The 131,961-nt window shown below is 58.7% G+C and overlaps 14 protein-coding genes across 27 annotated transcripts in view; 5 read left to right on the forward strand and 9 right to left on the reverse strand.

The window, feature by feature from the left end:
* Window positions 1–1,637: 1,637 nt before the first annotated feature.
* LOC117649701 (major facilitator superfamily domain-containing protein 8) lies at window positions 1,638–10,926 on the reverse strand. Its single transcript, XM_034392671.1, has 9 exons — window positions 10,384–10,926; window positions 6,437–6,581; window positions 5,881–6,127; window positions 5,687–5,800; window positions 4,067–4,364; window positions 3,595–3,729; window positions 3,415–3,518; window positions 2,868–3,061; window positions 1,638–2,761 (listed from the first exon to the last, which is right to left on the reverse strand). Exons 1-9 carry the CDS (start codon window positions 10,413–10,415, stop codon window positions 2,420–2,422), a joined length of 1,611 nt encoding a protein of 536 aa, XP_034248562.1. The 5' UTR covers window positions 10,416–10,926; the 3' UTR covers window positions 1,638–2,419.
* Window positions 10,927–11,302: 376 nt separating this feature from the next.
* LOC117649540 (protein diaphanous homolog 1-like) lies at window positions 11,303–38,517 on the reverse strand. Its single transcript, XM_034392418.1, has 5 exons — window positions 38,124–38,517; window positions 24,329–24,478; window positions 14,777–14,859; window positions 14,607–14,690; window positions 11,303–14,436 (listed from the first exon to the last, which is right to left on the reverse strand). The coding sequence occupies exons 2-5, from the start codon at window positions 24,423–24,425 to the stop codon at window positions 14,077–14,079; spliced, it is 624 nt and encodes a 207-aa protein (XP_034248309.1). The 5' UTR covers window positions 24,426–24,478; window positions 38,124–38,517; the 3' UTR covers window positions 11,303–14,076.
* A 1,257-nt stretch (window positions 38,518–39,774) lies between these two features.
* On the forward strand, window positions 39,775–40,603 carry LOC117649441. The gene is made up of 3 exons (XM_034392245.1): window positions 39,775–39,950; window positions 40,138–40,249; window positions 40,327–40,603. The coding sequence occupies exons 1-3, from the start codon at window positions 39,892–39,894 to the stop codon at window positions 40,483–40,485; spliced, it is 330 nt and encodes a 109-aa protein (XP_034248136.1). The 5' UTR covers window positions 39,775–39,891; the 3' UTR covers window positions 40,486–40,603.
* A 94-nt stretch (window positions 40,604–40,697) lies between these two features.
* Window positions 40,698–47,464, reverse strand: LOC117649440 (proton channel OtopLc-like). Of its 2 annotated transcripts, XM_034392243.1 has the most exons (9): window positions 47,352–47,401; window positions 46,626–46,760; window positions 45,582–45,808; window positions 44,834–45,043; window positions 44,488–44,648; window positions 44,222–44,408; window positions 43,544–44,130; window positions 43,235–43,471; window positions 40,698–43,156 (listed from the first exon to the last, which is right to left on the reverse strand). In XM_034392243.1, exons 1-9 carry the CDS (start codon window positions 47,396–47,398, stop codon window positions 42,905–42,907), a joined length of 2,043 nt encoding a protein of 680 aa, XP_034248134.1. In that variant the 5' UTR covers window positions 47,399–47,401; the 3' UTR covers window positions 40,698–42,904. The 2 variants fall into 2 exon arrangements, with proteins under 2 accessions (XP_034248134.1, XP_034248135.1); XM_034392244.1 differs by lacking the exon at window positions 46,626–46,760 and having other exon boundaries at window positions 47,352–47,464.
* A 15,463-nt stretch (window positions 47,465–62,927) lies between these two features.
* On the reverse strand, window positions 62,928–66,068 carry LOC117649716. Its single transcript, XM_034392689.1, has 7 exons — window positions 65,838–66,068; window positions 65,360–65,704; window positions 64,983–65,270; window positions 64,687–64,902; window positions 64,161–64,599; window positions 63,982–64,080; window positions 62,928–63,894 (listed from the first exon to the last, which is right to left on the reverse strand). Exons 2-7 carry the CDS (start codon window positions 65,669–65,671, stop codon window positions 63,824–63,826), a joined length of 1,425 nt encoding a protein of 474 aa, XP_034248580.1. The 5' UTR covers window positions 65,672–65,704; window positions 65,838–66,068; the 3' UTR covers window positions 62,928–63,823.
* Window positions 66,069–66,340: 272 nt separating this feature from the next.
* On the forward strand, window positions 66,341–71,901 carry LOC117649712 (poly [ADP-ribose] polymerase). Its single transcript, XM_034392683.1, has 20 exons — window positions 66,341–66,622; window positions 67,109–67,250; window positions 67,574–67,719; window positions 67,802–68,007; window positions 68,095–68,302; window positions 68,380–68,588; window positions 68,664–68,783; window positions 68,859–69,022; window positions 69,100–69,248; window positions 69,326–69,377; window positions 69,462–69,666; window positions 69,777–69,972; window positions 70,058–70,186; window positions 70,266–70,496; window positions 70,606–70,833; window positions 70,907–71,026; window positions 71,108–71,268; window positions 71,375–71,554; window positions 71,685–71,767; window positions 71,842–71,901. The coding sequence occupies exons 1-19, from the start codon at window positions 66,509–66,511 to the stop codon at window positions 71,752–71,754; spliced, it is 3,030 nt and encodes a 1,009-aa protein (XP_034248574.1). The 5' UTR covers window positions 66,341–66,508; the 3' UTR covers window positions 71,755–71,767; window positions 71,842–71,901.
* Window positions 71,902–71,995: 94 nt separating this feature from the next.
* Window positions 71,996–79,430, reverse strand: LOC117649714 (glycogen [starch] synthase). 7 transcript variants are annotated; one of them, XR_004587995.1, is made up of 14 exons: window positions 79,306–79,430; window positions 76,642–76,800; window positions 76,380–76,564; window positions 76,119–76,310; window positions 75,809–76,006; window positions 75,474–75,736; window positions 75,262–75,382; window positions 75,017–75,183; window positions 74,736–74,928; window positions 74,475–74,649; window positions 74,185–74,396; window positions 73,898–74,101; window positions 73,626–73,732; window positions 71,996–73,167 (listed from the first exon to the last, which is right to left on the reverse strand). XR_004587995.1 is itself a non-coding variant. In XM_034392686.1 (14 exons), the coding sequence occupies exons 2-13, from the start codon at window positions 76,781–76,783 to the stop codon at window positions 73,679–73,681; spliced, it is 2,106 nt and encodes a 701-aa protein (XP_034248577.1). In that variant the 5' UTR covers window positions 76,784–76,800; window positions 77,206–77,623; the 3' UTR covers window positions 71,996–73,167; window positions 73,676–73,678. The 7 variants fall into 7 exon arrangements, 2 of the variants coding, with proteins under 2 accessions (XP_034248577.1, XP_034248578.1); XR_004587992.1 differs by lacking the exon at window positions 79,306–79,430 and adding an exon at window positions 77,384–77,623; XR_004587994.1 differs by lacking the exon at window positions 79,306–79,430 and adding an exon at window positions 77,266–77,623.
* LOC117649713 (axonemal 84 kDa protein) lies at window positions 77,652–83,617 on the forward strand. The gene is made up of 17 exons (XM_034392684.1): window positions 77,652–78,160; window positions 78,271–78,350; window positions 78,455–78,641; window positions 78,715–78,855; window positions 78,935–79,012; window positions 79,095–79,294; window positions 79,840–80,006; window positions 80,079–80,374; window positions 80,448–80,553; window positions 80,653–80,809; window positions 80,919–81,033; window positions 81,858–82,040; window positions 82,257–82,352; window positions 82,432–82,650; window positions 82,861–82,962; window positions 83,253–83,401; window positions 83,482–83,617. Exons 1-16 carry the CDS (start codon window positions 78,158–78,160, stop codon window positions 83,388–83,390), a joined length of 2,268 nt encoding a protein of 755 aa, XP_034248575.1. The 5' UTR covers window positions 77,652–78,157; the 3' UTR covers window positions 83,391–83,401; window positions 83,482–83,617.
* Window positions 83,589–84,852, reverse strand: LOC117649718. Of its 4 annotated transcripts, none has more exons than XM_034392697.1 (3): window positions 84,630–84,852; window positions 84,258–84,525; window positions 83,589–84,178 (listed from the first exon to the last, which is right to left on the reverse strand). In XM_034392697.1, the coding sequence occupies exons 2-3, from the start codon at window positions 84,518–84,520 to the stop codon at window positions 83,638–83,640; spliced, it is 804 nt and encodes a 267-aa protein (XP_034248588.1). In that variant the 5' UTR covers window positions 84,521–84,525; window positions 84,630–84,852; the 3' UTR covers window positions 83,589–83,637. The 4 variants fall into 4 exon arrangements, with proteins under 4 accessions (XP_034248588.1, XP_034248586.1, XP_034248585.1 ...); XM_034392695.1 differs by having other exon boundaries at window positions 84,683–84,851; XM_034392694.1 differs by having other exon boundaries at window positions 84,611–84,700.
* A 205-nt stretch (window positions 84,853–85,057) lies between these two features.
* Window positions 85,058–89,567, forward strand: LOC117649717 (mitochondrial dicarboxylate carrier). 3 transcript variants are annotated; one of them, XM_034392692.1, is made up of 9 exons: window positions 85,214–85,382; window positions 85,462–85,532; window positions 85,684–85,807; window positions 85,889–86,041; window positions 86,673–86,839; window positions 86,915–87,122; window positions 87,209–87,289; window positions 87,377–87,433; window positions 87,523–89,567. In XM_034392692.1, exons 3-9 carry the CDS (start codon window positions 85,709–85,711, stop codon window positions 87,616–87,618), a joined length of 861 nt encoding a protein of 286 aa, XP_034248583.1. In that variant the 5' UTR covers window positions 85,214–85,382; window positions 85,462–85,532; window positions 85,684–85,708; the 3' UTR covers window positions 87,619–89,567. The 3 variants fall into 3 exon arrangements, with proteins under 3 accessions (XP_034248581.1, XP_034248583.1, XP_034248584.1); XM_034392690.1 differs by lacking the exons at window positions 85,214–85,382; window positions 85,462–85,532 and adding an exon at window positions 85,058–85,204; XM_034392693.1 differs by lacking the exon at window positions 85,462–85,532.
* Window positions 89,568–89,672: 105 nt separating this feature from the next.
* Window positions 89,673–103,063, reverse strand: LOC117649715 (uncharacterized protein Rv2082-like). The gene is made up of 2 exons (XM_034392688.1): window positions 102,793–103,063; window positions 89,673–92,234 (listed from the first exon to the last, which is right to left on the reverse strand). Exons 1-2 carry the CDS (start codon window positions 102,799–102,801, stop codon window positions 90,741–90,743), a joined length of 1,503 nt encoding a protein of 500 aa, XP_034248579.1. The 5' UTR covers window positions 102,802–103,063; the 3' UTR covers window positions 89,673–90,740.
* A 14,152-nt stretch (window positions 103,064–117,215) lies between these two features.
* LOC117649445 (protein scarlet) lies at window positions 117,216–121,061 on the reverse strand. Of its 2 annotated transcripts, none has more exons than XM_034392249.1 (12): window positions 120,942–121,061; window positions 120,280–120,575; window positions 120,098–120,197; window positions 119,787–120,022; window positions 119,537–119,707; window positions 119,056–119,463; window positions 118,928–118,968; window positions 118,701–118,824; window positions 118,381–118,608; window positions 118,037–118,172; window positions 117,745–117,951; window positions 117,216–117,667 (listed from the first exon to the last, which is right to left on the reverse strand). In XM_034392249.1, the coding sequence occupies exons 2-12, from the start codon at window positions 120,397–120,399 to the stop codon at window positions 117,495–117,497; spliced, it is 1,944 nt and encodes a 647-aa protein (XP_034248140.1). In that variant the 5' UTR covers window positions 120,400–120,575; window positions 120,942–121,061; the 3' UTR covers window positions 117,216–117,494. The 2 variants fall into 2 exon arrangements, with proteins under 2 accessions (XP_034248140.1, XP_034248142.1); XM_034392251.1 differs by having other exon boundaries at window positions 120,280–120,468; window positions 120,942–121,042.
* Window positions 121,062–122,933: 1,872 nt separating this feature from the next.
* Window positions 122,934–128,796, reverse strand: LOC117649444 (protein white). The gene is made up of 12 exons (XM_034392248.1): window positions 128,520–128,796; window positions 126,498–126,822; window positions 126,111–126,421; window positions 125,932–126,030; window positions 125,597–125,835; window positions 125,336–125,516; window positions 124,913–125,071; window positions 124,710–124,841; window positions 124,091–124,319; window positions 123,902–124,007; window positions 123,650–123,821; window positions 122,934–123,553 (listed from the first exon to the last, which is right to left on the reverse strand). Exons 1-12 carry the CDS (start codon window positions 128,592–128,594, stop codon window positions 123,455–123,457), a joined length of 2,127 nt encoding a protein of 708 aa, XP_034248139.1. The 5' UTR covers window positions 128,595–128,796; the 3' UTR covers window positions 122,934–123,454.
* Window positions 128,797–131,698: 2,902 nt separating this feature from the next.
* LOC117649663 overlaps window positions 131,699–131,961 on the forward strand; it is an 8,800-nt gene continuing 8,537 nt past the window's right edge. Inside the window, exon 1 of the mRNA XM_034392607.1 lies at window positions 131,699–131,810. The gene's annotated coding sequence lies outside the window, so the exon portion shown is untranslated. The remainder of the gene's footprint in view (window positions 131,811–131,961) is intronic.

Genomic DNA, 131,961 nt, shown 5'->3' on the forward strand with positions numbered 1-131,961 from the left:
AATAACAGGTAGCTGGATTCGAGGCGTATACAGCCTGAAGTTTGCGCTCGTGATGCCTCCGCCCCTCCCCTCCCCCCCGCCCCGCCCCGCCCCGCCCCGCCCCGCCCCGCGCGATCCACGCAATGCGGGTCGCGGCGGTACCCTGTAGTCGCTGCACTGCGTGGCGCTGCACCCGACTATAGGCTTGGCTGTTCATCTGGGCACTCGGCCACAGTGAGGACGGCGGGGAGGGGGCGAAGCAAACGTCCGGCGCCGTCCCCGTCAGTCATTACGCGAGAGTGCAACTTGCCCTTCTTCGAGGAGCAAAAGAAGGAGAAAATTAAGTCCAGCGCGGAGCGAGCCCTTGGCCCACGCCGCAGCAGCAGTGACGCTCCGTCTCTCTCGCACTCATGGGCCATGCGCCTAGGTGCGAGAGAGACAGAGAGACGAAGACGACTCGCGGAATCAGTCTGCAGGGCATCGGATCAGCGATGCGGCCGCCGCTGCGGCGCTCGGACCGCCGAGACAAGCCTAGGCCAAGCCTAGACCAGCCTCTAGTAGGGTCCAGGCACTTGCCGTATTTTTTTGCCGTCGCGCCGCTCGTACATCGTTCGGCCTGAATCGGCCAAAGTTACTCGGGACGCGGTGTGCATCGTAAAAGCGCGCGCCGCCGCCGCCGCCGAGCAGAGTCGCATGCGACGGCGTCCCCAGTCCGGAGTCGCACGGGGCGATGAATTGGCGCTGCACCGTTACTGCGTTATTGCCGTTCGGACGAGCGACGCGCGGCCTCGGCCTCTCATTTCGCACTCGATCTCGTAAAAGTGCGGCGCGGTGCGCGATGCCCACTCGGAGACGGAGCGTCTTCCCCCCGCCCCCCTTTTCCCAGTGTTCCCTCCACTGTTTGACGCGGACGGTGCAGCGGCAAGCAGATTATTCCTGTAATCTTGTGTTGGCCTGTGCTGCGGTGGCTGCAGTCTCCGCCCTGAAAAACTTTCCGACGCGCGTGGCCGACCTCGACCGCGGGGACACAAGGGGATCTCTCATTTTTCCAGGCGTGTAAAAGGAGGTACAAATTTATTTTCACACTTGAGCGGTCACAAAACTGTACAAAATAAAGTGTTTCATTTCAAAGATCACATAAAAATCATAGAAAAATACACGTCAGCAACTCATATATACTCTATCTTCCTCTGCCCCGCCGAGCTCTCCGCACTTCTTCCCCCCGCGGCCTGCCCCGCCGCGGCCTGCTCCTTCGCGAGGCGAGTCTTCTGAAAGAGAGTGAGTGCGGGTCCGACCGCCAAGACCGCCGCGACCGCCGGCGCGAGTGTGAGAGAGTACGTGTGTGTGCCCATTGGCACTTTGTGACGAGCCAGAGCCAGCAGCCAGGCAGCCAGCACTGCCCTACATGCGGCATGGCTGCGGCCTGACTGACGACTCCCGCCCGCTCCCGCCATTCTCACGCCAGTCGTGGCACAGCACAGTGGGCCAGAATACCGGTGGAGGCGGCCAAAACTCTAGACACGTTTTGAGCTCCAGAGTCGCTAAATGTGACTCGAACCGAACGTGTGACCCCACCAATGGATTGCTATCCGAACGAGGAATCCATTGGTGGGGTCACACGCTAGGTTCGAGGCCTGTTTTAGCGACTCTGGAGCTCAAAACGCGTCTAGAGTTTTGGCCGCCTCCACCGGTCTTCTGGCCCACTGTGCACAGGCGGTATAGGTGGTACAGGCGTGCACGGGCACATTCTCGCCATGATGGATTGGCCCCGACTGGCAGTCGAACCCGAACCTCGCCTCGACCGTGGGGCAGTGCGGGGCGGTGCTACCACTTTTAATTCACCGAGGAAGTAGTGGGGGAAGGGAAGTGCGCGGGGAGCCGACGGCGAGAGGAACCTCTCATCATTCGTCTGTCGAACAGCCAGCCACTCACTCGGGAAGAAAGACGCACTGCTTTGTGTGTGCCCACGCACACACGCACACGCACGCACACACACACACACCCTCACTCACCCACACAGTCTCTGGCACAAACACCTCACTCCGTTTACCCTGTTAGTCCGCCCGATGGCCGATAGGGCCGATAGGGCCCGGCCCGGCGGCGCTGCTGACCCCCGACCTTCATGGTGCACCCACCCAGCGAGCCGCGCGACGGACAAGCAGGTCCTCGCCTCAATTATTCCCTCCACGTCCAGCCGGTGCCGGATGCTGGCGGTGCTGGCCGTGATCACTGCGCCGATAAATGGCCACTCTCCTCTGGCGGCCGGAGTCCTCCGAGTCCTGCAGGTCCTCCGGCCGGGGGGACGCCGCGACGCCGCCGTCGGGCATCCCGAGTCAGTCTTCGTGTTGCGGGCGGACGTGGACGCCGAGGCCGACGCCGAGGCCGACGCCCAGCCCAGGCCATGCCCCGCGAGGGCCCCTCCCTGGGAACGGCCGCGGACTCAGCCCTTGTCAGTCTTGATTTCCTGCAGGCGCGTGGCCTCGGGGTCCTCCCCGACGTCCTCGGCGACGTCCTCGTCGGGATCCTCCTCCGGGCGCTCCGGGTCCGACGGGTCCGACGGCACCTTGCCGTTGGCCTGCCGCCGCCGCAGGTCGTCCTCCTCCTCGGGCACGATGAGGCGGCCTTGGAACAGCAGCAGCCACACCATGGAGACCGCCATGATGGACGTGGTGATGCCGAACGTCCAGAGCGTGCCCATGCGCGTGTACACGTACGACACGAACACGGGGCCCATGAAGCGCGACAGGCACCCTGAGCCCGTCATCAGCCCCATCCACACGCCCTGCGGACGGAAAAAGGGAAAGCACATGTCAGCGGGGTACTCCGAGACGTCAGTTGGGGTGCCTACCAGCCAGGCGCGGCAGGCAGGCGGCCCTAATGCAACCCACCTGTGGCCGGGGCCCCAGCAGCTTGGAGTACAGCGTCTGGATGAGGGTGACGCCGGTTGGGTAGCCGATGGCGGTGACGGCGAAGCCCAGCACCATCTGGAACACGGTCATGGAGGGCGTGGTGGCGCACCACTCCTGGCTGGGCGGGCAGCCCACGCTCTCCGTGCCGTCCGACGTCGTCACCGTCGTGTTCTCTGCGGCAAGAAGGAAGGCGTCATCAAGGTGGAATTCTTATTCCGCGCGATAATAAACTCCGGCATTTATTCGCGAGACGAACAAAGAGGGCAGTAAAAGCGGTGCCTTGCCGGTGTGGCGGTGTCGACCGGCGTTTTAGCGCGGCCCGGCTTGGCTTGCACCTCGCGCGGCCCGCGCTTGGGCCCGCGGCACGTGTAATGGCTGGTGGACGAGGAGGCCGTGCCGTGGGAGCCGCGCTTTCGATCAATCTCCATTCCCCGGTGTGCCCGTTGGTGCCGGCCAGCCCCGGGGCCCGGGGCCGCCCATTACCGTCGCCTTCCTGGACGTGTCACAACTCCCGAGTCCAACTCACCGGAGGCGATGAGCGGCGGGTCCGGCCCCCAGGGCACGTACAGCGCGCGGCCCAGCACCATGAGGAAGAAGCCGCCCCAGATGAGAACGCGGCGCTCCTCGAACCTGCAAGTCAACAACATTGGCGGTCAGCGAACACTGCGCGCACCTCGGCTGTAGATGTTCACGCCGATGCACTCACTTCTTGCAGAGGGGCCCGATGGCGGCGAACGTGGCGCACGCGATGACGGCCCCCACCGACATGAGGATGCCCATGTAGTACAGGGCCTGCTCCTTGGTCCACGCGAACTGGTCCATGGTGAGGGGCGTGCCCAGCCTGCGACGGAAAGAAGATAAAGCGGAGCGTTACGCAGGCTTCTCGGAGTCAGCCGGGCGGTGCAGGCCGACCGACGCGCTGCCGCGTCGGTTGGGCTGCCTGCGCACACGGGGCAGCCCGCGCGGGGCCACGAAGGGGGCGCCGTTCGCCGTGGCTGCCAATGCCAAGCCACGCCCGCCGGCCGGCCTGAACCTGCACTGCAGGCTGATTCCGAGAGTCGTTTTCGTCGCGCTGTCCCTCTCGCACTCATGGGGCAACCCGCTCAGTTGTGGGAGAAACGGAGTGACGGAAACGCCTCTTGGAATCAGTGTACTGATCGACGACATCGCGGACTCACGTCTCAAGCAGCACGAAGTTGAAGACGAGCACGAAGAAGGCGATGATCAGCGTCCAGACGGAGAAGTAGTCCGGCTTCTTCTGCTTCCAGGTGGCCTCCTCCGTGGCGGCGCCTTGCCGCAGCATGGCCTCGCGCGCCGCGATGCGCTTCTCCTTGAAGATGGCCGGCAGGAACATGACGAAGTTGAGGACGCCGAGGAACACGTTGATCCAGGACGCCGCCGTGAACATGTCGAGGCGGAGGCCGCCGCCAAGCGCCACGCCCTGCGCACCCAGCACCGTCACGCCGGCCTGGAGACCTGGGCGTAGGGCATGGACATGGTGGTCAGCAGTCATGATCGACTCGATGACGTCATTGCTACCTCGCTGCACTAGCGACATGCGATCCCTTTGTCTTTGCTTTAGTTTGTCGCTCCTTAGTTCGCGATAGGCGCGGAGGTGAGGCTTTATCGGTGAGGTGCAGTACACGGCGGGGGAGGGGCAAGCGGGCTGGCAGGCAGGGGGTGCAGCGCGCCTTCCCCTCCGCCGCGTCGCAGAGGCCTGCCGCAGCCGAAGCAAGCCGCCAAGCCGCCAAGCCGGCCGACAGCACGGGACTGACGAACAAGACGCGATGCGCGATGCACTCCCGGTTCGTCCACCGATCTCAAGCCATCCCCGCCATCGGGGGGCCGTCGGGAAGCGTCCGGGACGCGGCAGGTCGCGCGTGTGCGACGACGGCGAGGTGGGGGAAGGGCAAAGAACCTGCCCGCCTGCACACCGCGCCCTGCCCCGCCATCGCCAACGGGCCCATCGCGTATGCGGCGGCGGGGCGGGGCGGGGCGGGGTGCGGCCGTTGCATCCAAGGTCGCCGGGTCCACCGACCGGCGGGCGCGCGGCCAGTCGAGATTGCGGGACGGCCCCCCACGGGCCCCGTGGTGCACCACACCCGGCCACCTCCTCGTCGGGCTGCTCCCCCGGTGGACTCGCTGCGCGCCGGCCGGCCCATGCAGCCGGGTGGCGGTGCAAAGCGCGGTGCCGCGAATGCAGTTCGAGGCCATCCGACCGGCGCGGCGGAGCTCGCGGCAGGACGGCTTCAAGTAGGCCGCGCTGGGGGTCATCGGCCGTCGGCCCGAGTGGTTGGTTGGTACTCCGGGCCACAGAGCGCGCCACCGCACTGCCTACCGCCTACCGCCTCGCGGCCGGCGAGTCACTCGTGCAGCCCCGCGGCCGCGCGCCCTGCCCGCCTCGCAGGGGATTTGGCTTTTGGCACGGAGTCGGAATGTTTTCGGTTTTCGGACGGTTAAATAATGCGACGCGCAAGGGGATTCCAACGGGCGAGGCTGTCGACCCGCTGTGGCGCTGTGCGAGGGCGGAGTGCCATGATGCGTCCAGAAATACGCCTTGTTGTGCGTGCCGCGCGCCGCGTGCCGCGTCCCGCAGCTGCAGCCCGCCTAGTCGCCTAGTCGCCCGGTCTAGCGCCTGGCAGGTAGGCCGCGCGTTCACACCCGTGCGCCACCGTTGCCTACCCGCGCGGCGCTCTGCCGCCGCGACGCGCTACGACCTACGCACCTCCAAGACGCCGCCGGGGCGTCGTTTGCACCTCGCTTGCCTTAGAGCCCCTAGACTTAGGTTTCTAGCTTACCTGGCCCCACGATGAAGCCCAGCACCTGCGCCAGGGACACCATGGACACGGCGCCCGTGCGCTCCTTCATCCTCGTGGCCGCCGACAAGTAGGACCGGCACGCCGCGATGTTAGCTGCGAGCGAGGACCGAAGGCCGCCGTTAGGACGTTCAGCACCAGGACAGGATGGCTACATTGCGGTGTCGTGGACGTACCCGAGCTGACGCCGACGAGGAACCTGGAGATGAGCATGCAGTGCTTGCGCGCGGGCACGGGCAGCACCTCGAGGGCCGAGTAGGCGGCCGAGGCGGCGGTGAAGAGCGCCGTGGTGGCCAGCAGGGGCTGCCGGATGGAGCCCGCCCGGTTGGCCCACCAGCCCACCAGCGGCGAGAACAGCATCTGCGCGAAGGGGTTCGCGCCCACCACGTAGCCCATGAACTCCTTGCTCGAGTCCGAGTCCAGCTGCAAGACGGTCCAGTGTCAGTAATCCATACCTCCCACTACGACGCGGACGTGCGCCGCCGGTCCACAGTGGGCCAGAAGAACGGTGGAGGCGGCCAAAACTCCAGACGCGTTTTGACCTCCAGAGTCGCTAAATTGGACTCGAACCGAACGTGTGACCCCACCAATGGATTGCTCTCCGAACGAGGAATCCATTGGTGGGGTCACACGTTCGGTTCGAGGCCTGCTTAGCTACTCTGGAGCTCAAAACGCGTCTAGAGTTTTGGCCGCCCCCACCGGTCTTCTGGCCCACTGTGCGTGCGGTCCTACCTTCTGCATGTACGGCCAGACCCCCGTGATGACGATGCTGAAGCCCAGCGACATGAGGAACATGGTGAAGTAGATGATCCTGATGGACAGCCATCGCTCGGCGTACTCCTTGTCCGTCTCCAGGCCGTCTGCGTCCGCCGCGGGTCTGCAAGGAGAAGCGACAAAGCGTTAAACTACAAACTCGTCATCAACTTCTTTTTCGTCATCCCAACTCGTTTCCCGTTACGAACAATGTGCCGCACGCCGCACGCAGTCATCCGCCACTTATCGCCCGCTTATCATATCGGCCTTTTATTATGGCTTCGTGAGTGTCGCTGCCGCCGGTTCGCTTCGCTTCCGACACCGACACTGATATCTCTTTCTCTCTCGCCTCGCCGCTAACGACATCCCCACGCCGCCTCGCCGCCTCTGTCGAGCGATTCAGAGGGGTCGTTTCGTCGCTCTGTCTCCGTCGCACTCACGGGGCTCTCCGTAAGGGTGCGAGAGAGACAGAGCGACGAACCGGGCTTCTGAATACCACGGCTGCTCCGCCTTGCAGACCAATTTGCATCGCAGCACCCCTTGCACCCTTTGTCCGCCGAGTGGACTGGACCGCGCAAGAAGTGGACAGCACACTGCAAGTGCCCCCACCCCCCACCCCACCCTCGCTCGGCGAGCCGCGTCGCCTCAAGGTGTTCGCTTGGCAGAGGGCGACGGGCTTTATTTTAAGGAGCCTGGCGGACGGACGGACGGACGGACGGACGGGCCCGCGACCCCTCTGTCTCTCTCCGTCTCTGTCGCGTAATCCGAGGCACAATAAATGAGATGCCGCGCGCTGATGGCGACGGCGGCCTGGCAGTGGTTGACCAAAACAGTGGAGTCTGACATGCCCCCAAGTCTTGGTCGACTTCCGATATTTCCGATCGTTTCCGATTACTTGCCCGTGCCAGCCCAATGTCTTTTTCCCCCCGCGACTGATACTATAGCAAACCGCTCACTGTAAAAATTGCTCTGGGTTTGAAGTCCTACAGCCGGGCCCGGTCGAGCCCCCAAAGAAGAAGAAGACAGCCGTCTCGGCCTTCGCCTGAAGAGGAGCCATGCTGCCAGCGAGGCAGCGGCGCCGGCGGGTAGGCCGCCCATTCGACGGACGGAGCTCTTCCAAGCGACTAGTCGTCTGCAGCAAGTTGATTCCGAGCGGTGCTCACGACGCCATGTCTGTCTCGCACTCATGGGGTGTCCCGTGGGAGTGCGGGAAGGACAGACAGCTCTGTTCGGAATCCAGCCTGAAGTGTCACTTTCACGCTGCCACGCGGCGCGAGGAGCGATAAGGCATCGGAGGGCAGATAGTACGCGCCGTGTGCCCAGACGAGCACGCACCAAGTGCCAGGTGCGAGAGGGACAGAGAGAGGGAGAGGCTCGGTCGGTAATCGGTCAAGGCGTCCTGTCGGCTGATTCGGCACCCCGCGAGGCGCGAACCCGGGTCGGGACCCCTCGACCGCGACGACGTGCCGACGTCCTGGACGACAACGGTGGCGGGAACGACGTCCCACAACACGCGGCATGGACACAGACGGAGGATGAGAAATGCTCTTGCCGGAAAAATGTTTTTGAGAGGAAGAAATGCTCTTGGCAGAAAAATGCCCTTGTGTGGAAGAAATGATCTTGGCGGAAAAATGCTCTTGGACGAAAGAAATGCTTACGAAGTCGGCGTCACCACTGGTAGCGGTACTCATTTCCGAGGCCTCAGGCCATTTTCTGTCGCATCTATACCTCGTTCTTCTTAAGAGCGGTTAACTGTACGGGCAGTTTGAGGCCACACACACAGGGACGCGCGGGCACCGTACTTTCGCTTTCGGCGCGCTGCCACCGTCGCGCGGAAGTCGAGGCGGACAAGGGCGTCAGGCACAGCCCGGCGGAATTGCGGCCTTTAATGTCACTTATTTTGCGCAGCCTCGCTCGGCGTTGCGAGGTGGCGCCGCGGCGGCGTCGCGTTGCGCAACGAGCTGGTCATCGCGGAGCCGCACGCTCCACTACACTGCTCCAGCCAGGCTCCACTACACTGCTCCAGCCAGGCTCCACTACACTGCTCCAGCCAGGCTCCAGCCAGGCTGCACCCCGGACGGGCCTCGAGCACCTCGTCAAGCCTCCCGCGGCGATGATGAGTCGGCAAAACGCTTGTTTGTATCGCGCGCCGGCAATGCGAAGAAGGCCTTCATCCTGGAGGGAGAGCCACTTCCCCGCCCCGCCCGGCCGGGCCCGGCGCTCTCCAGTTCCAGTGGGCTTCCGTCGGGGAGAGAAAGCTGCGGGGGCCGAGCGCCCCGCCCCCGCCGCGCCCCGCCACGCCATCGGGGTCAGTGCCCGTCCCGCGCCGGGCCCTCAGCGTGGGCGACCTGGGTTCGAAACCCGGCCGCGCCGCGTCTGCGCTGGCTTTGGTATAGCAACAGTCATAGAAATCGAATTTGGTCGTTGTTTGTTGACTCCTCGATACCGGCGTGATCACTGAGGCGTGCATGTCGTGCGCCGCGTCGCGCCAGTACGCCAAGTACAGTCAGCCGCTCAGCTGGCCCGCGGCGTGGCGCGCGCGACGTGTATAGATGGGTCAAGGTCTGGGCATGAGGACGCCGTCGCGGCATGGTCGCGGTGCTGGGGGAGCGCCCCGCCACCGGCCCGCCCGGTGGCACGGCACGCCGGTGGAAAAGTCGCCGGGACGTGTTCTGTTGGTTCTGCTCCGCGAGGCGGGGCGTGGCGGTCGCGAAGGAGACCAAGACGGCGCAGACGCACGGCGACGGCGGCGACGGCGGCGCGTGTTTGCGCGAGAGGTTTGGCGCGCCGCAGTATGGCAGTCGCCGCGGCGCGCCGCGGACGGAAATTGACAGAGATACCACAATCTTGGCAAGTCAAGCATGGAGCGCCCCCGTGTCCGGGCCTCGGTCCGGGCTGCTGGACCGTGAGGCCGTCACGGTGAAAGGGGCCGCCCGCCCCCCCCCGCCCCGCCCCGCCAGCCGGCCGGCATCAAGCTGTCCCCCTCGTCACGGCCATCGCGAATGCGCGCGGGCGCGCGCGCACACACACTCACTCACACACACACACACACACACACACACACACACACACACACACACACACACACACACACAGCGCCCTACGCGGCCCTGCACTGTACTCGCCGACCCCGTCCGAACCCGCCCGATTCAGCTGCACACCTGTCTCGACTGTCTGCGAGCAAAATGACTTATTCAGCCGTGCGTCCGCCGCGTCCGCCTGCCTGCTTTGTGCTTTGTGTCGTGTCACCGAGCCCCGACTGCCGGTAGGCCGACCGCCGCGGGCGCCGCGCGTTTCCCAGGGCGTTTGTCTCAGCGGTTCGGCAGGGCGGCGCGGCAGGGCGAGGTCAAGACGGTGTTGTCGCCGCGGAGGGAAAGTTTGCCGGGGAGTGAGTCCGTTCCATTCCATTCCGCACCATCATCGGCTTGCCGTTCGGCTTGCCGGCCGCAAAGAAGAATGCCGGCCACGTCCGCCACTAATGCCTCTGACTTTGTTCAGGGTCCGGGTCGTCCGGGTCTTCCGGCGCGGTTCGACCGCCACGGCCAGCCATGGCGTGCCAGCGAGTATCACCATCACACAGTGGAGTGGACGCACGGAACACGCAGAGGTGCAGTCTTACTGGGTGTCTTCTTACTTGTATTATGGCATTAGTGTGTGTGTGTGTGTGTGTGTGTGTGAGGAGAGAGAGAGAGAGAGAGAGAGAGAGAGAGAGAGAGAGAGAGAGAGAGAGAGAGAGAGAGAGAGAGAGGAGAGAGAGAGAGAGAGAGAGAGAGAGTGTGTGAGTGTGACAGGCCGACAGGTCTTCTAATCCGGGGCAGATACCGCATCGTTAGGGAGTATGTTTGTCCGCGACCACACACGCCCAGCGGACATACACGTGACCCACGTGACTGCCCGGAGCAGCAGCGCGGTAATTCCCTGCTTACCTCCTCCGCTTCTTCTTCTTGATGCAGTCCATGGTGAAGCAGTGACTGGGCTAGGAGGACGGTGGCGAGTCGTCTCCCTGCGTCACCTCCACCCTCGGCGGCGGCAGCCCTGGCGGTCCAGGCGGAGGGGAGGGGAGGGCGCGCGGGGCTCCAGCGGGGGCGCCTCGTCAAGAACAGCTGATGTTGTTGTCGTGGTGCAGCTGGCGCGCGCGGTGAGCGCCCGGGCCGTGTGGCAACATCGGGCCGCGCTCGCACACTGAACACTGACCGCGGCACCGCGGCCTGCCGGCCCGGCTCGAAGAACTCGAAGAGCGACACTCCCTTGCGGCTGCGGCTTGCGGCACCCCTCCGCCTCCACCCTGCGCCCCGCCGGCCGTCCGAGTCCGCGTCCGCGTCCGTCTCCGGGCACCCGGCTGATAGAGTGACGGGCCACCGGGCCGGCTGACAGCACTGACGGACACGCCCCCGCTACGTCCGGCGCGTCACCGCCGTGTTGTTCTGTCACGCGCGTGCCGCCGCTCGCGTGAGGCTGGCCGGCGTGCGTCTCGCGTGGGCTGCGGTCCGTGCTGCACTGAGCCGCAGCCAAGCCGCACGCCCCGCGCCCCGCGCCAAGCCCCGGCGTAGCGCGGCGTAGCGCGGCGCGCCCCAGGAGCAGCAGGACTCGCCGCGGAGCGACGCGGAGTGGGGGAGGGACGCGGTGGACGCGGTGGGAGTGAGAGTGAGAGGGGGGCGCGGAGAGCGGGACGGACGAACACTCTGACTGCTGCTCTGCCCTTCTCCTCCGCTGTCTGCTCTCACCCGGCCGTCGCCCGCATCACGTAACGCTGTCACACGCCGTGCGCGCTGCGTGCTTATGGGCGCAATCCGTTCAGCGTCGGCTGTGGTGTCGGGTTCGGGTTTCAATCAATGGACGAAACGATTTCGCGTCAACAAATAAGTTATGTATTTCACTTCACAGCTGGGAGGCAAATTTGACAAAAGGAAAGTTAGTTTTTAAAAAGGAGAGACTTGAATAATATGTTTATCGAAAGCCGATTTTGATTTGTGACAGTACATCCACTTGTATCCAATCTCGTCCGGTATCCACGAGACCGGTTCAATCACTTTTAAAGCTACTTCACACAATAAATGCGAGTACAATTGATATCACCTAATAGAATTTGCTACTTCAATTAATTTAGAACAAGGTCTTTAAAATATGTCAATGGAAAACGAATGATAAAAGTTATCATTTAGAAACATGACAACAACAGTATGAACTACGATTATTGCTATGCGTACGCCTATTATCAGAAACCGTAGAAAGAAACAAATTAAATGACATTTCCAAAAATATCTGAAAATATCTTTATCCCAGTTTAATAAGTTCGATACTATTTTTCTAAAATTTCAGCGTAAATGGGTGTTCCTAAAGCGTCTGCGCAACAGGCAATACCGGATACACAACCATTGCCGGCGCCCTTTAGGAAACAGTATCGTGAATATTCAGACTCTAAATTTCCACCTGTATTCTCGACGAAAAATGAGGTTGGAATGGAAGATACGTCAGCAAACTCTGAGGACGAACATCTAAGTGCACTAGTGACACCCGCAAATGCGCGCGTTCATCCTTTGTTGGTGTCATGCCGTAAGACTGCGCCGACCAACATGTGGCTTAGTGTCATCATAACTGATATGTTTCTAGGTACTTTTTGTATTTTCGTTTTAAAAAAGAACAAAAAACGGAGTTTTAAAAATCCGAAACAACAGCTAATATATATGTATATAATTTTACAACTATGTGCATAATAAATATCGTTAACATACATTAGAAATTACTCGAAATTACTCATACTCGTACATGCCCTGAATTACAACTTAATAAGAACAACACACCTCCTGACTCTGATTTCCACCCACAATAACATGAAAATCAAGCATGACATAGCAAATTGACTCATTTACCCGTTTTCATATTCTTGGCAAGAACTACTTTTACCCAAGATGCCGGCGAAAATTCTACTACTTCAAGGATTTTTCCATGATAGATTGTTTTTAGAAGATTATTGTTTATTGCTATTGAGATCGCGTCTCGTATGCCAAACAGAGACACGACCGAAATACATTGCTTAATGCACGCGCCACACTAGGACGATCGAATTGAGAAATGAAACCCCGGCACGCCAAATCAAAACAATACTGCAAACCAAACTGAACACTGAAAAAATTCGAAGCCGCGTAAAGGGATTGAGTTAAAAACACGCACCGTACTTCAAAGTGACGATTACACTGCTAAAAACGTAAGTTCTAAGAATACTGCATCGGTATCATGCTTAAAAGCTTGCAGAGAGCATTATTTTAACAAATTTGTACGTGTGAGCTTTAATTTCTGAAATACTTAGCGTGCAAACTTTACCCGGGTGGAAAAAAAGCACTGCACGAGTGTCGAAAAGTTCGTTTTTTTCAGCCGTGGCATTTTGTTTATATTTGAAAATCGGCGGACATTGATAATTAAATCCTCGTCGTACTCTATATTATTACTTTTGAAATGATGAGTAAATGCACATCGCAGTTTGGAAAAAGCACCGGTACATTTCTGGTATTGATTGCTTATAAGTCTAAATTAGTTCGTCATTATGGTAAGTCGGCATTCTAAAGTAACTTTGAAAACGAACGAGCGTGACACGTTTCCATATCGTGAAGTCACATTCTTAAATGCGTAAATGAGAGGAAATGTCACGTTCAGTGTGCCTCATTCATGCAATCTTACACTATCTTCAGAATCATCATAAGAAATTCAGTAATATCACAATGGCGGATATGAGATATTTCTTTAATCCTCAGGGCACGAGGCACCGAGTCAATCACTCTCCGCTTTTGATTGCTTTGTTGGGACTGAGTGTCCAATTTTCTTAACCCAAAATCAAAAACAAAACAATGGTATATTGCTTAAACTATAATGCTCCTGGTGCAGTGCACTTTGAACTTCAATTGGCGAAGGGTTCAAATAAATTATAATAGTAGTTCGGCGGGTCCCACCATTCACAGAGCCCTGGCTTAGAATTTCTGTCATGTCCATACAAACCCACTAGGCCACTTTTCAAAAATACAACAAATCATCGAGATAACGTAGGCCTTTCAGTACTGAGAAAATTAAAGAGCGAGGTGAAGAGGCTGGGCTGTTTGCCCGTTTCAAACAAGAAGGCCACAGTTTGTCAATTTCAATAAGAATAACAATACAAGTAACATTGGGATCTCGATCACAAAAATTATTTTGACATACAGTCAGCTAAAATGTCATATTTTTTGTGGTTTTGTTTTCATTTTTTCGTATCTTGAGAACTGCAAGCGAAAGGCAATGAAAATCCGCAGTCATATCCGTATTGCTATAATGCCCTAAAGAATAAACATTTCAGCAGTTTTCACCTAATTAACTAATACAAAAATTGGAAACCTAATCAGGCGTCTGGATAGCACGCCTAGACGAATACACAAACCAGAAAGGTGCCTTGTACAGGGAAGAGTCTACAGAGGCCTATCTGATTTGGCGTATAGCCTGCCTACTTTTACATATTTTTTCCTAGAAGAACTACTCGAGATCTTTTCAACACTCGCTCCGACATCCATCACGAAGAAGACGAAAATGCGTACTCCAGTCCGATCCAGCAGGCGGGCCGGGGAGGCCCGCAGCAGCCGCGCCGCCCAGCTACGCGGCTACGCCCTGAAGTCCGGGCTGGCCGGGCTGGCGGGGCCGCCGGGGCTGCCCGGCGAGTAGGGCAGGCCGAACCGCCAGGTTGCGTCCAGGTCGCTGCCGGCCGGGCTGCACGGCGGTGACGACCAGCAGGAGGAGGCCGGCGACGACGGCAGAGAGGAAGGGGGTGGCGAGCACGGCCTCGGCGACGAGGACGACGACTCCGGCGACGACGGCGGCGACAGCACGCCCATGGAGCAGGCCGTCGGCCTCTTCTTGGCCAGCGCGGCGTAGGTCTCGGCCTGCAGGGCGGCCAGGCGCCGCTGCAGCTGCTGGTTGTTGCGCCACAGGGCCGCCGTTTGCTCCGTCAGCTGGCGGAGCGTCTGCGGCAGGACAAGAGCGGCGTCACCACGCTGGACGGTAAGGGGCTCGCATACGCCACCGAGTGGCGGCTGCAGACCGATTCCAAGTCGTTTACGTCGCTCTGTCTCTCTCGCAACGAGAATGCGAGAGAGGCAGAGCGATGACAACTGCCCTCAGTCCAGGGACTTACCGGTGACGAGTCCGTCTTGGGGGCCTCGTGGGGTGCGGGCACGCGCGCGTCTTCTCGGGGGATGCGCGACCACGGCCAGCGCTCCTGCAAAGGGACAAACCACCGTAAGTGAGACTCCCGCTGCGCTCGCGCAGACCCGGACTCGGGCTTTTGCCTTGTCTGGGACTCACCTTATGGAGCTGCAGTATCCGCCTCTGACGCTGCACCAGGGCCATGGACTCGGGGGGGTCGACTCCGTCCACTCTCCGCAGCACTGCAACGAGAACAACAGCGGATGTTAGCGTCGGCACCACCAGTCCGACCAGTCGGCACGGCACGCCAGCTTCGGCGTGCGGCCGCTAGATGGCGCCCCGCCGCCCTTCGCGTCGCACCCTGCGCGGCTTGCGCGGCCGGGGCGGCCGGGGCGGCCAGGGCGCTAGGCGCCGGGGGTGGGGGTGAAAGCGACGGCGCCACGTGGAGGCAGGCCGCCAGGCCGCCAGGCTGTAACTGCGGTCGCCTCATTCACTTAGCGCGTGGAGGGTGCGGAGGGTGGCGGCCGGGACGAGGCCGCGGGGCGCGTGCAGCGTGCAACGCAACAGTCCTCGGAGTCACGCGCGAGAGCGAGCTGCCGAGCTCGGCGTGGGCGAGGCGAGGGCGGGCTCGTAAAGCCAGTAGCCCAGCCGACGGCCGTCGCTAAGGGTAGCTTCAGCCCAGCACTCTCAACACCCCGACGGCCTGCTTGGCGTGGGCGAGCGGTGGTGACGTGTTCGCAAAACCTCCGTGCGGCCGGCGTGAAACTCCCTGCGGTACCCCCCCCCCCCCGGGCGGCGCCCTCGCCCACGCGATGCGACGTACCCTCCGCCCACGCCCCCGAGGCCCCACCCTCACCCCCACCCCCACCCCCGCCACGACACCGCAAAACAGCCGGCACGCTCGGCGCACTGCACTGCGTGTGCACTGCACAGCGCGGAGGCGCGCGCCCGGGAGGTAGGCCACCCTTCGGCCGGCCGCGCCGCCGCGGCTGCCCACGCGGCCGGCGACGGCCGGGGGATTGGCGATTCCGAAAAGTCGTTTCGCCGCTCTGCCCGAGTCGGCATCGTCCCCGCGGGACGGACGCCCTGCGAGTGCGAGAGAGACAGAATGCGTTTCGCGATGGTGTGCCGTCCCGAACGAGGTCCCGAAGCCGCGCATTATTTTTAGCGCCTCCGGCGGCACTCCGCACCATTCCGCGCACTCCAATCAGGCCGAGGAGAGTGCAGGTCGCCGATAACGGCGAAGCGCATCGCGGCGTCGTCCTGGCAACAGGTGCGGCGGACACGGGACATGCACCGCGACGTGGACGCGCACCGCCTGGGATGTATTCCCTCGCAGTGCCAACGCCGCGCCCCGCGCCCCCGCCAGTTCAAACACCGGTGGAGCCCGCGGCGCGGAGGACCCGGGACCGGCGGCTTCCAAGGGGAAGGGGACGAGGAGGGGGAGAAAGTCAACGAGCTAAAACGATGGCGCAAACACGGGTCAAACACATCGTCAATCTGGGGCTCGCGTAATCGTGCACACAGGCGCTCCTCGTGGGGCTTCCCCCCGCGCCCCCTGAGGGTCCCCCCTCCCCCTCGACACGCCACGCCGCTCGATGAGGGATGAGCCGCCACGTGCCTCCAGAGCGCGGCAGCACGGCGGTTCGAATCCCCGCGGGCGCACTGTGCGCGACTGTACAAGCCAAACGCTGCGTGTGTCGGGGTGCGCGCGTGGCGCCAGCAGCGCCGGCAGCGCCACACCATTTTCATGGCGAGGAACCGCGAGAGCTGCCCCGGGCGTATCGCCGTAGAATTGCTCTGGGTAAGCTGTATGTCGATTCCAGGCTTACAGTGGGGCCACCCATCTTCTTTGGCAGGCCGTTTCCGCCTCTCCGTGCAGAGCGTAAACTCAGGGCGTTCCACGTGTAGTCGTCGCGTGGCTGCGGAGGGGAAGGACACGCGTTGGCGCCCCTTAAACGGGCCCACATCGGCCCCGCCGCACCACCCCGCCGCACCCCGCACCTCACCACACCCCTCCGCCGCCCAAAAGCGCACTCCTCCTTCGTTTCGGCGTGGGTGGCGGCGGGGCGGGGCGCGGGGCGTCTGGGCGCCACGAGGCTGACCCACAATGCGCGTGGGGTGCTTCACCCTCCTCCTCCTCCTCCTCCTCCTCCCCGCGGTCCCTCTGGATCCGCCGTCCGGCCGCACGGCTTGCCACGGTCGCCGCAAGCCGCCGTCAGCGCCGTGAGGCGAGCTGGAGCGGCGGGTCGCACTGGAGTCCGTCTGGAAACCTCATCAGGAAGCTCTGTGGTGTCCCCCGCGGCACTGGGGCTGCATGGCCGAGGGCGCCGAGCGGCCGCGGCTCACTCACTCGCCAAAGGGGCGCGGAGCGGAGAGAGCAAACATTTCCGCGATTCCCGCGAGCGGCTCGGCCGAATCGGCACGCGCTCTTGGCTGTCACTCTGTTACTACATCGCGGATCTCGCCAAATAGACTGCCGTTCGCCTGCGTGCTTTCCCGCCCGCCTCTCTGAAGACGGGGCCCCGCGCAGCCCCCTGCCTCCTTTTGCACCCTGTACCGCCCCCGCGGCCCCCGCGGCCCCCGCGGCCGAGGCGGGGTGAGTGACCTGCCACGAGGAAAGCCCATCCCCCTCCCCCGACGCACTCCGCCCCCGCCCCGCCCCCACCACCGCCGCCGGATTTCACAACCTTGGAGCGGGGAAGGGCGCCGCTAGCGCTGCTGTGTCAGTGGGTCGCACGGGCAGGGCTGGCGGGCCGGGGTGGCGGGGCGGGGCGCGGCGGGGCAGGCTCGACACGTGGAGGCGCTGCGCTGCGCCCTCTTGGAGGTGTAGGATCCCCCACCCCCTGCCGCTCACCAACGACCAACACACACAATCGCCCGCACACGCGAGGCGCATGACTCGGCGCGCAGTTACTGCGCCGCTCGTGGGGCCAAGTACGAAGTACTACAACAACCATTCGCCCGGAAAACAGCGTCGATATACAGTAATGAGTTTACTGCACGTGGCTCGGTGACCAGCAACAACAACACGCACAAGCATAGCGGTACACGACTCCTGCAAGTCAGTCGCAGTGCGCGATGGCGAAGGGCCCTGCAGGTGCGTGGCTGCGTGCCCCAGCGGCCCTTTGGCCCTTTCCAGTGTGCGTGCTGCCGGCGCTGCCGGCGCTGCGGGCCCTTCTTCCGCTTCCGGGTCCTCGGCCCTTAGGGCTCTGGCCCGTCCGTCCGGGGCGGCCCGCTGCCCCACAGAGCCGGCCGCGAACCGTCTCTGCTGGCATTGTTCGTGCTAGCGGGCCTACCCCGCCCACACCCCGCCCCGCCCCGCCACCCCGCCCTCCGGTCCTGGGCGGCGAGGCGACACGTGGCCGGAGTAACCCTGCAGCCACCCCGCGCACCACCCAACGCCCTGCCGCGCCCCGCCGCCACCCCCCACGGCACTCTGTCAAGCGCACGCACACACACACTGGCGCTTACACACACCGACACGCGCGCATTCAAACCAATGAAAACCCCGGGGGCTTTCACGCACATAATTGCGGCACGTGCCGGATTTGCCTGCGAGAGAGACAGAGAAAGGGCCAGAGGAGAGAGGGGCTCTTCCACGGTGCGGCGATAAAGGGGAAAGAGCAAGAGCGCGCCAAAGTGGCCGTCGTCGCGATGGTGAACCGGAGCCCAATCGCTTCCGGTGCGCGTCCGGAAGGCCGGAAGGCCGGAAGGCGACCGACAGCAAAAGGAGGAGAGCGCCTCGCTGGCGGCGACGCGGCGACGCCGGCTCCGATTGCACACGCGCCCGAAAAAGACATTCCAGGACCGATTTTCCGCCGGGTGAAACGGCGACACCGGGCCTGGGGCCGCCTGGGGCCGCCTGGGGCTGGGCAGTGCTGCTTCCAGGAATCCAGGGCGCTGCTGGCTCTGGCGTGCGAAGCGTCCGAAGGGCGCAATCGCTAGGCATGGGCGTGACCGCCAGGCGCCCCGCCGCCCCGCGCCCCACCCCGCCAGGTGCCCCAGGTGGGGCCACGCAGCGCCACTGCCACGCGGCGCCGCGCCTAGACGTCCCGGCGAGGACAACGACCGCGGCGAACAGTGCCGAGTCCAGCCGGCCGGGGCCGCGCCGCGGGCTTGGCGGTGCTTCGCGGGGCTCGGCCGCGCTTCGCGCTTCGCGGTCGGCTTGGCGGCAAGGCGCGGCGGGCAGGCGGTAATGCCCGCGAGCCTTCGCCTTCCTTCTCCTCCTTCCGCGAGGTGGAGCATGCTGCAGTCAACGACCGGCCGCACAGCCTCGCGGGCCTCTCCGCCTCCTCCTGGAGTTCCTGGCGGCTTGGACCTGGGTCGGAAAGCGCTCGGCACGGCACGGCACGGCGCGGCGCGGCCAGCTGGCGGACACACAAAAGCAGCCGCGAAGCGGTGGCCGAGCTCGCCGTGTTCGTGAAAGGAACGTTCGGGGCGTGCAGCGGGCTGTTTCCGAACCAAACTCGTCTGCTCTGTCTCTCTCGCACCCCTCGGCACCCTATGAATGGTGGAAGAGGGACAGAGCGCTGAGCCGCTGTTCGGCGTCAGCCTGCAGCGGGGCTGATTGACGTCCACCCGAACTGAATGGCCTGTCCGCTTCAACGATGTGCCAACGCGTGAACGACGTTAGCCCCGCGCCGCCCCGCCCCGCCATGCACGTTTCTGGGTCACGTGTGCGGACCCCGATTAATCGCGGAGAGAGCCGCGCGCATTGTTTGAGGCGCGTCGCGGACAATGCAATGGGGCCTCGGCGCCCCCCGGCCCTCGGCCGCGGGGCACTGGCACTTCGGCCGGCCGGGCCTCGCACTGCAAGCAGGTAATGTAGGCAATGCAAGCGGTCGGCGCGTCGTCGGGGCACCCGCGGGTCGAGCCGCAGGTCAACTCGTAGACTTGGCGGTGCACAGTGGGCCAGAAGACCGGTGCAGGCGGCCGAAACTCTAGGCGCGTTTTGAGCTCCAGAGTCGCTAAACAGGACTCGAACCAAACGTGTGGCCCCACCAATGGATTCCTCTTTTGGAGAAATTCCTCTTTTTCCTCTGCAAAAGAGGAATCCATTGGTGGGGTCACACGTTCGGTTCGAGTCCTGTTTAGCGACTCTGGAGCTCAAAACGCGTCCGGGGTTTTGGCCGCCTCCACCTTTCTTCCGGCCCACTGTGCGGTGGCGATGGAGACCAGCCAGAGCCAGACCGCCAGCGCCGCCGCGTACCGCACCCTTTGGCGGGCCGGGAGGCGCGAGGCCGGCGGGCTGTCACACGCACGTGTCACACGAACATGTGACCCCACCAATGGATTGCTCTCCGAACGAGGAATCCATTGGTGGGGTCACACGTTCGGTTCGAGGCCTCTTTAGCGACTCTGGAGCTCAAAACGCGTCTAGAGTTTTGGCCGCCTCCACCGGTCTTCTGGCCCACTGTGACACGCCCGCGCCGCCGCGGCCGTGTTGGCCATACCAATAAGAACACGGAGCGAGGCGCGGAGCGGCGGCCGGTGTTTGTCAAAGAAGGCGTGCGGTGTCAGCGGATGGAGCGGAGGGAGGGGGCCGCAGTTCGCACGCCGCGGTTCGCGTCATCGCGGCCCTAGCTGAACTAGCGGCCGGGGCATTGACCGGGCGGTGGGTCGCGCCCCGTGGCGGGGCCGGGGTGGGGCGGGGCGGGGCGGGGCGGGGCGGGCTGTCCTAGAATCAGGACGCGAGAGGCGCCAGCCTGCCTGCGCCGTCCTGTGCCAGCACAGCCTCGGAGCCACTGCGCGGACGCGGCGTTTTTCCTGTGCGGGACCATGCACGTGGCGATGGTGGCCTCACGGGCACACCCACACACCCACACGTGCGCGCGGGCCCGGCCTGCCCGGCCCCATGACGAAAAGGAAAACGTCTCCGCCTCGCAAATGTACGTCGCTAGTGTGTGTGTTTGTTTGCGCGTGTGTGTATCCTCGCTCGTCGCATACGTGAGCTCGAAAGGCAGGCAGAGAGAAAAGTAGAGAGAAGAGGAGAAAGAAATGTATTGGTGGGGACGACGAAATTTGTCCCCCCGAGGCAGGCAGCAGGCAGGCTTGTTGCGAAACACGGCACGACTTTGTGTCGTGATCGTGTTCCCCGAGTCTGCCCTGCCTGGTCCTGCCCTCCGCCCCGCTCGCCGACAAGCCGACAAGGCGACGAGGCGGCAGGCGCAATGGGGGATGACACACGCCGGGGCGAGGCGGGAGGGCGAACAACGCTCTCGTCATCCACGCGGTCCGGGCATTCATGCAGCCACCGCCTCGCCGCGGGAAGCGGGCACCGCCACCGCGACACCTCCTCGGCGAGGCGGAAGAGTGCCTCAGCAGCCTGAGGTGTATCTTATGACCTACTCAGTTAGCCTGCCGACCTTTTTCGCGCACGCGCGTGTGTGTGTTAGTGTTGTGTGTGTGTGTGTGTGTGTGTGCGCGCGCGCGCGCGCGCCTGTCTATGTGAGCATTGGCGCGCCCACACCCGCGAGTCTGCGCGTGTGCCCGCGTCGCCAAAGCCGTAATACACGTGTAGGCGCGACTGACTGCGCGCCGCAGGTCACGCCAGGACGGCCAGGACACGCGCGGTACGGCGCACGGCGGACGCATGCCGCGCTGTGCCGCTGTGCGTGACGGCGGCCTGGAAGGGTTTGTACACTGCGACTCGGGGGGAGGGTGGAGGGGAGGGGATAAGAGTCGCGACGCGGGGAAGTCAAGTGTGGCAAAAGCGAGTCCACGCGTGGGGCCGCGGTGGCTGCCCCTGCTGCCCGTGGCTAGAGGCGCGCCGAGCTCCTCGAAATAAACCAGCGGCGCGGACCCGCGGCAACGACGCCGAAGCCGAAGCCACCGAACCGAACCGAGTCGAATAACCGCGGGCCGGCCCACTACACTGGCCGCGGCCCGCAGGGCCCGCACGCACACACAGGCAGCACGGGGCCCTCTAGGCCGCGCGGATGGGCCATGCGCCGAGGGTGACGTCACAAACACGTGTCGACCGCGAAGGAAGGGGGGGGGGAGGCGTTACACGAAAGCATCGCACGGTCTAGAAGGGGGCGGGGGGCGTCGGCGCGGGTCGGTGGTCGGCGTCCAGGCCACGTGGAGCGCTGGGCTCGCAGTGCTCGCAGCGCGGTCACTGCTCAGCTGGCGTAACCCCCCTCCTCCTCCCCCCTCCTCCTCCTCCCTCCTCCTCCCCCCTCCGCGGTCCCCCTTCCCCTCGCCACCTCTGCCTACTTTCCCCGCTGCACGCGTCGCGGGGCGCGGGGAGTGGCGGGGAACGCAGATAGCGCTACACTTCTATTTACCTCCCTAATCGAAGACGGGCTGCTCGCCGGCTGCACAAAGTGCGTGGACTCTTTATTTCGGGAGAAGTATCGCCGCGGTCTGGGCTGGGAAAGAGGCGCGACGCGACGCGCGGGGCTTTTATCAGTGTGTACCGAGAAATTGCGCCTCGGATGCCGCGAGTCCCTGCCGGCGGCGCGGTGGCGCGCTTCGCTCGGTCTGTCTCCCTCGCTCCCTTCTTCAGACGCCACATAAGTGCGAAAGAGAGAGAGAGATAGAGAGACTCTTGGTCGCTAGATGATGATCGTCATCGCTCACTTTCTGCAGGGAGTGCGGTGTGCATGTGAGGTACCAACTGGGTTTGGTAGAGTCGTTGAACAGTTCTGGTACTCTAGGCGCCCAATGGCCAGCAGCTCTCAGACACTGAAGTACGTGCTACTCGGCGTGCGTCTGCAGATGCATACTTGCAAGTACACTTACGGCAGAAGGAGTGCATCCACTTAAATGGCGGATGCATACGCCGGAGTGGTCATCGTTCAGCCAAGTAGCTGGTAGCTCTACAGCGGTCATACTCAGCTGGAGTACCCGTCCTCCAGCATGCCTCCCTCACTAGCTCAGCGGCTGCGACCCTGCATCTGCCACTTCCCTTCGAGGGCGAGGGAGGGGGTAGCCGCTCACTTCTTCCCCTATCGAGGGCTGTCCGCTGAATGCGTGATTGTACTAGCAAGTATGCATCTGTATGCGTGTACTTGCGAGTATGCATCTGTAGAGCCTTGTCCCTTAGTTTGTAGAGAATCTCGGATCGCAGTTCTCGGCTCTAGACAGTTCTCGCTCTGAACAGTTCCTCGCTCTAGAGCCATATCGAAAGACGAGAATTTGGACTAGAAAGTCTCGGACTCTAGAACAGTTCTCGGACTCTAGAACAGTTCTCGGACTCTAGAACAGTTCTCGGACTCTAGAACAGTTCTCGGACTCTAGAACAGTTCTCGGACTCTAGAACAGTTCTCGGACTCTAGAACAGTTCTCTGACTAGGCTGGGAGGCCCGGCCCCGCCCGTGCAGCGCTAACCTCCTGTCGGCCGCTCGGCGGGGCCGTCAGGCCGTCAGGCCGTTGGGCCGTTGGGCCTTTCGGTCGTAGACCCCTGCGATGCCCTGGACGGGGCCGGGCCGCAGCGAGCAGCCCAACGCAGCGCAGCGCCATGCGGTTTCCCAACGGCACCAATAGCACTTTCGCGGCGAGGGAAGGGGGCAAGGCACGGGCAGGGACCGCGGGGAGGCCCCCAACAACCTGCTGGTGTCGAAACGGGACGAGGAGCTGGGCGAAAAAACAACAATGGCGAAAGATTAACTTCTAGAGTGCTTCGCCACTTGCATTTCCAGGTGGGACGCGGTCCTGAAGTGCAGCGGACCTACCGCGCCGCTACGCCGCTAACGGTGCGCGTCTTTCTTGTTCCAGAGGTCCCCGACCCACCAAAGCGTTGTGCGCCCCCCCCCCCTTCCCCCTGACGCCGCGTTCCGCGTGCACGTGTGCATGGCTCGCCTTGCGCGGCCTGCCGCCCGGCAGGCGGGCCGCGCCGCCGAGCGCGGCTGTCCCCGTGCTGCCTACCTCGCAGGCGCTCGCCCGGGGCGCGTGGCGCCCAGCGTGGCTGCGTTGCGCGCCACAGTGGTGGAGGCGGCCAAAACTCTAGACGCGTTTTGAGCTGCAGGGTCGCTAAAGAGGCCTCGAACCGCACGTGTGACCCCACCAATGGATTCCTCGTTCGGAGAGCAATCCATTGGTGGGGTCACACGTTCGGTTCGAGTCCCATTTAGCGACTCTGGAGCTCAAAACGCGTCTAGAGTTTTGGCCGCCTCCACCGGTCTTCTGGCCCACCCGGGAGTGGGAATGGGGGCGCTTTTAGAGGCCATGCACCTGCTCGGTCACGCCATGGCGTCACCGCCTTCGTGACGTCGCGGAGGCTTGACGAGCGCACCAGCACCGTCACACGGTCGCCGTCACGTACGACGGCGAGGTCTCGGTTTCGGCCGACGGGGCGGTGCACGAGTCCCGCGAGAACGCCCCGCCCCGCGCCGGGCCGGGCCGGCCGACGGGCCGTCTCATGACTAGAGATGTCCGACGGCTACAAATAACCGGCACGTGTAGTCGGGCGGCGGAGCACGGCGCTGCGGGGCGGGGGGGGCGGGGCGGGGCGGGGCGGGGCGGGGCGGGGTGGGGCGCCTGCCGGGCGTGCCCTTTGCGTTCAGTCCAAATGTTTTTACATTCCGAATCGATTCTGCTACCGCGTCCCGGCCGGCCCGCTCGCCCCGCAGTCCATCCAGATCCCCGTCCTGCCGCCGAAAAGGCAGACGGACGAGACGGAGGCGGCGCGGCACGCGGCAGCATCGAAAACAAATAGAAGGTCGAGTCCGGCGGCGCGCGGTCAGGCGGCCCGCTCCGTTTACTTACCGACTGCGCGTGCCCCGCGAGCTGGGGCGCCGCCCCTCAGGGCGTGGCCGCGGACGACGTGTGGCGGCGCCAGGGCCTCGGCCGGGGCGGTCACCATCCCGACGACGGCGTCGTCCTCCTTCTCGGCCGACCGGACCAGGCGCGCCGTGGCTGCAGCAAAAGAAGACACTGTCGTTAGCCTGTGACATACTCGTGTGTGTTTGTGTGTGGTGTGTGTGTGTGTGTGTGTGTGTGTGTGCATTCACGATGCAGCAGACGGCGGCGCTCAGCGCCAGGCCGACGAGCGTCACAGCGTCACCGCGCAGACGGACTGGGACTTCCCCCGTGCTATCGGCCGTCCCGATCGAGTCGCCACTTCACTTTCCAGCCTATTTCCGGTAGTGCTCGCGGTGTGCTCGGCGTGCTCGAGGTGATGCAACGCGCCGCCCTGCTTTGCATGCACCCGGCAGACGACGCGTCGCCGCCCCAGTGTGCTTTCGTCTCTCTCGCGCACGCGGCGCCCCGTGGGCGAGCCTGTAGGGGTGCGAGAGAGACAGAGCGACGAAGCACTGTTGGGAACGAACCTGCTGGTGCCAGACCGCCAGACCGCACCCCACGCCGCGGCCACCTTCGCACGAGCACACGCGCGCTTGCCGCCACTGACAGACTGGCACACTGGCAGACGCACATGTCGCAGTCTGGCAATTTCACGACTTGTCAGGATTTTCCTGCACGGCGCAGAGCGCAGGCGGCTAGCGGCGGCTGGTCAGAGCTCCGCCCCGCTCCGCCCCGCGGCGATGACGTCAGTCTTGTTGTGGGCCGCCGTTCGCCGCACGGCGGAGCGCGGAGCAGCGCATTTTATTTCCCGCTAGCGGCCCCGGCCCGCCCGGCGCGGCGCGTTTTTGCCGACGGCGCTCCCCGGCCGGAAAAAAACAAACGAGTCGCATTTCGCGCCGGTCATCACCATGCGTCGCGGCGTCGCGGGACGACCGAGGACCGCGTCGTCGCGGCACGTGCAGCACACCCATTCCCAAGAGTCGGTTCGTCTCTCTGTCTCTGTCGCACTCGTGGGGCCGCCCTAGCAGTGCGAGACAGACGCAAGAGAACCGCTCGTCGGCCTCGCCCTGGCGGGCCAGCGTCACGCCCTACTCATCCGACAAGCCGCGAGCAATCCCTCAGCGGCGAGCAGACGACGGCCGCGGCGACGACCGCCTGACGGGGAGGGACGCGGAGGTCCATCGCTGTCGCGCGGATGTCTCCCGAATTATTAATAGGCCTCCGCTGCTCCGCGCGTCGCTGTGCGCGTCGCTGCGCGTGGACGGGACGGGCCGGGACGAGCACCAGTTGAATGGACTAAATAAAACAGTGCAGTGCCGTCCCGCCGCGTCCCACCGTCCTGCCCGGCGGCCCCTGCGGCCCTTGCCCTCGGCACCTGCAGCACACCAAGGCCAGCACACTGGCCGCACAGGCACACGTGCACCAGTGGTGCCGTGGCCGTGCCGTGGCCCAGATTGCCGCAACGCTCGCAAAGCCGAGGCTCGCCCCGTCGAATTGAATTTACCGTCACGCTGGTTCCGCCTCTAAAAAGGGGGTGGGGGCCGGCCTGGCCTGGCCCGGCCGCGTTCCGACGCAGAGCCGTAGAGCCGCGGGCTTTGCAGCAGCGGCCTCGGACACGCCAGCCAGCCCGCCGCAAACGACGACACACGGCCTCGGCCGCCACGCCGCGCCCACAACGGGCTCGGTCACCAGGCACTACTCGCTGTAGCCACGTACAGGTCGGCACGTCGGCCTCGGCGGACTCATCAAGGCCGTCGCGGTGCCCGGTGCCCTCGCGTGGGGCCTAGCGCGGGGCGTGGCGGGGCTCGGCGGGGCGGGGCGGGGCGGGGCCTAGAGGGGCCCTGCTGGGAGCCCCCGCACGCCGGGCGAGGCGGGGCGAGGCCCGCGTTTTCGGGCCTCGCCACGTGCACTCGTACCTCGTCGTCGTCCTCGTCGTCGTCTTCGGCCTGCCGCGCCTCCTCGAGTTTCTCGAGCGATTGACGTCTCGTCCAGATGGCTTTCGGAGGTGTGAGAGTCCGCTAGGTAATGGTAGCGCTGCCGGTGCTGCCGTCACACAGTGGGGCCGTCACGCGGACGCAAATGCAGTGGTGGTCATCTATTATGCATGGAGGCCGGGTGTACAGCAGCCACCCCCGAGGCGGGCCAACGCGCTGCTGGCGACGTCACGGCGCCGTGGACCGAGGACGATGACGGCGTCGACGACGGCCCCTGAGTCATGCGCCAAGGGCTCGGGAAGCCAGGCACGTGGCGTTCACAGTGCCGGGTCTGTGCCTGGCTGTGCCGCACAATTAGTCGCCAGGGCCCTTCGTCTCCGTCGCACACCGCCCCGCTATCCGCCCTTTGAGCGGCCACCTTTCTCTTGCTTCCGCGAGGATTGGCGACAATAGGCACGCCGCCGCCGCGTCGCCGAGCCGAGGCGACAAGGGCCTCAGTGCCGGAGGCGACGGAGGCGGCGGGGATGAGAAATCGCGCGGCGCGCCGAGAGGCACGGCGGCCAATTCCTCACTCCTCGCGGCGGCGGGGGATCATCTCGAGCGATATTGTTCTGGGCGCCATTGTGCCGCCAATCCGGAGATGGGCGGCGGCGCGTTGGCGCGTTGGCGGACAAGGGGATGGCCGTGGGCGGCGCGCGGAGAGGGCACACTGGGAACACGGGACAACACCACACCGAGAGCAAATACGGCGTCTGCAGTCCCCAGTCCCCGGTCCCCGGCCGCACTCGAACCCGGGTCAAGTCAACACGGTCCGTAAACAGCCGCCAAAAGTTGCGAAATAAAGTCCTCCGGGAGCCTCCGGCTTGCCCGGCTCGCCGCTGGCTGGCCCTGACGTCGGCGACGGGGCCGACTGGATTACATCAGGGGTAGCTCCAGGGGTAGCACGAGGGTAGCCCGGCGGCGTGCGTGCGGGGCGCGGGGTGCGCGTCGAACCTTGGCCCCGGTTACGCCCCCTACCACTTGGCCAACATTTATGAGGCAGTCGGGGGTGGGAGAAAGACGCCCACGTGGCAGCCTCACACCACCGGGGGGTGCCTCCCGAAAGGGGGAGGGCCGGGGAGGGCCGCCACGCCGCCACGCCGCTACGCGCGGAGGACCCCCACCCCCACCCCCATTCGCGCGCTTGCAGTCCACAAACCGTAATCGAGGGAAGGACACACGCGGACGGGAAGCAGGGTTCGGCCGGCCGGGCCGCGTTGGTCGCAGACGGCTTGCTCTACAGTGGCGCGGACCAGATGCCGGGCCCAACCTGCGAGACGGGGTGGTGCTGGCGGCCGTCACCCCGTTCACGTTCGCCGCCAATAAGCCAAAAAGTATGATCCATTTTTCATGAGGTCCAGGAGGAAAAGTAGCGCCACCAATCGACACGCGAGTGAAATTCCGCCGCCCAAGAGTACGGTTCAGAAGCCATGACGGAAGATCAGATGGGGGCGGCAGGGGAGGGGGCTGTGACCTTGGCGATCCCATCCCCCTCCCCCTCCCCCGCCGTCCGGGCACTTTCACTTCCGCGTCCCGTCGGGGCGGGGAGCGGCGGGCCCGCTAGGCCCTACGCGGATTCGACCCAACACCCTTCTCATCCCCCTGCCTGCCCCTGAGCGCCCCTGCCACCGAGGGCCCTGTAGGGGCGCGGCGAGGGCGCGGCGAGGGGAGGACAGGCCCCCAGCAGCACGCGCGGTGGGGGTGGGGGAGGGAGGGCGGGGGCGAGTGACGCAAAGGCCGGTAGGAAGTCTCGGGACAATTAAACTGTAGGGTGGCTGCCCCCTCCCACTCCAAATCTCCTTTTCTATTTCCCTCCCTCTCTCTCCACCACACCGCGTACACAACGGAAGGCCTGAGAAACAACCCCCGCCAGCTTCCGCGGTCCGCGGCCAGGCCACCTGGCTCGACCTGTGGACTAGTTCCGAGAGTCGTTTCCGTCGCTCTGTCACTCTCACACTCATGGCGCGTCCGGTAAAGGAGCGAGAGAGACAGAGCGACGAGAACGCCTCTCGGAGTCGGTCTGCTGACCGACAATCCTTTGCGGTTTCGCTTGGCGCTTGGCGCTCCGCCTTGGAGCCTTCCGCCCCGACGGGGCGCCACGTGTCTGTCTTTGAGGCGCCGCCACGCCGCCACGCGCTGCCCCAGCCAAGGTCCGCAGGACGCAGGACACAGGACGCTGAGAGGCGAGCGGCGCCTTTGTGCGCGCTGCGGACAAATTCCAGCAGCTCGTCAACCCCTGTTAGTCCTTGTCGCCGACAGCCCCGTCTGGGTGCCACGCTGACCGCCAGCACGGCTGGCTGTGGCTGCGCGCAAACTTTGAAACCGCCGTTGCGGCCGGCCGTGGCCGAGGCCGTGGCAGTGGCACACAGTGGGCCAGAAGACCGGTGGAGGCGGTCAAAACTCTAGACGCGTTTTGATCTCCAGAGTCGCTAAATGGCACCCGAACCGAATGTGTGACACCACCAATGGATTGCTCTCCGAACGGGGAATCCATTGGTGGGGTCACACGTTCGATTCGAGTCCCATTTCTAGAGTTTTGGCGTCTAGAGTTTTGGCCGCCTCCGCCGGTCTTCTGGCCCACTGTGTGGCAGAGCCATGGGAATGCGGCCAGCCAGGCCACCTAGGCCACCGCACCGTGAAGGCGTGGCCGCTGCGCTGCATCCAGCGAATCCGGCGCGGCCGGTTGGAACAGGATTCCGCCGGCCGCGCCGACACGGGGAAGGCGTGCCGCGGGGCGGGCGTCTTCCAAACGCATGCGGGTCATTGTCGCGTGCAGGTGCAGGAGCGTGGCGTGGCCAGGCGGTGGCGGGGCGCGGCGCGCAGGCTGCCTTTCTCCGGCACGTGCACGCTCACGCACTGTCCTTGGCCGACCGCGAGCGGGCCCGGCGCTGCGGCGCGGGGCGGGGCGGGGTGGGCCAGGCCGCTGTGGCGGGGTGCGACGGCGCGTGGAATTGAACCGATGGTACAGTGGGTGCACCGCAAAGAAGCCACCCAAAAGCCCCAAAAGGCGGCGGGTGGCGGCGACTGCGACGATTGACGATTCCGCGAAGCCCACCGCACAGAAGCCTCACGAAAGAGCCGCGCGGTGTGTGTCCGCGCCCCGCCAGAGACCTTTCTGTGTCACTGCACTGCCGAGAGCCATTCTGCCAAAGGGCAGCGCGGGGAATGCGGGGGAAACGTCATGGAGAACCCATTTGCGTGTCGCTGTTCCCTGTTCGTCGTTTTTACGACTCGTCCCCCGTAAAACGACTAGCCCGCCTGTGTGCTTCCGAGTCCGGAAGCGAGGCGAATGCGGCGCGGCAGTCAAGTCTGCCGTCCTGCCGTCGGCATGGCGCATGGCATGGCCGTGGCGTGGCAGTGTGGGGGCGTTGGCGGCAACAGTTGCGTCACTCGCTGGCCTGGCCCGGCCTGCTGGCCCTGCTGGCCTGCATTCGAACCCAGCTCTATTTCGTGCGGGAAGCGTTATTCCGAGAAAGCGCGCGAATTGTTCCCGCCAACCTGTCCGACGATAAGGCGACGCGGCGGTGTGGCGTTGGTGGCGTTCGCCAGAGATCTTATCGTCGGCCACCTCGACACCCGTTCGTTTCGTCTAGTGTCGGCAGCAGACTCACTTCAAGAGTCGTTTTCGTCGCTCTGTCTCACTCGCACACGTGGGGCGTCCCCTAGGTATAGATGCGAGAGAGACAGAGCGACCAAAACGTCTCTCTCGGAATCAGTCTCCGGAGGTGCTCCAGGATCTCGGGCAGAGCGACGTCGTTTCGCTGCGTCTGCTCGTCTGGCCGGGGCTCCGGGGCTCCGGGGCCGGGGGCTCAGAGAGGGCTGCCAAAGCGCCCCGCTTGCCCCACGCCGAGTAAAGCGGATTACGGATGTTGCTTGCCAATTTTCCACGCCCGCGGGGTCGGAGAGCACTAACTGACTACTGCACTATAGCGCACGCGCGGCCTTTAGCAGTGCACCTTCGGCGGCCGCGCGGGGTCCGGGGGGAGAGACGTCGTCTAGGGCAGTGCGGCGTCGCGGCGTCGCGGCGACGAGTATCGCGGAAAGGGGAGGGGGGAGGGGGAGCGCCCAACCCGCGCCACGTGCTGCCCGTAGGCCTTGAGCGGCCTTGTGGCTTGGGGGAGGAGTGGAGGGAGGGGGCGGGGAGTCGGGGAGTAGGGATCTGGGCGAAGGGACCCTGCTGCTGCCCTTCCCAAAAGTAATACGATGCTCATCCCGCGCTATCTCCATCCGCACAGCGCGCAGCCGGCACGGCACTGCTAATCCCGCTGCCCGTCAGCGCGTCGTGTCGCCCTTCCGGTCTTCCAGTGGACCGTCGCCGTCCGCCGTTTTGGCCGCGGTTTTCGCGCCCCTCGGCGGCCGCGACGCGGCTGGTACGGCGCACGGCAGTTTCCGGGACCCCCGCCCCCTCCCCGACACTGTCCGACACCGAGGGCCACGGCCACGGGAGCCACGGGGTGCAATTAAGTGATTAGAGCCGATTGGCAAGCCGTTCGCGGCGTTCGCGGCGTCCTGGCCGCAAGCGCGAGGCCAGCCCGTCCGCGCGGCCGCGCGGCCCACGCCCGCCCCGCCCGGCGCCTCGTGTCCAGACCATTGTATCGAGAAAGTGCCCCCTCCTACTTCAACTCCTCCACGTCCTCGCGCCCGCCGCTTCGGAGTTACGAAACTTCCGGGCGAACAAACAGCTTCATTGAGCCAGTGACGCTGCCGCCGCCGGCTCGGCTGGGCTCGGCGGCTTGGCAGAGCGAGGCAGCGCCGCGCGTGGCGGGCCTAGCCGCTAGCCGCGCGGCCTTAGGCCCGGCCCGGCCCGGCCAGGCCCCCCAGGACGACCGCCAGTTGGACTCGCTTTTAACGGCCTTTCAAAATCGGGGCTGGTTAATGCTGGTTCAACAGAGCCAGCCGTCGTGCTGTTTATTCGAAGCTCGGCGGAACGACCGCCCTTTCGCTTTCGGTGGTTTTGGCGGACGCGTCGCCACGCCACGTTCCGCGAAGCAGCCGTCGCGGCTCGGCGCGGTGCAGGCCCCAGCAGGCACTTCGCGGAACCGGCCCGAGTGCCGCGCTGCCATGGCTGCCATGGCTGCCATGTGCAGTGCATGCAGTCAGCGCTCGGCGGGCCATCCGGGCCGCGGGGCGGCGGGGCCGAGCCGAGTCGGCGAGGCCGGCGACGAGCAACGCCTACCTCGGCGCGTGCGGCCGTGCGGCGCACCCTCACCTCGCCTTGCCCACCCCCGCCCCCCGCCCCCGCGGCCCGCCCGGCTGGACTTCGCGCGGTCTTTTCGCCTGGTTAGCGACAGTCGGCAAAAAACAAAAACAATAAAAACTTGTAGGCGGAACTGCTACACCGTGCACAGAGGCGCTGCTGTGATTGGCGGACGTGCACTGGCACTGGCCGGGCCCGGCTCTCTAGAACGTACTAGATTGCGACGCGGACGGACAGACGCCTTTGTCCCGCCTTGTCACCGATTGGGCAGCGAAGCGTGTCGCACTAGACGCTTGGAAGTACGTTCCACCCGCCCCCCCGCCCCGCCCCGCACAGCAATTGAAAACAAGTTCGACACGTGCAGGCCCGGGCCCGGCCGGGCCGCGAGTGTACGACGAGGCGGCGAGCCACCGCGACGTCGATGGCACCGAGATGCAGGCGGCGGAAACGCGTCATCGCGCTGCATATCGCGCACGAGCCGCGCGGCGGCCGACGGCGCGGTCCTGGTGGCGGACTGCACGGGCCGCACGGGCGACGGCCGCGAGGACACGCGCCGATACCAGCAGGAGCAGGCGAATCTGATCCCACTCATCCGCCTTGGCCGCGACCGCGGCCGGGTGATGTTTCGTGCGCATGGCCAGGCCTGGGCAAGCCTGACGTGCCGACACCAATCTAATCGACTCGAAACTGCTCGAAACAAAGCGAAAGCGCGGCAAAAATAACGTGAAACAACAAAAATGCGCCAGATGGTAAAGTTTGTTGTGGATGAGCAGTCGGTGTTCAGCACGGCGAGACGGTGTGTCCGTGTGACCGGGTGGTAAACGACGACGCAGACACCTCGCGCCCCACCCCTACCCCCTCCCCCACCGGACAGCCAACCCCCACTCCACCGCACCCCGCCGCAACCCGCCGCCCGCTGCGTCTGACCCATTTCCTCCGTGTCCACAACTCCACGTGCCCGGGCGCAGTTAGGCCCTGCAGGCTGATTCCGAGCAGCGGTCATTTTGGCGCGCTCTGTCTCTGTCGCACTCATGGAGCGTCCTTGATCAGAGTGAGAGGGACAGCGACAAAACGCTGTTTCGGAATCAGTCTGCGGTGCCGAGCGGGGAAATAGATGCCGGGGCCGGCGATGGGTGGGCTGCTGTCTGAGCCTCTCCCCGCCGCCAGGGCGCCAGACGCCACCAGCAGACGGAGACGCGCGTGGGGCTGCAACGCCCGCCGCGGCCTTATGGCCGTCTGACCTTTCGGCGGCAGCGGAGCGGCGCAGCGGCGCAGCGGTACCTCGCGCAAACAGGGAGCACGGGTAGGGTACCTCACACCCGCCCCGCCCCGCCCCGACACCAGCTGCTGCTTTTCCCCCGGACTGCCCTGGCACTAGCGCTGGACTACGCTGGACAGCCCGGGCTAGCCCCGACGCGCACCCCGCAGTCCGCGCACGTGCCGCTGCCCGGGGCGGCTGACGCCGCTGACGACGCTGACGACGCAAGGCCAGCGCTCTGGTGGAAGAAAGGGAATTCCACCGACGGGCGGGTATTATGACGGGCGAGGCGCCGAAGCACCGCACTGTACAGTGGCCCGGCTACCCACCCGGCCTGCCTAGTGGCCTGCCCGTGGCCTGCCAGCCTCAGCAACATCAGTCAGTGGCGGTGTACAGTGTACAGTGTACCCGTGTGTGGCGGCGCGTGGCGCGTGGCACGTGCGGATGGCGCCAGCAGCGCTAGCCTAACCGTCAGCGCCAGAAAGCGCGCCCGAGATGGACGCCCGGCAGGTAGGCAGGCCTGCGCACGCGCGCGCTCGACGGCACCGCTCCGCGCGTGCTCGTGCACTGGGCGGCGGCGGCGGGTTCTTCTGCAGACTGATTCCGAGAGTCGTTTTCGTCGCTCTGTCTCTCTCGCACTCATGGGACACCCTGGAGGAGCGAGAGAGATAGGGCGACGATAGCGAGTCTCGGAATCAGTCTGCTGGTTGGCATGCCTTTCTGCGCCGAAACTTGGTACCGGCGGCGCCGTGACGTCGCCGGCCGACTAGACGGCGACGCCGTGGCGCGGCGCGCGGCGGCAATGACTCATCAGCGCTTCGACACACGATGACGAGGCGCGCGATGCCCCACTGATCCAACGAGGCCGACAGGGCCGACAGTGGAGGCACGGGGCGGCTATTTCGGGGCGGCCAACTTGATGCACTGCACGACCTGCATCGCGTAGCATCGTGATGGCGGGATGCGGCGCGGGCAGCCCGATAAGCCGCGGGGCAGCAACAAGGTGCACGTGAGCAACCAAGCCATGCAGGCCGATTTCGTCGCTCTGCCTCTCTCGCACCTACACGGGCCGACCCATGAGTGCGAGAGAGACCACCAGTGTGCGGGCCGTGCAGGGCCAGGGCGAGCAATGGGGGCAGTTGGGCGCACACAGATAAAGCGACCCGGACAACGCCGAGCCAGCCAAACCGAGTCGCCCGGAGATACACAAAGGTGCGCGGACACCAATTTGCTTTCTTACCCGCCCAGAACAACAAGGTATATTTTTTTCCGCGCCGCGTCGACGTTTCATCAGCTCCCTCTTCCTCACGGACACATCCTGCCCGCGGGCAAGGAGGAAACGGACCACACCGTGTCAGCTGCACGCCAGAGACACGCCCCGACACGCAGGCCACGCTCACACGCGCGTGGGCGCGCAAGGTCTGCGCGCCGAACGATCGCTCCAGCCAACAATTAAATTCAGGAGGCGATCGGCATCGCACGGCGCGGCGGGGCGGACCAGGCGGGGCCAGGCGGGGCCAGCTGGGCCTCCACTCCACAACGCCCCCGGCAGGCAGGCACGGCGCACCGCGGCGCCGCGGCCATGGACTTGTCGAGGCGGCGCGTCGCTGCACGTGGACGCCGGCCAAGTTATGTCATGCCTGGGCCCCGCGGCCGCGCCGTGCAGCGGCAGATGCAGGGCCGGGCCATTACCCCTCCCCTCCCACCTGGCCCCGCGGCCCCGCACTCCTGTATGCAAGGAGAGGAGGGGCAGGACGAGGAATGCGTCGCTACTCGGCGTGATGCAACACGCACCACGCGCGTAGAGGCGATGAACTTTCGGACGCGTGAATGCCCTCACAAAAAAATATGAGGCCCTGCTATAGTGGCGCCGCGTGGTCGCGTAGCCGTAACACAACGCGCACACGTGTGTGTGCACTGGGCCGCCACCAGCCCCCCCCCCCCCCCCGCCAAAGCCCCGCGGCCCCGCGCACGGCCTTGACCTCGAAAAGAGCTGGGCGGAGGTCCAGTGCAGTGGAGCCGAAAAGACACGTGCATCCTGGAGGGGGAGGGGGCACTCTCACTTTCCGGCTGCTGCTGCAGCATGCTGCGGAGGCCGCCCCGTGTTGTTGTGTCCCTCGCGGCTCTTCTGGAGGGCGGGGCGGGGCGGGGCGGGGTGGGCTGGGAGTTCTCATTAATCAACAGACCGATACACTGCAGCGCACCACTGAAATCCAGAATCAACGCGGCTACCCGCCCACTGCCATGAACGCATGCGCGGCAGGACGCCGTCGAGTGCATCCCCGACGCCCCCCTCTCCCCGGCGAGTACAAGGGGGTACCGGGGAGGTGGTCATTAGGGTCCTGGGGGGCTATCGAGTGGCTCGAGCGGCCCCGTCTCGTGTTATCAAGGGCCCGGCCGGGGGAACCCGAGGGAGCGCAGAGGAGGGGCGCTAACACACCCCCCGTCAGTGCAGTGACGCCCCGCAGGAACACTGCTGCGAAGGCCAGGCTAGAATAATGATGCGCACTTCCAGGTAGTACTGTGCAGTGTGCGTTGTTTGGGGATGTCTGGCGCGCCGTGCCGTGCCACGCCACGCCATCGATCAAAGTCGCGTGCTTCGATTCGCCCGGCAGGGCACGGCACGGCACGGCACGGCAAGGGACGTCGCGCTCTGTATCCCAGGGAAATCTCGGGGAGAAGCAGCGGCGATCGCTGTCTGTCATCAATCTACTCGAAAAACGAAGCGCGTTCCTTCCGCGGCGCTGCCTTGTGGCAGACCGATTCCGAGAGTCGTTTCCGTCACTCTGCCTCTCTCGCACCTCTACGGGACGCCGCACGAGTGCGAAAGAGACAGTGCGACGAAAGCGACTCGTACCCAGTCTACTGGGCAAAACGAGCGGCCGGCCGACGTGATCGAAAGCGGACACGTGGGTCCGGGCTGGCACACGTGTCAAATCCTCACACGCCGCGCAGGCGCGGTGGGGCCTTTTCCTGTTTTTTGTTGCTGTTGTTTACCGAAGTGCCGCCGACTCACGCCCGCCCCGCATCGTCCGCATCGGCACAGTGCCTCAATGAGATAGAGATAAGGACGCCGCACGTGGGACCACTAGCCGCGCTGCACAAAAATTCTGGTGTCGAAAAGCGCTGTTCGGCAACACATTAACGCCGCTGACGCCATTCTAGGGGTTCGGAAATGCGCGCCCCCCCTTTTCCCGAACGGTTTCGGTTTGTTCGAGGCTCGTTTCGGGTTCGGTTTGCGAAGTCCATGGAGTCCATCGGCCCAGCAGGCTGATTTCGGAGGGTCGTTTCGTCACTGTCTCATCAGTCGCGGGGCGTCGCACAGTGGACCAGAAGACCGGTGGAGCGGCCAAAATTCTAGACGCGTTTTGAGCTCCAGAGTCGCTAAATGGGACTCGAACCGAACGTGTGACCCCACCAATGGATTGCTCCCCGAACGAGGAGTCCATTGGTGGGGTCACACGTTCGGTTGGTGTCCCATTTAGCGACTCTGGAGCTCAAAACGCGTCTAGAATTTTGGCCACCTCCACCGTTCTTCTGGCCCACTGTGCGTCGTCGGCGTCCCTTGAAATTGGTGCGGCGATCACTCCCGGACGTCTAAGCCTAACACGTTCGAGAGAGCGGCGGTGCGCGGAGCGTCGAATCGGCTTTGGGATTGACTCAGTAGGTGTGGTGGGTGCAGCGGGTGCACGCGCTGCGCTGTCGCTTGGCTGCACGTGCCGCCGCGCCGCGCGCCGCCCCGTCTCTATCTGCACGCCACTGCCGCGCCGCGCAGCGCCGCCGCGAGGGCGAGATCCTCGCGCACGGCATCAGATAGGGAAAGCGAAAACTAAGCGACACGCGAGGGTGGCGCCGCGCCGCCGACGCCGTCTCGCTGTGTAGTGTCCTCACAGTGTCCTCACGGCGATGACGGAGGAACACGTCGGCCATCAGGTGCGGCGTCTGACTGACTGACGAGTCGCTCTGTCTCTGTCGCACTCACGGGGCTCTCCGTAAGGGTGCGAGAGAGACAGAGCAACGGACCGATCTTCTGACGGCCCCATCTGGCCGTCTGGCCGCGGGCCAACATCAGCTGTTGCCGCGACCCCGCACGGCCGCACGCGTGCGCTAGCGTGCGCGGGTGCAGCGGTGACGCGTGCAGCGCGGAGACAACCATCTGCAGACGTGCAAAGATTGGCCGTGGATGACGTCACCTGGTCCTCTATGCAGCGCGGCCGTCACGCCGACATCGGCGGGCACTCTTATCGCACGTCCACTAATTTCGGACAGCCAGTGTCAGGCGGTCAGTCTGTCAGAGCAGCAGTTTAGTACAAGGGTCGCCGAATACGCGTGGCGCAGACGGTGGCACCGCTCATCCGACCGGCCGTGAGCAGCGCAAGCCAGATTCCGCCGCTCTGCCTCTCTCGCGCCTCCACGGGCCGCCCCTCGAGTGCGTCATAGAGACACAGCGACAAAACGATCCTTCGGGCCTGCGGCCTGCGGGATCGGCCGGGGCAGGAGGGCAGGCGTGGGCGGAGAAGAATTTCTCGCGGACACGGCCCGGCCGGCGCTTCGCGGCTCCGCGGCCAGAGTCCGCTCCGTGGCGCCTCCCCGACTTCCCCTTCCCCAGCTTGATGTAAATCTGCGCGTGGCTCGGCGTGGCTCGGCGTGGCTCGGCGTGGCTTGGCCATCTCGACCGTGGCGTCGCAGCCGCGAGGCGAGCGCGGCTTGCGCGGCGCGAAGTGGCGGGGCGGGTCATCAAACCCGAACGCACACGTGGGGCTGCCGGTCCCCGCGCCGCCCCGCCGCCACGCCCCCTCTCCGCCCCGCCCCGCGCCGCGCCCCGCGGGCGTCATCGGCCACGTGCCGTGCCGGCGCCGTCCTCCGTATCGCCAGGACCACGGCACCACCATGGCGTCAGATCCGGGCCGCCACCGCCAACCGCGAAGCGCGCGAAGCCAGGTCGCTATTTCTGCGAAACGACCGCGGCGCCATGCCTCCGCAAGTTGAATGAACCCGCTAGACGGCGCCGTCTTTTGATTCGGTTCTCGCCGAACGCAGGTGCGAAACCGGGGCGAGAATGTGGCGAGCACTTCTGGCGGGGAAGAGAGGCGGCGACACGTCGCCGCACGCGGCCGCCGCCTTCGCCCTCCACGCGCGGATCCGCAATGACAGATAGGCATGCAAGCCGCGGCCACCCCGGCAGGCAGGCAGCCAGCCACGCCACCAGCACGCCACGAAGAGTCCGTGTCGGTGTCCACGGCATGCAACACCTCCAGCACGATACCCGCCCCGCCCGCACGCCGAGCACTGGGGTCGGGACTTCCCTCCGGGAAGCGCAAGGACACTCACCTGGCCGGGTGCACGGGGCGCACGGGGTCGGGCGACGAACGCGGGAAGCTGGCGTGGCGCAGCCCTCGCGCTGGGCGAGCCTGAGGGCGAGCCAGTCGGTGGCAGGCAGCTTTGACAGCCGGCTTGACGCCCACTTGACAGCCGGCTTGGCGGCGACGGCGACACTTCCCGGACACTGACACTGGCCACTGGTGGAAGTGCACTTGCAGCAGGCGCCAGCACGCACTGCAGCTGACGGTCCTGACGGTCGACACCAGCCCGCCGGTTCGACCTGTCAGACGCCGCGGACTCGCGGACTCGCGGAACCAAGCACGGCGTTGTGCTGCACGGCACGGCCAGGCCAGCGGGCTGCTCTGCGCGACACCGTCCGCCACGTGCGCCTCTAGCGAACTGAACTGACACTCAGCGACACGGCGCTGCACGGCGAGGCGCGAGGCGCGAGGCACGGCGGGACGCGCGGCGAAAGCCAGAGGGACGGACGCACAGGCCCACCGGCCAGGCGGGCACCGGCCAGGATGGGAGGGGGAAGGACCAACGGGAGGGACGGCGACGGCGCGAGTCCGCGGCCGTGGAGCCAGGCGGTGCGAGCGAGAAGGCAACACTCGCGCTGCAATATTCACGGGCCTGGCAGTGAAAGGGAAGTAGGAGAGGCGCGCAGCCCGCGCAGCGCGCACCACCCCACCGGGCGTCCCTTCGCCGCCCCTCCCCCCCTCCCCCGCCCCACGAGGAGCCAATGGGCGCGTTGCGCCACTCCGCCCCGCCGCCCCCCGCCTCCCCTCGCAACGAGCTCCACGTGCCGCGAGGCTCGGCGCTCGGCTCGGATAGAGAGAGCGCAGCGCTGCAGCGCGCGTGGAGCGTCGCTCCCTCTCTTTCTCTCCCGCCGCGGGGAGTGGGAGGGAGAAGGGAGAGGGGCAGAGAGGGGCGTGTGCGGGTGACGCAGAGGCAGCATCGCCTCGTGGCGGCGAGGCGCGACGCCACTGTAGGCGGCCGTCGCCGCCAGCAAACAGCAGAGCACAGCGAAGCCGCTCCCCATCCCCGCGACGCTCCACGACGCGCGCCTCGCCGTCATTCTCACTTTCCGCGACAGGGAAGTCCCAGTCGGCCCCAGTTCCCAGTGGCGTGGCCGTCGCCGACTGCTACACTGCAAGCCACCCCCATCCCCGGGGACGAGGGGCAGACTGGTGGCCAACGAGGCCACAGCCGTGTCGGGATAGAGGGAAGTCCAGAAGCGTGTCTACCCTTATCACCAACTTAAAGTGAATTTGGGAAAAGGGGCCAATTCCGTCCAGACGCGCGGAAGATGCACATGAGTCACTCAAGCGCGGGGTATCGCCGTCGTTCGTTCACTTCATCGGCCACTGATCCAACCGATAGCACTATCAGCGGCGATGGAAACGAAACGACGCCGTCCCGTCAATATCCCCCGCCAACGGTGCTGCGGCAGAGTCTCTCGTTGCAGGAGTATCGACGGTGCTTGTGGCCACTCTTAGAACGACAACATTTCGCCAAACAAAATTCAGTCAGCAATGTTTCGATAATGCATAGAGTGGCAATATAATTTATTCTATTCTATTCAATAATTTATATGTCAGAAAGATCTTGATTTGAGTTTTGATATCAGGAAAAACGTGGGGAGGATAAGTGGGTTCTGTGGTTGGTGAGGTTGGCACCAGTGTGTTCATTGGAAGCAGAAGAAAACAAGTTTCTGATGCGTACTTTTGCTGCTTCTTTTTAAAATTTCTCTGAAGATCGCAAGAGATTTACGAAGATGAGACTCACTCTTGCTCTATTGTTTGAGAAGTTACCGAACGGAAATATATTTAGAGGGTAAATATTGCCTTCCTTCTTACTTGGTTCAAAGTCATGTTGAATCATAACCTATAACCAGTCATATTCTGGTTTGCCTTTTTTGTAGTTTATTTTGTTCTCTCTTTACCTTGTTCATATTTTTTTTGCACCCCATTTAAATTTATTCAAAGCGTCTGTGTTAATTTTATGTGTTTGTCTATTCCAGCAAACATAAGCTCAATCCCAAGATTCGAAACTGGATGAAGCGTGAAACTCTCGCAGACATTCAAAGGGAAGAAGCAAACATGCAAATCCTGAGGCATCACTATTTAACCAAGGTTCGTTACACTTTACATTGTAATTACTTGTTTAGGTTTTGTTTTGTAAGTATTAACCTATTTATAACAATTTTCAGCAAGAAGTAAAAGGATATCGATATGATATGGGTTTAGAAAGAGAATTTGTTAGAAGCAAAATAGAATTGAGGAGAAAGAATTTTCCGGCCAACATTTACCTTGAAGATCGCATGGGTCGGTTACGGATCAAGGATAGCTGGGAAAAATATTTTGATTGATGTAGTGATTAGGTCCTTATTATGATAGAACATTCTGGTTCCTCTTTTGCTGTGAATGATCAACAGAATTTTTTGTTTATATTGTGCTGTTTGTAAATTAAATCTTGACGTATATCTAGTTTTGTGTTCTCTCCCTTACGATGCAAATCTTACCAGTTCTGAAGTATAGGTATTGGGAGGGAGACTATTCTCAGAAATAACCAACATCAAAGTCATGTACATATGAGCATTCATTTATTTCATGGATTCAAACATGCATAAAGCTTACGAACACCTTTTAGTATACACATATAAAGCTTTTGATTATTACTTACATTGTTTTGTCATGGAACACATGTGGGTATGGTGATGCATTTGCATACTTTACAAACATGACCGGTCAACAAAAAAACAAATCAACATAAACACATCAATACATCTATTTTATTTATTTATTCAACACAGACTTATTCTCACATGATCAGATGCGTATTGCTTAATATTTACAAGGATTTGAAGTCAACAAGCCAAAAAAGAGATGGGTCCTAAATTTTATCTTATTTTCAATAAAAGGTGCAGAGAATCGCCCCAGACATTTTAGCGTTCAGAAGGCAGGCAAACTCCTGAAATCCGAACTCACACACCGAAAATAATCATGACGAAACTACTGATGCGCTTTGCTAGTGATCATATTCACAAAAATGAATTTGCAACAGTGGTGAAACTTTAGTACAAAGACATTATACCAATAGCAAATTAGATTGGCACTTTTATCAAAATGTAGTGTTTTTCTATAACGATAGACTTGATAATTCGTTCACTGCCAAAGCCACTTTGCTAAGTTTGATACCTATACATATGAAGACAAAGAAGATATGCTTAAAGGAAGATATGCTAGGGTTAACATAGTAAGTATCAAAAGCAATATCACTCAATGCTCAAAATATCAATTTCTTAAGCTTATGTTTTTCTTTTGAAGGGCACTAAGAAAGATTTGTTTGCCTTTGAAAACATTCTGAAAGAAGCCTGATAAAAAGCCATATTTTTTTCAAATATAACTTCACTAATGTGTTTGGAAGAAATTTTCTTTGTGGTATACAGATCACATATCAAGTTGCTAACAACTCAAGCCATCATAGTGGATGGTGGTGTTGGCAGTGAAATTCTCATAGTAATTGATTGTTCCCAAATTGTTCAAGGAAAATTATAGTATGATCCCAAGGTTCACAAGCAGTCATTGTCATGAAAAGTCCTAGAGTCCAGTGTTATACACAGGCTAAAAAGAACTACAACTTATCTTCAGGTAATATTACAAAAACTGCTACAAAACTTTGGAAACACAGGACACAATTCCATAAAAATGTTAATATTGGACCACTGTTGCAAAGCTGCAGTTCACTTCAAAATTTTGATTAAGGAAACATATGCTACTGTCATTTCTTTCCACTATAAATTATTTGTCTCTCATTTTGTGCCTCATTTCTAATATGCTAAGCCTCAAGAAATGTTTACAAATTCACATAGACTCATACACCCTATTAAAGATTTCAAAGCAACTAGATACATAAATTATTTACACGACAATCCTCAATAAATAAGTAAGTAAAAATTCTAAGTGACTGTTTAACTGAACATAGTAATAATAATAATACATGGACTCCCTTAGAAGCACTTATATATTTACTGTCAGTTTCAAAAGAATCAACTTATTATTAAACTCTGAAGGTACAGAAGCTATTCTTTTGAAATTGACAGTAAGTTACATCAAATTTTATTTGTAATAACAGGTATAATATAACGTCAAAATTACAGCGTATTAGAGAACTGCTTTGCTTTGCACTATATGCGATTCGTCCATACAAAAACTGGATAAATGAATGGTAGCCATCACTTCACATAATCTCAGTAGGGTAGTTCCCTTAAAATGTACATACTACCTTTGGCACAAGATTTTCAGATCAAGCAAGCCAAGTGCTGTCTGATTCAAAGATAAAGTTTTGATTCCTTGCGACCTGCTGGGAATACCATTGCACTTTCACACCTTTCACCTGTCGTTCAGGTTTACGGTTTCGCTTTCTAGCTATTTGAACTGGTATTTCACAAACATTTGGCACAGTATTTCAAATGAAACAAAATGCCAACATGCTTATGTAAACTATCAGAAATAAAGAAAAAATCTCTTTCATTCAAGAATAATCCTAAAAATTAAGCAATCTGCACAGACTTTTGATGCTCCTAAAGCACATCATTAGCTTAAACCTCTACATGACTTCAAAAGAGCAGGTACCAATAACCAAGAGGAAAGACTAAATAATCCTCTCATCATATCTCTCAGACTATAAGCATAGAGAACTAGAGCATAATGATTAGAAAGTTCTTTTGGAAGTTTCTTTCAGAAATCTCCTTACAGCAGCTGGAGAGTGGTGATTTAAAGACAAATTTACATGTACACAGGTTTCATTTTGTATGCCTTTTTCCAAATTTCACACAAGCAAACCGTAGAGTGGAACCGATAGAAGATTGCTAGGGGCATGGAAACATGGGTAATAATTGTCCATGCCCAAAGACCATAGAAATGAAGTTGGATTGGATGTGATTCTGCACGTGATTTTTCAAGTGTGTTAATTGCCCACATGGCCAAATTCGTAACAAGAAGGAATGTAACAATTTCTCTTCCTGGTTTCCGTCGAATCTGAAACAAAAGGAAAAGAATTTCAATTTTTTCCTCTTAGAAGACAAAAATAAGCTGGGAAAAGACCAATTTTGTTACCTGTTCAGGTGTAACACATGAACGACGAGACGCATCTAGCACAAACATGGTTTGACATGTTGTCTGCACCAATGACGCCAAGGCTGTTATGAGAACAAGTTCCGTATTCTTCTCCATAGTAAAGTGGCCACCGATGACAGTGAATGTGCTGTACAAGAACATTCCAGTCTGAGCACCAATCAGCAGTATGCTGTCCAGTTCCAAGTTACGAGAGCCATCATACCGTAACTGGCGCACCTGAGGAGAAAACAATCATTTTAAGAAAAGGCTAAAAGACAAATGTAGCTTTCTGCGACTTTCGACACCCACCTTAAGCATGCCAAACAGTGTGGCAATGGTGGACATGGCGTAGAGGGACAGCTCGCAGATGTTGACCTCAATCACTGCAAGGTAGACGAACTCGGCTCGCGACGTGAGCACGAAGAAGAGGATGAGGGACAGGATGGTGAGCACGAGGATGAGGATGCCGACGAACAGTCCCTTGTGCGCGCGCGCGCAGTCCACTGAGTAGTGGTGGGGCGAGCGCTTGTAGTAGGGCCCCGGCAGGCCAGCGCCCGCTCGCTCCAGCTTGGCCGTCAGGGATTGCCCGGAGGACGTGGAGGGCGTCATCTTGGCGATGTTCTTCCACATGACGTACAGGATGGCGGCGCAGATGAGCGAGTACTCGATGGTGCAGGGGAACAGGAACGGGCTAGCGTCCTGCACCAGCGACCCGATGATGTTGGTGCGCCTGCAGTCGTAGAGGTGGTGAGGGCCCTTGAGGCCGCGGGCCACCCGCTGGTGGGACTGGACCAGCGCGGCCGCGGCGTGGTGAGCCAGCCCCGCGGCGGCGTGGTGGTGCGAATGGTGGGTCGGCGCCGGCGACGACAAGTTGAACTTGGGGAAGTTGTTGAGCCCTGCGCATCACAAGGAATGAGTTGCCAGTTGTCAGAAAGGCAAAGGTGCGCAAAGGCCTACACTGTAACCGCGATTCGCGGCAACACTCACAATCGACGCCCTGCTGGGGGACGCGGTGCGCGGGCAGCACCAGTGTCTTGTTCTCCGGGTTGTAGAAGGTGAGAATCTCGTGCTTGGTCTCCTGGATGAGCACGTTGAGCCACACGGACAGGTTGGTGCCGATCATGTGCATGAGGCCGAAGCGCGCCAGCGTGCGGTGTTTGTACACTTTCATTTCCTGCAGCAGACGAAATCGGTTCCAAAAACAAACCTCCATCCGTAGCACAAGACCAAGAGATTGAACGCAGACGACCTACCTCATTGTTCAAGAAGATGAAGTACATCTGGATGAAGATGAAGGCCATGCGCGTGGCGGGCGTCAGAGCCAGCAGCACGTTGTGGCACTTGGTGTTCCTCTCCAGCTCGAAGTACTGGCCGAACTCCAGCCCGGAGTAGATCATGCTGCCGATGCCGAATGCTGCAAAGGCGAAGCAGAGCAAGTGTCAGTCGCAGTGTCACAGCGCGACGAGCAAGAAAGGAAGAAGGGAGTCGTGTTCGTCGCGCTGTCTCTCTCGCACGCATGGGGCGTCGCGTATGGCTGCGAGAGAGACAGCGCGACGACAACGACTCTCGGAATCAGTCTGCTGGAGAGTGGCGACGTACCCACGGCGCCCATGCGCAGGTAGAAGCTGCCGTAGTGCTGCTGGTGGTAGAACTGGCCGGACTGGCGGCGGTAGGCCGCGGCGCGGTACCGCTCCTGCTCGGTGGCGGTGCTCACCTCCGTGTCCGTGTGCGGGCTGGGGCTGGGGGGTGCCGAGTCGCTGCTGTCCGAGTGGGACGAGTTGGAGATGGACTTGGGCCGCTTGCTTTTCTCTGCAGAGAGAAAGGCGGACAAAAAGAGAATGAATGAAAAATGCTCGGTGGCGCGTTGGAACTCTTTTCAGTTTCGGAGACGCAAACAACACGGCCTGCCAGGCTTTGCCAGCGCGTCTGAAAAGTTTGCGAGCAACTTGATTTAAAAAGGACGCTTTGTCTGGAAGGGAAAATAGAGGCCCTCGCCGCGGCGGACGGCAGATGCGGCACAAAAAGGCAGCCGGGCAAAAAGAGAAAAACAAGAGCGCGACCCGTCATACTGCTGCTACCTCCAGGCATCCAGCTTCAGCCATCCAGCTTCAGCCATCCGGCTGCAGGCAGGACAAGCAGGAGCGAAAAGGGAAACGAAAGCACGCCGAGAGCAGCGCGGGTAAAGGGTCGGTCCGCTTTCAGGTACAGCGAGCGCGCTTCTCGTTTTGTTGTTGTTGTTTTCGGTATCCGGATCCAATAACAGGACGGCGCAGCCCGGAGAGCAGACGGCACTGCGCGGAATCGCCCTCATTCTCATTTCGAGCGCGGCGCGGGGAGACTGACTCACTGGACTTGCTGAAGGAGTTGCTGACGGAGGCGGCCGCCTTGTCCTTGAGCAGCATGGCGTACATGTACAGCAGGAACAGCATGCTGCCGAAGTAGAGGTACAGGTAGAAGCCCTCGTAGAAGGAGGGCGGGATGTACGTGGAGATGACCTCGGCCATGGGGAAGGCGATGCCCATGACGACGATGAGCTTGCCGTACAGCGCGGACAGCGTGGTGGCCAGCGCGTCCCTGCAACAAAAGCACACACACTCAGAGTGCAGTCGCTTCGACCGCCAGCCACATGCGAGAGGTGCGAGCCACGTGCCTACATGTCCTAGTGCAACTGGGATGCATAATCAAGCTGAAGAAGAAGGAAAAGAAAGGCAGAGACAGAAGAGAAACCAGAGCGGCTCGGCGCGCCGGGCGCCGGTAGCGCCTGCGAGGTAGGCAGTCGGGGTGCTGGAAGGCACGGGTGCGCTGCATCGGCCCGCTTGCCTACCTCGCAGGCGCCATGCTCGGCCGAGCCGCTGCGCCGCGCCGGCGCGACCAGCCCTCGTCGCTCTGTCTGTCTGTCTCGCACCCCGACGAGACGTCCTATGAGTGCGACAGAGACAGGGCGACGACGAAACGACACTTCGGAATCAGTCTGCAGACGTGCTTCCGCAACAAAGGAGCTCCTCTCGCAGGAAGATGCCAAAGCCATGCATGTCCAGGCCGGGCTCCAGGCGATGCTCCAGGCCCAGGCCTTTTGTCCAAGGAGTGGCGGGGAGTGGCGGTCAGCGTGGACGGGCAGATAAGCCAGCGGGGCGGAATGGGCGCGGACAGGCAGGGCGCGGGGATCATGGAGGGGACTGGAGAGGGCGGCGGCTGGAGGATCTGGGCCACGGCGACGGGCGTGTCGTGTTGGGGTGGGAATCGGGCAGGGAGTGGCGGCGAGGTGGATGGGGCCTGGAATGGGAGCGGGCCGTGCGATGGGGCTGCGATATGGCGATCAGGGCGACCAGGCCAGCCAGCCAGGCGGCAGTGCACTGTCACACTGTCACTGCACTCGGCCGGGCCTACGTACGTGCCCAACTGCTTCCAGTCCAGCTGCAGCTGCTCGATGCGCGACGGCCGCTTGAGCGCCGAGATGGGCAGCTGTCCCTGCAGATGGCCGTGCACGGGGAGGTGGCCCGGCGGGTGGTAGGTGGCCATGACGTACCTGTCGGGGCCCGTAAGGGGCGGCACACGGCACACGGCATGCGGAAGGAAAGGTAAAAAGTAAGAGGCCGGTTCTACACACTGACAGAGAAGAAGGGAAGAAACAACAACTACGGGTCGAGTCTACTTCTACTCCCCGGTCGGCAGGGCCCCTCCCGTCCCCTGGACGCACCACCAAGACCCAAGGGGCGTGTGTGCTGCTTCCCAGTCGGTCCGCTTGATCCCTCATCTCGGGTCACGCCAAACGCCAAGGGGGCACGGCGGCCGAGACAGGCAATCTCCTGCCTGAGACGAGGCTGAGCTCCGGGGACCAGCCGAGTCGTGCCGTGGCTCTGTCTCTGTCGCACTCAAGGGGCTCTTCGTAAGGGTGCGAGAGAGACAGAGCGACAAACCGACTTTGCGCTGGTGGCAGCGCCGCGTAATGACTCCCCCTCCATCCCCCACTTCTTCCATCTCTCCGCGATCCGAAGGCTCTTAGAATTTAATCGAACGGGCGAGGCGAGGATCCACGGCCGCTGCCGCCGCGACAGGCGAGGGGGCTCTGCCGAAGGGGACCACTTATCCTACTCTTGGCTGTGCTGGTCGTACTCACCCTGGGCCCGGGCCGGAGGAGGCGGCGTACCGCACCGAGCTCACCATGGAGCGGCTGGGCGGCAGGTAGGCGGGGGCGTGCGCCGCCCCCTGGGGGGCCCCATGGGGGGCGGTGCTGGCCGACGACGCCCCCGCCTGGTGGTGGTCGACGGCGGCCGAGGGGGCGTGGCCGGGGGCGGCGCGCGTCGAGCCGGGCGACGACTGCCTCGACGAGTGCCTCGACAGGGACAGCGTCTCGGGGCTCACGATGACGGCGGACGGGCTGGCCGGCGAGGGCAGCAGCGTCCCCTCCGCCTTGATGCCCGGCGTCGCCACGCCCCAGCTGCAAAGGAAGCACGTCAGAGGTTAGCGCCAGCGAACAAGTGAAACAAGACAATGGCGCACTGGTGGCGAGTGGAGAGGTCGGGGTTTTGGGTGGGACGAAAATTGCAAGTGTGTCATGTGTTAAGCCGTTTATTAGACTTGGTTGGGCTTAGGAGCGCCGCTCATTGCAAGCGCATGAAGAGTTGCGTGAAGGAGTACCAGCTGCTGAGCAGGCGGTGCAGCGTGGCCAGGGACATGGGCCCCAGCCAGCGCGCCTTGATGATGACAGGCATGGAGGCGCCCAGCATCACCCCCAGCACGTCCCTGTTGAAGGCCAGCGCTGCCTCGCGGTCGCGGCATCGGAACAGCATGCTCTCCCACTCGCACGCGTAGGCGGACGGCAGCATCTGCTCGCCCGACTGCTGCACCAGGTCGCCCTCCAGCCCCAGGACCGCGGTGTAGGCGAAGGCCACCGGCAGCAGCCCGACGACGTACAGGTCGCGGTGGCCCATGACCACCGAGGTGGTGGCCAGCAGGGCGAAGCCCAGTGCGCCGGCGTGGATGTGGAACAGCGGACCCTCGAACACGTCGCTGAAGCGCTGCAGGACCTGCGCCAGTGACCGCCACCAGTCAGAACACCCAGCCGCGCGGACACACGGCCATCGCCATGACACTCGGAAGCACCTGCATGAGGGCGCGATGGTCGTCCAGGACGGCGTGCAGCTGAGCGCGGTTCTCGGCGTTCTGGACGGACTGGGTCAGGCAGCGCAGCAGCCCCGCGATCACCAAGGCCAAGGTCACGTGCACCACCTGGGGGTGATGATCGCTGGTTATCGTTTTGGAGGGGGGTTTTGGCGGCGCGCCATCGCCCTGCCCCGCTTGCCTGCAGCGCCGCGATGCACACGGAGGAGCAGACGATGACCACAGACTGCAGGGCGTACTGCCCGGCGAACAGCGCCCAGTGCCACCACCGGCCCGTGCCGTCGGGGACGTTGCCGTCGAAGAGGAGGCCGAGGCCGGGCAGGCAGGCGCAGCCGAAAGTGAGGTGGCCGGACGCGAGAGGCCACGTCACCATCAGCAAGAGGGCCATGGGCAGCTCCAGCGCCACGGCCCAGCGGCACACCGCCAGCAGCCAGGCCGTTCTCCGGGCGTGCTCCGCCTCCTGCGGGGCACGACGCGGTGCTCGGTGACTCCCGGATCCCGGCGGGCACTACAGCAATCGACTACCGACTCGTCGGCTACCTCGCCCCGGATCAGGGGTTCCAGACGGGCCGTCAAGGCGGCCAGTTCGTCGAGCAGCTCCCGAATCCCGTGCGCGTCGCGCGCCCAGAAGCGCTGGTAGCTCGCGCCGCACAGCACCATGGCGGCGTTCATGGCGGAGAGCGTGGCGCGGTTGGTGCCGAGGTGCACGCCGACGTCCAGCAGCAGCTGCGCGCCGACCAGCGCGCTGAGCAGCGCGGACACGTCGCCGCCGTGCACGCGGATCCACGCGCGCTGCGCCCAGCCCGCCACGCCGCCGAGCACCACGCCCTCGTCTGGAACAAGGTGGCGGTTGGCCAGGACGCCGAGGCCGAGGACGCCGAGACCGCCGACGTCATGACGAACCGTACCCACGGACTTGGAGGCGAGCAGCAGCGCGCGCTGCAGCGGGCCCACGTCGCCGTCCTGGCCGCTCTTACGGGACGCGCAGCACTCTGGTGTGGCCATGGTGGAGTAAGGAGTAAACGGTGAGACTGCCCCATCTACCTGCCCCGCCGATGAGCCAAGGGCTCTGCCGAGGGCCGCTGACGACTTTTAGAACAACGTTGCCAAAGTCGTTGAGCTCTCAAGCGGCGTGCATCTTTTAGCGGTCACAGGGACAAGTTTCGGTGGCGTATGCATACATCATAATTTTAGCCACTCGACCTCGCGGCACCTCAGCCGATAAATTAGCCGCCGTCACAGTTGAAGTAAATGACTTGGAGAAACGACTCATCTGTCCAGCGATCGGCGAGTGACCAGATGGCTGGGCCGCCTTGGCCCAAGCCCCATTCCCTCCGAGTTGTCCTGGGCTCAATCGCGGCGCGTCTGCGGCCCGGAAAAGAGCGCGGGGCGGGGCGTTAGAGCCTAGCCTAGTTCTCTAGGGGGAGGGCGTGTAACGTACGTAAGGGAATTGGCCCGTAAACGCCCCGGTCGGCCCGTCGGCCGCAGGGCCAAAGGCGAGGCCAAAGGGCCATTGGGCCGGGCCCGAAGCGCGCTGAACTGAACTGGCAAGGCACCACACTGTTACACCGCGTCGCGCTGGATTCGCAGGCTGGCCCACTCCGGCCCTCTGGCCCTGTGGCCCCACCCCAGTGACAAATGCGGCAATGCGGTGGCCGTGTCACGTTGGCGTGTCCTGAGCCAGCCCACATCGTTCCCCGCCACTGTTTCTAGCGCGTTATCGCCTCCTTTGCCTAATTTCGCTGAGACCGACAACCTTCCCCCCCTCTCTCTCACACTCACACACACCTTTCGCGTCCATGGCGGTCATTTGATCCACCCACCCCAGGTCACCTGCGCCGCCCGCCTTGCACGGCGACCTTCTGGCTGACCTGTTGCTGTGTACTCCAGGACGTCGCCCTGCCAGCGTGTCCCCCTTTCGCGGGTCAGCATACATTAGGCGACAACGGGGTGGGCGACACACGGCGTCATTAGCATCGCGCCCTACTGGCCGTCCTCGCCGCCCTCACCGTTCTCGTCGTCCTCGCCGCCCTCGCCGCCCTCGCCGTCCCCGCCGTCCTCGCCGCCCTCACCGTTCTCGTCGTCCTCGCCGCCCTCGCCGCCCTCGCCGTCCTCGCCGCCCACGCCGCCCTCGCCGTCCCCGCCGCCCTCGCCTTACTCGTCATCCTCGCCGCCCTCGTCGTTCTCGTCGTCCTCGCCGTGCTCGCCGTCCCCGCCGCGTCCTCGCCGCCGTCGTCATCCTAGTCATCCTTGTCGTTCTCGTCGTCCTCGCCGTCCTCACCGTGCTCGCGGTCCTCGCAGTCCTCGCCGTCCTCGCCGTGCCCACCCCGGCGGGTACCGCTGTCCTTGCCGTCTATGCGAAGGCGCCGCCAATTAAAGAACACACGATGAAGAACAAGCTTGCCTTCTAGAAGGCCGTTCTTGAAGTCGCCTGCTTTGCATTCTCTCGCATTCTCTGTACTCGGCCCTGGGCGTTCGCGAGGGGCTTTTGCTTCACGCCTCCCCTCGAGGCTCCACCCTGGTTCCGCCCCCGCACCGCACCACCCCGCACTCGGCACTCGCATTGTTTCGCACGCCGTTGTACCTTTCTTTGTCTTTTTGCGTACAGCGCTATTGTGCATTCCCCCAGCAGACTGACGAGTCGTTTCGTCGATCTGTCTTTGTCGCACTCACGGGGCCTCCAGTAGGAGTGCGAGAGAGACGATGAGAGGGGTGGAAGGCATCCCGTCGTGGAGCTGCACTCGTGTAAGTGTTTTCAGCGCAGGGCTGTAACGCTGCTGCAAGAGGTATCGGGACGAATCGAGACGGCGAAGGGGGGCGCCCCTGCCTCTTCCCCCGCCGCGCCCACTAGATCGCCCCTCCGGGGGCCCTTCGAACCGAACACGGGGCCCCCTCGTCCCACTTCGCGCTCACGGAAGAGCAGGCTGCTACTTTATTTTTACCCGCTTTGAAGGTTTACTCCAGGCCTCTGGGGGAGCGGGGAGGGGGAGGGGGACGGCAGCTCCCTTCGGGCGGACGGGCTTGTCGAACCGCGCCAGAACACACCGAGCTATATAACGGGCGCAAATAGGCAGGCGGCCTACATGGCCACGTCGCGTCGCCGAGTACGCTAGGCCAGGCCAGGCTACGCGTGGCGCGTGCTGCAACGACCCGGAATGGACAGAATAGTGTGCGTCAAAGCGAAGACATAACTTTGAAGGCAAAGTTTAAGAGCTGAAATTAATTAAAATTGCAATTTTAAGGGACAAATAATAGTGTCCTTTGACATCAATGCGTAAGGAGAGGTGACTTTGGAGGAATCTTGGCGAGTCACACATCAGGGGGCAACAGGTTTTACACTGCAGGGAGCGTGGTGCGGCGTGTGTGAGCGTGCAGGGTGTGCAGGGTAGCTCCGTGCAGACGCTGCAATGCCGCAGGTTTGCCTATCTTCGCCTGAATGGCCTCTCGCCCGAGGCTCCGACAGGCACCCAGTGACACTGTGACGTCCTCGACAACTAGGCAGTGGTGGAGGTGCTAGGAGGGAGTATAATGTCACCACACAAGTAGGCAAAAATACCCAGGATGCACCAGTGTTGAAAGGGTTGCCTACTGGGCGATATCAAGGCTTCGACTTGGACAGTTTGCCTCTAGGACCTCCACTGCCCAAGTCGGCAACCCTCTCGATCGTCGTAATTTCTGGCTACTAGTGTGGCGACACTGGGAGAGCACGCCGCTTTACCTGTGCCTCTTCCAGAAAATGACCAGGCGCTGCCGCAGCTCGTAGCTCAGGCTGCCCATGGCGCCGTTCACGGTCACGTCGTCCGAACGGGTCGGGTGGGTACCTCCGCGACGAGGCACGCGACACGGCGCCGCCGTCTCGGGGAAGCGTCACCGTGGGTCTGCGTCTGCCCCTCCGGGCCTGTGCGGGCCTCGGCGCAAGGGACGTGCACGCCGGAGGTTGGGTGGGGGTTGTCCGCCCTGCCGCCCTCTCTACCGCCCTCTCGGCCTCCCCGGCCCTCGTCGCGCACCTGACGGACTGACGGACGGGCACATGCGCCGCGCCCGCCGCGCCCGCCGCGCTCTCAGGTCCGGGATGGCTTCCCCTCCTTCTCGCCGCGGGGGACTGAGAGAGAGCGAGAGAGAGGGAGGGACCCGGAACGGGCTGGCTGTGGCCGGCCATGCGGGCCGAGGGTGGCGGCGTGGGTGGCGGGGCGGTGCGCGTGTGACCACCCGCACCCCGCACGCGCCGCGCCCGCCCGCCCTTCCCGACGCCGCGCCCGCACTGGACGAGGGGCAGCAAAGCGGCGGGGCAACGGCGACGCGACAAAGGACAGCGATTGATTTTTCGTTCGTTTCGTTTTTCTCGGCCGTCGCCGCCGCAAATGGACAATCCCGGGCAGGCAGTCAAGTGGCCGTCCGGGAGGGAACAGAACACCCCGATCCCTGACTCCCTGACGCTGTAATGGAAGGCGGCTCGGGTTCCGACTTGGAGCACCGGCATCGCCCCCGTTGTGTACAGTGCAGGGGGCAAGCCTCCTCCAGTCCAGGTCGAAGAGGCGCCAGCACCCCGGCCAATCCAATCGTACCCCGACGAAAATAAACCTGATTATCGCGGAATGGAAAACTAATTGAGGCAAACAAGCCCAGACGTGACAACGCCGCACTGCAGCCGCGTGCCTGGCCTGCCTGCAGACTGATTCCGAGAGTCGTTTTTCGTCGCCCTGTTTCTCTCGCTGGCCCGTATGGGTGCGAGAGAGACAGGCCGACGAAAACGACTCTCGGAATTAGTCTGCTGGGTGGTGCCGCCCGACGATCCGACTCAAGCTGAAGCGCGGAGCGGCGCGGGGCCGGCAGGAGCGGGGCGCGCATCACGGTAATGGCTTTCGGAGGAATTGGAAATGGGTGACGACGACGCCCGCTCGCTCTCGGACTCTCGGAGGCGAGAGAACCATGGACGATAATAGCGACGGAAGCGAGGCGACACAGTCCTTCTTCCGCGGGTGCGTCGACTTTGCGTGCTCGCCCCGCTTTGCCTCACGCAAATGCCATTTACGGCCCAAACGAGCGGGCCGCTGCCACCGGCTGTCGCGGTGTCCGCTTACAGTGTGTGCGCAGGCCGCCCCAGCTTGTTGACACGCCTCGCCTCGCACCACCGCCAGCGACACCAACGGCATCACCATCATCATTTAGCGCACGGCCTCGCCATCAAGTCATTTTGATTCGCGCGGTACACGGTACGCCGTGCTGGCTGCAGGCCGACACCCCCGCTCCCCCCCCCCCTGTTTCTGGCGGGACCCCGTCTCCTTCACGACTCTGCGCCCCTTCCTCCCCGTGGGCAACATCGAGGAGCCCTGCTTCGGCTTCGGCTTGCGGGTGCGCACACCGTCGCCCAAGCCGCCCCCGCCGCGGCGAGAAACTGGGCAACTTTGTGCAACCGTATTCAGATTCACTTTGAATGCTTCCCCCTCCTCTCCTCCACGCCGATCACGCATAGCACCTCCACGTCAACGCACTTATCTACCTCCTCGCCGCCCCGCCCGCTCCCTCCGCTGCCGCCGGGAAGACGTCACTCCGACTGTCACTGCTTCCACCCTCCCCTCCCCCCCGCGGCTTCCTTCCTACCGTCGAGTTGTCTCCGCGACGCGACGCTGTGCATTTGAGGCGCGCCGAAGTACTGTGCAAGTGAGTGAGTGTGTGTGAGCAGCCCTTCGCCCCGACCCGCGGCCAACCCCGGTCACCGGCCCGGCCGCCACTAGACGTTCCGAGACAGGCAGTGCGATAGAGATGCACGGACTCCCTCGTCGCCGTCGTGACGGACCAGCCCGCTGCCGCGCCGCGAGTGCTCGTCGGCGCATTAAACCTGGTCGATGGGCATGGGCACGGCCGGTGCGGCCTGCTTGTCCTGCTGGAAGCGCGGGTCCGTGGGCGGGGCGCGGGGCGGGAGGGTGGCGCCTGCACGCTTGCCCCTCCACCTTGCCGAGGCGAGGCGAGCGCCTGCAGGCAGGCGGGGTAGGCCATGCGGACGACAGGTGCGTCCCGACGCGGCCTACCTGCCGGGCTGCGCTGCTCACTCCAGCAGCTCCAGCATCGCCGCGCCGCGCCAACGCGCGCGCCAACGCCACGCCCCGCCGCGGCTCGCGCAGCTTCCAGCATGCTTCCATGCTTCCAGCGCGCGGCGGAAAAGCCTCATTTACTGTGTGTGACACGGCGACACGGCGGCACGGCCCGCCTGCAGGCCGCCTGCACGGCGGGGGCGGGGTGGTGGGGCGGCCCGACTTTTGCATATCACGGTCACCGTGTCCCCGCGGGGCCGCGAGGAGGGCCGCGAGGCCGGGAGGGAGTCCAGGCCCGGTCCCAGTGACCTTGGCGACGGCGTCGCGTCCCTGGGCCGAGCGCGTCCAGCAACCCCGCGCCACCACGAACGCCAAGGACGGGAGGCCGGAGGCCGCGGCGCCGCCCCCAGCTAGCCCGGCTGCCAATGTAAAGGAATGCCGGACAACGACAACGGTCCCGGCCGCAACAAGCACCCCGCGCGCCGCGTGCCAGGACCGACATGGGGTGGCCGGAGGGAGGCGGCCGGCATGGTGGAGAAGGGCATGGCGGCGGCAATGGCACGGAACACGGAATGGCCCGGCCCGGCCCGGCCCGGCCGAGCTCCACGACGGCGACCCCCGCCGCGCGGCCGCGCCTCGAGCCACATGCTCTAGCTGGCGATGGCGATGCTGGAAATAAGGCCGCACACTGTACGCCACTTTTCGGCAGCAAGAAATAGTCGCAAAGTAGGCTGCAATTGATGCAGCGGTCAGCGCGCCGCCGCGCCATCACGCCGACGACGATCATCGTGGCGGGGACGGCCACGCCGGGCCACGCGCCCGAAGCAGCGAGGCGTTCTCACGGGGGCAGCCGAATTTGCACAAACGGCCGTCCGTGAGAGAAAAGAAGAGAGTCAGTGAGAGTGACGGAGATAGCGGCCGGCGTGATAAGGAGGGACTGGCTGTTGTAAACACCCGGAGCCCGAGCAAGCAGGCCGAGCGAGCCAGCCAGCCAGCATGAGCGCAGCGCCCTTCCCCGCGCCCTCGCCGCGCCCCGCCGCGCCCTCGGTCGCCTTTTACGGCTACTACAGCCATTCGCCCTGATCCTAAGGGACGGCGACGCGGCCTCGGAGCGGCCCGGGCCCAAATCACCCTCCTAACATGTTCTTCCGGTCGGGGCGGGGAGGGGGAGGGGGGCTCTAGATGGCGGGGAGGGGTGTGAAACTCGGTCTGCCACTCCAAGTGCCCGCAGCAGTAGGGCGGAACGCGCCGCCACCCACGCATGGCGGTTTCACGACGTCGTCGTCCGTCGATGCAGCATCGATCCCCGCGCATTAAACTTTCAGCGCGCATCGAAAAACAAACACAAACTCGAGCAAACTTGGCGCTTCACTGCATGCTGCCTCACCTGGGCACCTCGCCTGGGCCGGGCGGGCCGGGCGGGCTGGAGCCGGGCACGCCGGCGTCCTGGTGCTGGTGCACGATCTCCTCGCTCACCACGCACCAGCTGACGCGCAACTGGTTGGCGCCTGCAGCTGCCGGCTGCGGCGGCTGCAGCTGCTGCGGCCCCCGCGGCGGCACCTCATCCTCGGAAGACATGGGGTGCTGGGGCCCAGCCCGGGGCAGCTGCTGGGGCAGGCGCGCTCCGTTCCAGCATTCGTCCGGCGCTCTTCCCCAGGACTACCGCCACCACCGAGATCAACGAGCAGCACCCACTAGATCGCCGTCGTCCCCGTCGCCATCCTGGTCGTGGTGGTCGTCGTGGCGGTGGCCATCCTCATGCACTTGACGGCGCGGAGCCCGGCGTTGACACGGTGGCGCGCGGCACGACGGCGATGTACCCTGTCCGCCACACCCGAGCCCAGAGCCCCGCGACGGTAAAGTGCGGCCGCCACAGTGTGACTAACGCAAGCTAACACAAGCCAGTCCAGTCTACCCCGTGTCCGCGTGTCCGCCTGTCCGTCTGTCCGCCCCGCCCCTTCACTTTGCAAAGCGGCGCGAGGACTGCCGCACTGTCCCTCACCAGCGGACAGACAGTCAGACAGTCAGACAGACAGGCAGGCAGGAATATTTTACGGACAGCCTAGCAGACACCGTAGGATAAACATGGAGAGGGAGAGAGAGAGCAGATGAACCAGTGGAAAGAAGGGGAAAGTAGTGATGGGGCCCTGGACTGGGCCTGGGCCCGCTGGGGTAGGGGCAGACACGGTGGCATTGCACTAGTGCAGATAAACTCTGCCACCACACTCGCACACACGCACACGCGTACGTGCCCCGCCGCAGGGCAGGGTGGTGTTTGCTTAGGAGAACATGCACTCCGACCACCAAGGAGGATGAGTTGCAGCGCGACCCCCAGCCCCAGCCCCAGCCCGCTACACGCTCCACCGCGACCCCACGCAGCCTCGCCCCGCCCCCGCCGGGCCGCCGCGGCCCGCCGCCAGTCACGGTCGGGAAAGCAAAGGGTGCGGGGCAGGCCAGGCAGGCAGAACACACGCATTCACATTAGGATTCGCATCCAGCCCGTGAGCCTGGACCGGAAGGAGCGGCGCGGAGCGGCGCAGCAGTCTGCTCCGGCCTGTCTCTCTCGCACTCGTGCGGGACGCTCCATGAGAGCGAGAGAGAGTCCTCTCCCACTCGGAATCATCCCGCAGAGGGGCGGCTGCAACAAACTTGACGGGCGGCGCCACCGCCTGCAGGCTCATTCCGAAGCGGCGCTTCATCACTCTGTCTCTCTCGCACTCGTGGGGCGTCCCGTGGGGGTGCGAGAGAGACAGAGCGACGAAGTGCCGTTTCGGAATCAGCCCCGCTGGGAGGGCCTTGCTGCACCTCGGATGGGATGCCGTATCCGGCAGTTCGGGACACTTGCGAGGCGCGGCGGGACTCGCCCAGGAGGATGTAGTACGGGGAGGGGAGGGGAGGGGAGGGGAGGGGAGCCGGCAACGGGAACGGAGGGAACGGCACGGCGAGGGGCGCGTCGGAGCTACGAGAGCTACGGCATGGGGATGTATGCCCCACAGCTGCCGCGCTGCCGCGGAGCTAGACCGACCGAGCCAGGAGCTAGGCCCGCGCACGACGTGCACGTGTGGGGAGGGGAGGGGGCGGAGGGGAGGGACGTCGGCGTCGAACGACTTGGCTGTGGACGGACGCAATGCCGGATGTTGGAGAGCGGCGAGTGGCCCAAGCCAGTGCACCCGCTGTAGAGCACGGCGCTGCACTCACCACGGCGTGTCGTCCGTCTTGTGCGTGGTGGGCGTGATGGTGTCGTCGTCCTCCTCCTCCAGGGTGAGCTCCTGGTCCAGCGGCAGCAGCCCCAGCGAGCCGGACGGCAGCCGGGGCCCCAGCAGCGTCATGCTGGCCAGGGCCGTGCCCGAGGACGAGGCCACGGACACGGCGGGGTGCGACAGTGGCGCGGTGGCGGACGTGGAGGCCTGCGTCATCTCCTCGATGTCCGAGTCGATGCCCTGGTCCAGGTCCAGGTAGAACGAGTCCCGCGAGTCGGACGAGTTGCGCCGCAGCTTGAGGCTCAGGTCCGGGGACGAGTCGTCCATCTTGCGGTGGTGCGCCATCTCGGCGGTCAGGGCCTCGGCGGCGTCCTCGGCGGCGTCCTCGGCGGCGGCAGGGCAGAGGCTTCAGTCAGTCCGCCAGCGGTGTGGGCGCGCGGCGTGCGCTGGTCCTTCCGGATGCATCCTGCGGACCGAAAGAGAGTCAGAACAGTTAGCCGCGGGGTTAGCGTGTCGGGGCGGCGTCGCGGAGGCCGCGGGTTCGAAACCGCCAACGGCCTCTCTGCGTTTCGCGTGACGGCGTGGCCGCTGCCGATAGCGACGCTGTACGGCGGAAATTTCCATATTATTCGCAGCGACATGAATAAGGGCGGCACGACGCATGGCGCAGAGCAGTGCTCCACAGTGCAGTGCGTGCACGCCGAGCACGGGGAAGGACAAGGGAAAGCAAACGGCCTTCGTTTGGATTCTCATATTTTTCCGCGGAGACGGGTGGAGTGTGCAATGGGGCGGGTGGAGCCAGCAGGCGGCTGCAGGCAGGCAGCCATCCCCCGACGACTCGGTTTGTTGTGGCGCGGCGTTCGATTTGCAGTGCTGAGCCCTCCTTGCCCCGGGGAGCTGTTTGTTTTGCATCGGCCGCGCCTCTGCCGGGCAAGCCGAGCGCCAGCGCCGCGCCGCGCCCTGACACTGACGCAAGCCATCCTCCAGGAAGAGGCCGCCCTTGTCCTGCTCAGTGTCACGCAGCCCGCATCATAACGCGCTCGGACAGGCCGCCGTTCAGAGCGTCTCGCCATGCTCGCCCACCTTCCCCCGAGGGGAGGCCGAGGCCGAGGCGGAGCACAGTGGGCCAGAAGCCGGTGGAGGCGGCCAAAACTCTAGACGTGTTTTGAGCTCCAGAGTCGCTAAATAGGACTCGAACCGAACGTGTGACCCCTCCAATGGATTCCTCGCTCGAAAAGCAATCCATTGGTAGGGTCACACGTTCGGTTCGAGTCCCATTTAGCTACTCTGGAGCTCAAAACGCGTCTAGGGTTTTGGCCGCCTCCACCGGTCTTCTGGCCCACTGTGCGGACGACTGCGCCGGGTTTTGGATTCAGCGTCCAGCGGCGTCCGTCGCCGTGGCGGCGAATACCGATTGTTTTCAATCCATATCACTTGGCGAAGGTGCTGCACCGCCCGGCACCGCCGCAACAGTCGCAGCATGGGGATGGCGATGAGCGTGATGGGGAGGGGGAGGGGGTGCGCGCGGACGGCGCGGACGCGACCCTCGACACGACGCGCAGCACGCACAGCACGCGCGTGACGCGATGCCCCACCGCGAGAACGAGCAAACGCTCCTCGGGGGGTGCTGCCCGCGCTGCCGAGCGATTTCGAATAGTCGGTTCGTCACTCTGCCTCTCTCGCACCCCTACGGAACGCCCCGTGAGTGCGACAGAGACAGTGCGACGAGACGCTGATTCGTCTGCCGCCGCTGGAGAAGCACGCCGTCGCTGTTCCAGCGTCCCCGGTGCGGCCGGCAGACTGATTTCGAAAGCGTTTTCGTTGTTCTGTCTCACTCGCACCTGTGCGGGACGCGCTTTGAGCGCGAGAGAGACAGAGCGACGCTCTCGGAATCAGTCTGCAAGCGTCCCTGACGGGGACAACAACCCGCTACGCCGCGCCACCGCGTCGCCGTTCCAATTTGGCCGACTCGCCGACTCGCTCCTCTCCTCGCTTCTTGTTGTTTTCCCGGGGTGGAAGTGCTGCGGCAGGTAGAGCTTAGAGTAAAGGGTTGGCGATGGCGGGCGCACAGTGGGCCAGAAGACCGGGGAGGCGGCCAAAACCCTACACGCGTTTTGAGCTCCAGAGTCGCTAAACAGGACTCGAACCAAACGTGTGACCCCACCAATGGATTCCTTGTTCGGAGAGCAATCCATTGGTGGGGTCACACGTTCGGTTCGAGTCCCATTTAGCGACTCTGGAGCTCAAAACGCGTCTAGAGTTTTGGCCGCCTCCCCGGTCTTCTGGCCCACTGTGAGGAGGGGCCCACTGTGAGGAGGGGCCCACTGTGAGGAGGGGCCCACTGTGAGGAGATGAAAGATGCAAGCGCGAAGGCAAAGGGCAGAGGGCAGAGGGAAAGGGGTCTCGATCTGCTGGCGCTGCCTTTCCTTTCCGCTCCGCACTGCTTGCCGGGGCTCGTGATTGGCTCCCCGGGGACCCTCGCGTTTAACGACGTCGCTGGTTAATGAGGGCACCTCATGCTTACACGGCGCATTAAAACATTCGGCCCGGATGCAATGCCACTAACAAAATGTATTTCAAAATGTTTCCTCTTTTTTTTGTGTGTGTGGCCGCCGCCGAGCTATGAACCTGTCTACACGGCGCGAGCAACAGCACTTCCCTGGTCCTGACGTCTGAATGCCCCTGGAAAGGAAGGGAGGGGGAGGGGGCGTTTTTAATCGCCTTTGTCTGGCCATGTCTGAGCGAGGGGGAGCACGGCGGCGCGGCGGCGGCGCGACTGTGGGACCGAACTGATTTTCAGAGCGGATTATCAGTCGCGGCTCGGGCGGCCAGACAGAGGTGGCGAAGAGCAGACCCTCTCTGGTGGGCGGCACCGCCATCACGTTCGTCTTCTGTCTCTCTCGCACTCACTGGCAGTCCACAAAGAGCAACAAGGACCGTCTGGAAGAAAGTTACGTAATGGGTGGACGACCCCCAAGCTCCAGGAGCACGTGTACAAGGAGGGCGGTGCAGCCACCCAGCCCCCCAAACCGATGCACAGCCGAGCCATTCAGAAAATCGGTTTGTTTCTCTGTCTCTCTCGCACCTGCTGGGGACGCCCCACAAAGACTTAGTGCACCAGAAACAGCAACGAAACGACTGAATCGCACTGAACCGCGAGGTGCATTTGTTGCATCCGAATGTAAATGCAGAGGGTGTGGCAGGCCCATTCCGAGCAGTGCTTTCATCGCTCTCTCTCTCTCTCTCTCTCTCTCTCTCTCTCTCTCTCTCTCTCTCTCTCTCTCTCTCTCTCTCTCACTCGGAGCATTCCGGAGGGGTGCGGGAGAGACAGAGGCACTAGGGCGCGGCGCCTGCGCCGGCCTTCTTTGTCTCCGCGGGGGCGCGGTGGGAATCTAAGCCGCGCCGTGCTGCGTGCTGCGGGGCCCGGCACTCCGCGCGCAAACAAATGGGAATTGTTAAATCTAATCCGGTCATTGCTGATTGGAATTAGCTCGCCGTGATCCATGCATCCCCGTGTGTGCTCAGCTCAGCGGGTCGGGCAGGGCGTGCCCTTCGTCCTCGCAGTCCTCGCGTGCGCCGCGGCCCAGCCGAGCGATTCACGAGATCGGTTTGTCGTTCTGTCTCTCTCGCGCCCCTAGGAAGAGTCCCATGAGTGCGACAGAGACAGAGCAACGGCCCGACTCCTCTGAACCGCCCGGCAGTCCGCGCCAGTGCAGTCGCCCAGCCACACGGAGGGAAAGGCGGGCTGGCTAATTATGCCCCGATTGTCCCTTTTTCCTGTTGGTCGGCATGGCTGCGTGCACCGCGTGCCGTGTCGCCGGGTCGATGGCACCAGACTGTCTGGCCTGTCTAGCCGCGCGCCGCGCAACAGCATCTCTGTCGTGACTGTACCCCGTGGGGCGGCGCGAGGGGGCGGGGGCGGGGGCGGCGCGGAGGGGGCGTGGCGTATCGATCACAACAACCGCCACAAGTGCCACAACCGCTACGACAACCACCTGCCCGGCAGCCCCTTGGGCAGCCCCGTCGGCCGCTGTCGGCCCTGCCCGGCGAGCCTCGAAGGCAGCCAAAGGTGCAACGGGGACGCTGGCGCTGAAGCAGGCCGACGGGGCGGGGCGAGGCCGGCGAGGCCGCCATGCTCGCCGCCGTGCGGGCGTTGACTGTACTCCACTCCTCTTACCTGTGCGTGTACTCGACGCCCGGCGCGCAGCAGGGTGGCGATGCCCAGAGTAATCCTTTGTCACTGTCACACGGTCCTCAAGACGGTCTTGGCCTCGCGGCTCGCGGGCCGCTTGCTCGCGCGCGCGCCTTCAACCCATGCCGCCGGCCTTCCCCGAGCGCGACTGGCGGCGAGCGGCGTCCAGCCCCGCGCGAACGGGGCGGGGGCACTCGGCGGGGCCCCAGCAGGCTGGCCATAAGGGCCGCGGGTACGACACGACTCCGACTACGGCATGGGCTACCCCTCGGTGTCAAGCAAAGCGCGCCAAGCCGCAAGCACTGCCCGGACTGCGTTAGCAGCGATCGATCCTGCTTCCTACTTCGCTCCGGCACCCGGCAGTCTGGTTGCGCCGGGCTTTGCCGCCTTGCCGGCCGGGGCGTAAGGTGGAGGGCGTGGCGCGGCCGGGCGCGGCGGGGCGCACCGTGCCGGCGCGGCGTCGCGGTGCGCGGACCGCGCGGACGGACGGGACGGGGCGACCACGACGACGAGGGAGCGCGAGCCTTTGCTGGCCTTGCCGAGCCGCGCCTCCAACTGGCGCTCAGCCACCGCACCGCTCAGCCAGCCACCCGGCACAGCGCGCAGCGGCGCAGCACGGCGTCGGAGGGAGGGAAGGAGGGACGCCGCGCCGGAGTGGAGGACGAGGACAGGGAGGACACGCCGGGAGCGCTGGGGGCGGCGGCGTCGGCGGCAGCGGCGGCGGTAGTGGCGGTGCGGGGGCGGCGCGGCAGTGCATGCACCCTGCCCTGCAGCCCGCTCCCGCTACAACCACCGCGCCGCCAGCCACCCCTCCGCCGCCTCCCACTCGCCGGGCCATGTTGTTGTTTGGGAAGGCAGGAGGAGGCAGAGGGCGATGAAGGAGGGGAGGGAGAGGAAGTCGACCCTTTCCTTTTCCCTTTGGCTTTGCGGCTCACGCCGCTGCAGCCCGAGAAGCGCGAGGGGTGGGTGGAGGCGTGGAGGAGCTTCGGGAAGCGGACAGGGAGAGCAGATGAGTGCGAGAGAGACGGGACGCGAACGCGGCGCGAGATCTGTCAGGGAGGCGGACACGGCCGCAGGACGTGGATGCACCCCTGAAGCACACCGTTCCGTTCAATAAGGAGAAAGGAATATGTTTACAAACAAACCAGTCATGCGTAAAATTAAAGGGATCTATTTAGCAATGAACGAATCAGTACAATTTTGTTTCACCCCCACAACAACAGAAATCACAATGCGCAAAAATGACTTGATATTACCACTAAACTAGAGACAATTATTGAAAACAGATAAAGTTGTTATGACACTCCAAAAGCTCCGTCTTCAATGAAGATCACAGTAGCAAATCTTAATGCTAATAGTTTTTGATGGTTTAAATGAATGACACAAGATCTTTGCCAAAGAACAAAACTTCAGAAAGTAGAAAGACAATTCCATGCAAAAAGAATGACTTATTCAAATGACTTCATGAAATTGAAATGAAGGACAATGGTGCTCTTTCTGGAGGGTACACCCAATTTGTACCATATCAGATGAGGTAAAAAGTATTGAACAGCCAACCAATCCACAAAGGGTAACCTAGAACTACATCCCATGACCATGCTCCTTTCTTAAGCAGCAGCTTACCTACCCCAAACAGGTCTTTCAATGAGCAATTCTACTAAAACTATAGGAAGAAATCATAATATTTTAATAAAGATGTATGAACCCACAAATAAAGATTAACAGCAAGTTTCAATTTCAGTTCCATGAAAAATCTTTTTTTCAAAAGTTAGCACTGATAAAAGGACCTTAGGAAAATTCATATAAATTTGTTATTACTATTATTATAACAATAAAGGAAGCAGTGAAACACTCAAGTCCCACACAATAAGTTTTTTTCCACTTGATTAAGCTACACAAAATTAAGTACAATACTTTCTATTTTCTACAAAGGTTAATAATTTCACAGCACATTTCTTTAAGACAATCAATTCAAGCTCCTAGAAGTTTCTTTCCTCATAACAATGTGACAATTTGTTCTCCTCTTTTCTTAAGTTACCTATCATTATGGCACACTGCGTACTGGTTTGCTGAATTTCCTGCAAGTAGCTGCTTCATCCAAAGACTCTGAACCAACTGCAGACAAAAGATGCTAAATTAAAATAAATCCATTGGGCAACAATCAATTATATTGAGACAAGAAAACTATCTCAAATAACTTACTTGAATTGGATTCTCTATTGTGCAAGACATTGTCATTGACCTGATGGATGTGAGGAGAGTTGCTGGAAGACTGAGACCAATCACTCTCCAAACAAAGGCCTAGACAAGGAAAACAGATTGTTCTTTTAGAGTCTTTATTAAATAAACATGTAAAGACAAAGTTTTAAATCTTTGCTTACCTGAATAGAGATACGACTCATCTGATTGAGACATATCTTCGCTGATGATGGATGGAGACAAAGATGAAGAAGAAAGATCGAGCCAATCTAGATGACTTAAATAGGTCTGTTTTGGCTTGCATTTTATAACAATAGGCCTTGTCTTGGAGTTCCTTGAAGTTGCTCCAATCAACTGGAGGAATTCGTTGGTGGAATCTTTCACGTCTGAGGGCACACCTGCCTCGAACTGAGAGTCACTTGGACCATAGGCATCCTTGTCAATCAAGCATAAGGCATCTTTAGCCTCCTTCAGCCCCAAATTCGAGGCCAAATTGAGCAATTCCAGTGCTCTGTTGTGATCTTCGCAGAGACCACCCCAGCCATTTGCTAAAAACACAGCAAGGTTGTACATGGCTGTGGGATGGCCGCGGTCACTCCCAATCTTGTACCATTTAGCAGCCTGTAGTAAATATAAAAATACAAAACTTAGATGTTTCACAAATTATTAGTAACGAGTTGCTATGTTTTCTGATGGCCAATCACTTACCTTTTTAAGATTACGGACAGTACCCAAGCCAAGCTCATAGCATTGGCCCAGGTTATAAGCAGCAACAGCATGTTCATGATGAGAGGCACGACGAAAATGCTTCATAGCCTCAGTGTGGTGTCCATTGGCCATGCACACCATCCCCAATTTGTTTTCAACATCACCAGAGAGAGCCCTGCTTGCTGCTTCAAATACTCGAGACACTTCATCCAAGGCCTATTACCCCATAGAAAAATACAAAATGTGTTACAAAATAAGAGAAACAAATCTGACCAGAAAATCAACATGAAACTCACCTCTTCTGGAGTAAAAGGACCCCTTTGAGGAGAAAACACTTCATCAGTGCTTGATGACGATGTTAAGCTGCTATTGAAACTGGTGGCATGGCTTGCCTCTCCCTCAAATGAAGAACTGTAAGATGTAGGACGTATTCCCAATGGTTGGATAGGAGACTGTGCATGAACTATTCGTCCAAGTGGAAAATAGTGAGAAGAATGGAGCCTCCTATCTTTCAGATAAGAATCACCAAAAATACGTCGGCCAAGCGGTTTGCTCAAGTACCAACCTAGTACTAATGCAGTGCTCTGAAAAAATACAATTCATGTTAAATCTTGTCAACAAAACATGAAACAAAGGGTCCTAAAGTTACGGTTTAATTAAATCTAATAATTACCCATCCCATCGCCATAGCCCCCAAGCATGTGATAGGAGGTTCACGCCACTTGGCATGAGTCTTGTGTCGCTGCTGTCTTTCTCCAGTGTGCTCATGACTGGTTGCTCCATGCCTTGCTGCTTTAAGGTGCTTGAGAGGACAGTACGTCTTCAGTTGCGGGATGATGCTGGAAATCGGCCCATGACATGGTATCTTGCGTCTTTTGGCAGGGCCAGACCTTGTATTCGAGTTCGAGACATCACTACGGAAGACGGTAAAGCCCACCCGTCTTTCCACAACATCACACACAGAACGGGAAAATGCCTTCCACATTTTGCTTCAGGATTACTCGAGTTGCGGGAACAGCTGAACAACAAAATATAATATGGTTTAGAAAGTAACTGGGACTTTGACATCAACCGTCAGGTAGAAGGTAACCAGTGAAACACAAGAACAATCCAAAAACAATTTACAGATAGCAGACTAAAAAGAAACTAACCCTGTTGTTGAGCATAGGGAGAATGATGTTTGGTAAAATTCTCCCTCTGTTTTACCTTGTCACCAAAATGATTGTAGATGTTTTTGAACAGAATGTACCGTTCAACATCATACTACTTAAATTTTTGAAGTGAAACGAGCGTTTCGCAGGTAAAGAAAAGCGCAGACTGGTTTCGGTCAGACCTTCCACAAACACAGGCAGGCAAACACAGCAAAGGTTAGAGGAAGGAGGAAGGAGGAAGGGGAGGAAGAAGAAGAACAACAGACGAGCATCAAAAAGGTGAAAACTACTAACACCAAGCCATAGTGTTGTTTTTTCGCCTAAACCACGAACCGAAGTAAAAGCAATGTAAAACAAGTTATAAATATTCAAAATGGTCCAATCCTTTATACATTCCACCTCTGCAAATTCCACCTTGCAGCTCGTTTGGTGTAGGGTCCCTAGTTTGGTGTGGTAAATTTGTTCCCTTTAGTTGGCAGCCCAGCTTTCGCGCCGTTTCCTTTCCGCGCGCAACATCCGTGTTTTTCCTCTGTGCCGAGAGAAGCGAGAAGCGAAGGGTGGCTGCAAGCGTTGGTGTTGTGAAGTTGCGGCTATTGTTGATGCTTTAGCGTCTCTCTGTTTGTCAAAGAAGTCTTGTCGTTTCGTGATCAAAATTAAATTGTGAAGTCAACATGGATGAAGACTTACCTTATCGTGCCGAGTATGCTAAAAGTGCTCGAGCCTCCTGCAAAACCTGCAAAGGCCCAATCGCTAAGGATGTCCTTAGGCTCGCTGTGCTAGTGCAGGTAAAATATCAAAATAAACTTCGTCACCATTGCTAATTCGTTTTCGGTTGAAGGTTACGCTAGCCAACGACGTATTTCAATGTTCCTTGTGCAGCCGGTTTCCGATAGTGTGGTTTAAACACTCTAGTTTTCGTGGGAATATGGCCACCCAACCCTTTTTTTCTTAGGCCATACCACGCCGCTTTCGTATTTTTGTTTGCTTTTCGACCATATCCTTATTCCTTTTTTGAAGCCCGTTTAACATTCTGTTATATTGTTGTTTTATGGCTCTCTGTTAACCTAAATTAAGGTTAAGTTCTTCTTGCCAACTCTCACTACTGCAGGTGGTTTTCCTTTGTCCTTTCTTGTGTATTGTTCATTCTTTTTACAAGTGATATTTTTGCATTATTGAGAGCGATGTGCTAATGATCTGTCGTTTTGACATGAATGTAGGTTGAAATCAGTTGACCGTTTATTCTGATCTTGCTTATTTTTCTTCATTTGCAGTCTAGCAGGTTTGATGGAAAAATGACCCTCTGGCACCATTTTGAATGTTTCTTCACTAAGCAACGGCCCAAGACAGTTGGAGACATTGCCCATTTTGATTCTTTGAGATACGATGACCAAGAAAAGATCAAAGCTAAAATTGGTAATTGGTATTTGGAGTGAGAAATGATTAACGTTAAACTGATCAGTTCACAGTATTGATGGAAAAGATATTTGTGGCCATCCAAATACATGTAAAACATAAGATGTGGCAACTGAAGATTACTTAAAGCTCAGTTGTCTGACATCTTGGCAGAGGTGGTCAATTGTTTCATGGTCCAGTTTCTGCCCATCTATATTTACTTATTTGAGTGACAAACTTGTTGCTCTTTATGAGTTATTTTTATTGTCAGATTCTCGCTCAAACTGATCAATTTTCATTCAATCCACTTTTCATTTTATTCATTTGTAATTTCTGCTTTGTAGACAACTGTGGCCCAGCTCCAGCAGCTAATGGCAAAGGCAAAGGGAAAAAACGAGCAGCTGTTGCTGCTGGTGTTCAAGATTTCTCTGTTGAATATGCAAAATCTAACAGGGCTGAGTGTAGGGGGTGTGAGCAGAAAATTATGAAGGTTTGCCTACTTCTTGTTAATCTCTTCATAGGAACTGTTGTAATCACAATTTGCTTAATTTGTGTCTGTTATGGGTTTGTAGGATGTTGTCCGTATTTCAAAGAAAGATTTTCAGAGTGAATCTGGTAAAAAATTTGGAGGAGAGAACCTCTGGCACCATGTAGAATGTTTTGCTAAGTTAAGAGATGAATTGCAATTTTGGGCATCAGGTGCAGATTTACCTGGTTTCTTTACTCTTACCAAAGAAGATCAACAGACATTGAAGGAACAATTGCCAAAAGTGACACCGTGAGTGTTCATTGTAATCCATTTCTCCATTTGTATTGGTGTATGTTTTGTAGCCCAGTCTACAGTAATGAAAATTTCACATCACAGGAAAGTTGTCAAAGATGAAGTTGATGGTGTCACCCCAGCCAAAAAGATTAAATCTGAAAAACTTGATAATGAAGAGGAAGAGGAAATAAAAAGGCAGAACATCATCTTGTATGGATATCGAGATAAACTCAAGGAGCAACTCAAAAAGAAAGAGCTCGAGGCACTGTTTGTGTACAATAAACAAGCTATACCTAGTGGCCAAGAGCAGGTACTTATCTTCTCTCCTCTACCTCTTGTATGAAACCTTCAAGGGCGCCAATTTTCTAAATAATATGTCACTTGCAGATGTTGGATAGGCTTGGAGACATCATGACCTTTGGTAAACTTCTTCCATGTCCTGTATGTAAAGATGGACAATTTGTATTCAGATCAGGTGTTGGCTATCAATGCTTAGGAAATATTTCTGAGTGGGCAAAATGTGAAAACAGAACGCTTGACCCCCCACGAGGTACATTCAGGGTCCCTAAAGATCTGAAAGAAAGTTATCCTTTCCTGTAAGTTGACCTGTGTTCTACATCTTGTTAACTATTACCCCAAATCCCTCTCATATTAAATTTTGGTTGTTTCAGAGAAAGTTACAAGTACAAGCCAGAAAAGCGAATCATCAAAATTGTTCCATCATCGACCGCCTCCTCTTCTGTGACATCTCATCAAGTGAAGTCAGAACCTGGATCAGTCACAAAATCCATGTTTGTATTAGTTTTGGCTCAGACAGTTTAGAAATTACCGTAGTTTTCTTTTCTAATGGAAATTTTATTTTCTAGACCAAAAGTCAACAGGCCACCTCCACCATTTGACAATTTAGAATTTGTGATCCTTGGTAAATTAAAAATGGATAAAGATGAACTTAAGAATTTGATCACTAAAAATGGTGGAAAAGTTGGCTCTAAAATTCACTCTAAAACTTTTGCTGTTATTTCTACTGCAGGTACTTGAAATTACTATTTGAAATTCTGTCATAATGTGTCATTTTATGCCTCATTACTATCTTATTGGTGTGCTCAGCTGAAGTGGAGCGGCTTAATAGTCGCATGGAACAAGCCCAAGATGAAGATGTGCATGTTGTATCAGAGGATTTTGTCAAGGCTGTACTTGATGGAGAATCTGCCCTCAAAGCTGTTGATAAGATGTCTATTGCACCTTGGGGTGGTGATGTGAGTATCTTAGTTAACTGATTGATAAATGGACTCCCTATGCAACTATTATGTAATGTCACTGGCTACATTTACAGCCCACAAAAAGAATTCCTGAGAAGAAGGAATCTCTGAAGTCCAAAAGTGCAAGTAAGTTTGTGCTTGTCTTGATCACGTGAAGTTCTGGACACTTGTGTAAAGGCATTTCAATGCTTAAATTTCAATTTTTTGCAGGCATGTATAAGAGCAAGTCTGGAACTGTTAAGTTGAAGCTGAAAGATGGATCAGCTGTTGACCCAGATTCTGGTTTGGAAGACAGAGCTCATGTTTATAAAGATGGTAAAACTATTTATAATGCTGCTCTTAGCATCACAGACATCCAAAAAGATAAAAACAGCTTTTACAAACTTCAAATTTTGGAGGCTGATAAGTCAAAACGGTAAGATGCAGTGTTATTGAAATCAAACATCTCATCATTATTATTGTTTGTATTTTTTAAATCATTGTTTTTTGTTTTGTTTTTGTTCCTTTATTTAAATTTTTCATTAGCTACTGGCTATTCCGTTCTTGGGGACGCATTGGTACGACTATTGGTGGGACCAAGCTGGAAGATATGTCTTTAGAAGATGCCATTGATACCTTTGAAGACCTGTATCATGAAAAAAGTGGTAACTCATGGTCCAACCGCAATCACTTTGTCAAAGTGCCTGGTAGAATGTACCCAATGGAAGTGGATTATGGCAATGCAAGTATTTGTACAAAACCAAACCTTAATTTACAATCTTGTATCTTTTTCTAATTTGTCTGTGATATTTCTGTGCCCTGTGTAGGAGGAAAAGGCTCTTAAATTGGCAGATGCTCAAAGTAATGTCAAGTCCAAGTTGGCTAAATCTGTCCAAGATCTCATAAAAACAATATTTGATGTGGAAACAATGAAAAAGTGCATGATGGAGTTTGAGGTACATTTCAGCCACAAGTAAGAAAGGGTCACTTCAGTGAAACAGCAGACCTACAACTAACTTACTTTTCTTTGTTTAGCTGGATCTTGAAAAGATGCCCTTGGGAAAGCTTAGTCAGAAACAGTTGCTTCAAGCCTATTCTGTCTTGAAGGATGCTTTGGAGCTTGTGCAGAAAGAGGACAAGGAAGGAGTGACTGGTCCAAACTCACGTGCCAAGTACATTGATCTCACAAATCGTTTCTTCACCCTTGTACCTCATGACTTCGGTGTGGACAAGCCCCCTCTCCTCAACACTGAGGAGCTTATTAAGGTTGGCCTGCTGTGAATCTTCTAAGCATCGACTCCACTGCTTTTTTCCCTAGTTGGAATTTTTTAAAAAGTTTCTTTATTTACCATTTTATGTTTTTTGTTTGGTTTAGCAAAAAATGAACATTATTGACAACTTACTTGAGATTGAAATTGCGTACAACTTATTGGAGGGTGGAGCTAGCAGTGACAATGTGCATCCCATTGATGCCCAATATGAGAAACTCAAGGCTGATATTGAAGTTTTGGATAAAAATGCTGAAGAGTATAAGTTACTCGAGACTTATGTCAAGAATACTCACGCATCTACCCACACACAATATTCTCTTGAAATTGATGAAGTAGGTTCTGACTTTCAGAATACAACTGTGCATAAGACTTAAGTATATAATTATAATTAATTTTATTTCATAGGTGTTCAAAGTGCGGAGGCATGGAGAAGAGCGTAAATACAAACCATTTGAGAAATTGCACAACAAAAAATTGTTGTGGCACGGGTCAAGGCTTACAAATTATGCTGGTATTCTTTCTCAGGTAAGAAATTTACAGTCTTTCTAGTTTTTCTTCTAATGTGTTGAGATCATTTATTATTGAGTTGTTTTCTGTTTGTGTTAGGGTCTTCGCATTGCTCCACCTGAAGCCCCAGTCACTGGCTACATGTTTGGAAAGGGTGTTTACTTTGCAGATATGGTCTCTAAATCTGCTAACTATTGTTGTACCTCCAAATCAAACCCTATTGGTTACATGCTGTTGTGTGAGGTTGCATTGGGAAATATGTAAGTACTGTAATGCTAAATCTTTAGCTTATGATTTTTATTTATTTTTTATTGACTCCTGTTTTTTTTTTTTTGTTCTTTTTTGTTTTTGTTTAATGTCTTTTAGGTATGAACGTACCCGGGCTGATTTCATAGAAAAACTTCCTAAGGGAAAGCACAGTTGCAAAGGTGTGGGTAAATCTGAACCCGATCCAGCTGAATCTGTGAAAACTAAAGATGGGGTGGAAATTCCCCTTGGCAAAGGTGTCACTGATCTTGAGAAGGACTCTACTCTTCTGTACAACGAGTATCCTTTTCAGCCTTCGGGCCTGCTGCCTTTTATCTTTCTTTCATTGCTAATTCTCTCGTGTTCATCATCAGTGATTCTGATTAAATCTTCTAATTGCCCCACAAGATTTTCCTTAACGCGCTTTCAGGTATATTGTTTACGATACCGCTCAGGTGAAGTTCCAATATCTCTTCAAGATGAAGTTCAAGTATTTGTAAACTTCTTGGTAAGGTATGAGAGTTACAATATTTGATCCGTGTTTGCTTTTGTTTAGTATATTTTTACATCATTGTTTTCTCTTGTAGATAGAAGACATCACCTGCTTGGCCAAGGTGAACAAAGAACTCACGAACCAGTACTTATTTTATTTTAATGTGTTTTGATATTCAAGCTATGATTGATTTTGCCCATTTGTGGCACCAGTATTAACTGGAAGTTGTCTGAAAGAAAATAAACAGATTTTGAATAAATTTGACTTTTATTGGCACACATTTTCCAGCAAAAACTATCTTATGGCACGAAGTTTACTGCTAAGACGGAACCGTCTATCTTATCACCGGGTTATGTAGCTTGCCATTGATCTCATGGCATTAAGTACACATTGTTTGATTTCAGTAGGCTTACTCTATCCTACCAAATGCATCAATAATTAAACAATATGATTCAGATTAACTAAGGATAGAATGGTTTTATTGGCTTTATTGGTCTAGACAAATAAACTTTAATAGCAATAACAATACAATAAGTCTCAAAATACCAACAAGAAAATTGTAAAATCAGCACAATATGGCACAACTAATAATCACATCTAAAATAAGTTCATGTTGTAGCGACTTCAGCGGTCAAAGCCTCAACGAGCATCAGCCAAGACAAATTATCCTAATAGTTTTCTATCTTCTAAGAGAATTAGCATGTTTCATTCATGAGGAAGATTTCATATAGTTCTTAAAAAGGAATAGGATACTCAATTTCCAATTCACAACCAAATATTTAGAGACAGAAAGGCAGGGCACAAAAAAGATGAGTTTCGAACCTATTTCATACTATGGCAGTAAATCTTTCTAAAAAATTATAAAACAAGAAATAGACTATCAAAATACATCAGCAAATCATTAAAAGATGCAGATTGGTACAAAAATACTTCACTTTCTAAAACAATTTTAAAAAAAGAAAAAAAAAGGCAAGCATGTGTAGCACTATCCTTTAACCATTCCAGGCTCAAATTTAAAACAACTTGAGCTTTACAGTAGTTCTAAGTCAAAAAATAACAATTCCGAATTGCTGAATGCAGCCTAAGCTAATCAAGTTAAAATTTGTTAGCTCAAACACGGTTCCAGAAATTCACTTCCAAAGAACAGATTCTAAAAGTTTATACATTTAGATCACATTACATTTCATTAAATGTAAGCTTATAGCAACTTCAATAGAAAAAATTGACAGTCACATTCGATGGCACATTAGTTTTAAATTCTTAAGATATGAACACAATAATCATAAGATGAATATATTGATGGAACCAGCCTCTATTTAAAAAAAGAACTTCATAGGGTGTCATCATGGCAGCAAGCTATGCTGATGAACTTTCCAAGATGACCAGGGCAAATCTAAACTACATTCTTCAATTCAGCAAGCTGTGAACAAAAGAAGACCAGTTAAAAGCAGTTCCACTTGAGAGGACATCATTTCACCAAAACATGAACGAATTCAAAGACATTTAAAAACAAATTGCAAAAGACAAAACAAACATGCAAAATTCAACAACAAAAACTGTAAAAGTTAAGGTCATCAAATATTTCTTACAGCAGCTAAGTGAGCCAACTCCTCACTATGCCAGAAATGCACAAAACCCAGAAAGCTAAAACATCTAAAACAAACAAATCTTGATCGGAGTTTTGATAACAACTTAAAAATATGGATGCAGGACACCATTGCTAAGATAAATAAAATATGGTAAAACACACATTAAATCACTGAAGGCTCACAGCACAGCACTAGTTCACTTACAGCAATTGGCACAAAATTACAAATTATGCAAACAAGCCACACTCAGATCACAAAAAAAGACACAAAAATAAATAAATGTGCACACCTTGGCATTTGCTAGTGAACAACTAACTATGAAATAATTCTGCTGCTGACCTACTATTGTCGATCTTCTATCTTGGTGTTTTTTAATGTACCTCCAAGTTCTTCAATCTAATCAAGGGCAAAAAAAATAGCAGAGTACGAGCTGTTAATTCAGCCCATCCATTTTCACACCACCAACAAAAGTACTGTACTCATATCAAGGAACAACAGAGCACTGGAACCGGATATTGACGATTATAAATATTCCTTAACATTAGATCAAAATTTACTCACCTCTTTTTCTTCATCAACTTCATCCTCGTCATCACTTCCATGAATTGAACCTCGAGGTGTTGTCGGCCGGGAGGATGATGGAGAGGGAGGTTCAGAAATTGGGCGAGGGAAGTTGAAATTGTTCACATTGCCACTCATTTCCAAAGTGTTAGCTAGTTCTGGGTAAACTTTGCAAAGGGCACTAATGCGAGATTGACGGTAATACTGTGGCAGAAGAAAATCGATGATTAGTGATACACCAATCACATGAATAGAAACTGAGCATTTAACAGCAATGAATGACTTACAATGCCCAAGTTTCGCCAATCAAGAAGGTCACTTAAACGCTCAGTACGATTTCTCTGAATGATTCTCTGTCTTCGGTTAAGGCGGGAGAAGTCATACATAAACTGTGCCAACTGTTGCACAGAATTCTCAAGACCAATATAACGCCTATCAACAATATAAATTCCATAGCTCTGAGGATCTGCAATATGTTCTTGCATGAAGCAGCCAAAGCCTGAAAAAAACAATAGTATTTATTATATAAATGTTGATTGATTAGAATGTATTAGCACCACATCTAAAATCCAATTACCTGATAAATTAGTGGTGATTGAGGGAATACCCATTACTGTGCATTCTGCAGGAGTGTAGCCCCAGGGTTCATAGTAGCTAGGGAAGACTCCCAAGTGGCAACCTCGCACAAACTCTTCATAATCTAAACCGAATAGAGGGTTTGTGGACGACAAGAATTCTGGGTGGAAAATCACCTTTCACCAAAAGAAAAAGTTGTTTATTATTAAAAAGTTTTAAAACGATAATTAATTCAGTGGCATAGACTGCAGAGTTATAGTACCTTCACACGGTCATGAACTGTATTGAAGAGGTTGCATCTTCTCACAGCATTTAGGACAGGATCGTTCCAGTCATCAACAATATTGTGAGTAGTGACAGGAGGAAGACCATGCCTCTGAAGTCCATAAATGCAGCGCTTCAGTTTCACTTTATCCTCTTTCTCAAGAAGCTCAGCTGCATCCGGCATTCTCCCACTAAACAATTCAATTTGGTTTTGACTTTGTACTTAAAGTGATAACACATAATAAAATGCACAACTTGCTTTTTATGAAAATTACTCACCTGAGACAAATTTCATACAATTTCTTGCCAATGCCTTGCTGAACATCATGGATAGTGTCCCTCAAACTCTTTGTAACTGCATGACCACGTAAACTCTCAACATTGAAGTTGTTGGTCTTAGCAGGGAAGATGAGAAAAGCAACAACTGTAGTGTCTGAGTTCGCCGCCTGAAATAGCAAGAGCAAAGGAAATAAGAAAGGAGGGACAAGGTAGAGAATCACTATTGCATATGGCACAGTAGATACCTTCAGATAGTGATTCAATCTTGCTAAGGCTTCAATAAATATATCTGCTCCCTTATTTCCAAACTCATATCGACCAGCAATGAAGAAATAGAGGGTCTTATCCAAATTGAAGTCATAATGTCTGCCAATTCAACAATCAACAAATTAGTTTTTCATTCATTCAATCAAAAACTAAAGAAAACTTCACACATTGATAAAAAGTGTATACAAACCCATAAAAGTGTCCTCGTACAAACTCATGAATTTTGTCTTTTGAAAGAGCATGTAAATTCTGGAATTCGTGGAGTGCAGAAAACTTTTTCACATTCAAGCCGTTTGGCGTAATATAATCAGCCTTCCGTTTCAGTAAATGTTCAGCTTCATAGCCAGTAATTTCAGATACAGTAGTGAAAGTATGAGAAAGGTGGGTCGCACAACGCTCTAAGCAATATCTGTGGTAAATCTGGCGCTTTCCAGCCTCTTCATCCACATTAAACTGGAAAGAGACACATAACAAAATTAGTGGTTCGCACTGAAGTTAAATTGTTAAACACGAGTGTGAACTTACTTGAGACAGGTTGTTGTAGAAATCAATATTTCCAGCACACAGGTATCTTCCCAATAAAGTTGCATGCGTGGTGAAAACAGTGGCAACATCAACACGTCTAGTTCTGAGAGCGACCAACCCTACACCAGCTTGCCATTCATGGAAATGGGTAACAATGCGGGGCTGTTGGCCACTACATTCCTCTGCTGCTTTGCGGAACTATTTTATTTTATTATTTAAAAGAAAAAATTGTTAATGTTATGCTTTATGTTCTGTAAGCTTAGTGAGTTTAGGAGCAAAGAAATCCAATAAAAAATGTGAAGATGCCTACCTCAGCAATGAAAGCTGCCACCATGTATCCTAAAATAACAGCATCATTGGTTTCAATATCCAGATGAGGGATTCCAACACCTGTTTTCTCCCAGAGTTCCTGTTTGTATTCATCCAATTTCCAAGCAGCAGATCCAATGTCAAAAAGAATGAGCTGAGGATTTCCATCAACTAGCCAAGTACCAGTGTGGAGCTGGAAACAAATTATAAGGGTGACGAACACGTTGGAATTGGAAAATCTATTTTACACAGACCACAGTACCTGGTATCCTTGATCTCTCATCCTGCTGACGGCAATTTGTAAAGGGCCTCCGGCAGGGAATTCCTGCTCTTCCACTTCGGTGCGGGCGCACTGTTCCTTGTAAGGCCCTAAGAGACAATACTGATCACCCATTTCCTCTGTGGAGACATAGGCCTTGGATCTGATGACAGTGTAAATTCCTCCAACTGCAAGCCACAAACATCAACAGCAAGTTTAGTTAAAAACAATGGAGGGAAGGACCATGGTGTTAGCAATTTCTTACCTTTGTTGGCAACTTCCCAAGCTGCTTCGAATGTCCATCGGTTATCATCCATCGCAGCTTGACCTCTGTCCATTACAGACAAGAAGTCATACACACTGTCTGCGCGATAGAACCGCCGTTGTGCCTTTTCTTTAATAGACATTCTCGGTTGATTGTTGCCTAAGAAAAAACAGATGGATTAAACGTAAGATTTATGAATGGAAAATTTTCTTAACATGATTTACAGCATGACAAATTACAGAGCCGAATATTTCTTTCATTCGAGACAACGCAGTAAAATTTTGGAACATGTTAACTAGATTTCCATTACAATACTAGAGCAAAAGTAACTATCTCAGACACATTCTTTTCAGCAGGTGGCAAATTAAACTTCCTCATTCATAAACAGACGCCCACAGCAAGTGCACAGCAATAATCTATTTTTACTACCCAAACAACAACTCAGCAGCCCCAGACATAAACAAGGACACTTCGGCCTCGTACCACGTTTTTATCCTATATAGGCTCAATTTAAACACAACGTGGCCGGCAGCGAGCAGAAACTGTTAGGTCGCAGGTACTCACGCCTCTAGAAACCCGGAACAAATCACTGCCGGTCCCGAAAAGACCCACACAAATCCTGACCTCAAAGAAACCCTGAAGGTCAAGTGCCTGGCCCACTAGCTGGGCTGGGGGGCAGGGTTGGGGCGCCCACTGTTTTGCACTACGAGCGGTCCCGTCCCGTTCCGCTGGCGTGCCGCACCTCACACACACTGTTGTAGCTCGGACTTGGCTCGGGCCACAGCTGACTGCAGACTGCAGCCGACGCAACCCCTTCCCTTGGGCGTGTTCCTTTTCTTTCTCGTCCTTTGAACGCCGAGAGCAGACGACGGCGGAGCGCGCGGCACGCGGCGAGATGGCGAGATCTCTGTCGAGAGGATCGAGGGCAGCGCTACGCAGCGCGCAGTACGACCGGTTGCGCGGGCGAGGGAAGCTGAAATGAGGCGGGGGCTCGGCTTCGGCTTCGACTGGCTTCGACTCGTGTCGGCGCTTTTCACGAGTCAACAGCAGGCGCCTCTGCCTCTGCCTGCGTCGCAAGGTCAGCGAGGTAGACCCTCGGTGAAAACAAGACAAGAAAAATAAAGCCCCCCACCTCCCACCTTCCGCACTGGGCGACGGCAGCGGCGGTCGGCAAGGCAAATAGACGCGTCGATGCCGAGCGCCGAGTCGCGACACCAACAACACGATCAACGACGACCACCGAGATTCGAATGGGGCAAGGCAAAATCAGTAGAAAAGGAACCATGTTTTCCGCGCCTCAATTCGAATCACCCTGACGGACGACACACCTGAAAGTCGTTATAGCAACCAGACCTTATTTGCAGGTTGTTTGGTCAATAAACGTGTTTGGTAGAGTGGAGCTTGAAGACGGGCAGCAGATCTGTGACTGGGGTGATCAAACCCTGTCTGAAGTTTTCAGTTTTCTGAAGACTGAGGACTCGCCACTTTTCAGTAATTTCCTGACAGAACCTCCACCATGGTAAGTCCAAAATACCAAACACTGAATAAAACGCAGAGCAGCGCGGTGAAACATGCCCTCTTGCCAGTCTGCAAAGCTAAAACAATTTTTGTATTTTCACAAATTTTTAGGCAAAGAAGACGAAGAAAGAAAAGGCAAAGGTTGCCGCCCAGAAGGCGGAACTCGCTCGGATCGAGGCTGAGAAGGCCAAGTAAGGGCTTCCCTCGGGCGGGCACTGCCCCGCCGGCCACGCCGGCCACGCCCCCAGCGTCGCACCCTCGATGTGAAAACCCAGACATTTCCCCCTCGTTTCAGAATCCAGATGGTGGTCGACGAGCGCGAGCGGCTGCTCCAGGACCGCGTGATGCTGGTGGAGAAGGCCCGGCAGGAGGACGTGGTGCACGAGGAGCGGCGGCGCCAGCTGCAGGAGACCGCCACCATGCTGGCCGACATCGAGGACGAGTACGGCGCCAAGCTGAGGGCCGACCTCTGCAAGCAGGAGGTACTCGTCGAGCACGTGTGGCCCTGCACTGTGTCCAAGGCACCCGTTTCACACGCATTCACCCCGGTCGCAGTGGGAGCAGTTCATGAAGTGCGACCGGCTGCCCGACCCGTCCTCGCCGAGCCAGATGAACACGTACCTGTACGTGTGGCGCGAGACGGACCGACTGAACAACATCGAGGATGCCACCACGAAGACGTCCGAAGTCCTCAAGGCATAGCAACATTCACTGTAAGACCTCTTGGCCTGGCGGCCGGCACTGCACTGGGCTAACACACGCGTGCTTCCCCTAGCTGCTGGACGCCCTCGGAGACCTGATCGAGGCCCCGCCGCCCAACGCCGCCAAGAAGAAGGTGGACCTCTGGATAGAGGTAGGAGGACGCCCCCTCGGCGCTTCTTCAGCCACGCTCCGCAGTCCTCTTCCAACCTTGCGACTCGGTCCACTTGCTCCAGATGCGCGACCTGGTGCGCGCGGAGCAGCAGAGGCACCTGGACGCGGCGGCCTACCGCCTGCTGCGCCGCCTGGAGTCGGACTTGGAGGCCGAGAGCCTGGAGATCGTGCGCTACTACAAGGCGTGCGAGCACTTCAAGCTGTGCCTGTGGGCGCAGCTCATGCTGCCCGTGGCCTCGTTCAAGCCGGACGACGACACCAGGTGAGGCTGACCTATCGGGCTGCGCCGTCCGCGTCCGCGTCCACACTCTGACGCGCAGGTGCTTCGCAGTGCCTCGCCCTCCCGGTGGCGACTGAGAAGAAAATTTCCGCGCCGCCCCGATTTATAAGCTAATTAGAGCTGGCGGCCGCCAGGGCGACTCACCGTGCCCAGAGGCCCAGGGGCCGACCCGCGCTATCGGCCGCCGGCTTATCTACGGGCCGAACTAGCCGAGCTGGCAGCCTGGCCGAGCCTGGCCCGGGGCAGGTGGCCCCGGCAGCCGGCACCACACCGTAAACGGCGGGCCGGCCGGCCTCTCTAGCGCCTGCAGCGTAGGCCAGCCGCGCGCACGCACCGCACGCGTGTCGCGCTGGCCTGCCTATCCTCGGTTCGCAGGCGCTAGCCCGGCCGCGCCGCGCGCTCCAGCAGACCGACCCGGAGTCGCTCTCTGTCGCACTCATGGGGCGCCCCGCGGGGGTGCGAGAGAGACAGAGCGACGAAACGACTCCTCGGAACCGCCTGGCACTACGGTTGTCTGTTCACGTCAGGCCGGCGATCCAGTGCGAGTTCTCGCAGCTCGGCGTCAGCATGCAGCTGCCCAAGTCCCTGAACGACATCCCGCTGGCCGTCCGCGCCATGTGGGTGCAGTACGACCACTACTCGGACCGCTGCCCCTCGTACCACTGCGCCGAGCTGCCCGCCAGCCAGCGCCTCGGTAACACGCCAAAGCACGCCGAGCAGTGACAGCGGTGGGGCCGGCGCATCAGTGCCTGTTTTCTGTGGACAGACATGCTGGACGCGGCGGAGGAGGAGTGCTCGGTGCAGGCGTCCCTGCGCGAGGAGATCACCGCCGACCTGGAGCGGCGCCTGGCCGTGGTGGAGCGCCTCGTCAAGGAGGTGCAGGCGCGGCCGCCGCCCGGCACGGAGAGCAAGGACAAGCCGCCGCCGCCGCCGTCGCCCGAGCTGGACAACTACGAGGCCGGCGAGCCCATCAAGTCGCCCTCGCAGATGATGAACGTCAAGGACGGCGAGCGCGAGCGGGGGCTGCGGGCCGAGCTGCGGATGCGCCTCGCTCCGCATGAGGTGAGCCGACGGGGCATCGGGGGGAAGAAAGCCGCCGCCGCCGGTACTCGAACCCGGGCTTTCCTGCGTGCAGGTGAATCTGCGCGAGATGGCCGTGCTGGGCGGCACGCTGCACCTGGACCTCGCCCTGCAGCCGCCGCAGCCCCGGGACATGCGCACTAGGCTGACGATCACTGTGCGTAAGTCCCCCAAGTCGCGTGGCGCTGTCTACCGCCCCTCTGTGCCTGCCGCTGCCTAACGCGTGCCTTCCTCTACCTGTGCCTCGGCCGCCCCACCAGTGGAGGGCGCACACACGCTGCAGCCCGTGCCGTACCACCAGCCCTACCAGCCGCCCGCGCCGCCCGAGCCGGGTCAGGTGCGCCTACCCGAGGAGATCGAGGCCGAGCTGAAGCAGGCCGAGCGGGAGCTGGAGGCGCTCGTGCTCATCAACATCCTGTACGTGCTGACTGCGAAGGATCGTTCCGTCGCTCTGTCTCTGTCGCACTCATGGGGTGTTCCCGTCGGAGAGCGAGAGAGACTAAACGACGGACCTGACTCTCGGCAGGCTGCCGGAGACGCTGTTGTGGTTCGAGCCGCCCACCGTGGTCGGCTGGGACGAGGAGAAGGGCTTCTGGACCACCGAGGACTACCACGACATCAAGTTCAACGAGGAGAAGCAGGTCGGACTTCGCACGATGCACTGCGCGTGCACCGCGAGCCGCGGCCCCCACACTGTAGGGCTCTATGCGGCACCACGTTGATAAGCAATCGCTTTATTATTTTCCCCCAAAAGTGCATCGGACCACACACGTCACCGAAACGTCATCCGTGCATGTGTTTTCCATTTGGCGAGCGCTCTGGATGTACTTCCTCCCGCGGTCGGCGAGTAGAGGCTGCGCGGCTCCAAGCCAGATTGTGCCCCTAGATCGCTGCCCCTAATGCCAAGGTCTCTGATAGCGACAATCACTCAAGGAGGGAGCCATTCAAACTCCTCGCCACACCACGCCACGCCGCGCCGCGCTAGACGAGCCCCTGCCAGAGCGCAGGCGCAATGCGTCGGGACGAATGCCCCCGGACGCCCCCGGGCCCCGGAGCCGGCTTAGAGACATTTTTCCGGGGGGCACACGGAACGTTCCCAGTCGGATATGGGGCGGCGATTGTAGACCGGGGGGATAAGGCAAAGGCGTCATCGGGACGAACTTCGTCGGAAAAAAATTGGGAAGAAAAGAAAAGAATGTGTTGTGTATTTTTGAGCGTTCTCGGCTTGTTCTTTTTTCTGCGCTCCACGTAAGCGAATCTCGACTTTGCGAGCTTCGCTCTCGCTCTATCAAAAAGTTAACGACATCATTGAGAGATAAGAAGTGAACGATTCGCTCGATTATTCAATCTCTGGTGTACTTTTGACTGTATTTGCTCTTCCTCATGTTCACACCATACAAAGAATGAAAGTTTTTTAAAAATTTGATGTTTGTTGTCAAACTGTTGTTTTTGGAACGTGTTCCAGCTGCTCACGTTCCGTGCGGGGCGCATGAGGCCGCTGGGGCTGGCCGTGCACCGCTACACCAACCTGCCGTACCAGGGCTGGGAGGTGAAGCCCGACACCAAGTCCGCCCCCAGCGGCGCCGCGCCCTCCGCCGTCATCCTCAGCATCACGGCGGCCGTCGTCATGGTGGAGCTGTGCATTCGGGTCCGCGCGCCGCCAACTAGCACACTGATTCCGAGAGTCGTTTCCGTCGCTCTGTCTCCCTCGCACTCATGGGGCGTCCTCTATGGGCGCGAGAGAGACAGAGCGACGAAGACGACTCTCGGAATCAGTCTGCCGCCGCAGGCAAACCACAGTGAAATGAAAATCAGGGGACGCTGGGGCGAGGAATTTCCACGGCCTTCTCTTCTCGGCTTGCAGGACTCAGAAATGTGCCTGAATCAGCTGCAGAACGGGCCGAACAACGCGCTGCTCGACTTGGTGGGCAAGTTCATGAAGCCGCGGGAACTTTTTAAGGTGAGTCTGCGCCTGGGGTAAAAAATAAAACAAAATAGGGTGCGGCTGGTATTCGAACCTGAGGCCGTTGCCTTGTCAGCTGCTGAGGGACGGCGGGCTGGACCTGTGCCCCGGCGACGACGCGGGATGCTACCTGGAGGGCATGGCGCCCAAGCACCGGCCCACCGAGAGGCACCTGTACCACACCATGGCGCTGCTCAGCAACACGTACAACTTCACGTGGTCGCGGTGGAACCAGCAGGCCGGCACGCGCAACGTCGTCATGCAGTTCCGCGAGTACATCGACCGCAAGAAAGTGGTGAGTGCCTGGCGCCTGCACTGTATGATCAGAGGGGAGTGGGCTGAGAGGACTGAGAGGTCCACCAGCGCCCAGCCCCCGTTCTTCACGCCTCCACTGTCACCTGCAGACTGATTCAGAGAGTCGATTTCGTCGCTCTGTCTCTGTCGCACCTGGGACGCCCCACAATGACTCTCTGAATCAGTCTACTCACTGCCCGCTCTGTCGCAGGGGAACTTCAACATGCTCCTGGTGACACCCTCGCACGCCACCATCCCGGACTGCACCGAAGTGAGCCCGCAGTTCAACACCAAGAGCGCCGAGGGCTTGCCGGTAAGACCGCCCTGCCCTGCTTTGGGTGTTGGGTGGCAGTTGGACCACGCCGTCCAGGGTCGCCCTTGGGCGTTCGAGGCCGTTCCAAGGCCGTTTCAGCCGGCCTGGTTCGTTTGCGAGAAAGCCGTCCCTTTCTCGTATCTCCCTCCCAGCCGCCTTGAGCCACTGCCTTATCTAATAAAAACAACAGCTTGGCCGGCGACACTAGACTAGGCTGAGGCTGCCCAGGCGAGATCCCTGCCCCTAGACCCGCCCTCGCCCCGCGCGTGACACCGTGCCCTCTGCTGCAGTTCTACGCCGACCTGTTCCACTTGGTGCAAGACCACTGCTCGCTGCTCACCAAGACCCGCATCGAGGAGATCCCCTTCACCTTCGTGGAGACCATGTACGACGTGCTGCGGGCGGTGCGGCTGCTCAGCTCTTCGTGAACAGGGCCCAAGTCAGGCATGAGTCAGGGCTCCCCTCTTCCAGTACAGGGTGGTTTGGTCAACAAATTGAAGCTGATTTCTTTTGTCACAGCCATTTTATTGCATCATAACCATTTTGACAATCTGGAAAAATACCAAGGTGGATTTTTAAAGACATGAAAATAATTTTTTAAATATTGTACAGCTTGCCATAACATGTATTTTTAACACTTTTCTAAAAAATAAAAACGAAACAAACAACCTTTTACTAAACAGAACTTGAGCCAGGAGAAAACATTTTCACTTGGCGGTCCATCAGCCGGTAGTGGTAGGTACCGGAAGGCACAGACTGACCCAGCACACTCAAGCAGCCAGAAACATCTTTACTGAGCCCTGTTTGCAAACCTGATACTAGTACAGTCAAATCCGATGAATTTTTAATGAATGTTCCCAGGAGACGCTCATTTTCATCTTCATCAGTCACATGAGAAGAAATGACAAGTGACATGTTGCTGATTTCAGATAAAAGGCCCTGTAGGTAGTTGATGAAAATGAAGACATGTTCTAATGACACTCCTGAGGTAACAATATCATTTATGTTTCCTATGATTAAACAAACTGACTTGAAGTTCTCTCTCATTTTCATTAGTTTATTCCTAACACTCAAAAATAGATTTTTGACAGCGATGGTCCCTTGTTCATCAACAAGTTCAGCTGATAATTTCTTGGCAGATAGTGATTCGCTGATCACTTTCATCAGATCAAGCTCTTCAAATAAACCTTTCTGGCTCAAACTTGTTAAGTTCAACCTGAAACAATAGCAGGAGCATTATAAAGGAGTAAAGATTTTTTAGAAACATGCAGATGCAAACAAAGCGGAAGACGTACCCCAACTTCAGGGTCTGGTTGCGATAGTGGGCAGAAGAATGATGACAGCTCAGAAGCAGCACTGCGGTTGAGGATTCTGACGTTCTGGGAAGCAGGAGGCCGTTGGCTCGGGACTCTCGCGCAGGGCGGCCCACGAGGCATTCCCACATGAAGCAGGACAGAACGAAGCTGGAATCTGCATTTCCTCTCTCCAGAACAGCGAATGAAGACGACTGCACGTTGGGCTGGTCCAGTCCCAGAGCAGCAATTAAAGCGGCTGCCATTTTGGCTAAAAAAAACAAAGCGAAATTAGATGAAACATTTTAACTGCTGCACTGTCTTAAACCATAAAATAAATCAGAACATTCACCAACAGTACAACATAACCTATACCCGGCACATGGGAAGCCACAGAAAGTTATCAAGGGTGTCGAGAAAACACTTACCAACAGTCACTGCTGTTGGAACCAAAGGCAAGTTTTCTACATATATTGTCGGACTTCCCTCACAGTGTCATCGAGGGGAGAATTTCTCGCAATAACAAGAGAACTTGAGCAAAGAATCAGCTCGTTGTTTGTTGTGGTACTGAACTGCAAATACCGACGTTATATGCAGGAGGCACTAAAGGTTACAACGAAAGCATATAAATTCCCTCGGACTGACGAAAATAAATTTTCAACAAAGGCGATAGAATATTTGTCTCTCTGTATTAAAATTCTTTTTTACGTGTTTGGTGGGGTACAAGGTCATAATTTTTATCGTTGCATACTTCAAATAACGATGAGAATCAGCATCTTTAACGCTACACGTTGGTACGGCTACTGTTTATACAAAGGTCGCTAGCAGACGACAAGCAGAAGGTAGAGTGGGAGGGCTCAAGTTCGAAGGCCATGTGAGTAGCCTGAGGCTTACATACCATGTGATGTAATTCAAAATCGCCAATTCACCTCTATCAGCTGTTATCAAGGGTAAGTTATGTCACCTCTAGTTCTCCTTCCACTAGATTTCTGGTTCCTAGCGCAAGACTATATTTCGAATTGTCATACGCCCTGTCGAACTTCATAACCCTAAGGTCCGTCTTGTTGCCAATTTTATGTGGCGAAATTAATTAGTACGGCAATGTACGAGAGAGAAATGCCGGAAGAAGTGAGTACCTGGTCAGGGCAGCAGTCGACGTAGTGGCTTCTAAAAGTGATTTAACCAACCATCAACTTTTTTTTGACAGAAATAGATATTGATTAATCCGTTTTGTCTTAAATTATGGACCTTTGACCTTAAAAACTGTGCTTTAACCCAGTAAGTCTCTCAAAATCGGAGTGCAAATGAGACTTAAAATTAGCATGTTGCGTTTTCTACTCTAAGTGCACGTTCTGAAGATATCTTTCTCATTTTTCATGATTTGACTATGGTTTTTGTTCCTATCTCTAATGACTTGTTCATTTGGCAGGTAACCACAAAATTTAACAGACAACATGGCACAGAAAGAACAGCAACGGTATGCAAGATGGTATTTTGGTGGATTGGCGTCTGCTGGCGCATCTTGTGTGACCCACCCCCTTGATCTGCTAAAAGTACGTATGCCTAGTTGTGGCTAGGCAATGTAAAATTTTGATAATATTTTTGATCATGTCATACAATTTTCTACTTTGCAGGTTCACCTTCAAACTCAACAGGGAAAATTATCTCTTCTGAGACTAACTTCAAAAATTGTTAAAGAGCAGGGAGTTACAGCCCTTTATAATGGTTTATCAGCATCACTGTGCAGGCAGCTCACATATTCAACAGCAAGATTTGGAATTTATGAGGTAAGGGATTCCATTTCATTCACATTCATTTTCTTGCTTCAATCCTTTGCCAGGGATTTGAATATTAATTCTATACCAAACTGAGGCTGGCCAAATCTATACTACAAAATATGAACTTCAAAGGAGACCTACCTTTGCTTTTTGGCCTCTTAAATATACTGTGCTTTGTGCAAGCTGTAAGCTTCACTTTGAGGGGCTTCTTTAATATCTGCTGTATTTCTTGATGTGAATATCTTTGAACTGTGTAGGTTGTGCTGCAGGTGACACAGTTTAGGAGACACTTGTTTCAAGGTAGAAAATCTTGAGGATTTTGGAGTGGTTTAATATTTCTTTGGTCTTAACAAAAAATAAACTTGTCTTTAAACTAATTACAATATTTAATTTTTCTGCATTTGAAATGCTGATGCATGTGTTTTACTGTCCCCTTCCAATCAGAATTTTTTTCATGGCTGAAGCTTATTTTCGGTTATGATAACAGTGGGAATTTTCTTTAGATAGTGTGTGTGATTAACTGTGTGTTTTGTTTGTTTAACAAATTTAGATGAAATGTGCCATAGTTTTTTTTCTCTTAAATTATTTACTTCCTCTTCTTTTGACATTCATTTAAAGTTTTGTTCTCATGTTTTTCTAGGTTTCCAAGCAAATGGTTTCTAGCAAAGGAGAACCAGTTTCATTTTTGACAATGGTTGGTATGGCATCCCTTTCTGGAGCAGTTGGAGGATTTGTTGGTGTTCCAGCCGACTTGGTTAATGTAAGAATGCAAAATGATGTTAAGCTACCCGTTGAAAGCAGAAGAAAGTAAGTGGTTGCTGCAGGTCTAATAAGAAAATTAATTTAAGGCATCATTATATCTTATATATCTGATATTTGCAGCTATAAACATGCAATTGATGGTTTGTGGCGAGTTTGGAGAGAAGAGGGCACTCGTCGCCTGTGGGGAGGTGCAAGTGTTGCCACAGGGAGAGCAGTGCTCATGACAGTCGGACAGTTGTCGTTTTACGACCAAGTGAAGATGTACCTATTGGCCACTCCTTACTTTGATGATAATGTCATAACCCATTTCACCGCAAGTCTTACAGCTGTAAGTCCACATGTTCATATTGGGATGAGTTGCAATATAATGTGTAATGTAAACTGATTTTTCAATCCTTCATGTTTTGTTTGAAGGGTGCTGTTGCAACTACTCTATGTCAACCACTTGATGTCCTTAAAACAAGGGCAATGAATGCAAAACCAGGAGAATTTTCGGTAGGTATCATAAAAATTGTGAAAAATAAGTACTTTGGTGGCCAAAGTTGCATTGCCTACTTAAAATATTTTTTTTGTTCTTTGTAGAACTTGTGGCACGTGGTAACATACACAGCAAAGTTGGGACCCCTCGGATTCTTCAAGGTTAGTTCAAAGCACCCTACCAAACCTTAAAATTTGGCTTATGTGCTGTTGTGCGGATGTGTAAACCAATTTTTATGTATCTGTTACAGGGATACATTCCAGCATTTGTTCGCTTGGGCCCTCAAACCATTCTAACGTTCATGTTCCTAGAACAACTGAAGCTGAACTTTGGTTACTTGAAGTAAAACTTAATCCTGCCAGCGATGAATGGGCTTTGCTTCAACAGTAGTTATATGGACTGAATTAATTTTCATGCAATAATTTTGGTACCATCATATGGTGCTTTTGTAGTACAGGGTAGTCCAGGTCTCATGATTGTTTGTTGTTTCCATTTTTAAAAATCAAACTTTTACGTGAGCCCAAAAAATGCATCAAAAGAATTTTTTGGTGGCTTGTGTGAAACCTAGCACATTTACTTTAAAGCACATCTTCTGACCTTGGGCTGTAGTACTTCTATGGAGAATGATCTGCTTGTCACATGTTTAAGTTTGTCATACTTTTTTTGTCTATTCAAACAGTTTTGTATTTAGTTTCCGGACCAAATGATCTCCCTTTATATTTTATGTTCATGTCTTTGTATCTTTACATTACAGAATAATTTTCTTTTTTGCTGTAAAAAAGTTACTATTAACAACTTCTAGAAACAATTTATATGAACTGACAGTGCCTTTTCTTTCATTCAATTTTGGATGATGGTTCGGTATTAGTTTGGTAGTGCAGCAAAGCAATGTCATTGTCCGCGTATTTGTAACCGTCCCTATGTATGCTGGAGGATACAAAACAAAATGATAGAAGATAATAAACCAAGTTAGTTAGTTGATGGTAAAATTCTATTCAGAGCTGACACATAGAATCAGTTGTTTGTACCATTCATAACACCCTGAATATTTATTTTAGAACTATGCTATGCTAGAAGCTTAGGAGTTAGAAAGAGGGGGGAAAAAAGAGTCCTCACGCTTCCTTGATTAGGTGCATGCTTCTGGACTCTGTAAATTCATACTGCCATATTTTTTGAGAAGTTTAGCTGAAGTTTTTGTTGTGATAATTGCATGAGTTACACTTGTTACCTCTGCTTTTCACAGCACTCGCAACTACCTTTTGTTGTGACTGTTAGTAGTTGTATATCAGTTGAGTAAGATGTTCATTTGTTGAGTTGTGACAGAAACATCAGAACCGGTTATTTTTCTTTGCATTCTAATCCTGACACTGCAGTTATAAGATTTTCCTCGATTTGGCTGTTATTGCCTCTGGGTTAATGTTAAGTGTTAGTTTTATTGAGCTCTGATAACAAAATGTGATGGCTGTTAAATTATTTTAATAACAATTTATAGAGTGTGCCTGTGTTTATGAAGTAAGTGCCTTCAATTTTTGTAACAAACGTTGGGCCCTTTTTAACTAACATTCCATGACTTCATTTAGTGGGGACCAGGTGTTTCTTTTGCTTTTGTGATAAATAGGTGTGCTTGCTGTTTCCAGTGTCTAGTGGCTAATCCGAAATAGAATGGCAATTCTCTTTGCCAGTAATATAAGCCTTCCTAGAAAATATTGAACTGACATGACAAATTAGTCTCTGAAGTGCTGTGCATTGTGCATTTTATTAAAGTTAAGGTATATGCGACTCTAAGGAAGCCATAAAGACATTTAAATGTATGACCAGTTGGTCTCTCATTGACTTGGCTTCCTCTAGAAATATCCTACCAGTGTAGACAATGCTGCATTTTTTCTGTTTGAATTCTTCTTGTTTTTGCTTTAGCTCTACAGCTTGTCATCCTATTTAGTTTCCAATGTCTTTGAATTGTTCGTCCTTGTCTTCAGCAAAGACATTACCAATGTTTGTATTGGTCACAGGTGGTGAAGGTACTGAGAACTAGGGTATAATTTAATGGAAAATATTTTGAAAGAAGACAACTGTTTTAATTCATTCAATTTGTCTGAGTGTTAAGTTCTAGAGGAGGTCAAAAAACATCTTGACCCAACCTTGCTTCTTTGTAAGGTTTTAAGTGGAAGGGTCACATTTATTTTTTACGCTTTGTTTGTTTAAAAATCAAAACTGTTAATCTATTTTGAATAATGCTATTTATTATTTGTTGACAATACTAAGAAATGAATAAACCTGAATTTTTTTCAGAACAAATGCTTTTTTTAAATGGTCAAATAGGTGGCCAACATATTGGGCACTATATGATGTCCTTGTGTGACAATGCAAGGGGACAATGGAATGGATAAAGAAGGAACAGGATTAATAGTACTTCTGATCTCTTTAATAAATAGTACTTCATGAAGGTGGCAAGATTGATTTGACTCAAAAATAAATAGCCATAATGGAGTACAAAAATACTATATGGATTCCAGTGCAAATTGTGTAAGGAGGCCCACAATTTCGATTTGACAATTGACATAGAGGAACTTCCTTTGATAACAATTTCATAATAGAAAATCATAACAAGGACACTTTGTACCATAATCTGCTCAAAGTGAGCAGGCAATGTCAATACAGTAATTGCAACATTTTCATAGTTTAAAAAAGTACTACAATACACATCAGTACAAAACAAAATATAGATTCTTGATTACAGTAATAATAATAAATTAATATCACAAAATAGTCAGCGACGACTAGAGGAAAATTTCTAGCCGCCCTGCTTCATTTAGTGCGTGGCAGGGCAGCAGCCTCAGTAGTGGCCGCCTTGGTAACAATGCTATTGAGGTAGCTGGAGACACATTCCCCATTCGGCACACACAAGCATACAAACGCTCACAAAACAACCAGTTACACTTAAAAGAGGAGAATGTTAAGAACAAATAAAAAGGACATCCACAACATTCATATACAGACATACACTATCCTATTATTTGGTTTGGACTTCCCTTGACGACTACCAGGGATATGTGAACAGAACTATGATTAAAACTGTTAACAATTAAAAAACAAAAGAAACAAATGCACAGGGAAGGGAAGACAATCACTATAGGAAGCACTTAAACCTGCCATTCTAACAGAACACACTTAAATCACCAAGAGATCAAATTTCACATGACAAAGGTTACATTTTCACAAGAAAAATATATCTGTCACTAAAACGTAATTTGTCACAGGAGACACGACCCCATTTCATGGTGGAGCAAGTGTTTCGTGACTGGCAAAACGAGACTGGTAGTCAACACGTGGCACGTCCACGAATCCAGGACGTTGGCGGAATTCAAATGTTCCCGCGGGGCGAAGCCAACCTTCACCCGGCGCACACTGCCTCCATAGGAACTGCCGGCAGCCGGCTCACTGGGGCGAGGGTCACAGGCGTTGCAGGCGTTACAGGGTGTAGGGGTATTCTTCCAGGTAGCGGCACAGCGTCGTGGGCAGCTCCAGCTCCTTGATGCGCTCGCTGCGCGCCTTGGGCGTCTCGGGGCAGGCCGAGGAGGCCGCCGTCTTGAGCTGTCTGTGCACGGCCAGCCGCGCCAGGTGCTGCAGCCCGGGGACAGTGTGGCGCCGCGGCGCCGTCAGCAAGATGTGGGAGTACACTTGCCCGCACGCATCCACCCACACCTGCACGCGGTTGCCCGCGCGGCTCTGGTGTCCGTCGAGCGCGCTGGCCTGGCTGGCCGGCGGCTGGCAGGGCTGGCAGGGCGGGCAGGCGCGCTTGCCCCTGTTCTCGGCGTAGTGCTCGATGAGCTGCAGCACGCACGGGAAGAGCGGCATGGTGGGCGCCAAGTGGGGCTCCGCGTCCAGCCGGAAGCCGCCCGCGATGTAGAGCAGGCGCACGCTGGTGGGGCCGCGGTCCGTCTGGACGCTCAGCGAGAAGAGGAATCGCGGATCGCTGGAGTCCCGCACCAGGAACGTGCCCGGTGCGGCACTGCGCAGCGTGGCCGCGGACTCCTGCCAGGAGAAGCCCTCGTAGTACCAGCCCGACGCCTTGAGCGCCTGCGTCGTGGCCTGCAGCAGTCGCAGGTCGGCCTCGGGGGTGCCCGCACTGTCCGCGGCCACGGCCTCGGGGGCCAGCGCGCCGCCGGGCAGCACGAAGGACAGCGGCGTTGACGGCGACTGCTCCGGGGCGAACGAGCCGCAGGGCCCGCAGGCGTGCGGCGCGCCGGGCTTGCCGCGGGGGTGCTGCTGGGGCTGCAGCAGCACGGGGGCGTCGTGGGGGTGAGGGCCTCCATGGCCGCGCTCGTGCAGGATGCCCCCGCCCGTCAGCCGGTACTGCACGCCCTTGAGCGCGCAGGCGGGCTGGGGCTGCGGGCGAGGGAACAGCTCCAGCCCCAGAGTGAGTGGCGCGGCGGGCATGGCCGGCATGGCCCACGCGGGCAGTGGCTGCGGGGGCGCCGCCCACGCCGGCAGGGACATGGCCGGCATGGCCAGCCCTGGCGTCGGCCAGGTGGTGGTGGGAGGCGGCGCGGGGGTGGGCATCATCGCCCAGGTTGGCGTGGACCCCGGCTGCCCCGACTGCCATGGCCACATGGGCAAGCCGGCCGGCAGCGTGGCCGTCACGCTGATGCTGGACGGCGCCGCCGACGGCGTCGTGTTGACCACCACATGGCCGCCGTTGAGGGAGGCGGCGCTCGACGCCGTGATGGAGAGGCTCAGCATGGCGGAGCTGGGCGAGTGCGCCGGTGGCGGCACGGGGCTGTGCTGGCCCGGTACCCAAGCGGCAGGGGCAGCGCCGCCGCCCTGTATGGGGGCGGCCGTGGGCCCGACGTCGCAGGGGCACGGCGTGGACGTCGGCGACGTCGGCGGAGGCTGCGTCGGGAACTCGTGTCGGCATTTGGGACACACGGCGGTCAGCACCATGGCGCCATCCCGAAGAACCACCTGCAACACACGCAACACCTGTTTACTACAGCGTTCTGGGAATGGCATTGGCAATGGCAACGCTAGATTGCGACGTGCTGCGCGCTGCGTGCTCGCGTTGCGGGAGGGAGCGCCTCGCCTCGGCAGACAGAGACAGACTCGTCAGCTGACAGGCACCCCTTATCAGTTCGGCGGCTCCACTCCGCAGTTCGCACCGCCGTTCAACCACCGGGTCGATTGCGACAGTCCCGGCCAGGCAGGCAGGCAGGCAGGCAGGCCGCCCCAAACTCGTCAAGCAGAGCCAAGAGCCTGCCGTGCCTGCCGTCTGGTCGCGACTCGTCCTCTGTGCCCTTGTTCACGTTGTTCACCCCGAGGCCAGTGCCCCGCAGCCCCGCTCGGCCTGAGCACCGCGCAGTGTATTTTGCGGAACAATTCCTTCAACGAATACACGATTGCGCGGGCAGGAGTTTTCGCTTCTCGGAACGCAACCTTGACGGTCTCTCCGCCGCCGCGCCGCGCCACGCCGCACCGCCTCTCCGCGGAATGGCGCGGAGTGGAGTGGCCGCGGTACTACTGCAAAAGCACGCCGCCGCGCGGCCCAAACGGCACTCGGGAACACATCCTCGGAAAGCCAATGAATATGCCGAAGCGAAATCGGCACGAACTTGCGAGTCATTACCATGGGGAATCGGGGCAGACAAAAAAAGGGGACGAGGGTATTAAATTTGAAGCCGCGTTCAAACATGCACGCTCATTTCGTCTGCCGGCACGTCCGCCCGCAGCGCTCGAGCGTTTGCACAGCTAAGGTACGTAATCTTCGGCAGGAACAAAGTCTGCCCCGAGGTTGGCTAGGTCGGCAGTGCCGCCGCACGGCGCCGCACGGCCCAAAACGCCGAGTGACGTGGGCGCGATAGGCTCGCGGGTCGTTGGCGCCTGTAAGTCCGCGGCCGAGGCGCCGAGGCTCCCGGTCCACGTGAGCGACGAGCGACGACAGTGACACGTCCGCTTCGGCTCCGGAAGGCCTCCGGACGAGGCCATGACTCACGCCACTCCGCACAATGGTCGGCCGGTCGGTCCGCCTGGCGCTGCCCGCGACGCTGCGGTGCGACTCGAAGAAAGGTGCGCGACACGTCATGCCGAGAGCACGGGGGGCGAGCGCGGGACGCCGTCGGGGAGGGCGGACCCCCCACCCCCCACCCCTCCTTTTCCCGCGGCGAGACCGAAAGCAGACGTGCTGTAAGTACTGTAGTATACGGGCGTGGCACGGCGGCACGGCCACGCCGAGCACGACGACGGCGGCCCCACGGACGGACGGACGGACTGACGGGATGACGGCGAGACCGCGGCGCGGCGACCTGCCGCACGATACGCGGCGCGGCGGCGCGGCCGCCTGCCAGAAGCACGAGCAGAGCACCACGCAGATGGGCTGCCAGCGCCAGCAGGCTGATTCAGAAAGGGCGCCGAGAGAGAGGCGGGTCTCGTCGGCGTCCATACGTGAGGCGACCCGTGAATGCGAGAGAGACCCCCTGCCACCCAGGCACGCCGCGCGGCCGCGCCGGGGTAAAGGGGGTGGGGGGCACCTCCCCCCACGGGGCCACCGTTATATTTGTCGGCGAATTTCGGCGAAGCGCGGCGCGGTGGACGAACGTCGGCCTTTGATTTGTTTGCCGCGTTGGCGCTGGCTCCGCTGGGCGCCGGGCGCTGCCGGGCGTGTGTGCTGAGCCGACCGGGGAGCTGCACAGAGGCGCTCGCACTTGTTGGACGGCCAGCAGAACGATTCCGAGAGTCGTTTTCGTCGCTGTCTGTCTCTCTCGCACCTGCAGGGGACACCCCCATGAGTGCGAGGGAGACAGAGCGACGAAAACGACGACTCTCGGAATCAGTCTGCAGGCGGCCTCGGCGCCGCGTTGACGTCAGCGTCAGGACGACGTCCACGACGTCCATCCACGGCATGGCCGTCTGCCCTTCCGGTGGCGCCGAGCGTCTTGTGTCCGACCCACGCATTCGCGGCGCGGCACGGCACTGCAAGGCTGCAAATCGCGATGCCAGCGTGCCGGGCGCCTCCGCCGCAAATTCGGCCGCGCTATATATATGCTTTAGTCCGGGGGGTCGATACGACAAGACCAACAGGGAGAGTCGGCGGCACTGAAGTAGCGCCGCGGCTGCCGTCGTGCCACTACACTGTATAGCATCAGCATACGTAGCGCCCCGCCGGCGCGGCTTCGCGACTAGCCACGGCCCGCCCAGTCCGACGCACAAAAGAAGTTGCGGGGGAAAACGACGGAGAAGAGAGGATGGTCAGTTCCAGGTTTCGAGGTTGCAGTCCTCGGGCGTGGCCACGCCTGCCACGCCAGCCACTGCACTGCGAGCAGCAGCGCCGATTTACAGCGCCGTTTCGCGGGACTTGGGACGCGCGGCTTCTGCTTAGGGAATTACTGGGCCTGGCCGGCAAGCCAGTGGCGCGGCAGGTGCAGCACTGGTGCAGCACTGGTGCAGCACTGGTGCAGCACTGGTGCAGCCATCGCCACATCATTCTGCGACGCACCGGGAGACTGCTATCGGCGCTCTGTCCCTCTCGCACCGCCGCGGCGCGCCCCACGAGTGCGACAGAGACAGCGCGCCGAAACGGCTCTTCGGAATCGGCCTGCTGGTGCTCATTGTGCAACTCACTTCACGGAAACGCGCCGCGCTGCCGTGCTAGGCCCACGGTGCGCAGTGGACTGATTCCGAGAGTCGTTTTCGTCGCTCTGACTCTCTCGCACTCGTGGGGCGCCCCGTAAAGGTGCGAGAGAGTCAGAGCGACGAAAACGACTCTCGGAATCGGGCTGCAGCAGGGCCGAGCAGCGAGCACCACCGCGCTCCCAATTTCGCGTCGGCCGCGTCCTTGACAGACTCCCGAGAAACGAATGAAAAGCCGAAAGCCCCCGCGGCACGGCCCGGCGGCACGGCTCGGCCCGGTGGTGGTGATGGTGAAAATGGAGTTAATAGGGTGGGGCGTTCGCAGAATCGTGTCGAAAGGACACTTTGGTAACCGGATAGGCTCGCCGAGTATCGGGCCACGCTATTGGAAGGTTGGCAGGGGGAGGGGGCAGGGCAGGCAGGACCTTCGTGGAAGTGTCGCACCTCCGGGAAGGACTCCCAGCACCGGCCGAGCGCTGGCCTCTGCAGGGCCTGCATTCGCTGCACTATGCAGCCGGCCCGCGCGCTGTTGCCACGTCGGCAGCCCCCCCCCCCTCCCCGACCTACCCCAAGGGGGTCGTGGCGAGTAAGCGCCAAATCGGGAACAGCCGGCCGCGTGTGTCCCTTCAGCACCGCCAGTTATGCTCATGAGCACGGCCCCTTTCCCAATCCTCTGCGCGTGCTTGTCCGTGTGCATGCGTGCGCCGCGTGTGTGAGTGCGGTGAGCTCGCAAAACAAGCAACGGCCGTTTTCGCGGAACGCTTCCGTCAGGGAGGAAAAGGGGGCGGAGGTGGCGGGGCGCGGGAATGCGCGTCACCGCCGCCCCGGCCGCCCCACTCCGTCAAATACGCACACAGTCACACGGGCGCGACGTCACGGTAGTCAGTCCGTACCTACTACTGTACCAACCCACGGCCCCGCGGCGCCGCGTCCAATCTCTGGCGCTCCGCCCGCCTGGCCCTGCCTGGCTCAGCGAGTCGCGGCGAGGGTTCCGCGGATTTTGCGACGCGCTGCGCGCTGCAGACCGATTCCAAAGCGGCCTGTCTCTGCCGCACTTGCGGGGCCACAGGCACAGAGCGACTCCCCGGAGTCGCTCGGCACGGCGGATGTGCGTGCCTCCCACCCTTTACTACCTCGTGGGAGAAATCGCCTTGGCGACCGAAGGCGGAATCGGCAGCGAGGACCGGCCGCCAGGCAAACGAGAAACCGTGGACTGATTCCGAGAGTCGTTTTCGTCGCTCTGTCTCTCTCGCGCCTCTGCGGGACGCCCCATGAGTGCGAGAGAGACAGAGCGACGAAAACGACTCTCGGAATCAGTCTGCCGGCCGACTAGTGCGGGCAGTTCCAGTGGCAGTTCCGGCCGACGGAACGGCACTGCCAGCGACACCGCGTAGCGCCAGCGCCTCGCCCCAAAGTCCGGCCCGAGTCCGGCCATCATCATTCCCAGGCCGGTCTAATTGCGACGCGAGGCCTCGGAGCACGCAGCGCCGCAGCGCGTCGCAGCGCCACTTCCAGGACGACGTCGACGCGGCGCCGCGGCCTTCCTGGAAGCCTCCAAGTCTGGAAGCGCGCTACACTGGTACAGTCTCATCGGGGGCGTGCTGGCAAAGGCCGTCGTGGAATAGGGAATCAGAGCGGCTTGCCGGCGGCCCGCCTCTTCGCGCACGCCTCGCCCCGCGCACCCTTGGGCCCCACCGCCGCGACGGCCAGATCGAACGTCCGCCTGACGTCACGGCCTCCGGGCCTGACGGGCCTGCCACGCCAGCCGCCCTACACGCGAATCGAGCTGGGCCGTGGCGAGCCGGCGGCCTACCCCGACGGGGGCCAGCCTCGAGCCGGCAGCAGGGGACGGGGGTCCGACCGGGTCCGACCGGCGGACGATGCCTCTGTCACTTTCGCACCCCTACGGCCTGCGGGGACGCCCCTTGAGTGCGACAGAGACAGACAACGACTAGAGCGCCTTGACGCGGGCACCCGTAAGTAACCGAGCCGCCGGGCGCGCGAGAGACGGAGACAGTCCGAGCGAGAAATAACCCCTTTGAAGCGCCGGCCGCGCTGCCGGAGCAGCGGCAGGGCCCCGCAGGGGGTTGGTTGGGGCTGCGTGCCCCACCAGCCTCGCCGGCCTTGGTCGTGGGAGCGCTGCGTAGCGCTGCGCGCAGTGTAGTATCACTACGGGGTACATGTACTGGGAAAGGCAAAGAGGCTGCTGGCCAAAAATGAACACACAACACACTGCCCCCACCCCGCCCTTTTTGTCATCCTACCGGCCTGGCTGGCCGTGCCTCGCCGCCCCGCCCCCTTCCGACGAACTACTAGGGGTATCCATCCACCGTTTCCAGGCCGGCGGGTCATTAGCCGGCGGCTGCCTCTCTCGCACCTGTACGGGACGCCCACGAGTGCGAGAGAGACAGAGCGACGAAAGCGACTCTCGGAATCAGTCCGCCTGGCGACGTCCTGGACTAATGGCCGCGTCGCATGACGCCGTCCTGGCAGTGTCCTGGCAGTGTCCTGGCGGCGCCGCGGCGGTCATGAGAAATTGGGCGGCGCGGCACGCACACGCCCGCACCGGCCCAAAGGCCCACCCACAGGCCCACAGGGCCGGCACACCATCAAAGTGGGATTACGCGCGTCGAGCGAGCGGGATCAGCGGGAAACAGCAGGAAAAACAACAACAAGAAAACAACGGCGAAAGGAAAACAAGGCAGCGCGAAATAGAAAATTATAAAGGGCCGCAGGGCTTTATTCGGCTTTATATTGATTGCTATTAAAAGGGAGACGCCCTCGGGGGCCGCGAGGAATCGGCGCTGGGGGTCAACGGCACCGGACGCGCCGCGGACACGCGGACACGACTCGGACACGACGTGCCGTCCATCCACGGCACGCGAACCGCCACCGCTACACGTCATGGAAAGCAAACTTTCATGCCGCGTTCCCAGAAAACGCTTTGCGCAAAATGATTGGCACAGAATCGGAAAAAAATGGAAACGTAAAAAAAAAGAGGGCCTCCCGGCACTCTCTGGCCTTCCAATATGATTAGGGATGCCGGCCGGGCTTCGAGGAACCGCCAGCAAGGCAAGGCAAGGCGGCGAGGCGAAATCCATTTTCTAATCATTTTTCTTGCAACGCGTTGAAAGTCGAGCCCCATCCATGCTCGTGCGCTAATCCTGGGAAGAGGGCACAAGCTGCGCAAGCCGAGCGCGAGCCAGGTGTGCTCGCCAGAAGGTCCCGGACCGGAGCACAGTGGGCCAGAAGACCGGTGGAGGCGGCCTAGACGCGTTTTGATCTCCAGAGTCGCTAAATGGCACCCGAACCGAACGTGTGACCCCACCAATGGATTGCTCTCCGAACGAGGAATCCATTGGTGGGGTCACACGTTCGATTCGAGTCCCATTTAGCGACTCTGGAGCTCAAAATACGTCTAGAGTTTTGGCCGCCTCCACCGGTCTTCTGGCCCACTGTGCGGAGGCCGTCCCGGAGGCCATCCGCCCCTCGCGGCCCCCCGGGCACAAAGGCGATACAGGACCCTCCCCCAGCCACCGGCTGCACAATAGCAAGCAGCGCGTCTCGGGTTGGCAGTGGAGGTGGAAGGAGTGTGCGGTGCTGCGCGGTGCTGCGCGGAGGGCCTATCGATTCCGCGAATGAGATTCCATTATGTCTCTTCAATCACGCCCGCCATCGCCACTGCGCCGCACCGCGCCACCGCGACTCGCCGAGGCTAATAAACAGCCCGTGATTGTGCCGCGGCGGAATGCAATTTCACAGCCCCCTGCTATTTATACCGCCAGGGCAACACCAGCACGTCGAGCGTTGAGACCCCCACGGGCCATGCCGCGGCCCCGCGGCCGCCATGCCCCCCGCCCCGCCCCGAGATGCGCGGCGCGACGGCGGCGCGACACGCTTCGCGGAATTCCCCGAAGCGACGCGAATTCGGCAGAACCGGCGGCCAGCCCTCTAGGCCCGCCGAACACGGCAACACGGTCTTTGTCGCGACCGCCGGAAGCGCGCCCTGCAAGTCGAACCCGCAGCATTCCTCGGCCGGCCGTCGCCAAGCCGTGCCGTGACGCAACGCAAGACGCGCCATTTCGGAGCCCTTCGCGAACCGGTCCGGCGGGGAAGGGCGCCTTCAGGGCGGCGCGAATCAATTCCCCGAAGCGCAGACAACTCGCTTACGCTTACCGCTAAAGCGATTGTCTTATCGATAGCGGGAATAGCACAAGGCGATGGCACGACGTGTGCCTTGCCCCGCCAGCCCCGCCAGCCTCGGTCACCAAGTAGAGTGGAACGACAGCGAGCCCCGCCCCGCCCCGGCACCGCGATGAGAAAGTACCGCACGAGCAGGAGCGGGCGCGAAGGGCCCCCAGGGCCGCCGGGGCGCCCAGGCACGCCCGCTCCCAATCCCAGCCCGGATTAGTGCTGTGCTCGCTGTGCTAAGCGACTCCACAGCATGAGAGGGCAGCTTTCGCGGGGCGGGGCGGGGCGGCCCGCAAGCGCGCATGCACGAGCCCCACGGGTCCCTTGGCGTCTGATAGCGGCCGGGGGGCAAAAAGGGGTTCTAAGCCCGGCAGCGTGCTGGGCTGGCTGCTGGCTTGCTCGGCTCGGCGAGTTCACCGGGACAGACCGCTGGATCGGGCAGCAAAGCCGCCCGGCAAGCCTAAGCAGCTAGTACTGCTCCTCTTCCTCCCGGAATCCTGGAAGCTCCGAGCGCCGCACAGCCAGCACAACGCACATGCGGGCAAGCGACGGCAAGCCGTGCTGGGCCGGGGTGGGGCCGCCCGAAAAGCCATTACTGCGAGACACGGACGCACACACACACACACTGCCCGATGTGTGGCCGCTAGTACTGTACTCTGCGTACTCGTAAGCCATTTACCAGGAACCTTGGGCCGGTGCCGCTTCCCGGCGGAGCCGTGCCGGCGACCGACCCGAGACGGGGATTTCTCCTCGCACCTGAGCGCGCGCGAAGCCGTGCGCGAGCGTGCGCGTGCCTGCGCCGCTGCGCCGCGGAGGGGAACGAACAGCGAGCAGACTGCACGCGGCTCGGCTTGGCCAGCAGACTGATTCCGAGAGTCGTTTTCGTCGCTCTGTCTCTCTCGCACTCACAGGGCGTCCCGTATGGGTGCGAGAGAGACAGAGCGACGAAAACGACTCTCGGAATCAGTCTGCAGGGGGAGGTTCAACAAGGACTAGAAGCGCAAATAGTGGCAGACAGTGACGCAACAAACTTGGGGGCCGCCGCCGCGCGGCTTGCGGTCTGGGCGTGGCGTCACAGGGCTGGGCCGCGACGGCGCGACGCGCCTTGGCCAAACTGTCGTATCGGGCAGCCCGGCCCCTACCCAGCGGAGCGAGCGGAGCCACGGAGCCGGCCGCAGATGGGTTCCTGGAACGGCGACCAAAGCGACGCGGCACACTTCACTGTGGATTTCGGGAAACAAAGCCGCCCCTGCCTGAGGCGCGGGGGTTGCTGGAAGGGAGGGGGAGGGCGCCAGCAACAGCGCCGCTCCAGGCTCCCTGCCGCCCCACGCCAACCCACCCCCGCCGGAACAACTTCGAGGACGTTGACCCCGCAGTGATTGAGGCCCGTGGCGGGGCGTGGCGCCGGGCAGAGGGCGCGGACGCGGCCAAGGGTCAGGCCGTCTGCAGGCTGATTCGTTTTCGTCGCTCTGTCCCTCTCGCACCCATACGGGACGCGCCGTGAGTGCGAGACAGAGCGACGAAAGCGACTCCCGAGGTCAGCTTGTTATAGGATATAGTTTGAGGAGCCGGTCGCACCCGGCGGGCACGCCGACGGACTTGGCCAACTTGCAAAATGGAACACAAGGTTGCGCCGCGCTGCCCGTTGGACGGGAATAAATTGATCTCCCTTCCCGGTACGGCGAACAATAAACCAGCAGGCAAATTGGCAGTTTTTCGATTTTGAGAAACAGGAACGGGTATCAATAATCGCCTCTCGTGTGGGGAGCAGCGAGTCCGTGCCGGAGACTTCGGAGAGACCCGCAGGCCGGCTCGGCTCGGCCCGGCCGCCACAGCCTTGCTGGCCCCACGCCGCCCGCTCCTCTCGAAGAGCCATTCTGGGAAGCGAGGGGCTTCGGACTCCTCTCCTCGGACGTTGCGCGCGTTGCGGCCGGCAGGCTGACTCCGGAGAGCCGCTCGGTCTCTCTCGCACCCGACGTAACGCCCCATGAGAGCGGCAGAGACGATGGCCGTAGGGCTCGGACTCACGCACTCGTAGGGCCGCCGCGGCCGCACACCACGTGACCCAGGCCGTTTGAATGGTGTAGTAGACGGCCGATGAGCCCCTAAACCCCGTGCGGCGCAGCCCTGGCAGCCCTGCGGCGTGGCCCTGCGGAGGTCTCGTCAGTCTGTCTCGCTCTCACCCACACGGGACGTCCCAAGAGAGCGAGAGAGACAGACCTCCCCCTCGGGATCGGCCTGGTGCCCTGCCCGAGGCTTATCTCGCCCACATCCGCCCTCCGCCACGAGAGCCGCCACCCCGCCGGACGAGCCGCTTTGACACCAAACAAAACCCCGATGCGGCGCGGCACGCAACGCACGCAGCGACGCTGGAGGCGAGGCAGCCCGGCCCCAGGCACGCCGAGCAGGAAGCGGTGGCCATGAATAGGCCCAGGCTCGCAACGGCCGGATGGATGGATGAATGAACGAATGAATGAATGATTGCCGAGCCGCGCAGGCCGCGCAGGCCATGGCCATGCCACGGCCATGCCATGTGACGGTGCGTCTGGCCCGTCGGCCCGTCTGGCCGCGGATGTAGCGGGAGGAGTGCCGACGGCTTAGCCGGGTGAAAGTGCTGGAGTCCTGGGGGCCGCCGCGGGGCTCAGACAGCAGGCCGCGAAGCTGTCGGTGCCGTCATCGCCGTCGTTCTGCTCTCCGCGACGCGCTGCGGTCATGCGGCGGACTGCAGTCCGTCTCCCTCGCACTTGTGGTGTCTCCCTCATAGGTGCGAGAGAGACAGAGCGACGAATGCGACTCCCGGAATCAGCCGACCGCCCACCCCGGAATGCAGCGAGGCCGGCAAGCGGCGGGCACGGTGCGAACGCGGAGCGCGGCGAGACCCAATCGGACGGATTCAATTGGCATCTCGCTCCGAACGGAGCTTTCGTCGCGCAGTCTCTCTCACACCGAGTCGCAGCGCCCCGCGAGTGCGACAGGGACAGAGATGAACTGTTCGAAATCAGCCTCCCGGCATCGCGCGCGACAAAGCGACAGAAATGCAGGGAGAATATAATATAAAGGGGGAGAGGGGAGGGGACGCGACTTGAGTCCTTTCGCAGAGCGAGCAAGCATTGTCTGCTGGAGGCCCAGCCCAGCCAGGCCGCCAGGCCCAGTCTTCCCAGAAACGGTCTCTGCTCCGCTCCTCCGGCTCGGCTCCCCGGCCGGCCCGGCCGTGCGCCGCTCCGCTCGGCAGCGCGCTGCGGGCATGGCCTGCCGCACAGTGGGCCAGAAGACCGGTGGAGGCGGCCAAAACTCAAGACGCGTTTTGAGCTGCGGAGTCGCAAAATGGGACTCGAAACGAGCGTGTGACCCTACCAATGGATTGCTCTCCGAACGAGGAATCCATTGGTAGGGTCACACGTTCGGTTCGAGCCCTGTTAAGCGACTTAGCAGCTCAAAACGCGTCCAGTGTTTTGGCCGCCTCCACCGGTCTTCTGGCCCACTGTGTGCCGGCGCGCCGCGGGGTTCGAATGTACCCGAGTGGTACCCGGATTCCAGGTCCGGCCTGGTGGCCGCCACCGACTGGCCATGTGCGATGGCAGAGCGCTTAATCGGCCCGCCCGGGCGGCTAAAGCCTGTTAAAGCCTCTGCGCCACCGGACGTGCCCGATGACGTTGGAGCCCCGCGAGAGGTTAGGGGCGGCACGTGAAGCACATCGCCCGCGCCTCACCTTGGTCATGAAAGTAGTCCAGCTTGCTGCGGCAGATGCGCTCCGCGGCGGTGCATCCTCGGGGTGGTGAACAAGAGGTGAGGTACGTAATCCAATGGGCAGTGGCGAAAGTAATCCAGTTGGTGTTCACAGCGTCGCGCACTACTACGGGGACACGGCGAGTCGGGCGCGGAGCGACGTGAACACGTCCTTCCGTCGTGGCAGCGCTCTGCGCACTGCGGGAGCGCGCGCGCGCAAGCGAGCAGCGAGAAGCCAGGCGAGGCGCGAGAGCGTGCACTGCACCACCTGCCCCCTCCCCCTCCCCCCGCCCCGCGCTCCCGGCCCCGGCCGCGACGCCAGCGCCCCCCTCCTCCTCGCGCCGCGCGGCCAACCGGCGAACTAAGCGCGGCGGGGCCCGGCGAGGGAGGCCAGGGGCGGGGCGGGGGCGTCGCGGAAGGGAGGGAATTCTGTGAAAAGCGTTCGTGTGCGGCCCTTTACCCGGAAAGCTGTGCCTGTGTGCTGTGCCGGGCCGGGCCCACGGCCGGTGTGGAAACCGAAACGCACACACACACACACGCGCACACTCACACACATACACACACACACACACACACACACACGCACACAGGCGCGCGCGCACGTGTGTACTGTGGGTCGTCACACGCGCGGAGCACCCGAAACTGAAATTCGCACCTGCCCTGCCTCGGCCGTTGCTCCCCGCGCTGCGCTCGGCTCCGCTTGGCTCCGCTACGTCCAGCTCCAGCTTGACAGCGACAGCCGCCTCGTGGGTCGGTTCGACGCATCTGTCTCCCTCCTGGTGCCTTACAGGCCGAGTGTGACAGAGACGGAGCGACGAAACGTGCCTTTCGGGCGGCGGCCAGCGCTGGCCAGCGCCCGCGAGAGGCAGGGTAGGCAGGCCCGGGCGACGCGGCGACCGCGCGGCGCTGCCGGCCTGCGCGGCGCGTGACGGTGACGCGTGTGTGACGCGTGACGCCCCGTGCGCGGCGCCGTTCAAACTTTGAAGGGCGGAGGGCAGATAAACCGTTTCTGGGAACGACACACATGCCAGGCCAGCGTAGCGCGGCGGAGCGCCACCCGCGCTTGCGCCAACAACGCGGACCGCGAAGCGCGAACGGCACTTGCAACACTCGCGGCGTGGGTTGCCGGCGAGGCGCCCGCCCGGCCCGCACGCCTCGGTGCGCCACAGGCTGCGCCGCTGCGCCGCGGTGCGACAACAGGCCGTCGCCCAATCACCCACTATCGCGGCGTTCGGAAAAAACTGTTGTTGACGCTCAATAAGTGCTCGGCGACCATCCTGTACCAACCGCCTGGCGGCAGTTGGACTCTTCTTTGTACTTGTGAACGGCCGCCGCTGCCAACACCTGGATTTCACCCAGTTTCCCCGAACCCGATCACACACTGATAGGACGGCCAGAGAGTCACCTTGACGAAGACACAGCGGCTCGAGTCATGAGGCAGTCTAGCTCGTCAGTTTTCCTGCTGCGTCTGCTTTATGAAACCGGCGGCAGGGAAGTCCAAACGCCGAGCTGGGTTTCGCCGGCCGGCTTGGCGGGCTTGGGGTTTCTTTCGCCGCGCGGCGGCGTGACCCTTTCATAAACCGACCGCGTCGTCGTCGCCGAGCCTCCGCCCCGCCCCTCCCAGTCCGACCGCCCCGCCGGCCGCCATCAACTCGACCACCGCATCGCGCGAGCCGGAAAAAACGCCGGAATTGCATTTCTCGGGAAACGAAACTGTCGCCGGATACGGCGGCGGTGTGACGGGCACGGCGGCACGGCGAGGACGGCGACGGCGGGTGGCTGTTACACTGTCAGGCGGCAATTACGTCAGGGGACGAGGGTGGCTGGCGGTGGCGGTTGGGCGTCCAAGCGACCCGCACAGGGTCCAGAAAGCGGTGCCGTTTTCGCGTTTGCGACGTCGTTTCGACTTTTGACGTGTCTGTTATGAGAAAGGCAGGGAGACGCGGTGGCTTTCGTCCTACCGTTAGGCACGCCTCGAGACACGACAATCGAGACTCGAGCAGGGCATTTCGGCCATTGCAGGGCACGCCGCGCTGTAGGGTACTGTACGCGGCGCGGGCCCGCGCACTGTCACTGTAAGAGTGTATTTGACGACTGTTTACCTTCCCAGCGCGCACCTGGTTCGCGCCGCTCGATATGCCTCGCACGGCACCGCCGAGACTCGAGCAAGGCAAATCGACGGGAAATTTATTCTAGGATTGTGTTGACAGGTGACAAGTTCCGTTCCGAATGCCGACGCAGCGGTGACCGCGCCGCCTCGCGCCCTCCCACACCCACTTCGACGCGGTCCTGGATGGACACCCCGGACCGCAGCGGGTCAGTGGCCCCGGCTGTCTCATTCCTGTCTCTCGTCTTTCTCCTGGGGCGTCTCTTTTAGGTGTGAGGGAAAGAGTCAGTCCGCTGGCTTCCCAGTCGGTGGCGTAAGTGCGTCCGGCTGCCCAGCCCATGCCGAGCAGTACGCCGTGTACGCTGCACGCCTGCACGCCACTGCAAAGGCTGCCGGGAAAGGCATCCTCCGTCCTCGCGGTCTCGCAGGTGCCCCGCCCCCAGCCCCCGCCCCCAGCCCCCGCCCCCAGCCCCCGCCCCAGTGGGGCCCCCAGGTGCCACTGCCACACGAAAGTGAAAGCTGCTCGCGGTTTCTCGACTGCAGGCTCTGGCTCTGCAAACTGATTCCGAGAGTCGTTCTCGTCACTCTGTCTCTCTCACACTCATGGGGCGTTCCGTAAAGGTGCGAGAGAGACAGAGCGACTCTCGGAACCAGTCCACTGCAGGCTGCAGCTGTCGGCGGACTGGTGGCGCTGCGGACATCTCACTCGCCGCTGCCCGCCGGCCGGCCGTGCCATGCCAGCAGGACGGCCGCCGACAGGACGACGGTGGTCTTGTCGCGGAGCATGAAGTGGTGGAGCGTGGCGCCCGCTGATCAAACGAACCAGTCTAGTGTCTATCGCGTCGCCCCTTCCCCTCCCCCTCTCGCGCGGCGCGCCTGCCGAGCGACGTGCTTCTTTGAACCCTTTACCACACTCCAGTAAATTCCAGAAACGAGCCTTCGTAGTAATGGGGTAGCGGCGACGCGGGGCCTGGCGTGGCCTGGAGTCTGTCTCTGGAATCGTCGAGCCGGGACTCTCGGCGCGCCGCTCGCTCCAAGTTTTACCAGCAGAACAAATTGTCTTCGGCGAAAAATATTATTAGAAAACCTATCTTCGTTCATGGTTATTTCTAAACGCGTTTGTTTTCATCCGTAATTTTTTAAAACAGTTCTTTTTGTTTTGTTTTTTGGTTGTTGCCTGTTTGACAGCCTGATGGAGTGATGCCGAGGCACGCGTGGTGCTGCGTGCCTATCGTGCGCTGCCGGGTCGTGCCGTGCCGCGCCGTGCCCAACAGCACCCATTGCCTACAATGGCCCAAATTGGACGCATTGAAATCCGGACCGGCAGGGCGGGCAGGGCGGGCAGCGAGGCGGTGACGGATGGACCCAGCGCTTTCGTCGCTCTCTCTCTCTCTCTCTCTCTCTCTCTCTCTCTCTCTCTCTCTCTCTCTCTCTCTCTCTCTCTCTCTCTCTCTCTCTCTCTCGCACTTACGGGGGCGTTGGGCGTTCCGCATAGGTGCGAGAGAGACCGAGCGGGGCGCGATTGACAGCGAGCCTGCTGCTACCTGAACGAAATAAAAACACAACAGGGGCGAGGTAAAAATGATAAAAAAGGGTGAACCGGAGCGGGCCCCGGACACGACGAATCGACAAAGATGACCGTCTCTGCGCGGGGCGGGGCGGGGAGGCAGGCTACTGCTGCTGTTATTGCTTGGACAGTAGAATCAAAATCTCCCCTGTCATCACATCCCGAGCATCCCGAGCGTCGAGCGCCCCGAGCCTGGAAAAGCTTCTCGGAAGGGCGGGAAGGCGATGGCCTATATTATGCACAAATTACGTCGCTATCTCGCTCCGGCTCGGCGGGCTGGCCAAGGCCTGGCCGGCCTGGCCAAGGGCCGCGCTCCGGCTCCCCTTTCCCCTTTCTTCAGCCTTCGGCGTACGCCCGCCGCGTACTGGGAAGCGCCACGGAGGTTCAAAGAGACGAAAATAATTAATTCTGCTTTCGTTACGATAGGACCCCGCTGTGCCATGGCTGTGGCCGCGGGCCCGTCCGCGCCAGCCCTCCGAGCCCGCCAACGAGAAAGGGGCAAGGGCGGCCAGGGCGTACATTAGTCGATTCCCCCTCCTCCCGCACCCCGCGTTCGCGGAAGACACGCGCAAACAGGAAAACTAGTGCGCGGCTTTGGTCAGCCACTTTGGTGGCGCAACCGCAACGCCTTTGTGTGTAACGAGGGTGCGCGAGTGCGAGAGAGAGAGAGAGAGAGAGAGAGAGAGAGAGAGAGAGAGAGAGAGAGAGAGAGAGAGAGAGAGAGAGAGAGAGAGAGAGAGAGAGAGAGAGAGAGAGAGCGAGGTGAGGAGATAGAAAATGGAAAGGTGTGGTGCGACTGTGTGACATGGGTGACATGTAACGCGCGTGCTATCTGCGGTGACCCCGTTGTCGTGAGGGTGGCGGTGCGGCGGCCTGCACTGCAGGGCCTGCCTGGTACTCCACCGCGGCGCGCGCGGCCGGCAGATGCGGCGGGGAGTGGCGGAGTGGTAGAGTGGCGCGGCGAAACGATTCCGGAGAAAAAGATCGGTCCCCGCTGCCACGCCATGCCAGCCGTGGCCACGCCACGCGCAGCTGGTCGCGCAGCTCCTGGAATAGCAGACGCCGTCACCGGCCCTGCTCGCCCCGCCCCCGTGCCCGCCGACGGTGGCGTGGGAGTGGCGGCCCGGGCCAAATCACTCGGGAACAGAGAAGGAAAGAAGACCGAAACCTTTCCGATCCACCCCGCCCGCGTGCGTGGCCGAAACTGGAGCGGCTGCGTGGCCGCGTCGGCGTGTCGACGTGTCGGTGTGTTGATGCGTCGGTGTGTCACCCGGAACGCGGCAACGGAGTAACGACCTGCGCCTCATTAGCAGCAGGTCTATTAGCGGCTCCAGGAAGCGCCGGCCTGCAGACTGATTCCGAGAGTCGTTTTCGTCGCTTTGTCTCTCTCGCACTCGCGGGTCGTGTTGCGCAGGTGCGAGAGAGACACGGCGACTCTCGGAATCAGTGTGAGGGGCGCGGACGTGCACCGGGACCTGGGCTGGGGACGGCCCGGCGTTGAGCACGCAGGGCCCGGGTAGCCTAGGCAAACTCGCCGAGGACGCAGGTTCGACTCTCCGCGGGGTGGCCCAGTTTTCGTCCAGGGGCTTCCCGGGGCCTGCCACCAGGGCGGCCCGGGCCCCACGCGGTGAACACGGGGGACACACATCAGCGCGTGGATGGAGGGAGTCGGGGATCCCGGCGTGCTGCCGGAGTGCTTGACCTGGCCGAGGGCACCCTGGACGCCGTGGGCCGCCGCGGGCATCCCCAGCATCATGGGGGGCACGTCCACGGCGGGGAAGACCGCGCAGAGCTGCAGAGGTGACCCGCGTTCAGCGGCCTGGCAGCGCGGCGGCGCGGCGGGGGACAGCGCGGCGGCTCTAAGCGCCACGGCACGTCCGCCAGGCGGAGCGCGAAGCCCAATCGGCCGCTTGAATGGCCGAGGAGACGAGACGGGACGGGAGTTCCTGCGGGATTCCGCTGCACCTGGCCGTCCCGCTAATCTGTGGCTCGCGCGAGGCGGCCGCGGGAAGACACACCTGCACTCTAAATGTAGGGTGCCCAGTAACTGGGCGCCTTTGTCGCCCGCCCCACTTTTTAGGGTGCCAAATGTCGCCCAGTTTCTGGGCACCTTTGTCGCCCAGTCTCGGGGTGGACAAATCATACAGTAACCGGCCCTCTCCCAGGGTAGAACATGTTCAGGTGTCTGCGACTGAGGTGCCTAGATTCTGGGCACCTTGGGCACCTCAGTCGCTGCTGGTCCATGGGTGGAGGCAGGTTCCTTAATGGTTTGTCCACCTCGAGACTGGGCGACAAAGGTGCCCAGAAACTGGGCGACATTTGGCACCCTAAAAAGTGGGGCGGGCGACAAAGGCGCCCAGTTACTGGGCACCCTACATTTAGAGTGTGGCCGCTGCCGCGAGCACCGGAACTGCAGGCTGATTCCGAGAGTCATTTTCGTCGCTCTGTCTCTCTCGCACTCACGACGCGTCCCGCGTAGGTGCGAGAGAGACAGAGCGACGGAAACGACTCTCGGAATCAGTCTTAGGCACGCCGTCGTTGGCCAGGGCCGAGTGCCGGGCGGCCGAGGGCGCCGTCGTCGCTTCTACCCCCGCGGTGATGGGGCTTCCGAGAAGGACAACCCCCGCGGGCAGGGCGCGGACCCTCTCGCTCATATAACCAGAGGCCTTCGTGAATCACGGCGTGATAGTAGCCCGGCGTGCCGTGCCGTGCCGTACCGCCGTGCCGTACCGCCGTGAACGCGGCGCCGTCGTGATAAGCCCCATCCAATTAGGGACGGCAGCAGCACAATTTCCCCGAAAACGAGCCGCGCGGTGTATCTCTTTACGGGGCCGCGGGTGCCGCGTTCGTCCTGCCGAAACGCGCTGTGTTGTTACGCTGGCGGCGGCTGAGGCCTTGAACCCGGCCCCGGATCGCCTTAGCGCGAGATTAAAATTTGTTGGGGCGGTGATTATAAGTTGTAAGTCATCGGAACGAGGTAACTGAAGCGAGAGCTTCAGAAAGCAGTTTCCCCACTCGTCTTCCGACTCCGTCCGACTCGCGGCCGAGGCCCAAACCGCAACGCTGCAGCGTGCACCAACGCCCTGCCCAGAACAGGGCGTCGACGCGTCCAAATTTTCAGGGGGGGGCAAGGGGCCCTTTGCCGTTGGGTTGCCTACCTTCAGGCGTTTTTGTTATTCGCGTAAAACAGGTAAGTAGGGGAAAAAAGAACAAAAAAAGGGAAAAACGGGTGACAAATATCTTGCATTAATTGGCGAGCGATAGCGAGCCCATGCCGTGTTGGGGGTCCCAAAAAAGTGACTGGTCGTGCGTCTGTCTGTCTGTCTGTAACTCACTCACGTTTCTCAGCAACTACCGCACAAATAGTTTAAAAATTTCGCACCGGAAGGCTCCTAAATCCCCCCCAGGGGGAGTTTATCTTATTTTCACGATTACTATTGTTTGAAATATTCAAAACATCTTTTTGAATTAGGTTCTTAGCGTGGTTGGGTTGGCAGTATTTGGGCGGCTCGTAGAAATTTTTTCATACTTGCGGCCGCGACTCTCAAATAGGGGACCTGGCAAAACATTGGCAAATAAAACAAACTAAAGAGCAGAAGGGCTTAGAAGTGAGTAGGTCATAGTTTTTCGATATTTTAGAATGATTGAAACCCCTCCGGAGTGTCAACTCAGTGAAACACGGAAAATGAAAGTGACAATTATTACGCGTTTCGTCCGTCCGTCCACCCCCCCCTCCCCGCTACAGGGGAAATGTTTTAGTCATGGAGTGTGTTTGATAATTGCAAGAATGTTTTGGTTTTTTTTCCCTTTTGTGAGTGTTTTTCCATTTATTTCTCAGCCTTTTTTTAGTTGTTTGCTTTGCTCAATAACATTAAAAAAATATTAATACATTCTTGAGAAACCAATGCTAATCTTGCCAAAAAAAATATCTTTGCTGATCTTGGCACTGATTCTGGGAAAAAGGGTTCATTGCAATGCTGTGAGTTTTCTATAGTACTAACCTTAAAGAAAACCATATGATGAGTGAGTGTAGCGCATTCAAGGTTTTACATTGACATCAGAAAAGAGACGATTCGCTGACTTGGTCATATGATTTCATGAGACGATTCTTTTAACTTAATCATACATTGTCTGCGACAACTGGTAATTTGTGTTTGGGCCCTGGTTTGAGTTGGCTTTTTTTTTTAAAATTTTCTCAGAATGTTAGGTAAATACTTTTGCTAAACGTTTCAAAGATTAAATAACACACCATGACTATCATTATGAATAAGATAAACTTGCGTTTAGCAATAAGTGGCCTCGACATTGGATTCTATGAAACAAATTTATTGGATCTGACAGAAGGTCTTCTCCGTAAAGTAGTTGAAATCAGCCCGCCTGTAAATATGTCTCTTTTTAATTAATGCAGATAAATCAATATAGTTTAATCCACTAGTTTAAACTAAAAGGGAGAAAGGTTTTTTTGGTATTTCTAATAACATTGCGTATTCATAAGTTCAGTAACAAGGAGATATCGAATGGTAATTGAAGTATTTGTGAATCGTATTAAGCAATTCAATGCTGGGTGTTAAATGTTACTCGACTGAGTAACAGGTCAGGGTTCTGGCATGAAACCCTGAACAGGAAACGCTCTTAAAAAAACCCAACAACTGAAGACCCAACTTTCAACTAGAATTACATACATGATTTAGGACCAAAATTTCCTCGGTGTTTCATTGCTTCCTGCAGTATTTGGTGTGCTGATCCAAAAATGACTTCCATTTCATCCCAGACCTTTACTTTTCCCAAAAATTTTCCAATTTTGGGCCAAAATTTTTACATCGAGTTTTACATAGTTTCCTGCAGTTTTTTGGGGTGCTGATCACGGAAATGACTTCCAATTTCATCTCAGACCTTACTTTTCCAAATATTACCAAATTTTGGACCAAAATTTTTACATCGATTTTTCATAGTTTCCTGCAGTTTTTGGTGTGCTGAGCACGAAAATGACTTCCAATTTCATCTCAGACCTTTTCTTTTCCCAATATTACCAATTTCGGACCAAAATTTTACATCGAGTTTTACATAGTTTCCTGCAGTTTTTGGTGTGCTGATCACGAAAATGACTTCCAAATTTTATCCCCGACCTTTTCTTTCCCAAAATTTACCAATTTGTGACCAAACTTTTAAATTGAGTCTCACATTGACCCTGTATTGGCCTTACTTTGCATATTTCTTCACCATCTTCTACAAGAATACGGACGCATCGCTCGCCTACTACGCGCCCAAACAAAACGGCGCGTACCCCTAGTTTACAAGGTTTGCTTGGCTTGACTTCGTTCGTACCGTTGGAAAAAAGTCTGTCCCGCTGCTATGTACTCGGTGGGGGTCGCGGCCCCCGACCGATTCGAAAAAGGGTTTTGCAAAGAGCGAAGTAAATACTTTTTGGCCCCAAATATTGCCTCCTTTGGCCCGAAATGTTTCCCCCCCTGCCCCCCCCTGGACAAAACTTGGGGGGGGGCTTTGCCCCGCTGCCCCCCCGGGGTCGACCCCCCGGGCCCAGAATAAACGGCCCGTCCGGTCCCCTGACGCACCGCGTCACCGCGTCACGCGTCCGAGCGCCTCTGTCCGTCTCGTCCGCTTTTGTCCGCGTGTGCCACCATGGGCGGCTCGTCACCACGGAGTCATCAGACTCCACCACGCTGCACAGTGGGCCGGAAGACCGCTTGAGCGGCCAAAATTCGAGACGCGTTTTGAGCTCCAGAGTCGCTAAATGGGACTCGAACCGACCGTGTGACCCCACCAATGGATAGCTCTCCGAACGAGGAATCCATTGGTGGGGTCACACGGTCGGTTGGTGTCCCATTTAGCGACTCTGGAGCTCAAAACGCGTCTCGAATTTTGGCCGCTCCACCGGTCTTCTGGCCCACAGTGCGCTGCACCCTGGCCGGCCAGCGCTCCAAGAGAGAGGCCCACGGCCAAGCCACGGCCAAGCCACGGCCAGCCCACCCCTGTTCCGACGAAGCCCCGCGCTAACCACTTCCACCGAACGCCCCGCCGCGGGTCGCTCGGTCTCGGTACCACTACACTGCCAGCGCCAGCAGCGCCAGCAGCGCCGGCCTGCCGAGTAGAGTGATTCCGAATAAGCGTCGTGTCGTCGCCCTGTCTCTCTCGTGTCCCCACGGAAAGCCCCGCGTTCGACAGCGACAGAGCGATGGAGACGAAACTTGTTCCTGTTCGGAATCAGTGCGCTGGGCTGCCCAACGCGCGCCTTGGCCTTACCGACCGACTGCGGCGCGCTGCGGCGCCTACTCTGACGGGCTGACGGCTCGCCTGACGGGCTGACGGTGACGGACCGACTGGCGGCGCGGCCTGTCCGCTACCGAGTACCGAGTAGAACCCCCGAGCCAACTTCTGGCGAGGCCATTACTCAAGTGATCAAGATACCCGTGGCGAATGGCGAATGGTTATGGCGCTGGATTCCAATAAATTAATTAAGGAAATGTCGCTTCTCGGAAGTGCGGCGCGGCCGAGGTGCGACGGCCGCGGTCAGCCCGGTCCCTCAACCTCGACGTCGACGCCGGCTCAACCCGCGGGGCGCCACGCGCGCGGGGCTCTTCTTGTGGAGCCGCGGCGAGCAGGCGAACAAAAGGACGTTAATTTCAAGCCGGCTGATTGCGTTCGGGGATTGGCCAGCGGGAGTTCTCAGCAGGTGGCGTTTGGATGTCATACGGAGCCCCGCCCCCGCCCCGCCCCCACGCCCCGCCCCCGCCCCGCCCCCGCCACGCCGCCGGGGGTGACAGTTGCATAGCGTGCGTCCAGGACGGCCAGGACGTCCCCTCTTCTCGGAGCCCTTCGCCGCCCTCCCTTCCCCAGCGTTCCCCGAAGCGACGCCGTTTGCTCGAAGAATGATTTGCACGATTTGTTCTTCTCCATGTGGCGACGGACGACTGGCGCGCCTCGCCCCGCCCCGCCCCGCCCCGCCACGCTGCGCCACGCCGTTGATGAAAGGTTTTAATCTCCTCGGCCAACAGTGCCCCAGCAGTGGCGAGCACCGAGTATACAGCAGCAGTCCAGTGGGATCAGAGCGGGGCGAGGGGGCGGGGAGGGGCACTCCTTTATCAAACGCTAATCAGGTTCCTCGAAGCTGGCGCTACCCCCTTCCTTCCCCTTCCCCTCCCCCTCCCCCTCGGTGCCCCGGGCAGGCGAAGGCAAACCGTTACGCTGGTGGGGGCCGGGCCCAGGCCGGGCCGATGGGGTGAGCCTATATGTGCGATCCGCTTCGCGAGCTCGGCATGAGCAAAAAGGGCAGAGGGCTCCGGCGGCTCCGCTATTCCCAGGACTTGGACGTGCATCGCTTCGCCAGAGGCTGCACCACGCCGTCGTCGCGTGCCGCGTGCTGCCGTGCCCTGGTCGTGGTGGTCGTGGTGGTCGTGGCCCCGTCACGCCGACGCAACGCGAGCAACGCGAACAAGGCCATGCTCGGCGTGCAGACTGTCACCGGCAATGGCGCTCCGCTCATGAACTACATGACACACCGGGGATTAATCCCTGGACTTTATCTAACGGGGAAGGCAGGCCGGGCAGGCCGCTGCACAATTACTATCTCAACAGCGCACTGAGGATGACACACCGAAGCTCGCGACAGGTGCTCGCTGATACAAAACACGCTGATGACCCGTTCGGTACCGATACTGCGTTCCGCGAACGCGTTCGGGAACCACGATTCTGGGAGCCTCGGCAGCCGCCAGGGCCTTCGGGCCTCGCGATGCGTAGGGCTGGGCTTCTAGGTACTGTGAGCACACTGTGAGTGGCTGCACCGAGCTCAAAGGTAGCGCGTGGCAGGGCGCAAGGGAACAGGCGCTACACTAGAGGGCCTCCTAGGCGCTACCCCACGCGCTAGGCGCGATGCACGCCACGCGGGGTAACGACGGGTCACTTGCTTTTCCACGGATGGGTGCAAAGAGGGTCCGTGTGTCCCACACCGTCCTGCGAACTACAGTACGAACACACTACGAACGCTCGAGCTACACATCGATCGCCGCCGTGCCGCGCCGTGCCGCGCCGTGCCGCGCCACGCTCATTTCCCCGAAGCTCCAACCGGCCGTCGTTCGGATCGGCCGTCCCTTGGGGCGCGGCTGGCGCGGCGCGGCGACACGGCAGACACGGCCGCGGCAGTGGAGTTGCAGGAGGTCTGGAGTGGAGGGGACACGCTTCCCAGAAGCTCTGAAATGCTCGCGGCGGCATACTGTAGCGACCCTCATATGGGCGAAGTGGGCCTGAGTCGGGCCGGGCCGGGCCGAGCCGAGCCGAGCCGAGCCGAGCCGACTTCCCCCGAACCGTTCCAATTTGATCTGCAGGAATCGCTCGGCGCGGCGCGCAGGCTGCTTGACGGGGTGGTTGATGGGGTCGGCATCCCCGGCGCGCCCTTGCCTCGCCCCGAGCAGCAGCTGCCTTACTCCCCGTTCGATCCTGCGCCTATTCACGGCGGCACGGGCTTTTATTCAAATCGGCTGCCGCCCCGCCGGCAGACGGCAGCAGGCTGATTCCGAGAGCGATTTTCGTCGCTCTGCCTCCCTCGCACCCATGCGAGACGCGAGACGGAGCGACGAAAAAGACTCTCGGCATCAGCCGGCCCGAGCACCCCTGGGCCGGCAGGCCGGCAGCACGGCGGCGGCGGTGCGGTGCTCTCCAGGCTGATTAGTTTCGGCACACCGGGTCCCTGGAAACAAGCAGGCCCCTTATCGCACTCCGAGAACTAGTCCAGCCAGATTGCCGTGACCCGGTTTGCCGAAACACGTCCGAGGCGCACGGCGACAGCGGGCGACAGCATGCGACAGCGACATCGCCGCCAGTTTCGTTTCGACTCGGCGACGCATTCTGTCCGATTCTGTCTTACTGCCTCCGCGGTGACGTCACACGTGACAGGTGCACGACGCAGCGGCGCTATGACGTAAGGCGCCTATCGAGGAAGTCGATGAGCGCGGTGGACGAGGAGGATGTCGTAGGGACGTCCGGAGTGTCTTATCGGGGCCGCCGGCAGATGAGCTGGTGGCTGGTTTCGTTTTGGGTGACCAGGCTCGGACTGGCCAGGGCAGACAGGTGGAAAAATCTGCCGGGGCCTTTCGGGTTTGGGACCAGTAACGTCACAAAGTTGGTCAAAGAGTCCTAGTATATATAGGACGAAAGTACAGCCGTTTTCGCTGATTTTGGGCGGCCACTGCGTCCGATCTAATTGCGGCCAACGGCCTCCCTCGACGCCCTAGTATTCTTAAAACCCTACTCTTTCATACCCTGTATCGGGAAGACGTTGACCACAACGATTTTGGCTCTGACCGCAACGATTTTCCGGCCAAGTTGGTCAAAAAGTGGTCGAATCTCGGAAATTTGCAGATTTTGCTGACTTTGAGTGGCCACTGTGTCCAATCTAGTCGCCGTAAAAGGCCTCCCTCGACGTCCTAGTATTCTTAAGACCCTACTCTTTCATGCCCTGTATCGGGAAGACGTTGACCACAACGATTTTGGCTTTGACCGCAACGATTTTCCGACCAAGTTGGTCAAAAAGTGGTCGAATCTCGGAAATTTGCTGATTTTGCTGACTTTGAGTGGCGACTGTGTCCAATCTAGTCGCCGTAAAAGGCCTCCCTCGACGTCCTAGTATTCTTAAGACCCTACTCTTTCATGCCCTGTATCGGGAAGACGTTGACCACAACGATTTTGGCTTTGACCGCAACGATTTTCCGACCAAGTTGGTCAAAAAGTGGTCGAATCTCGGAAATTTGCTGATTTTGCTGACTTTGAGTGGCCACTGTGTCCAATCTAGTCGCCGTAAAAGGCCTCCCTCGACGCCCTAGTATTCTTCAGACCCTACTCTTTCATGCCCTGTATCGGGAAGACGTTGACCACAACGATTTTGGCTTTGACCGCAACGATTTTCCGACTAAGTTGGTCAAAAAGTGGTTGAATGTCGGAAATTTGCAGATTTTGCTGACTTTGGGCGGCCACTGTGTTCAATCTAGTTGCCGTAAAAGGCTTCCCTCGACGCCCTGGTATTCTTAAGACTCTACTCTTTCATGCCCTGTATCGGGAAGACGTTGACCACAACGATTTTGGCTTTGACCGCAACGATTTTCCGACCAAGTTGGTCAAAAAGTGGTTGAATGTCGGAAATTTGCAGATTTTGCTGACTTTGGGCGGCCACTGTGTTCAATCTAGTTGCCGTAAAAGGCTTCCCTCGACGCCCTAGTATTCTTAAGACCCTACTCTTTCATTCCCTGTATCGGGAAGGCTATTGACCGCAACTAGTTAGGGAGCGGTAGCCTCACAAAGTTGTGTCATGAAGGGTAAAAACATAATGATGATCGGGGGCCTTTTGCGGTCTTATCCGCTGGGGCCTTTTGGGGGCTAGTCCAAGCCTGTGGGTGACGTAGACCAACCTCCTCCTTCCCGGAGAGTGGGGCGTCATTTGCCAGCCAGCTGGCCGCGTCGGGGCTGAATAATTGAAAGTTTCTTTGAGGGTCGGGTTGTTCTGCGAATAGGGAGATTGCTCCAGCAACTCGAGTCCATAGAGGCTTTGACCTTACACAAGTACAGTACAAGGAAGTTTCGCTCAAAGTCGACCGCCGCCCGCGCTCGCTGGCGCAGGCAGCTCACTCTACGGGAAAGCCGGATGGGTTGCCTAGGCTCCCGGCGCCTGCGCTGCCGGCGCCCCGCCACGCCACGCCGCGCCAACCCACAACCAGGAGAGACAGAATGGCAGAGTGCTGGCTTGTTTATTCGCAACCAACGGAGCAAACTGGGCAACGCTATGCTGGAGTAGCGGTACAGTCACTCTCATAAATCACAACAAAGAGGACATGAAAAAAGTAACAGAAACAGCTATAGAATAGGGAAAACTGAACGGTTAACAAAAAACATAAACGGAAACGGCGCACACAACAGGGTATAAAAATCTAACGGGAACACAATCAGTACAAAAACAGTAAAAAACAAGGCCGATGGTGGCGGCAGGGGGTGGGGGTGGTTTCAGTCTTCACTTGAGCCCCCTGGCGCGGCGGCACAGGCACAGCAGCCCCAGCAGGTGGAACACCGCGTACAGCACGCCCATGGCCACCACGTCCCTGCACAAGTGCGACGCGTCGAACGAGTAGTGGTCCAGCACGTGGTCGCCGTCGGAGAGGCACGGCAGCGAAGGGTCCAGGCAGGCTGCAACAGGACAGGCCGCGGTTCGAGTCCCGTCGGAGGGATGATCTTTGAGACTTGAAAGACGCCGGCATACGCACTGATGTTGGTGACGCCCTGCCACTGCACGATGCTCATGGCCTCGTTGGAGTACATGAGCCAAGACAGGTACTGCGTCCACGACACGTAGGCCGGCAGCGTGCTCAGCTTGACGAACACGCCCGAGGTGATCATGAGCACGTAGTCGAAGGGCACCAGGTACGCCATGGCTGTGGGCACCGACTCGAACGCGGACGAGAAGAAGAAGCCTGCCGACAACAACGAGCAGAAAAGAGATGAGCCCAGAACATCTTTGCCGGCTCCGGTCGTGCGCAGGGCGACGACGGTACGCACCGCAGGCCGTGGACACGTTCATGGTGAGCACGACGATGGCGGACGTGATGAGGAAGGCGTAGACGTCGTCGCGGAGGCCGGCCAGCCAGTAGGCCAGCACCGCGAACACCAGGGGCTCCACGATGAGCCCGGGCAGCTGCCGGGCACAAGACGGAACACAGCATGTACTGCCGTGTGCAAAAGAATCCGACCGTCACTACTCCACGCGTCAGAGATTTACAACGCTAGCCTTATGGTTGGTCTCTTGCGCGCGGGGTAGCGACGGTTGGGTCCTTTTGCACACGGAAGTACCCCTGCGGCGTGAACGGCCGGCGCCGCGCGCAGTCACTGAACTCCTCGCTTACCATGGACAGGACCTTGGACAAGTAGAAGGCGACGGGGCCGTAGAGGCCGGCGCGGTACTCTCGGAGGAAGAGCGGCAGCTCGGACGGGAAGACGGACAGCACGGAGTACATGGGGGAGAAGGTGTTCTCGGACACCAGGATGAAGAGCGCCCCCTGCACGGACACCACCCCCGCCTGCGAGTCGGACACCGTCCCCAGGAAGCACAGCCCCGCCATGGTCGCGATCGCCTGCAGGCCGAGAACGCCAAGTCCGTTACACAGATACACTACTCTGCTTCCAGGGCGTCTCGGAACGGAGTCAGGCTGAGTTAGGTACCCACCACTTTCTGCAGCAGCCGCATCCACTGGATGGAAGGGTCCCGGACGACCTGCAGCATGGACCTCCCCGTCAGCAGCCACAGCCTTCGCGGCCACAGGGGCGGCTCCACGGGCACGACGGAGTCGCTGCCGGGGAAAAGCACGCTTTGTTGGTACATCAACTTGAACGCGATGGGCAGGAATAGGAATGATCGCTTGGTAAGATGTAAAAGGAAGACAGTGTGCTTACATGTCCTCGCATGAAACGTCGTCCAGAGACTCGCCAAGGTTCTGCGGCAGATGGAACAGATGTCAGGAAAGAAGAGCGATTTGGTGAACATGAAGCTGGGACTGGAGTAGCAATGCTAGCGTACACACCTCCGGGGTCATTTCCTTGCAGTGGCGCGACATGACGAAGCGGTCGCAGATCTTCCTGACGGCGGCCTTGGAGGCGGCTTCGGAGCCGGGGGTGCAGGCCAGCGTGCGGATGAAGAAGTCGGCCGGGTTGTAGATGGCGGGGCACTCGTAGCCCTGCTGCCGGAAGAAGAGCAGGGCGTCCTCGGGCTTGCCGATGAAGGCGATGCGGCCGTCGGCGACGAGCATGATACGGTGGAAGCGGCCCAGCAGGTCGGACGACGGCTGGTGGATGGTGCACAGGATGGTCTTGCCGCGGCCGTGCGGCCTCGCCGCCATGCCCTGCATCAGGTCCACCAGCTGCTGCGCCGAGTACGAGTCCAGCCCCGTGGTCGGCTCGTCGCAGAACAGCAGCGGCGGGTCCGTCAGCAGCTGCGGGGAAACGGGTGTGAAAGGGAAGAAGGGAGGTGCACTGGTTTGGCGGTTGAAACAGTCAGTCACCCACCTCGGCGGCGAAGGCGAGCCGCTTCCGCTCCCCGCCCGACAGCACCTTGTCGTGGCCCGGCGTGCCGATGCGCGTGTGCGCCGACGACGTGAGGCCCAGCTGCCGCAGCAACTGCTGCACCTTCTTCTGGCGCTCCCAGCAGCTGGTGCGCCGGTCCAGCCGCATCCTGGCCTGCCACATCAAGAGCACCTTTCAGCACCGCAGCCCGCGGCGCGAGCTCTCGCGAGTCCACGCCACTGGCGACCCTCACCATGAAGTTGAGGTGCTCCTCCACGGTGAGCTGGGGCACGAAGATGTCCTCCTGGTGCAGGAAGCCGGACAGGCGGTGCATGAAGTCGCCGACGGGCCGGCCGCCGACGCGGATGTCGCCGCGGACCAGGACGCCGGCGGGGCTGCGGTGCGCCAGCGCGGCCATCAGCGTGCTCTTGCCCGCGCCGCTCGCCCCCATGACGGCCACCAGGGAGCCCGGCCGCACCACGCCGCTCACTGCAGCACGAGAAGACACGCATGATTCTCGGGTTCGAACACACCGGTCGCCTTGTTTCCTTCCCCCTGGCTCACCGTTTTTGATGATCCGCTTGCAGGGGTAGCCCCGCGGCGCAGCGAAGACGCTCAGGTCCCTCCAGGACAGCGTCACCCCGCGAGGCACGTCCGCGTCGGCCTGGAGCGTCAAGACTCGGTCAGTGTGCAGGGCGAGGCATTATTGTTTTTCGATTACGGTTCGCGGTCCACAGTGTGCTCACCGAGCTGCTGCCGATGCTGCCACTGCCGCTGGAGTCCCCGCGCTCCGGGCGCTGCGTCGTGCACGTCGCGTCGCAGTCCATGGCCTTGGCTTCAAGGGGCTGCCCCTGTCCGGAGTCCATCGCGGACCTGTCGCTGTGTCACGTGGCCGCCGTCGCCCGGCACGGCGTCGAAGCGACCGAGGGGCGCATCTGCAGGCCGAACGCAAAGCCACCCCCAGTCGGTCAGTCTTTCCGCAACCGCCGCCCTCCTCCGACACACAACCCTCCTGTTCTAGGCCCTCTAGGCCCACTGCGTGCTGTAATCAGATAGAAGGCATAGGTGCAGCGCCGGAGGGAGGGGAGGGGGAGAGGGCGGGGAAGGGGCAGAAGCCCATCTAGAGTTACACCGCGGTGTCCCCTTGGCGTTCGCGTGGACGCCGGCCGTCCCCATGGCTCACTCGGGATAAAAAAAAATCACTGACAACAAACGGTAAACAAATCAAATGACGGCAACAAACAAACAAATAAGGTCGAAGAATAGGCAAACACGTGCCGTGCAGCCGCAAGGCCTTTATCGGCGGGAACGAGATGCTGCACCAGATAGACGCACTAACGGAACCTTTTCAAGGGCACACGCCCGTGCCACCAAGAAGTGCCTCCTCGTCTCCAAGTGCCAGTCCTACCTGGGTCGCGGTGCGGTCCGCGCGAAGGCGCCACCCCGTCGACGCCCTGGTCGGTGTCGCCGAGTCCCCGGCGCTGTGCGTCCGTCAGGCCACTGTTGGCGTCTCGTCACTCCGGCGACCGCGACTGCCAGTAGAAGGGCGACGGGCACGGCGACACTCCACGCGGCGGCCCTCCCCCGCTCGCCGCCGGACGCCACCTCCCCGCCCCGCCCCGCCCCGCCCCGCCCCGCCCTCACCGCACCCGCCACTCCCCCGCACCCGGTGCAGTGCATTTCGGTTCCCGCGCCAGCTACCGCTGCTGCCGCGGATAGCGCCGGCGAGGGCCTTTGGGCTCGGCGACAATAGTCCGTCGAGCACAGTTCGGTTGGAACAAAACCAAACAGAAATGAACGAAGTAAAATGGTTTGGCAGGCCTGTTGTGGTTTGTGCGTGTGGCGGCGGCGTGCGGTCGCCCGGTCTCGAGGTGCGGTATTATCCTTGGCGGGGTCCGCCCCCTCACAACCCAACCCCCTCGCGGCGAAGCCGTACGCCAAAGCCCCACACCCTACACCGTGCAGCCCAGGCCGGCCCAGGCCAGCCTCCCCTACTCCCTACGCACCGCGATCTTACCGCACGCCCAAGTGAGTGACATGGGGTCGCGGCGTGTTGGGTCAATACGAGGTGCGTGAATTAAAGCGGTGTGCACGCTGCACGGGCGAAGCCGCGATGCAACCAACTTACGTTATGAGAGATAAATGCTAGGCACTAGATAAGGCTGATATGTAGAGCACCAACACAGTATACCTCCTTTGGACGCCTATTAGACACGAGGTCACCTTGGCAGCCCGCGAGTGAAGCTGAGGACCGAGGACCCGGCCCTCCGGGACGAACTGAATTTTTCCAGAGCAACTTGTAGTGACATGTGTAGACAGACACGTGGCAAAACGGAAATAAGGGGGACAAGACACAGCGAATGGGCGCCCGCAGTCGCAGTCCTCGCAGCGCCTGCGGACTGATTCCGAGGGTCGTTTTCGTCGCCCTGTCTCTCTCGCACCTACAGGGAACGCCCCATGGGTGCGCGAGAGAGCCGGAGCGACGAAAACGACTCTCGGAATCAGTCGTCCACTGTCTCGTCGGCGCTCCGCTGCTCCGCTCCACTCCGATACTCGATACGCCCAGGGGCGCGGGGGCGGGGTGGCGAGACGCTTTGTCCGCGCATGCGAATCTCCCTTTCCGCGCTGCGCCGTTTGTCCTTTTATGCAGTCCGTACAGTCCGTCCGAGCTGGTGGCCGGGTCCGCAACGCCTCGCCGCCGCTGCGGAGTTCGTGTCTCAAGGGACTGTACCCGGGAGACGCAGACGCGCAGCCGCCGCGCCTTGAGCCCTTCCCGTCTGTGTCGCAGTGCGGGCCCTTTTCCAGGCACACAGTAAATGTCTTACGGTGAAAGACTGCTCCAACATAATATGGTACCAACGAAATTCGTCAAAATATCTATAAGGTACAGTGAATTCTCAATGGTATGTTACGAAGTCAGCTGCACCACCATAATATGGAACATTTTCACCATGACATGGTGAAAATTCACTGTACAACATTCACTGTACAACATTTAGAGTGCAGCTGCCCCGTTCCAGGCCCAGCCGGCCCAGTCTCCAGGCGACGCGTGCGCTGCGTGCGGTGCCGCGCTCCAGGTTCCCATAGGGTAGCGGACACCTCCCCGAAGGGCGACATGGTGGCTTCCGCCCGGTCTCTAGCCTCGCGTGGACCCGTGCGCGGGTGGACCCACGGGCCATGGGAGCCTGAGAGTCCGAGGCTCGCCGAGGCTGGACCGCGCGTCCGGCCGTCCGGTCCCACGCAGCGGGCTGGTTTGACCACGCTCCGGCAGTCGCCCCCCCAAGGTCACCACCAAGGTCACCACCAAGGTCACCCATGCCCCCCAGAGGAACCGATGAGGTCCACCATCGCACGTGGGGTGGGAGGAAGTAGTCAACCAATGAGAAAACAACGGTTTTACTATAAAAACGATTTTATTTTCTTCATTATTTCAACAAATAATATGAGCCTCAACGGCTTGTATTTCTCGCACACACACGCGTTCTCAATGGAAACTAATTTATAAAACAAAAAACATGTTATCACAAAATCACACCACTCTCCTTATTTACATAAAAACGCCTTTTCAGACACGTGTTTTACAAAAAACACGATGAGCTTGTAATTCCGAGCATAGCAAAATAATTTAAAGTATCAAGTAAAAAATAGTTCCTAGGGGGTGCCATCATCCAGCCAGGCGGGATAACATGAGCACCTCCCTCACTAAAATGGCACAAGTTTCACATTTTCATTTTCCACTTATAAAAATGGCACTAAGTTTGTCGGCCTCCTCCATCCTCTTCGTCTTCACTCTACACTCACGCCTATATGACTCAGATCTCGACTAACCTAAATTAATCACAGTCTTCATCCTGGGTTCGACACCCCTGGCTGTACTTCGTCTTGGCAGTTTGCGTTGTCGTCGCCGTCCTGGACGAAACCTCACGACCGGAAGGTCTTCGACAGAAGGGCGAGGAAAGCGAAGAACCGGAACGCGAGGATCAGTGCTCCCAGGTTCACGATGTCAATCCAGAAGTTTTCCTATGAAAAATGAAAAACAATATGAATGAGCAGGATTTGAACCGCGGACCTTCGGGATTCAAAACGGCCTCCCGAGCCGCTCGGCTACTGACGCACCTCGTGGAAGGAGAGCGTCTCGAGCACCACGTGGCCAGTGCGCGGGCAGGTGGCGTTGCCGCGGGTGCAGGCGATCTCCTCCACGCCCTGCCACTGGTTGATGAGCAGCGCCTCGTCGCCGTACTTGAACCACGACAAGTACGACAGCCACTTGAAGTAGCTCGGCACGGAGCTGGGGGGAACGAGAACAAGCGGGCGTTAAAGACTTTCCTTTGCAAGTTTTTGACATATTGCTGAGTCCCGGTGGCTTACTCGTTGTTGAGGAAGAAGCCTCCGAACAACATGAAGGGGATGACTACGGGCGGGCCTATGGACAGCGCCATGGAGACGCTGTTTGAGATGCAAGAGATCAAGTAGCCTGGAACAATAGAATTTCCAATTTTACTTTTTGTTGCGTTTTTCTTCGTCCAGTGAAAATCATTTTAAAGTGTCGTGCCGTACCAAAGCTGGTGGCGACGTTGGCCACGAGGACGATGACGAGGCAGGCCAGGAAAAAGCGGGCGGGCTCGGGGTTCAGGCCGATGAGGTAGTAGGGCAGCGAGATGAAGAGCAGCGGGAGCACCAGGAACACGGGGGTCTCGGCCAGCGTCTTGCACAGGAAGTACACGTCGGCGCGGTACATGCCGTTCAGGTGCTCCCTCATGAAGATGGGCAGCTCGGCGCAGAACACCTGCAAGGAAGTGCGAGTATTGGGTTGCTGCACGTGCAGTGTGAGGGCGTGGCACAGTGCGCCAGTTGTCCGGTGGAGGCGGTCAAAATCCCGGACGCGTCTTGAGCTCCAGATCGACTCGAGTCGCTAAACGGGACTTGAACCAAACGTGTGACCCCACCAATGGATTCCTCGTTCGGAGAGCCATCCATTGGCGGGGTCACACGTTCGGTTCGAGTGCCCCACCAATGGATTCCTCGTTCGGAGAGCAATCCATTGGCGGGGTCACACGTTCGGTTCGAGTGCCATTTCGCGACTCTGGAGCTCAAAACGCGTCTAGAGTTTTGGCCGCCTCCAACTGTGCGTGACCCCCCCCCCCCGGGCCTTTCGCTTTGTTTGGCAGTCGCTTACGTTGATGACGGCGAACACGTTCTGGAACGTCATGTTGGTCAGGCAGATGAAGAGTACTCCGTTGATGTTCATGACGCCGTCCTGGTCCAGTGACTGGCCGTAGTAGATGAGCACGATCATGAGCGCCACCATCTGCAACAACAAGGTTTTAGGTAATCCAATCCACTTCCCTCCAACACGGCTGCACGGAGAGGGGCACTCACGATGGTCTGCAGCATGCGGACTTTGATGAGCTGGGGCTCCTTGAAGACGGAGAGCGTGGAGCGCCACAGCACGGCGCGGAATTGCGCCAGCCAGGACGCTTTGTAGGGGGACGTGTCCACCAGGAAGAGGTCCTCCTCCCAGGAGTGGGGCGGCTTGGCCTGCGGGCGGAGCGGGGAGTTGGAAGTTAAGACACTGCATTGAGCGGGCAGCTCCAAGCGCCGTGCGAGGTAGGCCGCGCCGCAACGCTCCGCTGCTTAACGGGACTGCCTACCCCGCCGTCCGCAGGCGCTCCCGCGAGTCCGCGATTCCACCCCCGCGCACTCTGTCTCTCTCGCACCGTTACGGCACACTCCATGAGTGCGAGAGAGGCAGAGCGAGAAGTTCGCCGAGGCCCACCACGTGTACTCGTACAGTGTACGCACCAGGAGGTCGCTGCCGGCGTCCGCGTCGTGCTGCACCTTGAGGCCGTACTCGGAGCGCTGGAAGGCGTCGCACACCATCTCGATGGTCTGCCGGCACGACTCCTCGCGCGTCGGCACCACGGCCAGCAGCTGCACGAAGAAGTCGGCGGGGTTGTAGTTGCTGGGGCAGCCGGCGCCGAGCCTGGCGGACCAAGAGCGAGTGTGGTTAGGTCTAGACTACGGAGACTTCGAGATTGTGGTGGCTTTGAGGATGGTACTGACTGGCTGAAGAAGCGGCACGCGTGGTCCGGCGCGCCCAGGAAGGCGACGCGGCCCTCGGCCATCAGGAGGACCTTGTCGAACAGCGAGAACACCTCGGACGACGGCTGGTGGATGGTGCACACCACGGTCTTGCCCTTGCGCGCCATGCCCGCCAGCACCGACACCACGTTCTGGGCCATGAACGAGTCCAGCCCCGAGGTGGGCTCGTCGCAGAACATGAGCGGCGGGTCCGTCAGCACCTGTAACATGGCGCCAAGGGGCGTGAGTGTGAGTCTAGCGCCCTGCATGGGTTGCGATGCTAGTCACGTGGCGTGTAGTCTACACTGTAGACTCACCTCGGAAGCGAACGACAGTCTTTTCATCTCCCCTCCAGAGATCCCCTTGACGCGGCCGGGGACGCCGATGGTGGTGTTCTCGCACTTGGCCAGCGCCAACTGCAGGGCAAGAAAGTCATCAATCACTGCCGGCAGAGTGTTGTACCCCACAAGGAGTAAAATTTCAAGACTTGCCGCACCTCCTGGATGACCTCGTCCACCCTGCGCATGCGGCGCGCGTACGGGATGTGCCTGTCCATGCGCACCAGGGCCTGGAACACGAGGTGCTCGCGCACGGTGAGCGTTCCGATGAACAGGTCGTCTTGCTGCACGTAGGCGGACAGCGCGGCCACGGCGTTGCGGCCGACGCGGACGCCGTTGACGCAGCGCCGCCCCGTCACGGACACGCCGTTGCCGGAGCGGAAGGTGAGCGTGTTGAGCAGCGTCGTCTTGCCCGCGCCGCTCGAGCCCATGATGGCCAGCAGCTCGCCCGGGTACGCCACGCCGAACACTGCAAAGGAGACGGGTTAATCTCTTGTCGCTTTCCAGGCCAACCGCACCGCACTGTGAGGAGAGGTAGTCCGTACCGCTCTTGAGGATGTGCTTGCGGTGCGGCGCCACGCCGTGTCTCCCAGTGCAGCGCCCCCACAGCGAGCGCGCGGCCTGCAGCGCGCCGCCCCGCTGCTCGTCGCCGCTGAAGACGTTCACGTCGCTCCAGGAGTACACCAGCCGCTCGTTGCCCATGGGCGACAGGATGGTGTCCCTCGGCGGGCCGCCGCCCCCGCCGTCACCGTCGCCGCCGTGGCCGTGGACGGGGCTGCCGTTGAAGCTGCCGTAGCCGTTGCCGTTGCCGCGCTCCTTGGAGAGCTCGTCCAGGTACAGCGGCGCGCCGTCGTAGACGTGGTTGGGTTCCTGGCGCCGCAGAGACACACCGGATCAATGCAAATGAAACAAGGTCTTTGGCGAGATTCTTTATTAACTTTTTGCAGCTCGCGTAGGCATGCGATACTGGAATGCAATCTGCCGGGGAAAACGTATGACCGCGGCATCGGTCCAGCATCACGCTGTTCGCTTATATAATTGGCGCGACAACACCGCACCGTCCCCTGATCGTCGTGAACGCTTTCTAACCCGCACCGCGAACCGTACCGCGTGGCGGCGTGGCACGCCGTGCCGTGCTGTGCGGTCCTCAACCCACACTGTGAGAAAAAAGTACGGAAAAAGTACGGAACATGTCTGGTCAATAATTTGCCTGGAACGTCCGTACTTGCCAACTACGGAACGTTCCGTACTTTTTTCCGTACCCATTTACATGGGTTCATATGGAGCAAGTACGGAACGTTCCGTACTTTTCTCCGTACCTCCGTACTATATTTTTCTGTACCATTTCCGTACAAAAGTACGGAATTTTTTACAGTGCACGCGGTCCTGATTGGCCGCAGAAGCCGGCAGAAGCCGGCAGGGAGGCTCTCGTATCGCGGCATGCCGTGCAACGCGTATCGGGTGTCTCGCCTACATTCCCGCACCGAGCCGCTCTGGGTCGGGAGGATCACGACCTCCTCGGGCACGCCGACGGTGCTCTGAATGCCTCCCAAATCAAAACGCTTGGCCTTAACCTCGGACTAGAGGAACGGCCCCAGGATAGGAATGTCCAGCTTATATAAGTGTGGGCCATGCTGCCGCTGCGGCGCGGCGCGAGGCTACGCCGGCAAGGCCAAGCGTCCTTACATAAGCTGGATAGGAAGCTGCGACCGGCCTAGCCTCTTCGCCGGGACGCCAGGACTCATTGACCCGGTGCCAGGTCCTGCGAGGTCCTGCGCGCGAAGTGCGTCGCCTGTTCAGGGCGACTGCTTGGCGTGCTCGCCGTGCTCGCCGCGAACCCCGAGGCGGTTTTTTAACGCCGTCGGCACCTCGTTGAGCTCCATCTTTGTTGAGACGGAAAGCCATATCAGAGTGACAGGCGAGGGCAGAGAGGCTGGTCGAGCGAGCGGCAGGCAAACCCGACCAGTCGGGATTCCAGCTCCCCTCCCCCTGCGCCCCCCGCCAGCCTTTCCCGGTTCCAAGAGGGCCGGCCGCTAAGTCACACGACAAGAGCCGCTGGGGCGACCCCTGCACGCCAAAGGACCCCAAAGAAGTCCGGCATGTGTTCGAAATCGATCGCGAGAGGACGGCATCACGCAGCCACCCCTGCGTTACGTGTTTCGCCTGGCCAGGCTGGCGCCCCTGTTGGCCTAGGGTGGCGCCCCGGGGTCGGATCACATGCAGCGCACTTGCATTGCACGCACGCCGACATGCACTCACGCACACACACGCGCACACACACGCACACGATCACGAAAAACACTTTTTTGAGCAAACCCGAGAGGTGCATCTTGCCGCACACGTGGTCACGCCAGTGGCCAATGACCTGTTATCAGCGAGCGTAACCGCGTAGTGCGTAGCACCTGCTGCAGCGAGGAGCTTCCTCAAATCGTCTCAACAGTCGTCGATCGCTTCAACCAGCGAATTTTCACAATTTTCACAATTTTCACAAAGTGGCAACGACCGGTGTCTTTCGAAGCGGCGCGGCGGTGCTTGAGATTGAAACAGTGCACGGACACGGTACTCACGTCGTGCAGGGAGTTCCCGGAGCCCTTGCGGCGCGTGCCGCCCTCCAGGAGGGGCGCCTGCTCCTCGCTGACCATGGCGGAGGGGCCGAGGGAGTCCTGGGTGCGGACTGGACGCTAGACGGCACCACTGGCCTCGCCTTGCCTCGCCTCGGCTATAGCACGCACCTCGCTCCAACACCCATGCGCGGCGCGACGCGGAGTGGCCGTCGGGCGTACCGGGCCTACTGAGCCTGAGCGGAGCGGAGCGAGCGGAGCGTCAGCGAGCACGCCGTGGACGCCGTGGACGCCGTGTGTGTGCGGAGCAGTGTGGAGCCCGCAGCAGCTCGGCGGGCGGGGCGGGGTGGGGCGGGGCGCGGCGGGGCGGGGCGCGACCGCTACCACCGCGACGGCGACGCCCCTGCTGCACCGCCTCCGCGAACACAACCACCGCCACCACCTCCTCGACGACGTCCTCCCCCCTCTCCTTGCCGAAGCGATTTCCGCGCCAAATAAATGCGCACGAAATTTGGAATGCAGAAATTGGGAAAATCTTATTGTGATGGCATTGTTTCCAGTGTGCTCGGAACGTGTCTTTGGAATTGTGATGCGAAGTTATTAAACGGCCAAAGCGAGCGAGCGGTCGGACGCGCCCCACCCCACCTTCACGTACTTTACGTAACCACATCCACGCTGCCGCGCCCCCTCTCCCCCTGTCCCTGTCCCGCTCTTCTCCACATCTTCTTCGTTCCTTTGCCCGTCTCCCCCTCCCTCTGCCCCTCGGGCGTTGTCGCTTATTCCAGCCCAGTTTCATAAAGGTTGGTGCTCGATGCCGGTTTTCGTTGGTCCACCACAATGTAGCGCCGGGGACGCGAGGGACTTGCGTCGGGACTACTCCCTTCCATTCCGTGCCGTCGCGACACCCGCGGCACCCGCTCCTCGTCTATTGACTCTGGCAATCGCGTCGTCGGCGACGATAAGAAATAAGCAGAAGGAGCTGCCGCCAAAACACGGCCCTGGCCAGGTCGAGCGCGGCGCCAGCGCGAGGAGTATGCACGCAGTCCCGCTCCCTGAGGCGAGGGGTATCGCCGTCGCGTGGTCGGGTGCGTTGGGAGGCCTGCCTTCACGGCGGCGCGCTGTGCTGCATTGTAGCCGCCAACTGGGGCTCGCGCGTTTTGGCGGGAAGCATGATGCTTGTTTTCGGACGTGCCCGCCGAGCTCATTCGCGGTCTGCAGACTGATTCCGAGAGTAGCTCTGTCTCTCTCGCACCTACACGCAACGCCCCTTGAGTGCGAAAGAGACAGAGCGACGAAAGCGACTCTCGGCATCAGTCTGCAGGACGGACGGCGGCGTGCCCGTGGCGGCAGATTTATACCCCGGAATGCCGCGCGGGGAATGCACGGTCGAGGCGGTGCACCGCGGCATGCAGGCCGTCGTGCAGGCCGTGCTGGCCATGCAGGTCACTGCGCGAGCGGCAAACTGCAAACGGCGCGTAGCCACGCGACCTGGGGGCCGCGGCGACAGCCCTCGCCCTCCGGTAACTCAAACTGAAAGCCACCTGAATCAACAACACCCCTTGAGCCTCGCACTGCCTCAATTTAATAACGGGGCGTTGCTTTCAACCATATCGCACCCCCGATCAATCCACGCCGACTGTTTCCACCATTTTTCAATTCACATCGACTTTTTTGCAAAGCCCAGCGACACAGAGACAGAGCGGTGGCAGTACAGTACGTCACCCAGCACTTCCATGACTGCGTGATGAGGTCACAGTATCCGCGAAACCTGCGTCGCGGCCACGTCACCAGTGCCACCGCCACATGGCGCTGCGTCACTTGAGGCGTCACTCGCACGCCGCGAAATGGGGACCGCGAATTCGGACGGCTGTGCATGAGCAGTGTCGCGACATCCGTCATCGTTTTCGCCAAATTAGCGATACCGCTGCTCCCACACGCTTATTTGCAAATCGTGTGCCCGCGTGTACTCAAGGCTCAAAACCATGCGTCCGCACGCAGGGAGTTTCATGTGTGCAAAGCGTTCGGACACAGCTGCTGCCCAAGTTCAAACAGTTCAAGTGGAAGTACAAGTTCGAGTTAGGGGTTCCAATTCGCGGCCTTGGGCTGGCGCCACACATTTACTTAGTCCAAAACGTTTAAAAATTGTATCAATGTAAGTATGGACGAACCTTGTTCTCTCAATGGCCAAAATAGTGATCGTCACCGTTCAGGGGTTCGAAAGGAAGAGCTCACACTCGGTATTGTCAAATTTATTGCGCGATACCACGATAAATTTCTGGGGACAAGCAAGCCACAGTTTCCGCTGCAGGACAAGGAAGTTGGCATTCCTTCGCTGTTTTTCTCTCTTCTTATCCATTTCTTTTTCAGACAAACAGGTGGGCTTGGCGACCCTGATGAACCCAGATGCCTCCTCGCGGCGTGTCGCCGCGCGGCGCCGCGTGCCGTGCGGGGACAGCGACTAAAGCTCCGCGGTCGCTCCGCGGTGAGCTAATGAAAACTACTCGTAACGCGTCCGGCGTGGAGGCCGGCCGGCAAGCGCCGCTATTTCGGCGCGGTGATGTCACTCATTTCGGTTCAGCGGTCCGCGGACAGCGAAGCGCCTTTTCAAACAAGACGCATCATAAAGCTGTGCGCATGCACCAGGAAGCGTCTCAAACTTTCAGTCACAGCCTTTTCTTACCATCGGTTCAGCCTCGCAGAACAAAATTGAATTTGAGAATTTTAATCGAATTTTCGACTTGGAACGATGTTTGCGTTGACACGGTAGGGGAAATTAATTTGGTTAGGGGGTCCACACTATCTTATCAAGTCAAGGACTCTGCTCGAATATAGATCCGGGGAAGGACTCCGAACCAGCTGGAGTGTCTGTGTGGTGGGTGTGCCAAGGACGCGTGAGCGTGTGTGTGTGTGTGTGTGTGTGTGTGTGTGTGTGTGTGTGTGTGTGTGTGTGTGTGTGCGTGCGCGCGCGCGCGCGCGCGCAAGGGGGCTGAAAAAGAGGAAACGCCGCGTGGCGAGTCGGACACGACAGGAGGGCTACTTCCAAAGAGAGAGAAAGGAACAGAGAGAGGCGGCGCGACGACTGCGGGACTGAGAGAGACGGAGTGAAAACAACTCGCCGCCGCCTCCGCCACCGCCACCGCGGCGGCCGCGGGGAGGGGGCAGCAGGGCCGTGAGAAGGCGCGGTTCGGCGAGTCGCCGCGCTGCTCGGGCTTGGCGTCGGCCGGGCCGGGCCGCTCAGTTGACCGCCAACATCCGATCAGGACACGCGTGCTCCAAGACACACCCTCTGCCAACCAGGTGAGTCCGCCTCTCTCACCTCAGCATCTCCAGTGCAGTGGGTACAGTGTTGGCTCTTCCTATCCCACTGCTGAGCTCGCGCGCTTGCACCGAACAGTGTTTTGTTGGAAACAGCTCATTGCAGTCGATAAATTTTTCATAATTGAGGATT

Source organism: Thrips palmi, unplaced genomic scaffold (assembly GCF_012932325.1).
Source record: "Thrips palmi isolate BJ-2018 unplaced genomic scaffold, TpBJ-2018v1 HiC_scaffold_4, whole genome shotgun sequence".
NCBI classification, from domain to species: Eukaryota; Metazoa; Arthropoda; class Insecta; order Thysanoptera; family Thripidae; genus Thrips; species Thrips palmi.

What these genes read in the sequence shown, in the direction of transcription:
- LOC117649701 (XM_034392671.1), bottom strand. Translation starts at nt 10,415, where the DNA reads ATGGACTGCATCAAGAAGAAGAAGCGGAGGAG. An exon ending in GGGCTTCATCGTGGGGCCAG is followed by an intron (nt 4,365 to 5,686) that starts GTAAGCTAGAAA and finishes CCCTACGCCCAG; the next exon opens with GTCTCCAGGCCGGCGTGACG. An exon ending in AACTTCGTGCTGCTTGAGAC is followed by an intron (nt 3,730 to 4,066) that starts GTGAGTCCGCGA and finishes TTTCCGTCGCAG; the next exon opens with GCTGGGCACGCCCCTCACCA.
- LOC117649540 (XM_034392418.1), bottom strand. Translation starts at nt 24,425, where the DNA reads ATGGTGACCGCCCCGGCCGAGGCCCTGGCGCCGCCACACGTCGTCCGC. An exon ending in TCGCGGGGCACGCGCAGTCG is followed by an intron (nt 14,860 to 24,328) that starts GTAAGTAAACGG and finishes TTCTCGTTGCAG; the next exon opens with TGCTGCGGAGAGTGGACGGA. An exon ending in GGATACTGCAGCTCCATAAG is followed by an intron (nt 14,691 to 14,776) that starts GTGAGTCCCAGA and finishes GTCCCTTTGCAG; the next exon opens with GAGCGCTGGCCGTGGTCGCG.
- LOC117649441 (XM_034392245.1), top strand. Translation starts at nt 39,892, where the DNA reads ATGAGACTCACTCTTGCTCTATTGTTTGAGAAGTTACCGAACGGAAAT. An exon ending in AACGGAAATATATTTAGAGG is followed by an intron (nt 39,951 to 40,137) that starts GTAAATATTGCC and finishes TGTCTATTCCAG; the next exon opens with CAAACATAAGCTCAATCCCA. An exon ending in GGCATCACTATTTAACCAAG is followed by an intron (nt 40,250 to 40,326) that starts GTTCGTTACACT and finishes AACAATTTTCAG; the next exon opens with CAAGAAGTAAAAGGATATCG.
- LOC117649440 (XM_034392243.1), bottom strand. Translation starts at nt 47,398, where the DNA reads ATGGTGAGCTCGGTGCGGTACGCCGCCTCCTCCGGCCCGGGCCCAGG. An exon ending in TCCTCCGGCCCGGGCCCAGG is followed by an intron (nt 46,761 to 47,351) that starts GTGAGTACGACC and finishes GGGCCCCGACAG; the next exon opens with GTACGTCATGGCCACCTACC. An exon ending in CATGTGTTACACCTGAACAG is followed by an intron (nt 43,157 to 43,234) that starts GTAACAAAATTG and finishes CTTTTGTTTCAG; the next exon opens with ATTCGACGGAAACCAGGAAG.
- LOC117649716 (XM_034392689.1), bottom strand. Translation starts at nt 65,671, where the DNA reads ATGTGGAAGGCATTTTCCCGTTCTGTGTGTGATGTTGTGGAAAGACGG. An exon ending in TGAGTCGTATCTCTATTCAG is followed by an intron (nt 64,081 to 64,160) that starts GTAAGCAAAGAT and finishes TTCCTTGTCTAG; the next exon opens with GCCTTTGTTTGGAGAGTGAT. An exon ending in CAATAGAGAATCCAATTCAA is followed by an intron (nt 63,895 to 63,981) that starts GTAAGTTATTTG and finishes TTTTGTCTGCAG; the next exon opens with TTGGTTCAGAGTCTTTGGAT.
- LOC117649712 (XM_034392683.1), top strand. Translation starts at nt 66,509, where the DNA reads ATGGATGAAGACTTACCTTATCGTGCCGAGTATGCTAAAAGTGCTCGA. An exon ending in GGCTCGCTGTGCTAGTGCAG is followed by an intron (nt 66,623 to 67,108) that starts GTAAAATATCAA and finishes CTTCATTTGCAG; the next exon opens with TCTAGCAGGTTTGATGGAAA. An exon ending in GAGGCTGATAAGTCAAAACG is followed by an intron (nt 69,667 to 69,776) that starts GTAAGATGCAGT and finishes ATTTTTCATTAG; the next exon opens with CTACTGGCTATTCCGTTCTT.
- LOC117649714 (XM_034392686.1), bottom strand. Translation starts at nt 76,783, where the DNA reads ATGTCTATTAAAGAAAAGGCACAACGGCGGTTCTATCGCGCAGACAGT. An exon ending in GTACGAGGACACTTTTATGG is followed by an intron (nt 75,383 to 75,473) that starts GTTTGTATACAC and finishes TTGAATTGGCAG; the next exon opens with ACATTATGACTTCAATTTGG. An exon ending in AAGTTGATGAAGAAAAAGAG is followed by an intron (nt 73,733 to 73,897) that starts GTGAGTAAATTT and finishes GCCCTTGATTAG; the next exon opens with ATTGAAGAACTTGGAGGTAC.
- LOC117649713 (XM_034392684.1), top strand. An exon ending in AGGTGGACCTCTGGATAGAG is followed by an intron (nt 79,013 to 79,094) that starts GTAGGAGGACGC and finishes CACTTGCTCCAG; the next exon opens with ATGCGCGACCTGGTGCGCGC. An exon ending in ACATCGACCGCAAGAAAGTG is followed by an intron (nt 82,651 to 82,860) that starts GTGAGTGCCTGG and finishes GCTCTGTCGCAG; the next exon opens with GGGAACTTCAACATGCTCCT.
- LOC117649718 (XM_034392694.1), bottom strand. An exon ending in AACCAGACCCTGAAGTTGGG is followed by an intron (nt 84,179 to 84,257) that starts GTACGTCTTCCG and finishes CTATTGTTTCAG; the next exon opens with GTTGAACTTAACAAGTTTGA.
- LOC117649717 (XM_034392690.1), top strand. Translation starts at nt 85,709, where the DNA reads ATGGCACAGAAAGAACAGCAACGGTATGCAAGATGGTATTTTGGTGGA. An exon ending in CAAAACCAGGAGAATTTTCG is followed by an intron (nt 87,290 to 87,376) that starts GTAGGTATCATA and finishes TGTTCTTTGTAG; the next exon opens with AACTTGTGGCACGTGGTAAC. An exon ending in GACCCCTCGGATTCTTCAAG is followed by an intron (nt 87,434 to 87,522) that starts GTTAGTTCAAAG and finishes TATCTGTTACAG; the next exon opens with GGATACATTCCAGCATTTGT.
- LOC117649445 (XM_034392249.1), bottom strand. Translation starts at nt 120,399, where the DNA reads ATGGACTCCGGACAGGGGCAGCCCCTTGAAGCCAAGGCCATGGACTGC. An exon ending in GCAAGGAAATGACCCCGGAG is followed by an intron (nt 118,969 to 119,055) that starts GTGTGTACGCTA and finishes CATCTGCCGCAG; the next exon opens with AACCTTGGCGAGTCTCTGGA. An exon ending in GACGTTTCATGCGAGGACAT is followed by an intron (nt 118,825 to 118,927) that starts GTAAGCACACTG and finishes TTTCCCCGGCAG; the next exon opens with CGACTCCGTCGTGCCCGTGG.
- LOC117649444 (XM_034392248.1), bottom strand. Translation starts at nt 128,594, where the DNA reads ATGGTCAGCGAGGAGCAGGCGCCCCTCCTGGAGGGCGGCACGCGCCGC. An exon ending in TCCGCATGCTGCAGACCATC is followed by an intron (nt 124,842 to 124,912) that starts GTGAGTGCCCCT and finishes TTGTTGTTGCAG; the next exon opens with ATGGTGGCGCTCATGATCGT. An exon ending in GGCTTCTTCCTCAACAACGA is followed by an intron (nt 123,822 to 123,901) that starts GTAAGCCACCGG and finishes CGTTCCCCCCAG; the next exon opens with CTCCGTGCCGAGCTACTTCA.